The following is a 144,179-nucleotide window of genomic DNA, read 5'->3' as shown; positions in this document are numbered from 1 at the left end:
CTCATGAGTCGTGACCTGAGAAATTAATTTCGGCAGAAGACTGAATATGACATAATTTATAGTCCATGGATTGGTCACAAAGAAGTTATGACACTATTCACTGAGTGGGCTTTCACTTGTGAAAAGCAACAGCAAAGGCAGACAGGAAGTTTGCTATACCGCTTGCTTGGAAATGCGGCACACTTTGAGAAGCAACCGGCTGGAATGACTGACACCCATGGGATCCACCCCCATGCTGCAACCCTATGATCCCATTCTTCAGTGAACCACCCTAACTACAACAGGATTACTGCATCCACAACAAAAGAGCGCTGCGAATAAGGTCCGAGCCTCTGGAACGTGGTTGAATCACGAAAGCATGTCAAAAGAAAGCCAGGAAGCCTTCGATGTCGAATGCAGCACCCAGCTCTCCCAGGTCGACCTATCAGGGAGGTGAAAGCTAACCACCAAGCGCCGGAGACAACTCTTCACACCAACGTCTAACATCTGGCACTTCACTATGGATGAAATCCCACAGCTGACGAAGACCTCAAGAGACTTTAGCGTCACTCCGAGCGAAAGATAAAATATCTAAAAGCAACAAGGGAAAAGGTGACAAAAACGTCAACAAGGGAACTCCCATTCAGGCATCAGCTAGCTGTTGCCAGGCACACCAAGAGGCAGAAGAGCCTCACAAAACCAGAAGCAGGCACTCACCTCAGGGCATGAACTACAATGACTAAGAAGTATGAACAGATCTAAGAGGGTTACACAAAAACCATATGCTCGCACAACGTAATCACCTCTCACGCCAACAACAAGACTCTCATTTCTATAGAGTGTTATGTGGAGAAAATCACAAACAAAAGCGTATTCCAGACAAGCAAAGGTTTAAATATAGCTTAACGACCATCAAACAGCTTTTGGAAAAAGAGCAAGTGCTATAAGGAACTAGATTCAGCAAGTCTTTACTTCTCATTGACCTCACTCCTCCCCTACTGTAGGAAACATCAAGTGGCAAAGATGAAAAACTAATCAAGGGATGCACTGATAACTTGTCCCATCTGCCAAGGGAGAATGATGGACCTGGTAACCTCTGGGACCTGGCAATTCTATACTGCTCATGCTATGCTATGGTATGCTAAGTCACTTCAGTCGTGTCTGACTCTGTGTGACCCCACAGACGGCAGCCCACCAGGCTCCCCCGTCCCTGGGATTCTTCAGGCAAGAACACTGGAGTGGGTTGCCATTTCCTTCTCCAATGCATGAAAGTGAAAAGTGAAAGTGAAGTCGCTCAGTCGTGTCCGACTCTTAGCGACACCATGGATTGCAGCCTAACAGGCTCCTCCGTCCATGGGATTTTCCAGGCAAGAGTACTGGAGTGGGGTGCCACTGCCTTCTCCGATACTGCTCATACACTCACACAAAACTAAAGTGTGAAGGGACCTTAGAAATGTCCATGCCTAACACCCTTTTTTAAGGAACATGAAACAGAGGGCAAAAGATATTTTTGATTAGTCACCCAGCCATGAAGCCTATATCTAAGCATTAAAAAAAAATGTTGACAAACATGTTATACACACAATAGAATATTAAAAGAAAGGAAATTCTGACACATGCTCCAAATGGGTGAACCTTGAAAACATTATGCTAAGCTAAAAAAGGTCAACTACCAAAGTACAAATACTATATGATTTCACTTAATGAAGTGAAATTCACAGAAACGGAAAGTGGACTGGTAGTGGGCAGGGGCTGGAGGAAGGAAGGAGTCAGTCATTGTTGTTTAATGGGTACAGAGTTTCAGTTTGGGGAGGCAAAAAGAGTTCCGGACTTGAATGTTGGTTATGATTGTATAACAGTGTGAATATACTTAAAGCCACTGAAACAGTTAAGGATGCTTAAGTGGTGAATTTTAAGTTATGCATATTTCACTACAATTAAAAGATACATCATTATGTTCAGCGCCTACCATGTGGCAGGAATTTATATCCCTGTTTATAGGTGAGGAGACTGAGGCTCGAGAATGCACAGATGAAGTTTTATGGCCCCAGAAGGGTCACAATTAGGCACACACCCTATGCATCTACGTTTATTATATTCTCTTCTATTCTAATTAGCTGGTAATCATATTTTCTCCTTAACAGAAAAGAAGCATCATTTTTCTCATTTTAATTTGGAAGTCAGCAAATAAGGTCATATGTCAGTGCTTTCTTCTGGTGTGTGATTCATTTACTTCCCCCCAGTTTGTGTTTATTTAAAGCTTCATTAAACCAGGCACCCTCATGAGCCAAGAGCAGATGGACCAAACCAATGAACAAATTCAGAAGAGGGAGGAAGGGACTATGTGAGCATTGCGCCTGCTCTTCTTCTGAGTGGCTTGTGTCTTTGACCTGACTGTATCTGGGGGTTTCACTCCTCCCTGGATGCCCCCATTTACAAACTGAGGTGATGCCATGTATGTAGTTCAGGGTAAGGAGAGAATGCATGGAGATGCAGGCATCTGCATGTAAATATAAGTTATGAATGACACTAGCCTTGGTTCTTCCCAAATTTTCTGCTCATTACTATGGCTAGTGGTATTCCTTGATCTGAGAATCTCAGCCAGACTAGAGGGATGGGAAAATGTCAGCGAAATGCTCTCCCTGAGCTGCAAAGTTTAAGGAACATTGTCAGGTATTGTGTTCAAAGATTAACGTGGTTTTACATTTTTTATATGCACAAATATATCCATTACCTAAACTACTTTCATTTTGTATGGTACTGATAGTCTATAAAGAATTTTCTTTTGTGTCCATTCTTTTTTATCTTTGCATTAACCCTTCAAGATAAACAGTTTGTAGGTCAATTTATACATATATGTATATAGGTTAACAGCAATTTTATAGGTAAGAGCCTGAAAGTCAGAAAGATTAAAGAACTTACACAAAGTCACATAGCTCATAGGTAAAAGTTAGGACGAGACATCCCAGGATTCTGACTTTTAGTTTGGTGTTCATTTCATGTTGTTGTATTTTCACACACACACACACACACATCAGAGAAACAATTAGCCTGCGTCCGTAACTACAACATGTACATCACATTATTGTGAATGTTTGCACATTTTGTTTGAATGTCACAAGAAATAAGTATTATTTCTGCAAAGGTGAAGTGGAAATTAAAAGTCGGACATCAAATAATAGCTGTATTTCAGTCATAGAGGGGCCTACTTTTGGAAGGATTCTCCTCCTGTACCTTCAGAGGGCCAGACAATACAGTGAACCGTGCAAGGCTCACATCTGTATGAGAGCTTAAGTGCCTTTAAATTCTGTGATTAATGTTTATACCCTAACCATTTCTGCTAGGACCTGACATTTCTCTTTTTTGAAATTTGAAACCCATGCAAGAGAATATGTATTCTTTCACAAATAATGTTTATTTTGCCTTTTCAGAAGGGTATATCAACTATCCTATACAGCAGAGAACAGAGGTCAAAATGTTTCAATGTGATCCTACTTGATACCCCCAAGGACTTGGTTTATATCTGGATTTAAAATGTGCTCCACAGAGCATTTTTACATTCTCTTTTCTCCAATAACTTGATTGCAAACTTAAATATTTAAACAAACCTAAAAGAAAAAAAGACTTCAAGGTGCAAAAAATCCTCTCAGCTTCTGATACATAAATTCCTACTCTCCTGCTTGTGTGTCTCCTGGTTTTATCATTTCCCTTCTGACATCTCTAGTTCCCAATCTTTGGAGCCTAGAATAAAAATATCATCAGGTTCATGGAGTAATACCGTTATTCTCTCCTACTTTGTGTATTATGTCTAAAGAACATCCACGGATAGTACCTTCCCCCTATGATGCTGAATACCACAGGTATATGAAAATGGCAGAAAGAACTGTACATTCTTGTATAGTCAAAATCAAGGTTGATTCCTCATCAGCATCAGCAAAAGCAATAGCTCCTGGAAATATCAGGATCAGACAGCCAAAGGTCTGGGGATGGAACTCATGACTCATAAAAATGAAACACATTACAAATACTGTGCTAGGAATTCTCACATACAAATTCATTTGATATCCATATTGACCAAATTTAATAATGATTCATATGATCTATGTTGAGCTTCCCTGGTGGCTCAGAGGTTAAAGCATCTGCCTGCAATGCAGGAGACTGGGGTTCGATCCCTGGTCAGGAAGATCCCCTGGAAAAGGAAATGGCAACCCACTCTGGTATTTTTGCCTGAAGAATCCCATGGATGGAGGAGCCTAGTGGGCTACAGTCCACGGGGTCACAAAGAGTCAGACAAAACTGAGCGACTACACTTTCACTTTTCACTTTCATGCATTGGAGAAGGAAATGGCAATCCACTTCAATGTTCTTGCCTGGAGAACCCCAGGGACAGCAGAGCCTGGTGGGCTGCCATCTATGGGGTCGCACAGAGTCGGACACAACTGATGTGACTTAGCAGCAGCGGCAGCAATACACCAGATGGGCTTCCCTTGTGGGCTCAGCTGATAAAGAAACCGCCTGCAATGTGGGAGACCTGGATTCTATCCCTGGGTTGGGGAGATCCCCTGGAGAAGGGAAAGGCTACCCACTCCAGTATTCTGGCCTGGAGAATTCCATGGACTATAGAGTCCAAGGGGTCGCAAAGAGTCGGACATGACTAAGCGCCTTTCACTTCATTTCACTTTGCTTTAATACACCAGATATTGATTCTCTAGTGAGACACTTACATATCCAAAAGCCTTGTCAAAGGACTTTACCTTTCTTCACATGTCTATCCATCTCTCTGATATGTGTCTCAGAAATCTACCATGGGTTGCAAAATGTTTCAACAAATTTTAGAAGTTACAATGTGAGACAATGAAAAAGTCTCTAAGAGAAACAGCATTTCCTTTCCTTCCAGACACTGAAGGAATTTAGTTTCCAGTATCAATTTTATCCTGCAGCTTTAATTAAGGTCCCTATAGCCTATTGATTTATGCAGTATGAAGATTTGCCTTGGGGGCAGAAGAATCATAAGCTAAATAAACAATAGTAAGCAGGGTGTCAGGAGAATCAAAGAAAGACTCGAGCTTGATCCAATCGATGTGTTAAAGACAGAAGCAGGAGCTGCAGGAGGGGAAGGATGAGCTTGCCAGCTTCCCCAGTGCCCTTATTTGTGTGTGAATATTCCCGTCTGCTTGCCCTTCTGTCTTCATGTGTCATTGGATGGAGATGAGACATGGCTGGTCCTGAGAGGACCGGTAGCTTGAAGTCTTCCCCTGGGAAGCTCATGGGGAGTCTTTCACAAGCACTCCTGACTACTCGAGGTTTATTGGGACTGTCATCTCAGGCTTGTTCGCTGTACCACTAACATACCACCACCAAGCAAAACTCCTAAGGAATTCTGTCCTCAATCTTAAAGAGATAGAGTAATCTTACATGTGTTTGTTTGTGTAGCCTTACTGAACCAGGGTGACAGCATGTATGGTCAGAGGATGATCAGAAGGCCTGGCTCATAAATCAAAAGAGGTTTGAGTGGTAACATCCAAGCACCTTCTATGCAGATCATTGTGTCAGGGCCCTACAAGATACAGCCTTCAGGGGTTTCTACCCATGAATGAGCACTTAGCCATATGACATTATGCACAGATGGGCCATAAGCATGTAATGTCAAAAATGATATTGAGAAAATTTACCCTTTTGGAAAGAATCGCAGTAACCCTGTAATTCTTATAACAGGGTAACCCTGTAACCTCCCCTGAGGAGGCAAAGGCCTCTGGTTTAGGGGGAAAAATTAGAACTGCACATGAAGTACAGTTTAGGTAAAAAGGCTGAATTCAGCTTTTAACTCTAAAGCTGATGCTCTTAACCACTATCCTTAAAGAGTGAAGTAAGCCAGAAGGAAAAACACCAATACAGTATAATAACACATATATATGGAATTTAGAAAGATGGTAACAATAACCCTGTGTATGAGACAGCAAAAGAGACACTGATGTATAGAACAGTCTTATGGACTCTGTGGGAGATGGAGAGGGTGGGAAGATTTGGGAGAATGGCATTGAAACATGTAAAATATAATGTATGAAATGAGATGCCAGTCCAGGTTCGATGCACGATACTGGATGCTTGGGGCTAGTGCACTGGACGACCCAGAGGATGGTATGGGGAGGGAAGAGGGAGGAGGGTTCAGGATGGGGAACACATGTATACTGTGGTGGATTCATTTTGATATTTGGCAAAACTAATACAATTATGTAAAGTTTAAAAAAGAAAAAAAAAGAAAGCATTTACTGAGCAAAAAAAGAAAAAGAAGAAGGAAGAAGAAGAAATGGAGGGGGAGTTAAACTTAGACATTTCTGGGGTTAAAATATTTCAAGAGATTTTCATCTATGTCCAGAGCACTATGAAAAGAACTCTGACACAATATACTTACTATGTGACTCTTTACAAAATGTGTGCCAACCACTAAGATAATGTGCATGATACTTACAAAGAAAGGTAGTGTAATGCCTCTTAACAGGTATCACCTAAATCCTTCCTGTTTTCCCTTCTCAACATGTTAGGCAATTCAGACAGAAATGCAAATACATGGTTATCTATGAATTTTTTAAAAAGCAAATGCATGCTACATGACCACGCAAAACTCTAGAGCAGCTGAAATCACACTTTTGATTGTGAAGTAGCAACTTCAAAATTCACGTTTCTCTTCATGCAAAGTCCAAGAAACCTGTCTCTCCTCACCAGTTTTTCTGGGACTGGAAGCCACATGGGTGTCATGGGAATTCCAAACAAACTTTAGGATCAATAGGGTTAATTTCCGAACACCACTACTTCTTGTACAAACTTCACCTCTTTGAGTCTGTTTCTCCCTCTACATATGAATTTCACCCACTTCTGAGCCCAAATTTAAATCTTCCATAGAGCTTAACTTTTGGCAGCTTCTGTAGAGCCATAATTAATGAAGAACAAGTTTGTAGCAGCAAATGCTGAACATATGGGTATTCCAGAGACATATCAACATCATTATCAGGAAAAATGAGATGTCACTCAGGGTAAGCATTGCAGTTTTCAGATTAAATCCAAATGAAAATTAATATCCCTCCCTTTGGTACAATATGGGGCCAAATATTATCTGCTGTAATATCAGCATGATAGGTTGGCTGGGTATACTGCAAAAAATATATATACAATGGGACATGGCTGTATGCCCTTTCTATGCTTCTAAGATGTAGACAATCTCATATGCCTGTATTGGTGCCAAGAGCAAGGACATGAACTAAAGAATTTTATTAATTGGCCCAAGTTTTCATTTCTTCAAATAATTTTTAATTTCCAGCAAATATATATGTGTGTGTGTGTGTATGTGTATATACATATATATTTGCACAATATATACCTTTGGGCAATCCAGTAATATATTTTAAATAAACAGAGTCATTAAAAGATTTGTCACATGCTGAGAAACCAGCTGGATGGGGGTTTCTACATGCAGCTTCTATGCCCTCACGTGAAAACACAGCAGTGCAACGAGGAAGCTTGTTCTGCATCTTCTTCCAAAATATACCTGCCCCAAACACTCAGTTCCTAATGGAAAGGAAATTACCTTTGTTCACAACTTCCTGCTTGCCAAGCATCCCACAAATGCACTATAATTTTCCCCCTCATTATACCCAGGTTTACAGATGCAGAGCCTGAGGTTCACTGAGATAAGGAACTGGCCTAAGATCACAGGAGAAGAGATTAAAACAAACAAACAACAACCAAAAAAAACCTACTTCTGTTTCTGAGATGATAGGCCTTCAAGTATAGAATGAATCTCTCATGGGAAGACTCATACACCCATGACATGAAGTGGAGGGTTAGAAGTACCATTTGGGATTAAGAATGCTTACTTGGAGATCCTCAATGTATGCAGGGTTCTATTTCTCTTTCAAGCAATGTATTTGTGTCAGCCCAGAATATCAGAATTTCTGATTCTCTTGGTGGTTGGAGGAGAAGGATGGGCTGGTTCGGCAGAGTCACCAGCAGGAAAAAGGACCGAGTGAAAGCTCTCTGGACCCTACAGCAAGGAAAGCTGGGAAGTATCCTGTACCCCGTGCCCCTCTTTGAAATCAGTTGTCAAACCAGAGAGAAAACAGCAAATACTGCTTTTGTTTCTTACAAAAGTAACCATGGAGATAGGACCTGGAGAAGGGGACTGAGATTCTGGATTTTGGTTTAGGCTTTTGACTGTCTGTCTCTGTCCCAACACACAGTGGGCAATATACTATAACAGTATATAAATCTTAGATAACCAAATGATTGAAATATGAATGAAAAAGTTCATGCAAAAAGTGAATGAATGAATGAAAACTTGCCCAAAGCTATAACCAGCAAGTCAGATAATCCATAGACTTTTAGCTAAAACCAGGGAAGGTCTATGATGACAGTAATGAAACTTAAATTTCAGAAATGTTCACTTGCACAGGGCTCTTTCAAGGCCCTAGGAGGCCCTATAGAAATTTGCTCACAAGACCTTAAGCTTTTGCAAAATTTGCAAAAGATGATTAAACCACAAGTACTGAATAAAGACGATGGACACAATGAAGGGTTCCTCAGCCAAAAGAATGAAATAATGCCACTTGCAGCAACACGGCTGGACTTAGAAATGATCATACTAAGTGAGGTTAAGTCAGACAGAGACAAATATCATATGACATCGCTTCTATGCGGAATCTAAAAAAAATGGTACCAATGAACTTATTTACAAAATAGAAATAGAGTCACAGATGTAGAAAACACACTATGGTTACCAATGGGGAAAGGAGGGGAGAGATAAATTGGGAGATTGGGATTGACATATATACACTGCTATACATAGAACAGATAGCTGATAAGGACCCACTGTAGAATACAGGGAACTCAACACTGCTGTAGCGACCTATATGGAAAAGAACCTAAAGAAGTAGAAATATGTGTGTGCAAAACTGATTCACTTTGTTGTACACCTGAAACTAACACAACACTGCCAGTCAACTATAATCCAGTAAAAAACAATTTATATAAATACATAAATATATAATAATGATAACCCACACACACAATTGCTTAAAACTTCAGTCTCTGCTCTCTCAGGCAGAGTGACCTTAAGGTGGTCATCTTTATTTTTAAATCCAGTAAGGAAAGGCACACAGTTTGTTTGGGTTCAGTAGGACACAATTTACGTGGCTCTCAGTCCCTTTCATGTAAAGTTATTGCTGTAAGAAAGTGGGAAGAACTTCCAGGAATACTTTTGCTGTGTTGAACCACCTGAAATCAAGACATGGGGTTCAAGATGGAAATGTAATACTCTCATGTCTCAAAGCTCTGGGCATCAGAAGTATGTAGGCAATGGAGAAAAGAAAAACTGGTTTAAAATGTGCTCAGTCAGAAACTAGTCGGTGGAAACTTCTTCCAGTTAATGGACACGCAAATTTGTAAGCAAAAGATTTCATTCTAATGAAACCCGTGTCAAAATGAAAATGTTCTCCTGTCAGGGATATACTTGCTAATGTGTATCTTAAACAATTACAAATGTATTCTTTGTGCAAAATTAAATAGAGCAAACCAGATCCCTTGGTATATATGTACAAACTTAAAGCTGTACAACAATGGATATAGCACTGCGTCCAGCTGCACGTTGTATATATCCCAATGAATCAATTCAGATCTTAGCATATTCATACATCAAACAAAGTCTGCTGATCTCAGACAAGCAGGCACACAAGAAGGTCTCAGATACCACAAGTCTACCTGAAGAAACAGTGTTCCAACGACAAACCACCTACACATCTCTAACCATATGCCAAGAGATATAATATGAGTTATTTGATAACCTAATTATGGATCTCAGTAAAATGTGGCAAAAATTTTAATGTACTCATTTGTATCCATTTATGCCTTAATTTCTGAAAAGTTTGTATATTTTACAGAATTATCTTAAAAATATGCATATATAAATATGTAGTTGCACTTAAAATTATTAAAAATAAAAATTGGCAGGTAGTCAGTAAAATTGATATTTTCTGGGTTTTATGTGTTTGTGGTGTTTTTCAGCATTTTAATGCTATCATCTGTATGACTTACTTTCCCAATAAAAGGAAATATTTATTTTTATACCTAAGTTTGGATTTAAAAGGTTATTCACTTTGAGAGACCTGCACACTTGTGCATATACATACACACAGACTATTTATATAAGCATTCAGTCCAACAAAGCCAAAAACCCACCTGTGAGCTCAGAGAGGTAAAATTTTCAACAATAGTGCAGACTGAACTGTTTTTGATTTTTTTTTTTTTTTTTGCTCTTCTTGCCTTGAGTAGCAGATGATTTAGAGTTTGTTTACAACAAAGAGCCAAGGCATGTGCTGGGAACACTGGGCTCCCACTGATGGAGCAGCCAGTGGGTAGGGGTATGTGGTCCTTCTGACCCTTTTCTCCCCCTCCACCTGTTCCAGAAAATCCATGCCTGAAAACACTCCAGATCCATGGAGCAATATCCCACCGCAACTGCGTTCCTGATTGGTCAGCTCTCTGTCCCATCCTCCCTGACACATTTCTGTGCAGGCTTTTGCACATGTCCTGGTTCATGTCCTAGTCACAGATGATTCCTGGTTAAAGGTTGTTGGCCCAGGGTAGCATTTGTTAGCATCAGTTTTCCTTTATAACTGGAAGAAGTCCTCCTGAGTCCGGGGGAGGAAAACAGCTACTGGAATGAGTCAAGGGGACCTTGGGTGGGTATGAACAGAGTCATACGCGAGCACACACAAGCACAGCCATCAGTGTGGCATGCCTTTTTCACCAGCCAGCCTCAGAATGATTCTGATAGCAAAAGAAAGTGACGAAACAAAATCTCTCCTTAAATGTGCTTTTCAAGTAGGTATAAGCCCGTGTCTCATTTTTCCTATGTACTTCCGTGTTCCCCAGCAACTCTGCACAGGTGGAGTTACTGACGGAGCCCCAAGGGCAAATTTAACCTGCTGGATGAGGTCAGTGGTAGAACTGGTTTGGTTTTGATGCTCAACAGGTGGAAATTACTAGTTAAACGGGCCAAAAATTGCACTGCATGATGGTTGAATTGGTACAGGTATAGGCTACAACTCTCTTCTTTTTAATTCAAGATGGGCATAGACTCTTGCCTGGTCTTTGCTACTGGGTCATTTAAACCTGTCCTCTCTGGAGAAATATAGTTTATCACTATGAATGCACCACATGAGGATACAATGCTAGACAGAAGTATCAAGGAGAACAAAGTCCATCTTCAGAGTTTCAATTGTGTTGGAAAAAGATAGATAATTAGCAATCTCAAGAGAGTGAGTTTCCAGATTGTGTGACATGAGAAACTGTGTGTGTGTGTGTGTGTGTGTGTGTGTATGTTAGTCACTCAGTCATGTCTGACTCTTTGTGGCCCCATGGACTATGACCCGCCAGGCTCCTCTGCCCATGGGATTCTCCAGGCAAGAATACTGGAATGGGTTGCCATGCCCTTCTCCAGGGGATCTTCCCAACCCAGGGATCGAACCTAGGTCTCTGTCATTGCAGGAAGATTCTTTACCATTTGAGCTACTTGGGAAGCCCATGAGAAGCTATGGTAGGAAGTAATCACCTAGGGTCCTCAGTGGTGCTTCAGTAAGAAGGAAGCACAGGAAGTTTTCTCAATAATCAGTGGAATTCACCAGGCAGACAAGGAAGAAGCGTGCCCTGGGAAGACAACCACAACACACAAGAGAAAAGGCACAGGGCAAAAATAGTTCAGTGTATTCCAAGGTATATAAGGAATCTGATGTGTCTAAGGTGCAGGGTGATGCCAGAAGACGCTGCTGCGGGTCTAGGCTGAGGCTACCTCCTACATCACCTAGGGAGGGCATCATTTAAGGCATGCCCCATGTGCTCAACTCACGAACCTGACAACCAATAGCTATGTTTCTCATTTTTAAAACATAAGATGTTAGAACCCTCAACTTGCTGGGATTCTATTCCAGAAGTTACTTTGTCCAGTTCATCAATGATCTCTTTCAGCTCCACCTGGCAATACTTCCTTACTGGAGCGCCTCAAATAACTGACTCAAGCTTCAATTAAATGAGGAAATTGTAAGCACAGACAACACAATTAGAGGGCCGCCTGGGTGAAGTCAGGTGAGTAGGATTACTTCTCTAGACTGAGCCTTGGATTCAGGGTCAGTTAATTAACTCCATAGAGTTGTGGCTTCTTTCTTTGTCTAAATGTAATCACCTCCCGACTAGTCAACAGAAACACAAGAAAATACGATTTCTCAGAAGCATAATAGACCTAGGACAACTTGCATTAGGCATGTAGGCAAACCTTGTGAGACCACAGTTCCCTATTTCAGGCCTCAGCCACCACTGTCCTAGTCTGAACTAGGTAATTATTCCAGTATTGGAGTCTCTCTGGGATTCCTGTAGCTGAGACTGCCAGCAAATCTGAGTGGGTATTGCATGTGTGAATTGCATGTATATAGAGGAGAAATATTTTTGACAAAACTGAATCCAGGGATCCTAATGAGTTTTATCTCCAAGGAAATAATTTCCATGAGAGCTACAAAAAGAATACACTTACTCCAATGGTGTTCGCATGGTCAAATGTGCTAACTTTGTCTTTTATTTTGTTGTTGAAAGGTGTTTGCTTCTAGAGCCTGAGAATTCTATTGAATGCCATCAAAAATGAAAATCTTCCATTCTTATCCTCCAGATAAGTCTTAAGTCCTTGAGAGTTCTAAGTCCTTGAAGTCTTAACTGAGGGAGCCATTTTGCCCCCCAGAAGGTGTCAAGCATTATCTGGAGACATTTCTGGTTGTCACAACTCCTGAGGATGTACTACAGGAATCTAGCAAAGCAAGTGATACTGCTAAATAGCCTCGTACACATAGGACAAGCTAAGAACTGGTGGGTGAAGGAGCATGGAAATGAAAAGACAGGCAAAGTAGAAACTGGCACAGTCTATCACCATGAACGTGGATGATAAGGGAGAAGTACAGAAGTACAGTCAGGTCTCTGACCTGAGTGATGAAGAAGAAAGTTGCATAATTCTCCAAGAAAAGTAATTCAAGCAGAGGTACCGACCTGACCTGCAGGTGGTGGGAGGTGGGAAGAGGAAAGACAGCTGTTGATCCCCATTCTTATCTCATGACCTTTGGGTCTTAACTCCAGAACCACACTTTACAGCTGCTTGGTTCTTCCATGAATCTCTCAGTCCAAGCTTATTAGTCATGTTCTGCTAACTGCTAAAGCAAATAACCTACAAACCTTAATAGCTTAAGATTATGAGTTGTTTGTTTGTTTTCCCTCACTCATGTCACAGTCCAATAGTCCAATGCAGGGCTGGTAAGGAAGAGAAGTCTCTGCTCATTTAAGGACAAAGTCCTTCCATTTGTTGGCTTTACTATGCCCTGGGCTCAAAGTCTTCTGCTGAATCTGATGCATCTGGCAAGCTGACGAAGAAGACAAACTGCATGGAAGGTCGTACTCGGGGAGTCATATCTGGAAGTGACATACTTCACTTCTAACAGAATTCCACTGACATAAATTAGCACCATAATCCTTCCCAATGCAGGAGAAAATGAGAAATGGTCTTGCTGTGCCCATGTAGAAACATAAAGAGCTTTGAGGAATGCACAGGATCCCTGTGCCACACTGAGCATTACCTAAGTGGCACCCATTCTTACACTCCCAGCTTGGTGAACAACTTCCAGGCCAGGAAGCCTGAGATGGATTTCCCTCCTCCAGCTTGGCCACTACACACATAAGTCCTGTTGAGTCTTCCTATTGGACATCTGTCAAATCTGCCTCTTCCCCTCCACCTATTAAAAAAAAAAAAAAAAACCTCTGTGTAGTCCATGCCCTACTTAGAAAGTTTCAGAAATTTTGGCCTTGTCTTCTGCTCAGAGTCTTATCTCCATCTTCAGTATAGTTTTCACATAACACTAAGTGAAGTTTCAAATAACCAGAGCAATCCTGAGAAAGAATAAAGCTGGAAGCATCACACTTATTGAATTCAAACTATACTACAAAGCTACATTAATCCAACAGTACAATATTGGCATGGAAGCTGTCATATAGACCAATGAAAGAGAATGGAAAGCCCAGAAATAGACCCTCAAACCTATGGTTCAGTTAATATTTGACAAGGGAGCCAAGAATACTCAATGGGGAAGGACAGTCTCTCCAATAAATTGCAATGGGAAAACAGGGTAGACACATGCAGAATAAAGAAATGGGAATGATATTTCCACTTGCAAAAATAAACTCACAATGGATTAAAGACTTAAATGTAAGACCTGAAGCTATAAAACTCCTAGAAGAAAACACAGAGAAACCTCCTTAACGCTGGTCATGGCTACAATTTCTTGGATATGACACTCAAAGCACAAGCAACAAAGCAAAAATTAATAAAGACTACATTAAACCAAAAGCTCCTGAGTAGCAAAAGAAACTAACAACAAAATTAAATGGCAACTCAGATATTCTTCCTTATCTGTTGGAGCTCATGTTGCTAGGTACCAGGTAGACCAGAAGTACAGAAGAGTCACTGACCCTGTAAGTAGGTTACAGGTATGTAAGTACTCTGGCTTCCTCAACCTATAGATGGGGAAAATGCAGTATATTCTACACTGTCTCCTCATATACTCCACTGAAGCTGAGCTCATCACCCACAAAGGGAAACTCTATTGCTTCCTTCCCTATCCTATCTCACTTCCTCACTTCTTTCTTCAGAATCACCTCACAAATAAGCTACTTACAATAAAGTCCTTGTCTTAGAGACTGCTGGCAAAAGGATTCAATCTAAGATATTTGATAAGCTTACAGTCAGCAAACTTTTTCTTAAAAGGCCAAATAAGAAATATTTTAGGCTTAAGGGTTATATGGTTTCTGTCACAACTACTCAACTCTGCAGTTGTATCATTAAAGCAGTTGTAGGCAATATTTTAATGAGTGAACATTGATGCTTTCTAATAAATGTTCATTTAGAAAAAAAATAAGTGGTAGGCCAAACTTGGCCTTACTCCTGTGGTAACAGGCTAATAAAATAACTCTAGGTAATGTATACAAAAAGGAATTAATTGGAAAGGTACTTTACAACTCTTAATCAATGGAGAACTTAGAAAAGTAGGATTATAAAGGTGCAAGAATGAAGCTCTAGGAAGCAGAAAATGATGGATGGTCTCTTCAGGGCATGCCACTAGAACTAGTCTGTTCCAACTGATTTTTCTATCATTGAATCTTTTTACTCAGGATTCAGAGAACTGGGATGAAGAGACCAATCATCATGGCTTGGGCCATGGGTCTTTTTACCTAGAGAAGAGCAGTGCAACAACCATAGACTGATAATCCCAACAGATCATATGCCATGGAGGAAGAAATATTTCCCCTATGGAAATCAGAGTAATACTGCAAAAAAAAAAAAAAAAAGTGAATAATGAATGGCCAACACACAAAAAAATGCCCACCACATTTACTGGTCTGCAGTTTTGCTCATCTCCCATATTTTGTTGGTTCCACCTTAATAGCTGTGTTTTACAACTGGCCATGTGGTCATTAATTTTTTCCTTCCCAAGTTTAACCTATTATTTAATTTCCTTAACATTTTCACTAGTACTTAAGGAAGTGTATCTATTCAGTTCAGTTCAGTCGCTCAGTCGTGTTCGACTCTTTGCGACCCCATGAATCGCAGCACGCCAGGCCTCCCTGTCCATCACCAACTACCAGAATTCACTCAGACTCATGTCCATCGAGTCAGTGATGGCATCCAGCCATCTCATCCTCTGTTGTCCCCTTCTCCTCCTGCCCTCAATCCCTCCCAGCATCAGAGTCTTTTCCAATGAGTCAACTCTTCACATGAGGTGACCAAAGTACTGGAGTTTCAGCTTTAGCATCATTCCTTCCAAAGAAATCCCAGAGCTGATCTTCTTCAGAATGGACTGGTTGGATCTCCTTGCAGTCCAAGGGACTCTCAAGAGTCATCTCCAACACCACAGTTCAAAAGCATCAATTCTTTGGCACTCAGCTTTCTTCACAGTCCAACTCTCACATCCATACATGACCACAGGAAAAACCATAGCCTTGACTAGACGGACCTTTGTTAGCAAAGTAATGTCTCTGCTTTTGAATATGCTATCTAGGCTGGTCATAACTTTCCTTCCAAGGAGTAAGCGTCTTTTAATTTCATGGCTGCAGTCACCATCTGCCGTGATTTTGGAGTCCAAAAAAAAAAAAAATCTGACACTGTTTCCACTGTTTCCCCATCTATTTGCCATGAAGTGATGGGACCAGATGCCATGATCTTCGTTTTCTGAATGTTGAGCTTTAAGCCAACTTTTTCACTCTCCTCTTTCACTTTCATCAAGAGACTTTTTAGTTCCTCTTCACTTTCTGCCATAAGGGTCGTGTCATCTGCATATCTGAGGTTATTGATATTTCTCCCAGCAATCTTGATTCAAGCTTGTGTTTCTTCCAGTCCAGCATTTCTCGTGATGTACTCTGCATATAAGTTAAATAAGCAGGGTGACAATATACAGCCTTGACGTACTCCTATCTATTAAGTAATATAATTCATTTACTACATTGGCAAACTTGACTTTTTATTTTATAGTAATACAAACATTAAGATGGTGAATTCACCAATAATTTGTCCCCTACATTCATCCCTTGACTTGTATCTATGTCATTCTCTAGTGTAAGACTCATAGAGGGCAACTCTGGGCTATCCTAGCTTACACTGTATTTTAATGCACCACATCAATATTTTCTGATTCTACTAATGAATCAGTGTGGAGATCCATAGGCTCTCCAGAAGATTAGTGACTTGAATAAAACAGAGCTGTCAAAATATTGATATCAACCTCCTGTTCTAGCCCAAACAGTTTCCTCTAATTATATTATCAATAACAATACAGAGTCACAGTTCTGTACAGACCAGTCTTAGGATCTAAACCCTCTGTGTGGCAATGCTCCATAAATCTGTGACATTTTATAACATTTCTTAAGTGACTTAGGATATATGTCACTAGGTTATTAGAAAAGTAAATGAATGACCCTTAAGTATGATCATTAAGTAGCTCTTTCCTTGTCCAAGCATGACTTTCTGCCCTCCTACACAAATTCCAGATCTGAGACCTATCTGAACCTGACTATCTTAATTAGCATAGGCTAAATCTGGCTGTGACCATCTAGTGTTCAGAGCTTGAGATGCTATCAAGTGCCATGGGACTGGACTTTTGCAATTCATTCAGCATGAGATTTTCATTTTGTTCATGAGGAAACTTAGGGTGGTTATAGATGGCTAGAGATGTATTGAGAAAAGATGTTTTTATTGTGTTAAATCAAATATACTATTAAAATTAATTTTGCCTGTTTCTTTGTACATTTTAATGTGGCTACTAAAAAATTTTTAATTACATATGTGGTTCACATTACATTTCTATGAGGTAGCACTTCTCTGGGCTATCGAGAGAATAATTATTTTAGAGGATCTGTGAACTGTTGGCACATTTGCAAAGTACATAAAGCCTTCTGTTTATATAGGACAGCTACTGGCTGTACACCACTCAGAGCTTCGGCTGCTACTCTTCCCAAGGGTGTTTAGTCATGTGGTGGATAAACTAATTTAAAAAGAAGTCTGTGAACTCAACTGGAAACATTTCACAGGACCCTTTCAATGTTGGTAAAGGAAAGAAGGCTGAGATCATAGCCAGTTGCATTAGTAATAATATTCATTATAGCAATTACACAATCACAATGCCATCTGTTAAGTAGTGAATATGTGGAACACACTACAGAAAAAAAAAAATCTTCCTACTGCATTAGTCATAGGACTGATCTTTTCTGTTTGTTTTTTCTCAATGCTTACAAGGCTTATTTTGGTCAAAAGCATAAGCAGAGCTGAACTTATTTTTGGTTAACCTATGAATTTAAGGGTTTTGATAAACAAAAATAACAAATCCCCAAACCCAAGAAGAATTTCCGTGTGAGAACTGTGAGCTTATGGAGAGGAACTAGTAGATGAAAGAAAGAAGAAGGGAGGAAGAGAGGGAGGAAGGAAAGGAAGAAACATTCAAACCAGTGTGTTCATGCTAAAGATAGTTGAGACTTGAACGGGACTTCTAAGGTAGCTTTAATCTTTGGAATCTTTGTTTTTAAGGAAATTAGCCTCAAAACAATCCTTTCAAGAATGTTTCACTCAAATTTGTGAGTGAAAAGATGTACTGTAGGAAAGAAAGAAAAAAAGTTGAGAAGGCAGTAAGAAGGAGAGAAGAGAGAGGGGGAGATGCGGGCAAGATGCAGAAGATGGAGAAAATGGGCATCTGTATCTTCTCCATGTCAGGTCACACTCAACCACCACAATGAGGTTACACCAACCACTGGCTTACTGACGCCTCTTCCAGTCCAGGCAAGTCTTTAATCCTCAACCACACCATGGAAATATTATCCCATTTCACATTTGAGGAAACAGATTCAAATAAATTGGGGTTAAATACATTAGCCAAGATTAAAGTGGAAGAATGAGCATTTAAATCCAAGTCTACCCACTACAACGTCCACTATTTCCCCACTTCTCCTAAAAGATACACCCTGTCTTCTTGCTACTTCCTCAAGTGTATGTCATACAGAAAAAATATAAGCAAGATTTGTTGTTTGATTAGGATCTGACAACAAGGTGGTGCCTTTGAAGTCAACCACCCATTTAGACTCTGAGGTCCAGTGCTGTCCAATAAGGTAGCCATTCATGCGAAGAGTTGACTCATTGGAAAAGACCCTGATGCTGGGAGGGATTGGGGGAAGGAGGAGAAGGGGACGAGAGAGGATGAGATGGCTGGATGGCATCACCGACTCGATGGACATGACTTTGAGTGAACTCCGGGAGTTGGTGATGGACAAGGAGGCCTGGTGTGCTGCGATTCATGGGGTCACAAAGAGTCAGACACGACTGAGCAAATGAACTGAACTGATCCACATGAAAAATCACCTCAGATTTCAAAGGCCTACTTCAAAAATAAGAATATAAAATATCATAAATAATTTTATATCAATTACATGTCAACATGGCAATGTTTGGCTATATTGAGGTAAAATGAAATATATTAATAACCCTAACTTTACCTGTTTTGCTTCACTTGATTTTTATAAGATTTTTTAAATTTTATTTTATTTTTAAACTTTACAATATTGTATTGGTTTTGCCAAATATCGAAATGAATCCTCCACAGGTATACATGTGTTCCCCATCCTGAACCCTCCTCCCTCCTCCCTCCCCATACCATCCCTCTGGGTCATCCCAGTGCACCAGCCCCAAGCATCCATTATCGTGCATCGAACCCAGACTGGCAACTCATTCCATATATGATATTATACATATTTCAATGCCATTCTCCCAAATCATCCCACCCTCTCCCTCTCCCACAGAGCCCAAAAGACTGTTCTATACATCAGTGTCTCTTTTGCTGTCTTGTATACAAGGTTATTATTACCATCTTTCTAAATTCCATGTATATGCATTAGTATACTGTATTGGTGTTTTTCTTTCTGGCTTACTTCACTCTGTATAATAGGCTCCAGTTTCATCCACCTCATTAGAACTGATTCAAATGTATTCTTTTTAATGGCTGAGTAATACTCCATTGTGTATATGTACCACTGTTTTCTTATCCATTCATCTGCTGATGGACATCTGGGTTGCTTCCATGTCCTGGCTATTATAAACAGTGCTGCGATGAACACTGGGGTACACGTGTCTCTTTCTATTCTGGTTTCCTCAGTGTGTATGCCCAGCAGTGGGATTGCTAGATCATAAGGCAGTTCTATTTCCAGTTTTTAAAGGAATCTCCACACTGTTCTTCATAGTGGCTGTACTAGTTTGCATTCCCACCAACAGTGTAAGAGGGTTCCCTTTTCTGCACACCCTCTCCAGCATTTATTGCTTGTAGACTTTTAGATCGCAGCCATTCTGACTGGTGTGAAATGGTACCTCATAGTGGTTTTGATTTGCATTTCTCTGATAATGAGCAATGTTGAGCATCTTTTCACGTGTTTGTTAGCCATCTGTATGTCTTCTTTGGAGAAATGTCTATTTAGTTCTTGATATTTTTTTTTAATGTGGACCATTTTTAAAGTCTTTAGTGAATTTGTTACAAATATTGTTTCTGTTTTATGTTTTGGTTTTTTGGCCAAGAGGCATGTAGGATCCTAGCTTCCAGACCAGGGATCAAGCCTACACCCCCCATAGTGGAAGGTGAAATCTTAACCAATAGACCACTCAGGAAATCCTGATGCTTGACTTTTTTAATGAAGCTATTAGAAAATTTTAAATTACATACATGGTCCATTTTACATTTCTAACGGACAGTGCTGCACTGGGCTATCAATAGAATGCTTGCCGCTGGAAGCAAAACATCTGACATAGTATGGCATGGCTGGCACATGTCAAAAGACGTGGCATTTTCCAAAAAAAGTTAATTCATCCACCTCATGGTGGGTAGGTTCACGGCACCTCCTTTCTCTGGAAAATTCTCCCTGGCTGATAGGGGACACCTGGCCAGGGAAGCCACAAATCTCCCTTACCTCCCTACCCACACAGGAGCAGCCAATGACCCATGCTAGATTTAAGGGTCAAAACACAGCCAATCACAAGAGCAGGTTGTCAGCTGCACTTCTGATCAACTGGCTATCAATCAGATGTTTTCAAGACCCCCTCCTAGGGTTTGATTAATTTCCTAGGCTCACAGAACTCAGAGAAATATTTTATTTACTAGATTGCCAGTTTATTATAAAGGAATATAACTTAGGAACAGTCAGATGGAAGAGACGTCCAGGGTAGCAGGGCAGGGTATGGGGCAGGGGTGCAGAATTTCCATGTCCGCTCCAGGTGACCCACTCTCCCAGCACCTCCACATGTTCACCAGGTTGAAAGTTCTCTGTAATTGCTTTTTATGCAGGCTCCAATACATAGGCACAACTGATTAAAACTCTGGCCGTTAGTGATTGAACTCAACCTCCAGCACCACTCCCCTCCCCAGAGGCCATGGGAGGACCGAAAGTTGCATCCCTCTAATCACTTGCTTGATTCTGCTAACAGTGCCACATCCACGGGTTACCTAAAGGCTTTCCCAAAGTTGCTCATTAACATAACAAAAGAAATATTTACCACTCATATCACAGGAAATTCTCAGAGTTTAGGGACCTGTGAACCAGGAACTTTGGAAGAAAACCAAATATATATCAGAAGTATATAAATCACATAAAAAGCAGTGACCATGGACCCAATTTTTTAAACAAAGTATTTCTACAGGTTTCTAACATTCTGTAAATATTATGCATGTATTAGTACCAATAACAATCTGGCAGGGATAGCAACTGTCTACTGAAAGTGAAAGTGAAAGTGAAAGTCACTCAGTTGTGTCTGGCTTCTTGTGACCCCATGGACTGTACAGTGTATGGAATTCTCCAGGCCAGAATACTGGAGCGGGTAGCCTTTCCCTTCTCCAGGAGATCTTCCCAACCCAGGGATCAAAACCAGGCCTTCTGCATTGCAGGCGGATTCTTTACCAGCTGAGCCACAAGGGAAGCCCAACTGTCTACTAGCAATTACAAATAGCTTCAAGGACAAAACCCCTTTTCTCTATGCCTAACTCCAGTATGAAAGATACATTTCATGATGACTGCCAGCCTCCATTCCAGTTTCAAATGAAATAAGAAAAAATGAAAGAAAATTATAAATATCTTTCTGGGATTTATTTTAAAATCACCTTCCTAATACTGGATTTAGAGAAACAAACCTATTATAAAATTCAAAACAGGACTGACTAAACAAGAAAATTACAAAGCTAATACATTCTTTGCACGCAAATTATGCCACAAATGAAGCTAGATGCCTTAAAGCTATCTCCTTTAATCTCTGAGACTACTGTCCCTATTTTACAGATGAGAAAACTGAGTTGCAACAATGCTCTGTAACTTGTTCTGTTTATCCATCTAACAAAGATACAGGGTCTGGTACAAACACATATCTAACTCTAAAACAAATGGTTTCTCTGCTCTACCAGTAATTTTGAATTTTTTCAGAGTGTTCACCCAGTAAAAAAGTGCTAAACAGAAGCCTCAACTAAATAGAGTTGGGAGACCAGAAGCTCTTATGCCTGACAACCAGTAAAGAGCCCAAAAGGAAGAAGAAAGATGTCTTTTTCTTTCCGAGCAAGCACTCAGCCAATGAGACACTGTCACAAATCAGCCAATAAAAAACCATGGCTTTTGTTTACTATAGCCCTCACAACTTCCTTTTTCCCTCTATAAAAGAGTTCTTTTCATTTTTGCAGAAGACTTGCAAGGTGGTTTGCCTGTTGCAGACCCTGAAGTACAATTCTTGGTTGATCCCAAGTAAACCTGCTTTTGCTGGAGAAAAATTGGCAGTCTATTTGTTTTAGGTCAAAAATTTCTAATAAATAATCTCCACACTTAATATATGAAATTCCAATTATTTTTAGGACATTTTTAGAATACAAATAGATTTTTTCAATATCATAATATTGGTGAAAGAGTATGAGTAAAAGCCATATCATCTTGTCATTTTGTCCTTGTTTACTCTGCTTATGTGGTTAGAATCCTCTTTAATCTAATCTTTACAGTCTAATCTTTACCATCACATCAAAAAGAATAAAATATGAAAGAATAAATCTAACTTAGGAAGTAAAAGACCTATTCTCAGAAAATTATACGACACTGATGAAAGAAATTAGACCAAAATGCATACCATGTTCATGGGTTGGAAGAATTAATATTGTTAAAATGACCATACGATTGAAGGCAAGCTACAGATTCAATAAAATTACTGTCAAAATGCCAGTAGCATTCTTCACAGAACTAGAATGAATAATTCTAAAATGTGTGTGGAAACAAAAGACCCCAAAGAGCTAAAACAATCTTGAAAAAGAAGAATGAAGCTGGAGGTATCACACTCCCTGATTTCAAACTATACTACAAAGCTATTATAATCTAAACAGTATAATACTGGCACAAAACCAGACACAGAGATCAATGGAAATAGTGAGGCCAGAAATAAACCCACCCTTACAAGAGCAATTAGTCTCCAACAAAGGAGGCAAGAATGCACAATAGGGAAGAAGCAGTCTCTTTGATAAATGATGATGAGAAAATAGGGCAGTTACATGCAAAACAATCAAACTGAACTATTCTCTCACATCATGCACAAAAATAAATTCAAAATGAATTAAAGACTTAAATGTAAGACCTGAAACCATAAAACTTCTAGAAGAAAACATAGGCAGTACGCTCTCTGACAATGGTCTTAACAGTATTTTTTTGGATATGTCTCCTCAGCCAAGAGTAACAAAACCAAAAATAAAAAAGCGGGACTACATCAAACTGGAAAGCTTTGCACAGCAAGGGAAACTATTAATATCGACAAAATGAAAAGGCCACCTGCAGAATGAAATAAAATAATTGCAAATGATATATCCAATAAGGGGTTAATATCCAAAATGTACAAGGAACTCATACAACTCAAAAAAAAAAAAAAAACAGATTTAAAAAATGGGCAGAGCTTCTGAATGAACATTTTTCCAAGAAACATACAGATGATCGTCAGACACATGAAAAGATGCTCAACATCACTAATCATCAGAGAAATGTAAATCAAAACCACAATGAAGTAGAACCTCACACCTATATGGTTATGATCAGAAAGAAAACAAGTGTTGGCAAGGATGTAGAGAAAAAGGAACCCTCATGCACTGCTGAGCTTCCCTCGTGGCTCAGATGGTACAGAATCCACCTGCAATGCGGGAAACCTGGGGTCGATCCCTGGGTTGGGAAGATCCACTGAAGGCAGGCATGGGAACCCACTCCAGTATTCTTACCTGGATAATCCCCATGGACAGAGAAGCCTGGTGGGCTATGGTCCATGGGGTCACAAAGAGTTGGATACGACTGAGCAATTAAGTGCAGCACAGCATATGCACTGCTGGCGGGAATGTAAATTGATGCAGACACTATGGATAACAGTATGGAGAGTCCTCAAAAAATTAAAAATAGATCTACCATATGATCCAGCAATTCTACTTCTTTGGCATTCATCCAAAGAAAATGAAAACACTCACTAGAAAAAATGCGTGCCCGCTATGTTCATTGCAGCATTATTCACATGGGAGCAAACTAAATGCCTATCAACAGATGAATGGATGAAGAAGATGTGGTATTTGAATACAATACCATATTACTCAACATAAAAAAGAAATGACATATTGCCATTTATGACAACATGGTTGTATCTAGAGGGTAATGTGCTAAGTAAAATAAGTCAGACAGAAAACAAACACTGTTTGATTTCACTTGTATGTGGAATCTAAAAACAAAACAAATGTTTTGTTAAACATAACAAAACAGAAACAGGGTTATAGATCCAGAGAGCAAACAGGTGGTTGCTAGAGGGGAGGAGGCTGGGGAGGAAATAAATAGATGAAGATTAAGAAGTTCAAATTTCCAGTTGAAAAATAAGTGGATGAGGGGTATGCAGAAGTCACGTATGGATGTGAGAGTTGGACCTTATAGAGGCTGAGCACCGAAGAATTGATGCTTTTGAACTGTGGTGTTGGAGAAGACTCTAGAGAGTCCCTTGGAGCAAGCAAGGAGATGAAATCAGTCAATCCTAAAGGAAATCAATCCTGAATATTCATTGGAAGGACTGATGCTAAAACTGAAGCTCCAATACTTTGGCCACCTGATGCGAAGAGCTGATATTAGATAAGACCCTGATACTTGGAAAGATTGAAGGCAGGAAGAGAATGGTACAACAGAGGATGAGATGGTTAGTTGGCATCACTGACTAAATGGACATGAGTTTGAGCAAGTTCTGGGAGATGGTGAAGGACAGGGAAGCCTGGCATGCTTCAGTCCATGGGGTTGAAAGAGTTGAACATGACTGAGTGATTGAACAAAATAAAAGGGGATATGAAAGGGAAAAAAAAATCTCTGAAATAAGAATCTTCTCTAACCTACACTTTTCTTTGTAGAAGTCTTGTAAAGTCAGTTGTCTATTTCATGAGTGTTGGTTTGGTTGAAACTAAGCAGCGGCTAAGAATCCACACAGCACTGCACAATACTGACAGCAAAGGAATGTATAAGGGCTCACCCTCCCCTCACTGGGCATCTCACATACAGCCTGAATGAAGGCATCTTTCTCAATCTGTACATTAAATATATATTAGAAAGGCTTTGCTATGCTTATGTACTCCAGATAGCAAGAGATTTTAGATAGAGCTTCTATAACCTACTTTTGCAGAAGACATTTTGTGCCTGAATCTTCCCACTATATAGACCACTCTGTATCCCATAATGCTTCCCAGGAGTATTAGCAACCAGTCATTGCTTTGCAATCCCATCATTTGATTTCAGCCATTAGATCTTTTCCCTGGAAACAGTGTTTGGGTTTCCCTGCTGCCTGATAGGAACCAGTAAGATCTTCTGCTTCATTCAAATGTATGGAATCAACCCACCTCCTAATACCTCGGGGCAGAGACTGAAACAGAGGACTAGTCTGATGACCCACTCTAATGTCTTTGTTTTCATTTGATTTTTAAAGCTGAAAGAAAGAGTGTCGATTCAGTGTTTTGTGATTTTTCATCATGTCGAAAAATGGAATTGAGATAGTTGCAACTCAAAGGTTTTTTTTTCTGTTCTCAGAGCCCTGAGCAATGAGAACAGGTATATGCAGTCTTCTTCACTGGCCATCTTAGGGCCTCCCATCCCTTGGCCCTTGGGCTGCCTACTACCCTGAACAAAACTTCCTCTCAAGGACTCAATTCAATACATTTGTGTAATGGCATACATGAATAATAACAGCTGAAGGTGCTGCCCTTACCCAGTGAAATGTTCACTTAATAGAGTATCAGAATTCTAAATCCAAGAGCAGGGAGCATAGCAGTCACCTCTGAAGAGAGGTCTCAGAGTGCTGGTTTAGCAGAATATTAACCCTATCAAAAATCTTTACAAAACAGTTCTGTTTGCAAGTATATTTGGGAAACCCTGAACTCCAGGTTTCTTTGCTGGATATTCATGCATAGAGCACATCTGGGTGTGCAGTTAAATCCCACTTAGTAACCATGTCAGAGAAACAAGTTAAATTTGTTTAATTATTTTTCTCCCAAACTTACTGAACCACATGATTATCTTGTCCCTCCCCTGCCCTACCAGAACACTAATAAATGTCACAGGTAATCTCTCTTGTGTAGAATGCACTGCTTGAAAGGTTAAGGGTCCAGTTTTAGATAGTCCATGAGGAAAGCACTTCTCTCAGGCACATCTCCCCAGGCCACATGGAGAATCGTTTACTCCGCACTTGAGAGCTTGAGAACGTCAAAGACAGAGCTTTGAGGGTGGCTCTCAGTGGAGGCATAATATCAGTCTGCAGAGTAACTATGAGGATTAAAGGATATCTCTAAGTCAGCCACACAAAAAAAATTTGCTAGGCCATATTTTATACTTTTACTGTTATTGCTTTGTTATTTTTAAAGACGAATGGGTTTGGGGATTCTGGTCAATCTTCCAGAGTTTAGGTTACACAAAGCTCTTTGTTTACAAAAGTACAAATATCAACATGATAATTCAGAAGTTCAGAAGTGAGTTCCACCTCTGTTAGAGGCCTCCTTGGCACACACAGCCCCTCTCCTGCAGCCTCTTTGAACTCTGCACTCACTTCTGCCAATTGTCCTTAGGTCTCCCTTCTCCCTATAGATCCTTTACCTTTAATTCATACAGGTTGCCCTCTAACTGCTCAGGTGTTCTTACTGTTCCTTTGATGGGGCGGAGAGCAAGGATCCTGGGGAAGGGGGAATGGGAAGGGTCAGGGCAAGCACCCAGCATCATTTTCTGACTCCACCACTCTTTTCAGTATGAAAGTGAAGTGAAAGTGAAAGTCGCTCAGTCGTGTCCGACTCTGTGACCCCATGGACTACACAGTCCATGGAATTCTCTAGGCCAGAATACTGGAGTGGTAAGCCTTTCCCTTCTCCAGTGGATCTTCCCAACTCAGGAATCAACCCGGGGTCTCCTGCATTGCAGGCGGATTCTTTACCAATATTATGCAACTTACCCCAGCCTCAATTTTCCCTCCCCTAAAATGTGGTAATGGCAGCAGAAAGCAATTGGCAGGTAGTTGTCTCTTTCTTAATGTTAGTTCAATCTAGAATTCTCTTCTCTCCGCTATACACACACTTATTTTCCAAAATACCATTCTGCCTTCTCTCCTGGTGACCATGCAAGTACTGAACTTTCTCCCAAAGCTTTTATGTCTTACCAGTCAGTGACAGGTAATGCAGAGGAACACAAAGCCAGCATCCTTGCCTCAGTGTGAACCAGCTCTGTGATGGGCTACACTCTGTGATGGGTTGGGCTACCTGCATCTTTGCCCAGCTTCCTCCTGGCCACATCTTGTTTCCCTCATTTGCTTATAAGTTTCACCTAAAATCACTACCTCAATAAACTAATTTTACAAGAATCCCCACTTCAGGCTATTTTTAGGGAACCTAAACTGAAACAATTTCCATCAATGTTTCTCTTTTATTAACCATTCCTCTTCATTTGGTCCTCTATTGTTGATCTTACAACTGGTAGAACACACATTTCCTCTCTCTAGACACCAGTGGTAAATAGAGAAATAGACCATTTCTCTTCTGAAGCTTTGCCTCTTGAAATCTTTCTACAACTTCAAGATGCTCTAAAATGTACCAGTTTCGGAGTCGTTCTGGTTCAAGATTGTGGAATAAAAGGCTGTATGCTCATCTCCTCTTGCAACAGCACCAAAATTACAACTAACTGTTGAATAACCATGAACAGGACGAAGCAGGAACCCAACAAAATAAGATATCCCACCTCCAAAGACAAAGAAGAAGCCCCAGTGAGATGGTAGGAGGGCCACAATCACAATAAAATCAAATCCCATACCTGCCGGGTGAGTTACCTACAAACTGGAGAACAATAATACCAAAGTAGTTCTCCCACTGCTGTGAAGATTCTGAACCTCATGTCAGGCTTCCCAGCCTGGGGATCTGACAAAGGGACTGGGAATTCCCAGAGAATCTGACCTTGTAGCCAGCAGGATTTGATTGTAGGACTTCCACAGGACTGGGGGAAACAGAGACTCCAGTCTTGGAGGACACAAACAAAATCTTGTGCACACAAAGACCCAGAAGAAAGGAGCAGTGACCCCACAGCAGACTGATCCAAAATGACCTGCTAGTGTTGGAGGGTCTCCTGTGGAGGCATGGGTCGGGAAGGGCTCACCACAGAGACCAGGGCACTGGCAGCAGCTGGTCCTGAAAGGTCCACCTTGGCGTAAGCCCTCTTTGAGCTCACCATTAACCTTGCAGCCCAGGGCTGGGTCACCTCAAGCCAAAAAACTAAAACGGAGGGAGCAGCAACCCCACCTATCAGCAGATAATTGGATTAAAGCTTTACTAAGCAAGGCCCTGCCCATTAGAGAAAGACCCAGTTTTTCCCACCACCAGTCCCTCTCATCAGGAAGCTTACATAAGCCTCTTAGCCTCTTCCAACAGAGTGTAGACAGAAGAAGCAAGAAGAACCACAATACCACAGTAGCTAGAAAAAAAGCATATTACAGAGAGTTAATCAGGATGAAGAAACAAAATGTCACAGATGAAGGGACGAGATAAAACCCTAGAAAAACAATTAAATGAAGTGGAGATGGGCAACCTTCCAGAAAAAGAATTCAGAATAATGATAGTGAAGATGATCCAGTATCTTGGGAAAACAATGGAGAAGATGCAAGAAATGTTTACCAAAAAACTAAAGAACAAACAAACAGAGATGAATAATACACTAGAAGGAATCAATAGCAGAATAACTAAGGGGGAAGAATGGATAAATGACCTGGAGGACAGAATGGTGGAAATCACTGTTGCAGAACAGAATATACAAAAAAAGAATGAAGAGAAAATGATGACACCCTAAGAGACCACTGATGCTCAGACGCTCAGCCATGTCTCTTTGGGACCCCATGAACCTTAGCCTGCCAGACTCCTCTGCCCATGGAATTTTCCAGGCAAGAATACTGGAGTGGGTTGCCATTTCCTTCTCCAAAGAGACCTCTGGGACAACATTAAACACACCAACATTCGTATTATAGGGATAGTGGAAAAAGTGTCAGACTTTATTTTTTGGGGCTCCAAAATCACTGCAGATGGTGACTGCAGCCATGAAATTAAAAGATGCTAACTCCTTGGAAGGAAAGTTATGACCAACCTAGATAGCATATTCAAGAGCAGAGACATTACTTTGCCAACAAAGGTCTGTCTAGTCAAGGCTATGGTTTTTCTAGTGGTCATGTATGGATGTGAGAGTTGGACTGTGAAGAAGGCTGAGCGCCGAAGAATTGATGCTTTTGAACTGTGGTGTTGGAGAAGACTCTTGAGAGTCCCTTGGACTGCAAGGAGATCCAACCAGTCCATTCTGAAAGAGATCAGCCCTGGGATTTCTTGGAAGGAATGATGCTAAAGATGAAACTCCAGTACTTTGTCCACCTCATGCAAAGAGTTGATTCATTGGAAAAGACTCTGATGCTTGGGAGGGATTGAGGGCAGGAGGAGAAGGGGACGACAGAGGATGAGATAGCTGGATGGCATCACTGACTCGATGGACGTGAGTCTGAGTGAACTCTGGGAGTTGGTGATGGACAGGGAGGCCTGGCGTGCTGCGATTCATGGGGTCGCAAAGAGTCGGACACGACTGAGCGACTGAACTGAACTGAGAAGGAGAAGAAAGAGAAAAAGGACCTGAGAAAATATTTGCAGAGATAATAGATGAAAACTTCCTGAACATGGAAAAGGAAATATTCAGTCAAATCCAGGAAGCCCAGAGAGTCCCAGGCAGGATAAAGCCAAGGAGGAACACACCAAGACACCCAGTAATCAAGCTGACGAAAAATTAAAGACAGAGATAAAATATTAAAAGCAACAAGGGGAAAATGACAAAAACGTACAAGGGAACTCCCATCAGGCTATCAGCTGATTTCCCAACAGAAACTCTACAAACCAGAAGGGAATGGCATGATATACTTAAAGTGATGAAAGGGAACAAACTCTGACCAAGAATACTCTCCCCAGCAAGACTCTCATTCAGATTTATTGGAGAAATCAAAAGCTTTCCAGACAAGCAAAAGTTAAGAGAACTTAACACCATCAAACAGCTTTAAAACAAGTGCTAAAGGAACTCCCCTAGGCAGGAAGCACAAAAGAAGGAAAAGACCTACACAAAATAAACCCCAAACAGTTAAGAAACGGTAATAGAGTCATGCATATTGATAATTACCTTAAATGTAAATGAATTAAATGCACCAACCAAAAGACATAGACTGGCTGGGTGGATGAAAACATGTGCATGAAGGCACTTCTACTTACCACTTCACTCTGCTTGACCCTTCTAAATTGTAGGTAATTATTTTATATTGTTAGATTAATCATGTTCCCATTATGGCTTGCAATTGTAAGTATCTTCCCCCCCACCCCCCGCCCCGCTCCACCCCCCATCGGCTGTTGATTGTGAAAACTGATAAATATCTTTTACTATTGTGATTGAAAGTGAAAGTGTTAGTCGCTCACTCACGTCTGACTCTGCAACCCAATGGATTGTGGCCCACCAAGCTCCTCTGTCCATGGAATTCTCCAGGCAAGAATACTGGAGTGGGTTACCATTCCCTTCTCAAGGGTATCTTCCCAACTATAACTATTACTCACTTAATGCCACTGTATCATAATCAGTTAACAGAAAAATAAATCTATATCACCAAAACTACCATTTAATAGAAAAACCTCTAATCATTTTTTAAAACAGATGCATATCAGAATTATCTTGGAATTTTTTGAAAAATACACATGCCCAAGTATTGCTTTTTCTCCAGAGCTCCAGATATGTTTCTAATGAGCAGCCATGTTTAAAAACAACTGATGATCTTTTACTTTTATTTTATTTTATTTTTTTTTTAATTATTGGGAGTGCCGGCTGCCGGCTCCATCTTGGCGGCTCCACACCCCCGGCTCGATTCACTGACCATGGCTGTGATGCAACTCTCGCGTGAATTCCTCGATCTTTTACTTTTAGCTAGTTTGTTTCATGTTTTCTATTTCATATTCAGTGCTCCCATTTCATTTAGTTTATGTTTTCCAATTTCTCCATATCTTCTTTTCTTTTGATGTTCTTTCTCAAGCCTTTATCAAGCATAGTAGAAAAGCTTTATACACACATATATAGTTTATATAGTATATATTTATATAATATATTTTAGAAAACTCATGAATTTTTGCTAACCAAAAAATTTATGACATTTTGTTTCCACTTGTGTGACTTAGTATAAATAGATTGCTAGACCTCTAATTTTAAAAAATGGATATGCAACAAGCAACAAATGTTTAATGTATAGCACAGGGAACTATAGTCAATATCTTATAATAACCTATAATGGAAAATAATCTCAAAAATAATATATATGTATATGTATAACTGAATCATCTTGCTGTGTCCCTGAAACATCGCAAGTCAACGATATTTTAGTAAATATATAAAGAAAATAAATAAAATGCATTGGCTTGACAGAGCTAGTTAAGCCCTACTTGACCAGCAAATCCAGAAACAGAAAATTTAACTCTCAATATAGGTGATAGAACTAATTTAAGGTCCAAAATTGCTTTTCAGATTTGTGCTCATCAACCTTATCAGAAATCCACATGCCCCGCTCCCTCCCCTCCCACCACCAACTCGACTCAGAAGAGCACTAGAGGAAAGACAATCTGCCTGTGTAGGACTCTATCATCTTTGTTCCTTCCAGCATAGATAACCTCCAGACTTCACTGTCTCAAGTCTCTGATCCACTGTTACCTGGTAGCTCTGCTTTGCACCTCTCTGAGGTCCATGCAGGATCTGATCTGTGCCTGGGGCACCTTGGCAAATGCATTCTGTTTTCAGGTATATATAGGAAGCTGGGTAGCCAGATCCCTCCATTGTACATACCCTCAATTACTCTATACATGCCCAAGTCAAATGCACAGCAGTCATATTCTCAGATGGGATAGATGTAGTGGGGGAGGAGAGTAGGAGACCCAAAGTCTTTCATTTTGCTGTGGCCATTGATCTATTCCACCAGACAAGTTTCCAGTTTCTAATCCATTGATACTGAGCTCAATACCAAATGAGGCTTGGCCTCTTGTCTCCTAAGCTACATTGTGGATCTGTATGAGTTCAATCCCTATGGACTTTTGGAAACATTTTCTGACCTGAAAATCTCTTCCAAACAAAAATCAGCCCCCATTGCTTTGCAGACAAATGACCTGAAATCATCACCCTTCGAGTGCTTGAGGAGGTGATGCACTGACCTGTGACACACAGCTCCTTTGCATTCAGACCATGGCCCACCTTCTCCTCGCAAAGAATAAATGTAAAACCTGTTTTCTTTCACCTTTGTTTAATTAATAGGAACACTTCCCCGAGGATTAACTCCTTTAAAATTTTAATGGAATTGCTGAGCTCTTGAGCTGCTTTGCCAAGATTTAGCTCTGTAATTGTTATGTTGCTTTAGTTCTTGCAATCGACAAGGTTCATACACACTAGAAGGTTAAATGGGCTGAAACATAACAAAAGAAGTGGTTAATGAAGAATAGAGTTTATGGCCCCAGCCTTTCTTCTAACCTACCTAGATGATAAGTGCAGGATTGTGTATCTCTGCAATCCATCACTTTTCTGTCCAAGGCTGGGGTGGGACTGGAGGAATTACCCCACATTTGGGAACATAGTTTAAATGAAAGTATAGCTTTCTGCTCCCTGTGAGGACTGAAGTTCTAGAAACCAGGATTCCCTCTTCCTGGTTCTGCAACTCTGGGTGCACAATCAGTTCTTCCCATTCCGTGCAGTTTAAGTGAGCAGATTATATTTTGTCACATCAGAAAATGAAATCAATAAGGCATTTATGCAATGTATGAACAAGGGATGAGGATGACTTGCTTGAATTTGCCCGAAGATCTGACTCTTTCTTCCTAGATAAAAAATTTTAGCATCATTAATTGTGTGACTAGGGTGTTCCTATTTTTAATGAGAATAGATGTAATTTGGGTTTCAGTTAAAAGGGGCTAAATTTTGTTTCAAAAAATTCAACAAATGCTCGGATAAAATAGTGACATTTAGATAGGATAAAAGTGAGACCCTGGAAGAAGATGATGGCTATCTTAAATATCTGGAAGATGTGTCTAGAGGGTAGAAATAATCCAGTGATTTAAAGGTGCATTGAGGTATATTTTTGTTCATTGTTTCAAGCCCTTCAAAAGTGAAATGAATGGTTTGGGTAGTTAGTGAGTTCCTCATTAACAAAAGTAGTCAAGCACAGGCTGGATGCCACCTTGCAAGAGATTTTTAATGTTGAGGAGGTTTGTCCAAGATCGTTCTAAAGTTACCATTCCAGGATTCCAAGCATGGGCAACAAGCATAAGGCTACTGTTGAGAGGGGGCAGATCCACCACTGTATGTGTCATCAGATAAAAATCAGCTGTGGAAGTCTTCCCTGGAGGCCCAGTGATTGAGACTTCACCTTTCAATGCAGGGGGTGCAGGTTCAACCCCTGGTCAGGGATCTAAGAACCTACAAGCCTCCCAGACAAAAAACAAAACATAAAACAGAAGCAATATTATAACAAATACAATAAAGACTTTTAAAATGGCCCATCTTAAATATCTTTAAGAAAATCAGTTATAGTATAAAAAAGTTTCAAAAAATTATTTTTAAATCTACTTTGTGCTTTAGAAGGTAATGGCACCCCACTCCAGTACTCTTGCCTGGAAAATCTCATGGACAGAGGAGCCTGGTGGGCTGCCATCCATGGGGTCACGAAGAGTCAGACACGACTGAGCGACTTCACTTTAACTTTTCACTTTCATGCATTGGAGAAGGACATGGCAACCCACTCCAGTGTTCTTGCCTGGAGAATCACAGGGACTGGGGAGCCTCGTGGGCTGCCGTCTATGGGGTCACACAGAGTCGGACACGACTGAAGCGACTTAGCAGCAGCAGCAGCAGCCATATAATTCCAGGTGCCTTCATGGCTTGGAGCAAAATAATGTGTCCTGGAATATGCATTAAACTAGCTACCTATGAAACCAGCTCCTAGGCTGTCAGAGAACCAACACCTACCCCTACCTATGTTTCCAGTATTGTCCGGAGGATTCCCACTGGCGGAACTGATAATTTAATCCACTCTTTTTCTCATTATTTCTTTTGTTGACTTCATGGACTTCAACTGAGATTCTTCTTGGCCAGTTAAGATATCTCTATGGAACAGTGGGCTCCAGCAACCTGGACTGATCTCAGAGCACTAACCTTGTATAACTAGCAGTAGAGCAGAAGCAGAAGACTAATCAGGTACCCACAACTCTCTAAAATACTATCAGAAACTATATGTGGCATTGATGATACAGTCTTTATCCTTAAGAAGTTTATGGAAGAGCTGCTAGATAGTACGAGTTAGGTTCTAAAATAAGTAGTACAAATTTTACATCTTCAGAATTAATCCTGAAAATATATCATACAACCTTAAACATTAGAGACACCTATCTTGGCAAAATGCTCAAACTTTGAGAACAGCGGCTAGGTTCTCAAGTCCTTGTCTCTCATCTCAGCACTCAGCACACGGTGGCACTAAATGGATTGGAGGGAATCTCTCTTCTTTCTCTTTTCTTTTTTTATTTAAAAGTTAATTTAGACGAATTCAAAGTCAGCAAATATGTGTATAATGTAACTTATAATGTTTTAAATAATGTAATAAATTGGTTAAAATAGTGCATATGGATATTTCATATGGAAAAGCAGAATAACAAAACAGTATTGGTAAAGAAAATAAGCTGTAGGACTCACACTTTCTGATTTCAAAACTTATCAACACAATCAAGAATTGGGAAAAAAGACATAAACAGACATTTCCCCAAAGAAGACATACAGATGGCTACCAAACACATGAAAAGATGCTCAACATCATTCATTATTAGAGATGCAATTCAAAAGTACAATGAGATACCAACTCACACCAGTCAGAATAGCCATCATCAAAAGTCTGCAAAAAATAAATGCTGGAGAGGGCGTGGAGAAAAGGGAACACTCTTGCACTGCTGGCGGGAATGTAAATTGATACAGCCACCATGTAAGATGGTATGGAGATTCCTTACAAAAACCAGGAATAAAACCACCATATGACCTACCAATCCCACTAGTAGGTATATACCCTGAGGAAACCAAAATTGAAAAAGACACGTGTACCTCAATGTTCATTGCAGCACTGTTTACAATAGCTAGAACATAGAAGCAACCTAGATGTCCATGGACAGATGAATGGATAAAGAAGCTGTGGTACATATATACAATGGAATACTACTCTGCCATAAAAAGGAACTAATTTGAGTCAGTTCTAATGAGGTGGATGAACCTAGAGCCTATTATACAGAGTGAAGTAAGTCAGAAAGAGAAATACGAATATCGTATACTGGCACATGTATGTGGCATCTAGAAAGATGGTACTGATGAATTTATTTTCAGGGCAGCAAAGCAGAAACAGACATAAAGAACAGATCTATGGATATGGAGGGAGAGGAAGAGGGAGAGAGAGAGGGTAAGATGTATGGAGAGAGTAACATGGAAACATACAATACCATATGTAAGATAGATAGCCAATGGGAATTTGATGTATGACTCAGAGAACTCAAACAAGGGCTCTGTAATAATCTAGAAGGGTGGGATGGAGAGAGAGATGGGATGGAGTTTCAGGAGGGAGGGGACATGGGTGTACCCATGGCTGATTCTTGATGTTTGACAGAAAACTATAAAGTTCTATAAAGCAATTATCCTTCAATTAAAAAAATAAAATGGCAAAAAAAAAAAAAAAATCAAGACTGTGTGGTACTGATAGAAGGATAGACATACAGACTAACTGAATAGAACTGAGAGTCCAGAAATAAACCTTGACATTAATAACCAATTCATTTTCAAAGATAATTCAATGAGGAAAATGCTTTTTAAACAAACGGTGCTACAACAATTAGATATCCTCATGCCAAAAAAAAAAAAAATTGTCATTCCCCTACTTCATAACACATGTGAAAATTAACTCAGAATTACAGACAATGGAAGAACTAAGACTGGCTGATCATTTCTAGCTTTCTATTACAACAAAATGCTAAGCTTCATTTAGTATATTTTCTCTCTGAACCAAGAATCAACCATGTCTGAGGAGTTCTGGTTCCATTAGTGGGGAATAAACACCACAGGTGTGCTCTCGAGGTGTCTATTACTATTTTGCTGTCTTTGATTCTAGACCTTTATAAGTCTAGATAGATTAGTGGACAAACTAATAAATTCATATTATTAAGACAAAACAATCATGAAATAATATATAGTTCTGCTTCAAGGTTTATGTCACAGAGTGTTTATTCAATTTCTATTTTGTTTATATCCCTTTTCTCTTATGTCAAACTATCTTGATTCCTTAAAAGATCAACATAATTACTTACTACCAGGAAAGCTGAAAGATCAATGATCTCGTTCCTTCACCAAGTCAGTCAGCGTGAGAAAGGATACAGAATGGAGCAGACATTGGAACCTGTTCTGACCTACATGTAGGGGTAATGTGCCTGTGAGTATGATTTAAATGAGCTGTAACCTTCAAATGAAAGGGTAACATAAAAGAAGTGAGGCCAATCTCCATCAAAGGAGCCCTCCACGGAGGTGGGAACCTACCCTGAAAACTGGCAACAGTGTGAGCCTCCTGTTTGAGGACATGCTGTCGCACTTAGAATACATCCCTGAAAACCCAGGAAAGGGGGTTAAAAGGGCTGGTGGTGGTGGTTTAGTCGCTAAGCTGTGTCTGACTCTTGAGACCCCATGGACTGTAGCCTGCCAGGCTCCTCTGCCCATGGGATTCTCCAGGCAAGAATACTGGAGTGGGTTGCCATTTCCTTCTCCAGAGGATCTTCCCAACCCAGGAATCGAACCCAGGTCTCCTGCACTGCAGGCAGATTCTTTACCAACTGAACTACAAGGGAAGACCTAAAAGGGCTATACCCTTTGATTTTATATAAGTCCTGGGTGTGGTTCTCTCTGGACTAAGCCCCATGCTGAGAACAGGGTGTTGGTCTGTATGCAAGAGGTCTGCTGCTTTGGACTTCCCCCAGCCTGTCCCCAGTACTAGCACTGGCCACACAGTCTGTGTCTAAATGCCAGACCAGCAGGGTGAGCTGCAGCATCCTTACACTTACATCTCACACTGGTAAGAGCAGGGAGCTGTGAAGGCCTTTGAAAGTGGTAAGTAGAACTTCCTGCTGACATGTACATTTGGATAGTTGAGGCCCTGCATTTGGAGACTACAAAGGAAAGTCCCCACACCGCAAACTCTAACCTTGAAAGAAAATGAGTTTCCCATTTTTTTATTTTCACAAGAGAAAACCTTACTAATGGCTTCCTTCCATTAGTTTGCATCACCCTTTCAAACAATGAGTTGGATTCACAGTAAGAGATACAATGATCGTGAAGGAAAAGAGATTAAAATCAAAAGACTCCAGTTCCAATTATGCCACTGCCCTTCAAATTGTGATATGACCTGATGTATGTATGCCCCATGAACTTGAGCAACTATTGCCTCTGCCTACAAGTGGGACCTCCCAGTTCAAGGGCATGTCTTAAGGATTAAAGAGGGAATGTGTGTGAAATACCCATACATACTGAGTAATCAATAAACTCCCACTGAATTATAATCTCCCCTATAAAGAAGTTTGTAGCTTCCCATAACTTCTCAGGTGTCTCAGTGGCAAAGAATCTGCCTGCCAAAGACACAAGAGATATGGGTCCAATCCCTGGGTTGGGGAGATCCCTTGGAGAAGGGAATGGCTACCCTATCTAGTATTTTAGCCTGGGGAATTCCATAGACAGAGGAGCCTGGTGGGCTATAGTCCATGGGGTCACAAAGAGTTGGACATAACTGAGCACGCAGCACACACACACACACAGAAAGAAAAATTTCATTTGGCAACTTTCTGGGGGGTCCATATCTAGGACAGGCTATTCCTGAGGGCAAGTCAAACATAATGATATTCCCCTCCCTTCCTTCCTTCCTTCCCCATGAAGAAAATAGCTGTATTTTCCCAGTGGCTAGGTTGCTCTGACATGTGTATTGTAGGGTCTTTCTCACAGCTCTGGCATAAAGTCTTGCATGATAAACACTTTGCATACATATGATAATCAAACAGTTTTGATGTTGTCATTTATAATTTAAATAACCCTACTATTTTCCTTAGGAAACTGAGCATGCCCCAATGTCTACCATATCTGCTGTTTGAAACAAAACCAGAGATCCCAATCAATGGCTTTCAAATGGGCCTGATGTATAATGTAAATGATGTGCACAGAATTCTGTAAAAGGTAATAATAAATTAGAACTTCTACATCTGGTCATATATTCTGATGACAGCTGCAAGGAAATGGCTATCCCAAATCTCTTGATGATTTTGTGTGAATATGCTGAGCCAATCCATTAAGCCTTGATAATCATCCAATTAATTGTTTAGAAACATTACCCCAGCTCCTGCGTGTGGTTTTTCTTGCAGAGAGACGAGGTGTCTGTTTATTTCATGGGAGGAATGACTGAGTTAGATATCAATATTCTCCACGAGCAAGCTCTCTGAAATGGATTCACGATCGATCCATCCGTTTGCTATGGTTAGCAATCTTCCTCTACATTGTGAGGCCTCTGAATATTTTTACCCCTAGTTGGTACTGTGAATTATTCCTCCCCTAACCAACCAAAAATAAAATTAACCTCTCCCTAGGCTTCTTTTCCACAAGTCAAATACTAATTTGGCCCCCAAAGTGTACTCTTCTTATGCTTTAACAGCATACAGATTTTTGAGGATTTATATGTGCTGTTTAAGCTAGTGTCACATTACAAAACAGAAACAGACTCAGAGACAGAGAGAACAAACATGGTTACAAGGGAAGCGGGGGAGGGATAAATTACGGTTGGGATTAACATACAGACGCTACTAAATATAGAACAGATAATCAACAAGGACCTACTGTAGAGTACGGGGAACTCTACTCAATATTCTTTAATAACCTATAAGGGAAAACAATCTGAAAAACAATAGATATAGATATATATGCATAACTGAATCACTTTGCAGTACAAAATGAAATTAACATGACATTGTAAATCAATTATACTTCAATAAAATTTAAAAAACTTTAAAAAACTAAGGTCATGTCATAAGTTCAGAGTAACTGAAAAATGATGGAAGGAGAAAGCATGTCCTTCCTCTCATTTTAATGTCATGAGATTGGGAATCAAATAAACCCGAGAGACCAACGCTTTGGAGTCAGACCTGCATGGAACTCTGGCCCTGACACTGATGGCATACTTGCTGTTTCTGTTCTTTCTTTCTTCTTCTTCTTCTTTTTTTTTTAAAATATGTATTTATTTATTTGGCTGTGCCTGGACTTAGTTGCAGCAGGCAGGATCCTTGCTGGGGTGCAAGGTCTCTCGAGGAATGGCGCATGCACCTGAGTAGGCTCAGGAGAGCTAGGCCTCCTGGCTCCAGAGCACGCAGGTTCGGTACTTGCCACACTTGGGCTTACTTGCCCCATGGCTCACGGGAGCCTAGATCTGCAAGCAGGGGTCGAGCCCACGTCCTCTGCATTTCAAGATGGATTCCCAATCATTGGACCACAAGGGAAGTCCCATCCTTGCTCTTTCTAAGACTCGGTTTGCTCAGTCAAGAATGGGAATAACTCCAACTTCTTCCTCCAGTGATTCACATAAAGCTCCTGGAGGACGGGAAGGACCTGTTACTTCTGGATACCCTGAGCTACAGAGCTGCCGTTGCTTCCCTACCTTGCCTCTTCCATGGAGCACACTGAATCACGTGAAACATCTGCCTGTTTTTGGAAATCGAAAATGGTACACTGTAATTTCTATTCTGCCTACTGACAAATAGACTTAAGATTCAAGGCAACAGTGGTATCTCCTTCACATTCATAGAGAGCCTGACACACAGTAAGCACTCAATGAACCACTGTAGAATGCAAATAATGTAATATAAATAATGTAAAATGTGCATCGTGTGTCTTGTTCATTGCATTCCAAATTACTGACAATACACCTCATCATAGTCTTTTTTTTGGTAAATCCTATTGCCAGGAGGTGGAAAAAAAAAAAAAAACAGCTGTGTATGTTAGCTGTGAGATGACCCATGAATATGAAAGTGTATTTTGTCTGCAGGCTATTTCATGCTTAGCTGAAGAGCATGCAGGAAGCCTGAGCAGTGACAGCTCCTGCACAGACCCCAGAGACCTTCACACTATGAGCTCAGGAACACACCACTGCTCACATAAGCGCCAGGAACTCGGGCCTCGGGGCCAGGCTGTGTCGAGCAGAGACAGTAGAGTAGGAGAAGATGAAATATCACCGTCAGTGACACTGCATGGGGCCGGATGTCATCTTGGCAGCCCCTGCTGTTCTTGCAAAGAAGATGGACTCTTGTCAAAGAACTTGAAGCCCGATTTCAGGTACACACCCAAAGCTGCCCCCAGGGACAGCAAAAATCAACTGAAGAAATAGGGTTGCATTTACTTTTGTCACTTCGTGAGTCACTTACCCTTCGTCATTTGTAAAGGCTAGTATGATCTCTACTTTTCAGGGTTGTTGTGAGGATTCAATGAGATTATGCCCCCCAAAAGAGATGCAGGAATAATGCAGTCTGTTGTTGGAGTCCACTGTGTAAACATGAGGCTGGTGCTTGGAACAGAGGTGCTTCCGCACTGCTGCAGAGCACGGGAGGGACAGAAGCACAGAGGCTGTGATTTTTCAGAAGTCCCCAGACTCCCCCCCGTACATCCCTTCCTAACTACCAAACGTAACTTGAGCACAAAGCCCATGTTTCTGAGATTTGGCAAAAATGGCTTAGAACCACTGGATCTTAAAAGAGTCATAGAGAAATGCTAATGCTCATTGATTCTGGAGGTCGTGTTTTCTCTAACTCTTGAGCCAGGCAGAATCTTCCCTGCCTCCAGGTCTCTCCAGCACTTCGTACACCCCCTGTTACTGAACATATACCCAGGTTTCAATACACCTACTTACCACTTATTGAAATCCAATTTGGGGCTACGTTCTTTGGATGTCACATTTCATTTAAGTCTCACGACAATTCAATTAGATATCTTTATTCTCATTTTGAAAGGAGTCAGAGGCTCTGAGAGCTCTCAGAGAGATTTTTTAATAACATGCCCAAGTTCACACAGCTAACAAGCAACAGCTGAGGAAAGTCTGTCTCCACACTTGAGCCTCTGCCGCTGTGACAGGCTGAGAAAATATTTTATTTAGAGGCTGCTTTTGGGGGATCGCTGTGTCTTATTCACTGCTGTGGCCTCGGTGTCTAGGCACTTAGATGCATTTTCATTGAAGAATGAATAAACGAACAATGAACCACTGATTTTCCTAAGATTCTAAAGCACTTACAAGGTTCACAAGCAGTATTCCAGTTTCAAGGATTGCAGCTACAGGGGAGAACCATAGGAGTATGCCCTGTGAGGTGCACGGTTGAGCAAGTACCTCTGGGATCTTGGTCTCATCTTGGTTTTGCACCAAAAGATGAATCCAACTGTGGAATAAGTGCTATCTGACTTGATGCTTTCCCTAAAAAATTCCAATAGACTGACTTTAGTGCAATAGGAAGAATTAGATTCTACACCCTTAGGCTACATGTAGTCATGTGGCCTTGGATAAGTGATTTTGCCCATATGGGCCTCACCTTCCTTGGCTGAAAAATATGTTCCCTAAAAATGATGTTCTCTGATCACAGGAAGACATTTGGAACAAGTATCTATCTTAGCTGCCAGAGTTACAGTCACAAGGCAGGGCCATGCAGTGATCGGGTGCAGGTTCTGGAGCCTGACCGCCTGGGTTTGAATCTCAGCTCCAGCTCAAACCAAACATACAATCTTCGCAGCTTCCTTCATCTTTCTCATCGTGATAAATGATTGTCTCTCATGTCTCAAAGCTGTATTTTGACACAGTCACAAAGAAAACAATGTCATGAAACATTACTAAGAATGTCCAAAAGAATTAACAAAAATGTCCATTAAAAAAAAAAAAAAAAACGGTATGGGATACTTGATGATGTGTGAAGAGGTAAAGGATGGGGGCATTTGCTGATGATGGAGTAAGGAAGATCGTTCTGACCTTTGTATTTAAGTCTGGGGGATACTTTCCACATCGATTCACGTTTTAGCTGCTTGAGCTTCTCAGAAGCATAAAAAACATCATGGTGTGGGGCCATCTTGTATCTACTTACTTGTGAAATATCGTAAGACTTCTAATAGAAGGTAACCAATTGGTTGTACAGACATTTGTATTAGTAGTTCAACCAAGAATATTAAAAATAAAGATTATGGAGTCAGTGAATTTATTTAGGATAAAATCACTACGTGAAGGTTTTTAACCAAAATAGAGTGTTCATGATTATTCATTCCTAACATGTAAATTTTATGAATAATTAAAAGGAAAAATACTTCTCCTGCCTTAAACTGAAAACAAAATAAAAGAAACAGGGCACAGTAGGTATTGATAGTCTCCTAATTGAGTAGGATTATCATAACTCCACGCTTGCTTTTTCAGAAACTTGCAAGAAATTTGAATGCCATCCACAGTGAGAGAAGATTTTCCTCTGTTATACTGGTTTCCTGTTGCTGTTGTAACAAATTAGCACAAACTTTAAAACAACAAGCTGTATTACTTTACAGTTGTGTAGGTCAGCAGACTGTCAGTGGCTTCCGTGGACTACAATCAAGATGTCACCAGGGTTGCATGTCTCCTGGAGGCTCCAGGGAGTACCTGCCTCCTTGTCCTTCCAGTTCTTGGGGCTGCCATGACCTTCAGCTCCCATCTTCAAAGCCAGGACAGTGGAGTGAGTCCTTCCCAGACAGCATCATTCCAATCTTCTCTTTCACGTCCTTCTTCCACTTTTTTTTAAGAAAACATTTATGTATTTGGCTGCAGGATCTTCAGTCTTCATTGTGGCATGTGGATCTTTAGTTGCAGCATGTGGGATCTAGATCCCTGACCAGGGATTGAACTTGGATCCCCTGCATTGGGAGGGTGGAGTCTTAGCCACTGGACCAGCAGAGAAGTCTCCTTCTTCCACTTTTAAGGACCCTTATGAAGAGTCCACCCAGATAATCTAGTGCCATTTCCCCATCCCCAGAGCCTTATTTCAATCAAATCAACAGAGTCCCTTTGGGCGTGTAAAGTAACATGTTCACAGATTTTGGGGAGCCACTATTCTTCCATCTACATATCTCTTTTGAGCCGCTGTGTAGGGGTCAAGGGCAGTACTCTGGGGGCAGACTGTGTGGATCTAAATCCCAGTTTTTCCAATGACCAACTCATAATCAAGTGACTCAACTTCTCTGGCCTCTATTTCCTCATTTTCAAAAAAGCATTAATAATACAAACGTATTTTATATAGTTTGTGAGAATATGAAATTAATTAATAAAGGTGAATTTACTGGGCATATTAAGTGCTACATAATTGTTAACTGTTAGGAAAGAGGTATGTTATTTAAGATAAGCTAAAGAGGTGGACCATAAAGAAGGCTGAGCACTGAAGAACTGATACTTTCAAATTGTGATGATGGAGAAGACTCTTGAGAGTCCCCTGGACAGTAAGGGAGAGCATGCCAGTCAATCCTGAAGGAAATCAATCCTGAATACTCATTGGAAGGACTGATGCTGAAGTTGAAGTTCTAATACTTTAGCCACCTGATGTGAAGAACTGACTCGTTGGAGAAGACCCTGATGCTGGAAAAGATTGAAGGCAGGAGGAGAAGGGGACGACAGAGGATGAGATGATTGGATGGCATCACAGACTCAATGGACATGAATTTGAGCAAACTCCAGGAGATAGTGAAAGAGAGCAAAGTCTGGTGTGCTGCAGTCCATGGGATCGCAGAGAGTCAGACACCACTTAGCGACTGAACAGCAACAACTTCTATAATATGCAAACCCCCACATTTTGGTGGCTTACTACAATATGCTGATTTCTTGCCCTGAAAAGTTCAGTTAAAGTCAGGATAAAAGGACAGGCTCTGCATGATGCAGTTATTTTATCTCCACCCTCCTTTAGGGCCTGAGTCTTCCCCATTCAGCCACTGGGAAACGAAGAGAAGAAATGGAAAATCTCCACGGAGGTGCTCACCAACCTAGTCTGAAAACATATCACATTCCAACTGTTATATTCCATTCCAGTCACTGCAGGCAGGTGGGTAACTGCAGTCCCACTATGTTGCCCAAATTAAAAAAAAAAAAAATGGATTTGATGTAAAGCTAGGCAGTCCCTGCCATGGGGAGCCATAGGATCAGTATGGAGCATAACAGTCCAGGGACTCCTAGCCCTTTCTGCAAGCAGATGATACATCATCCCAAGAACATCTTGGTCACCTTGTAAAAGAAGACATATACACAATGGAGTATTACTCAGCCATTAAAAAGAATACATTTGAATCAGTTCTAATGAGGTGGATGAAACTGGAGCCTATTATACAGAGTGAAGTAAGCCAGAAAGAAAAACACCAATACAGTATACTAACGCATATATATGGAATTTAGAAAGATGGTAACAATAACCCTGTGTACGAGACAGCAAAAGAGACACAGATGTATAGAACAGTCTTATGGACTCTGTGGGAGAGGGAGAGGGTGGGGAGATTTGGGAGAATGGCATTGAAACATGTATAATATCATGTATGAAATGAGTTGCCAGTCCAGGTTCGATGCACGATACTGGATGCTTGGGGCTGGTGCACTGGGACGACCCAGAGGGATGGTATGGGGAGGGAGGAGGGAGGAGGGTTCAGGATGGGGAACACGTGTATACCTGTGGCAGATTCATGTTGATATATGGCAAAACCAATACAATATTGTAAAGTTAAAAAAAAAAAAAAAGACATCTGGAATCTGGAGGAGACAGGGGGCTGGGTTGGAGATTTGTACAGACCAGACTGTGTGCTGCTTTGGATAAGTTGGAAGCTGAGACTGTCAATATAAGGGCAAACATTCCAGTATAAACATAGCCACGTGGTTACCGAATGAAGCCAAGACCACTGTAGAGATGACCAGATCTAGAGACATGGATCTAGAGACAAATGTGAGCTCTAAGTATGGATCTAATTGTTATGTGCATAACAATTAAAGGCAGTAATTGAAATCAAGGGGTGTTAAAGAGCAGGTAGAAGGAAAGTGAAACCAGGGAAGAAGAAGGACAGGAAGTCACAGTCACTGGGGATATGACCAAGAAATGAAATGACGATCACTTTAAGAAACAGAAAGGTCACAGGCATCGCGACAGGAGCAATAGCCATGGAGTGTGTCATGGAAGAAGGCTGCCAAACAAGATTGTGATGTGATAGGGAGCAAAGAAGAAAGAAAAGTGAGGGACAGGAGGGCACACAGGCAACTCGTTCAAGAGGTAATACTATTAAAGGGAGGAGAACGCTAGGGCAGCGGAAGGACATGGTGGCCGAACGGTTTCTTTTCTTTTATTGCCTTTCGTTGCCATAGGATAACCTTGAGCATGTTTGCAAACTGAGGGAAGAGAACCAGTGAGGAAGGGGTTGAAAACAGAGAAGACAAGGATAACAGACTGGCAGGAGGTGGGGGTAAGTGAAGAACCCCAAAGCCTCAGCATTGGCAGTTCCATCCTCATTGGGATATTGTGGAGGAACATGGGGACAGCGGAGCCCACGCCCGCAGTGTTTGGGGACCTGAAGAAGGCTCTTTTAAGGATATATAGAGCTGATTTTATATCACATGGCATCATTATCTGAAATTATGAAAATGAGCAAATCACCAGATTCATATGCTGCCTTTTTAAAAACTGTAACTTCTGTTTTCATTCGATAACCTGAAATTTCTCACAGTACATCAGAGAACGGAACAGAGCCCAGTCCTAATTAGGAGGCTCTTTCATTTATTTATACCTACGTTGACCCAGAAGGATTTAAGATGATTAATTTTAAAAAATAATCCAGCTCTTTCCCTTCTTTCCCCAGATAAGGATTTCATGTTAGAACAATGATAGTAAGCATGAGGTGTAGAGCATGAGGTATGTGGAGCACAGGGGCATTGGAGATACTGCACCCCCAACTCCATCACCAGACTACAAGGAGACCACAACTGAGGCTTTCCTGTGACTAAAGCAGGAAACAGGAGAAACACTACTTGGTTTCTTTTCTAAGGGATAAGAAACATTCAGTGTTTAACGATGTTGACATGAGAGATTTAGTAGAAGGGTTTGTGTATGTTGAAATCTAGTTCTATAATATGGATGACAGTGTTTAGAAGTCACAATTAGTAATAAACCCATGATTTTTTAAAACAAGAAAAACAAACTGCCTCTGATGTTACATGTAGGATGGCCAAAGAGGGCTAAAAGGGTCCAGAGGACCTTGTGAAGTTACCCATGCAATTATAAACTCCAGGGATCAGACCTCATATGAAAGCCACAAATTCAAATAAAGTCAGAGTGCCTGGGGAAGAGCATCACGTGGCTTTGTCAGTTTAGATCCTAAAACAGAATTGCAGAGTGTGTGACTGCCAGGTAACATGAGCTGTGCTTCCATATACCTTCCCCCCAGTTGTCAACATCTCTCTCCCAGGATTCACTTTTCTCCATTTTATTGAGTTGGCCAGAATATTCACTCAAGTTTTTTCATAAAGTGAAAGTCACTCAGTCATGTCCAACTCTTTGTGATCCCATTGGAATTCTGTAGCCCAGAATACTGGAGTGGGTAGCCTTTCTCTTCTCCAGGGGATCTTCCCAACCCTGGGATTAAACCCAGGTCTCCTGCATTGCAGGCAGATTCTTTACCAGTTCAACCACAAGGGAAACCCAAGAACACTGGAGTAGGTAGCCTATCCCTTTTCCAGTGGATCTTCCGACCCAGGAATCGAACCAGGGTCTCCGGCATGCCAGGCGGATTATTTACCAACTGAGCTATCAGGGAAGCTTTTCTGTAAACTCATAACTAACTACAATTGAAAATGCTGTATATTGTCCTCAATGATCTTCACTGTCTGTCTCCCCGCTATAAGCATGTACACTCCTTGAGAGGAGAGATTTTTGCCTGGTTTGGTATTATACCTTTAAGGCTTTTGCCACAGGTAACCACTTAGTGAACACCTTTTAAGTGAAGGAATGAGGGAATCAGTAGAATTGGCTAATATTTTAGTCCACCACTGTCTGCCATTTCAACCTCATTTTCCAAGGCTCCCTGTGCTCCAGCCACGTGCAAATGCCTCTGTCCTCAAGTGACCGCTGTAGGTTCTTTCACACACTTTCTTCACTGGTTTGGCACCTCTCCTCATCTCCCACCACACACACACACACACAGACACACACACACACACACACACACACACACACACACACACACAAGCATACATCTTCATCTTCCCTGAAGATTCTTAATCTTGAGACATTAAGTATCTTCTCTCACATGGCAGTCCTACTCCTGGGCATATTTTTTGCTATTGCTATTGCTAAGTCACTTCAGTCGTGTCCGACTCTGTGCGACCCCAGAGATGACAGCCCACCAGGCTCCCCCGTCCCTGGGATTCTCCAGGCAAGAACACTGGAGTGGGTTGCCCTTTCCTTCTCCAATGCATGAAAGTGAAAAGTGAAAGTGAAGTCGCTCAGTCATGTCTGACCCTCAGCGACCCCATGGACTGCAGCCTTCCAGGCTCCTCCATCCATGGGATTTTCCAGGCAAGAGTACTGGAGTGGGGTGCCATTGCCATACCTACAGAAAACCATAATTCAAAAACACATGCACCCCAATGTTCACTGCAGTGCTATTTACAGTAACCAGGAAATAGAAGCAACCAAAATGTCCATGGAATATTATTCAGCCATAAAAAGGAATGAAATTGGGTCATTTGTAGTGACGTGGATGGACATAGACACTATCCTACAAAGTGAATTAAGTCAGAAGGAGAAAGACAGGAATCATATATTACCATGTACATGTGGCATCTGAAAAATCAGTATAGGTGATCTTATTTAGAAAGCAGGAATAGAGATATAGACATAGAGAATGAACATATGGACATCAGGGAGGGATAAAGGGAAGTGGGATGAATTGCGAGAGTGGGACTGACACCTATATACTACTGATAGTATATATAAAATAGATAACTAATCAGAACCTACTGTACAGTACGGGGAGTACTCAATGTTCTGTGGTGACCTAAATGGGAAGGAAATCCAAAAAAAGAGGGGATATGTATACACATATAACTGATTCACTCTGCAGTACAGCAGAAACCAATACAACACAGTAAAGTAAATATACTCCAATAAATTTTTTTTTAAGTATCTTAGCACAAACATTTTGGTCTCAACAAAGCTTTCCTTCAGCACCCAGCTCTTTTACTCAACATTGACTTATTCAACTGATATTACTGAGACTTTTCCACATGCCTGTTACTTTGATGAGCAAGAAGCAAACACAAGGTGGACCCTGTGCTCATGCAGGGAACAGCGTCCCCACCCTGAGCCTTTCCCACCTCTGCGACAGTATCCACCAACCTCCAACACAAATGCGTGTCTATGTCTATCTCCACAACTGGACTCTACAGTCCTGCAGGGAAACACCATTGATTATCTGTTTCCATTTCCCCAGCACCTGGGCTTCCCTGGTGGCTCAGTGGTAAATAATCTGCCTGTAAACCGTGGGTTCAACCCCTGGTCCAGGAAGAGCCGCTGGAGGAAATGGCAACCCATTTTTAGTATTCTTGCCTGGGAAACCCCATGGACAGAGGAGCCTGGCAGGCCACAATCCATGGGGTGGCAGATGAGTTGGACACAACTTAACGACTAAACAACAACAACCCCAGCGTCTAGCACAGTGTTTGCTGTATAATAAATGTTTGAATGAATGAAACAACCTAATGGCCAAAGGATATGAAACATGCCAGTTCTACCCTTCATGTTGACAGTCTGCTTCTTTTCACTCCTGCACAAAAGATATCTGTACTGTTGTCGTGTATGTTATTTCTACTCATTTGTTTTCTCCCTCTTCCTCTATAGCTCCTAGAAGCTCCTCATTCATGATCTCCTTTGTTCCAGGCACTGTACTAGACAGACACTATGCATAACATAATATTAAGCACCTCATCAGATACTCACAACAGCACTGCCAGGCAAAAATGATCATCCCTATTTTAAAGAAGATCTCCTTTTTCCTCTTCTCAGCCCCTTTCTTTTTGGGAACGTCCTCCCTTCCTTTGTTTTGCCAAGGGCAACTCAGCTTCACCCTTATTTGCCCCCACCACTGGAAGAAGGCTCTAAAGCCTCAATGTTTTACAGGGAGACTGAGATATTTGCATCAGCTCTGCCCCTTCTGCTCTTTTGTTAGACTTTCCTTGGACTATAAATTGTCCAATACAGATCTTGGCAAGGTAACAAGTCTAGACTATATTGATTTCCTTGACAAGTGACAAATAGAACATCATGATGAGTTATTTCAGTAAAAAACAGAAAGAGTTACAACTTAGGACAGCTGTCACTGAGCCCAGTGCCTCCTAGAGATTGATACCAGGAACTCCGCCAAAGGAAAAGCTAACAGTCAACCCTCATTCCCAAGCCCCTGAATGCCGGTGTTTATGGGCATTTAAGTTATTGGACAGCATCTATAGTGGCCTTAGTATGTCACAACTCACAAAGACATTACCCTGCACACAAAGTGTTTAGTAATTGAGGTGTGAGAAGAGCCTTACTATACCCTAGCCTCAGATGTAGCAGTATATACAATGTCTGATTCTATGGGGGATAATTCAGAGTATCTTTAGGTTTTGAATGTAGCTAGAATTGTTAGGATCTCAACTCTTCTATTTGCTGGCTATGTGACCTTGAGGAAGCTATTGAATTTTTATTAGTATCTTCTACTGTACTGGTAAAATCAGAAAATTCTACCAGGTTCCATAGGCTTCTGGAGAAATTAGATGAGATAACATAAATAGAATTGAGCACTTCTTAATAGAAATTCCCTTTCCTTCCTTTGGCTTATTCTCTGCTCCTTTCACTTTACATCATGGAAATCTAGAACCTTAGAACTGTAAGGGAATGAGATATCATCAATATCAAATATCCAAGTACTACAGAAAGAATTCCATGAGAAAAGGACCTCTGGCTGCCATGACTCAATCCCCCATAAGGGCTGAAAACTGACTACTGCACCAGGTGATTGATGCTGAATGAAGGAATGAGTGAGTAAAAACATGAACAAACAAACGGAAACAAAACACATTCAAATTCTTTCATGTTTCTTTGGATATGACCCCATTATCCTTGGTAACCCAAATCCACCTATTTTAACATGAGCCTTTCTCTATTATAAGTGGGTGCTTGTCTCCCGCATTAGACAGAAGCAACTTCCATCACAGGATCCATTTTCTCTGGCACCTGTTAGAGTGCTTGGACAGAGGACTGGATCTATAACTATTTGGAGGAAAGATGAATGAATGAGATATTTGAAGAGTTCTAGAAATCCTTCTTTATATTAAATAAACATCTTACTGTAATGACCTACTTGCCTGCTGCTGCTGGTGTATATTTTGTATAGTTACTTCACTGTAACTATATTTTGTATAGTGCTAATGTGTGTGACTATTTAGCACCATGGACAAAGCCCTATTCCACTAGACGGGGGACGCAGTCTCCCCAGAACAGGGTGGATACTCTCTGTGTGAGTCATAGGAGCTAGAGGTTGATAGTCAAGAAACTCAGAAGTGGATACCAAAAGTGTCAGATGCTGCACCAGCCTCTGAATAGAGTAAGGGCCTGATAAATGCTAATTGATGACTAAAGGAAAATGAAAGAAATCCCATTGCCTCTGATCTAAATTATACATTAAGACTGTCCCAGATCTTTGAGACTGATAATAAATGGATAAAGGAAAAACACTTTGGAGCATAAATTCTTAAAAGTACAGGAATTTTCTTGCTCTAAATCTTTCTCTAATTCTTTCCTTTTTTAAAGGTTTTCTTCCTTTTAAGTGACAACAATCTCAGTTCCACAGGTTCTATTTTAGGGTGAGTCATAAAATATGGTCTGTACAACGTGTCAACCAAATATTATTACTACAGACACTGAGCCAGCCCCAGGAGTAGGTGGTCTGGGTGCAGAGAGGGGATGAGGTACAGCCCTGCCTTTGAAAAGAACTCAAAGTTTCATAAAGTAGACAGAGAGCAAAATGGCATAATAAAGACTATATTCATTTTCTAAAGCTACTGTAACAAATTATCATGAAGTAGGTGGTTTAACAACAGAAATTAACCTTTCACAGTTCTGGAAGCCAGAAGTCTAAAAATGAAAGTGTCATCAGGGACACAGTCCCTCTGGAAGCCCTAGGGGAGACTCCCCTCCAGGCTTATTCTAGCTTCTCATGGTTGCTGGCTTCTTGTTTGTGCTGGCATCACACCCATCTCCACCCCCACCTTCACATTGCCTTATCCTCTGTATCCAATACCCTTCTACGTGTTTCTTTTTTTTAACTTATTTATTTTAATTGGAGGCTGATTACTTTACAATATTGCAGTGGTTTTGGCCATACAAGAACATAAATCAGCCATGGGTGTACACATGTTCCCCATCCTGAACCCCCATCCCACCTCCCTCCCCATCCCATCCCTCACGGTCATCCCAGTGCACAAGCCCTGAGCACCCTGTCTCATGCATTGAACCTGGACTGGCAATCTATTTCACATATTATAATATATATGTTTCAATGCTATTCTCTCAAATCATCCAACCCTCGCCTTCTCCCACAGAGTCCAAAAGTTTGTTCTTTATATAAATGTCTCTTTTTCTGTCTCACATATAGGGTCATCATTACCATCTTTATAAATTCCATATATATATATATATATACGTTAATATACAGTATTGGTATTTTTCTTTCAGACTTACTTCACTCTGTATAATAGGCTCCAGTTTCATCCACCTCATTAGAACTGATTCAAATGCATTCTTTTTAATAGCTAAGTAATATTCCATTCAGAGAAGGCAATGGCACCCCACTCCAGTACTCTTGCCTGGAAAATCCCATGGATGGAGGAGCCTGGTAGGCTGCAGGCCATGGGGTCGCGAAGAGTCGGACATGACTGAATGACTTCGCTTTCACTTTTCACTTTCATGCATTGGAGAAGGAAATGGCAACCCACTCCAGTGTTCTTGCCTGGAGAATCCCAGGGATGGTGGTGCCTAGTGGGCTGCCATCTATGGGGTCGCACAGAGTCGGAAATGACTGAAGCAACTTAGCAGCAGCAGCAGCAACATTCCATTGAGTATATGTACCACAGCTTTCTTATCCATTCATCTGCTGATGGACATTGAGGTTGCTTGCATGTCCTGGCTATTGTAAACAGTGCTGTGGTGAACATTGGGGTACATGTGTCTCTTTCAATTCTGGTTTCCTCGGTGTGTATGCCCAGCAGTGGGATTTCTGGGTCATATGGCAGTTCTATTTCCAGTTTTTTGGGGAATCTCCACACTGTTCTCCATAGTGGCTGTACTAGTTTGCATTCCCACCAACAGTGTAAGAGGGTTCCCTTTCTCCACACCCTCTCCAGCATTTATTGCTTGTAGACTTTTGAATAGCAGCCATTCTGACCTGCATGAGATGGTACCTCATTGTGGTTTTGATTTGCATTTCTCTGATAATGAGTGATGTTGAACATCTTCTCACGTGTTTGGTAGCAATCTGTATGTCTTCTTTGGAGAAATGTCTGTTTAGTTTTTTGGCCAATTTTTTTATTGTATCGTTTATTTTTCTGGAATTGAGCTGCAAGAGCTGCTTGTATATTTTTGAGATTAATTATTTGTCAGTTGCTTTGTTTACTGTTATTTTCTCTCATTCTGAAGGCTGTCTTTTCACCTTTCTTATAGTTTCCTTCATTGTGCAAAAGCTTTTAAGTTTAGTTAGGTCTCATTTGTTTATTTTTGCTTTTATTTCCATTACTCTGGGAGGTGGGTCATAGAGAATCCTGCTGTGATTGAGGTCGGAGAGTGTTTTGCCTATGTTTTCCTCCAGGAGTTTTATAGTTTCTGGTCTTATATTTAGATCTTTAATCCATTTTGAGTTTATTTTTGTGTATGGTGTTAGAAAGTGTTCTAGTTTCATTCTTTTACAAGTGGTTGACCAGTTTTCCCAGCACCACTTGTTAAAGAGATTGTCTTTTCTCCATTGTATATGCTTGCCGTCTTTGTGCCAGGACCATACTGTCTTTATGACTGTAGCTTTGTAGTATAGTCTGAAGTCAGGCAGGTTGATTCCACCAGTTCCATTCTTCTTTCTCAAGACTGCTTTGGCTATTTGAGGCTTTTTGTATTTCCATACAAATTGTGAAATTATTTGTTCTAGTTCTGTGAAAAATACCATTGGTAGCTTGATAGGGATTGCATTGAATCTATAGATTTCTTTGGGTAGTATACACATTTTCACTATATTGATTCTTCTGATAAATGAACATGGTATATTTCTCCATCTATTTGTGCCATCTTGATTTCTTTCGTCAGTGTTTTATAGTTATCTATATATAGGTCTTTTGTTTCTTTCAGTCAGTTCAGTTCAGTCGCTCAGTCGTATCCGACTCTTTGCGACCCCATGAATCACAGCACGCCAGGCCTCTCTGTCCATCACCAAGTCCCAGAGTTCATCCAGACTCATGTCCATCGGGTCAGTGATGCCATCCAGCCATCTCATTCTCTGTCGTCCCCTTCTCCTCCTGCTCCCAATCCCCCCCAGCATCAGAGTCTTTTCCAATGAGTCAACTCTTCACATGAGGTGACCAAAGTACTGGAGTTTCAGCTTTAGCATCACTCCTTCCGAAGAAATCCCAGGGCTGATCTCTTTCAGAATGGACTGGTTGGATCTCCTTACAGTCCAAGGGACTCTCAAGAGTCTTCTCCAACACCACAGTTCAAAAGCATCAATTCTTCGGCGCTCAGCCTTCACAATCCAACTATCACATCCATACATGACCACAGGAAAAACCATAGCCTTGACTAGATGGACCTTTGTTGGCAAAGTTATGTCTTTGCTTTTGAATATGCTATCTAGGTTGGTCATAACTTTCCTTCCCAGGAGTAAGCATCTTTTAATTTCATGGCTGCAGTCACCATCTGCAGTGATTTTGGAGCCCAAAAAAATAAAGTCTGACACTGTTTCCACTGTTTCCCCATCTATTTGCCATGAAGTGATGGGACCAGATGCCATCATCTTCGTTTTCTGAATGTTGAGCTTTAAGCCAACTTTTTCGCTCTCCACTTTCACTTTCATCAAGAGGCTTTTTAGTTCCTCTTCACTTTCTGCCATAAGGGTCGTGTCATCTGAATATCTGAGGTTATTAATATTTCTCCAGGCAATCTTGATTCCAGCTTGTGCTTCTTACAGTCCAGCGTTTCTCATGATGTACTCTGCATTTAAGTTAAATAAGGAGGGTGACAATATACAGCCTTGACGTACTCCTTTTCTTATTTGGAACCAGTCTGTTGTTCCATGTCCAGTTCTAACTGTTGCTTCCTGACTTGCATATAGGTTTCTCAAAAGGCAGGTCAGGTGGTCTGGTATTCCCATCTCTTTCAGAATTTTCCCCAGTTTAATGTGATCCACACAGTCAAAGGCTTTGGCATAGTCAATAAAGCAGAAATAGATGTTTCTTCTGGAACTCTCTTGCTTTTTCCGTGATCCAGCAGGTGTTGGCAGTTTGATCTCTGGTTCCTCTGCCTTTTCTAAAGCCAGCTTGAACATCAGGAAGTTAACGGTTCATGTATTGCTGAAGCCTTGCTTGGAGAATTTTGAGCATTACTTTACTAGTGTGAGAGATGAGTGCAATTGTGTGGTAGTTTGAGCATTCTTTGGCATTGCCTTTCTTTGGGATTGGAATGAAAACTGACCTTTTCCAGTCCTGTGGCCACTGCTGAGTTTTCCAGATTTGCTGGCATATTGAGTGCAGCACTTTCACAGCATCATCTTTCAGGATTTGGAATAGCTCAACTGGAATTCCATCACCTCCACTAGCTTTGTTCGTAGTGATGCTTTCTAAGGCCCACTTGACTTCACATTCCAGGATGTCTGGCTCTAGGTCAGTGATCACACCATCGTGATTATCTGGGTCGTGAAGAAATTTTTTGTACAGTTCTTCTGTGTATTCTTGCCACCTCTTCTTAATATCTTCTGTTTCTGTTAGGTCCATACCATTTCTGTCCTTTATCGAGCCCATCTTTGCATGAAATGTTCCCTTGGTATCTCTAATTTTCTTGAAGAGATCTCTAGTCTTTCCTATTCTGTTGTTTTCCTCTATTTCTTTGCATTGATCGCTGAGGAAGGCTTTCTTATCTCTTCTTGCTATTCTTTGGAACTCTGCATTCAGATGCTGATATCTTTCCTTTTCTCCTTTGCTTTTCACTTCTCTTCTTTTCACAGCTATTTGTAAGGCCTCCCCCAGGCAGCCATTTTGCTTTTTTGTATTTCTTTTCCATGGGGATGGTCTTGATCCCTGTCTCCTGTACAATGTCACAAACCTCCGTCCATAGTTCATCAGGCACTCTATCTATCAGATCTGATCCCTTGAATTTATTTGTCACTTCCACTGTATAATCATAAGGGATTTGATTTAGGTCATACCTGAATGGTCTAGTGGTTTTCCCTACTTTCTTCAATTTAAGTCTGAATTTGGCAATAAGGAGTTCATGATCTGAGCCACAGTCAGCTCCTGGTCTTGTTTTGGTTGACTGTATAGAGCTTCTCCATCTTTGGCTGCAAAGAATATAATCAATATGATTTCGGTGTTGACCATCTGGTGATGTCCATGTGTAGAGTCTTCTCTTGTGTTGTTGGAAGAGGGTGTTTGCTATGACCAGTGCATTTTCTTGGCAAAACTCTATTAGTCTTTTCCCTGCTTCATTCCATATTCCAAGGCCAAATTTTCCTGTTATTCCAGGTGTTTCTTGACTTCCTACTTTTGCATTCCAGTCCTCTATAATGAAAAGGACATCTTTTTCGGGTGTTAGTTCTAAAAAGTCTTGTAGGTCTTCATAGAACCATTCAATTTCAGCTTCTTCAGCGTTACTGGTTGGGGGCATAGACTTGGATTACTGTGATATTGAATGGTTTGCCTTGGAAACAAACAGAGATCATTCTGTCGTTTTTAAGATTGCATCCAAGTACTGCATTTCAGACTCTTTTGTTGACCATGATGGCTACTCCATTTCTTCTGAGGGATTCCTGCCCACAGTAGTAGATATAATGGTCATCTGAGTTAAATTCACCCATTCCAGTCCATTTCAGTTCGCTGATTCCTAGAAAGTCGACATTCACTCTTGCCATCTCCTGTTTGACCACTTCCAATTTGCCTTGATTCATGGACCTAACATTCCAGGTTCCTATGCAATATTGCTCTTTACAGCATCGGACCTTGCTTCTATCACCAGTCACATCCACAGCTGGGTATTCTTTTTGCTTTGGCTTCAACCCTTCATTCTTTCTGAAGTTATTTCTCCACTGATCTCCAGTAGCATATTGGGCACCTGTTTCTTTAGGTAAATTCATTACTAAGTATTTTATTATTTTCATTGAAATGGTGACTGGAATTGTTTCCTTAATTTCTCTTTCTGTTCTCTCATTGTTAGTGTATAGGAATTCAAGGGATTTCTGTGTGTTAATTTTATATCCTGCAACTTTACTATATTCATTGATTAGCTCTAGTAATTTTCTTATGGAGTCTTTAGGGTTTTCTATGTAGAGAATCATGTCATCTGCAAACAGTGAGAGTTTTACTTCTTTTCCAATCTGCATTCCTTTTATTTCTTTTTCTGCTCTGATTGCTGTGACCAAAACTTCCAAAACTATGTTGAATAGTCGTGGTGAGAGTGGGCACCCTTGTCTTGTTCTTGACTTTAGGAGAAATGCTTTCAATTTTTCACCATTGAGGATAAAGTTTGCTGTGGGTTTATCATGTATGGCTTTTATTATGCTGAGGTATGTTCCTTCTATGCCTGCTTTCTGGAGGGTTTTTATCATAAATGGGTGTTGAATTTTGTCAAAGGCTTTCTCTGCATCTATTAAGATAATCATATGGTTTTTCTTTTTCAATTTGTTAATGTGGTATATCACATTGATTGATTTGGGCTTGTTGAAGAATCCTTGCATCCCTGGAATAAAGCCCACTTGGTCATAATGTATGATCTTTTTAACATGTTGTTGGATTCTGTTTGCTAGAATTTTGTTAAGGATTTTTGCATCTATGTTCATCAGTGATATTGGCCCGTAGTTTGTGTGTGTGTGTATGTGGCATGTTTGTCTGGTCTTGATATTAGGGTGATGATGGCCTCATAGAATGAGTTTGGAAGTTTACCTTCCTCTGCAATTTTCTGGAAGAGTTTGAGTAGGATAGGTGTTAGCTCTTCTCTAAATTTTTGGTAGAATTCAGCTCTGAAGCCATCCGGTCCTGGGCTTTTGTTTGTTGGAAGATTTCTGATTACAGTTTTGATTTCCGTGCTTGTGATGGGTCTGTTAAGATTTTCTATTTCTTCCTGGTTCCGTTTTGGAAAGTTACTTTTCTAAGAATTTGTCCATTTCTTCCAAGTTGTCCATTTTATTGTCATATACTTGCTGATAGTAGTCTCTTATGATTCTTTGTATTTCTGTGTTGTCTGTTGTGATTTCTCCATTTTCATTTCTAATTTTGTTGATTTGATTCTTCTCCCTTTGTTTCTTGATGAGTCTGGCTAATGGTTTGTCTATTTTATTTATCTTCTCAAAGGACCAGATTTTAGTTTTGTTCATTTTTGCTATGGTCTCCTTTGTTTCCTAATTTTTAAGATTTCTTTCCTTCTACTAGCCCTGGGGTTCTTCATCTCTTCTTTTTCTAGTTGCTTTAGGTGTAGAGTTAGGTTATTTATTTGATTTTTATCTTGTTTCTTGAGGTAAGTTTGCATTGCTATGCTGCTGCTGCTGCTGCTGCTAAGTTGCTTCAGTTGTGTCCGAATCTGTGTGACCCCACAAATGGCAGACCACCAGGCTCTGCCATCCCTGGGATTCTCCAGGCAAGAACAGTGGAGTGGGTTGCCATTTCCTTCTCCAATGCATGAAAGTGAAAAGTGAATGTGAAGTCGCTCAGTTGAGTGTGACTCTTCATGACCCCATGGACTGCAGCCTCCCAGGTTCCTTCATCCATGGGATTTTCCAGACAAGAGTACTGGAGTGGGTTGCCATTGCCTTCTCCAGTATTGCTCTGAACCTTCCCCTTAGCACTGCTTTTACTGAATCCCATAGGTTTTGGGCGGAGAAGGCGATGGAACCTCACTCCAGTACTCTTGCCTGGAAAATCCCATGGATGGAGGAGCCTGGTGGGCTGCAGTCCATGGGGTCACTAAGAGTTGGACACGACTGAGCGACTTCACTTTCACTTTTCACTTTCATGCATTGGAGAAGGAAATGGCAACCCACTCCAGTGTTCTTGCCTGGAGAATCCCAGGGACGGGGGAGCCTGGTAGGCTGCCATCTATGGGGTCGCACAGAGTCGGACACGACTGAAGCGACTTAGCAGCATAAGTTTTGGGGTGTTGTGTTTTCATTTTCATTCGTTTCTATGCATATTTTTATTTCTTTTTTTATTTCTTCTGTGATTTGTTGGTTATTCAGAAGTGTGTTATTTGGCCTCCATATGTTTGTATTTTTAGTAGTTTTTTTCCTGTAGTTGACATCTAATCTTACAGCATTATGATCAGAAAAGATGCTTGGAATGATTTCAATTTTTTTGAATTTACCAAGGCTAGATTTATAGCCCAGAATGTGATCTATCCAGGAGAAGGTTCTGTGTGTACTTGAGAAAAAGATGAAATTCATTGTTTTGGGGTGAAATGTCAATTAAGTCTACTGGTCTATTGTATCATTTAAAGTCTGTGTTTCCTTGCTAATTTTCTGTTTAGTTGATCTATCCATAGGTGTGAGTGGGGTATTAAAGTCTCCCACTATTATTGTGTTATTGTTAATTTCCACTTTCATACTTGTTAGCATTTGCCTTACACATTGTGGTGCTCCTATGTTGGGTGCACATATATTTATAATTGTTATATCTTCTTATTGGATTGATCCTTTGATCATTATGTAGTGTCCTTCTTTGTCTCTTTTCATGGCTTTTATTTCAAAGTCTATTTTATCTGATATGAGTTATTGCTACTCCTGCTTTCTTTTGGTCTCCATTTGTGTGAAATATCTTTTTCCAGCCCTTCACTTTCAGTCTGTATGTGTCCCTTGGTTTGAGGTGGGTCTCTTGTAGACAGCATATATAGGGGTCTTGTTTTTGTATCCATTCAGTCAGTCTTTGTCTTTCGGTTGGGGCATTCAACCCATTTACATTTAAGGTAATTATTGATAAGTATGATCTTGTTGCTATTTACTTTGTTGTTTTGGATTTGGTTTTGATTTGGGTTTGGATTTGAGTTTATAAACCTTTTCTGTGTTTCCCATCTAGAGAAGATCCTTTATCATTTGTTGAAGAGCTGGTTTGGTGATGCTGAATTCTCTGAGCTTTTGCTTGTCTGTAAAGCTTTTGATTTGTCCTTCATATTTGAATGAGATCCTTGCTGGGTACAGTAATCTTGGTTGTAGGTTTTTCTCTTTCATCACTTTAAGTATGTCCTGCCCTTCCCTTCTGGCCTGAAGAGTTTCTATTGAAAGATCAGCTGTTATCCTTATGGGAATCCCCTTGTGTGTTATTTGTTGTTTTTCCCTTGCTGCTTTTAATATTTATTCTTTGTGTTTGATCTTCATTAATTTGATTAATATGTGTCTTGGGGTGTTTTGCCTTAGGTTTATCCTGTTGGGGACTCTCTGGGTTTCTTGGACTTGGGTGGCTATTTCCTTCCCCATTTTAGGGAAGTTTTCAACTATTATCTCCTCAAGTATTTGCTCATGGCCTTTCTGTCTTCTTTTTCTGGGATTCTTATGACTCAAATGTTGGGGCATTTGACATTGTCCCAGAGGCCTCTGAGTTGTCCTCATTTCTTTTAATTCCTTTTTCTTTTTTCCTGTTTCATTTATTTCCACCATTCTACCTTCTACCTCACTTATCCTATCTTCTGCCTCAGTTATTCCACTGTTGATTCCCTCCAGAGTGTTTTTGATCTCAGTTATTGCATTATTCATTATCGATTGACTCTTTTTTATTTCTTCTAGGTCCTTGTTAAACATTTCTTGCATCTTCTCGATCCTTGTCTCCAGACTATATATCTGTAACTCCATTTTGTTTTCAAGATTTTGGATCATTTTTACTATCATTATTCTGAATTCTTTTTCAGGTAGACTCCCTATCTCTTCCTGTTTTGTTTGGTATGGTGGCCATTTATCATGTTCCTTTACCTGCTGAATATTTCTCTGCCTTTTCATCTTGTATAGGTTGCTGTGTTTGGAGTGGCCTTTCTGTATGCTGGTAGTTTGTGGTTCCTCTTTACTGTGGAGGTTCCTCCCTGTGGGTGGGATTGGACAAGTGGCTTGTCAAAGTTTCCTAGTTAGGGAAACGTGCATCAGTGTTCTGGTGGGTGGAGCTGGATCTCCTCTCTCTGGAGTGCAATGAAGTGTCCAGTAGTGAGTTTTGAGGTATCTATGTGTTTGGTGTGACTTTTGGCCACCTGTATTTTAATGCTCAGGGTTATGTTCCTGTGTTGTTGGAGAATTAGTTTGGTATGTCTTGCTCTGGAACTTGTTGGCTCTTGGGTGGAGCTTGGTTTCAGTGTAGGTATGGAGGCTTTTGGATGAGCTCTTGTCGATTAATGTTCCCTGGAGTCAGGAGTTTTCTGGAGTTCTCAAGTTTTGGATTTAAGCCTCCTCCCTTTGTCTTTCAGTCTTATTTTTACAGTAGCTTCAAGACTTCGCCATCCATACAGCACCAATGATAAAAACATCTCCTTTTGAAGAGAATGGGCTGCCTTTCTGGGTGCCCAACATCCTCCTCCAGCTTTCAAAAGTTGTTTTGTGGAATTTGTTCAGCGTTCAAATGATCTTTTGATGAATGTGTGGGGGAGAAAGTGATCTCCCTGTCCTATTCCTCCACCATCTTAGGCCACCCTATGTGTTTCTTACATGAATACCTGTCATTGGCTTAGGGCACACCCAAAACATCCAGGATGAGTTCCTTTCCTCAGGACCCTTAACTCAACCACATCTGCAAAATCTTTTTTTCCAAATAAAACCACGTTCCCAGGTTCCCAGGCTTAGCATATGGACACATTTTTTTGGGGGGGTGGGGTGCACAATTCAAAGCTACTGCAATAACCAACCATGCTAAGCGTGGTTGTTTTCTGGGAAGAGCAGAAACTGAGTTTCTAAAAGGTTAAGTAACTGGCACAACATCACTGAAATGGAAAATAGCAGAACTGGGACTCAGACCCAGGCCTGACTCAATGTGTCTGGTCACTTTTTCTGCACCATGACTCTGCCATGAGATTATGTGTTATCACACAGGGTCTCAAATCATCCTGAGATCTAACTAATATCAAGTAAGGCAGGACTGCAAAAAGCCTTGCTGAGTCTTGTCTTGAAAGATGGGTGAGTAGTAAACATGTTATCTATAAAATTTGATGATACATACCTGAATAAGAATCAAATACCACATAGTGTAAAGCCTGCCAAAATGAAGGTGAAGTGCTTTGGGTGCAGGGTTCCAAGGCTGATGTATTTCAGAAAGAAAGGGGATGCCTGGAGACAAGAAATGAAGGAGCTGAAAAGGCTTCCTGGGAGGATAGGATCCCAGTTGAAAGGAAATGAAAAGGAGGAACTGGACTTGGATACACCAAGAAAAAGACATCATAGACAGTGAAAATGTTAAGACAAAAACTTGGAAGAGAAGAGCCATAAATACAACTTGGCTACAATGTAGGGTTTACCCAAAGGGGATTAATGAGAGACAGATAAGACTGGAGGGTTTGGTAGGGGCATCTGGTGAAGCATCTTAAGGCTACACTTAGGAACTAAGACTTGGCTCTAAATGGTGAAAACCACTCAAGACTTCAAAATACATGGTGAGAGGTGCTGATGCAAAATAGAAGTTAAGGCAAGTGAGATGTGTCTCTGGTTCTTCCAGCTTCTCTGCTTGTGCCTTCTTCATACAAAGTACAATCCTAATCAGTCCTCCTTTCACTTTTCTTTTAGGGATGAATCTGGTAAGAGAAAGACTGGCTCTGAAGTACATTCCAATCCTAGGAGTTTAAATAGTACCATATCAGCCATTTTCTCCCTAGTAGAACTCTGATCAGGCTTCTCTGTTGGCTCAGATGGTAAAGAACCTGCCTACAATGCACAAGAACTGAGTCTGATCCCTGGGTTGGGAAGATCCCCTGGAGAACCCCGACTGTTTCTTCAGGGAAGAAACCTGTGTCAGCTCTTGTAAGCTGTAGAACAGGTGGTCCATTTCCAATGACCAACTCTCAACCAGAAGACCATTTCTGTTTAAATGCTGTACTGAGGTCCAATGTCTAATGGACTGGCACATCTAAATGAAATTAGAAATCACACCTGAGCACAACTTTTCCACAATGAAGAGGGTATAGCTTTCATATGCAACAAAAAGAATGTGGAACAGGATGAAACAAGATGAACAGGATACCAGGAGTCCATTTCCCAAAACTAGAGAGACCAGACTAATCCCCACCACTGGTCTCTCTCCAACCCTGGATGAGACCACATGGCTGAGGAAAAGTGACTGCTCACCTCTGAGAGCATGTTGAGGCCATTCCAGCAGCTCATAAGGTCAGAGGCAAAGAAGGAACTGAAAACAAGAACCTAAAAAAGACCCCTTCCAGAACACAATCCCACAGTCCCATGAGCAAACCCGCCTACTTCTCCCATCACCTTTTCGTACTTAAGAGTGCTGAGTGAGAGAAAGCCTGCTAGTGCTTCAACATAAATTTACGTCTGATAATGGAAAGCAGGGAATGGTCTCAAATGAATCTTAGGAGGCTCTACAATAGAGGAAAATACTAATTATGCCTAACATTTGTAGAGCATGTGAGAAAGCACTTTTACAAGTACAATTCCATTTTATCTTTCCGGAATTAATGAAACCATACATAAAACATGCTTAGAATGGTGCCCGGAACATAGCAGGTGTTCAATAAATATCACTCTCCTTCTCATTTACCCAGGAGCTCTCTCTGCTGTCATCTTTCCAGCCTGCCTCTAGGCTGTCACTTCCCATTACTCTCTGCCGTGAAAACTGGGACAACAGTGTTCTCTTCCTTTCCTGCTCACAAACAGAATCCTACCAAATCCCTTTCAAATGAACCAGCAGAAGCACAGAGTGACAGTTTTTTTTGTAAATCAGTTATTATTTCTCCACTCAACATAAACACATCCTGGGTCTGTTAAACTGAAATAATCAAATGTCAGCCGTCTGTGTCAGCTGCCTAAGAACCACACTGCAACAGGACATACTTGGTCCAGATAATTGCCACATAATAAATTATGCAGATGATCAGAAATATTAGTAAAATCACTCTGTCATGGCTTTGTGCCGTGCAGGTGGGAGGCCAGTCCCTTAAGACTAAGTCATGGGGAAACTGAAAATAAACCTAATAATTAGTCTGGCTGGAGTCCTGCCAGGCATGAGATATTTCTTTCCCTTACATCTCAGTGAATCTTTTCTCCACAAAAAGAAGATCTATACATGCTAACATATACGTGTAGTTCTCCTATCGGAAAACTGTTTAAGAATAGCTGCTTCCTCTTTTCTGTTGTTGCTGCAGCAGTAAATAGATCAGATCAAGCCCTTCTTCTTGTCTATCAGCATTGTGCTCATCCTTCAATGTCACTTCCAAATCCCCTGCAGTCAGAATTAACCACTTGTCCTTCTGGGTTCCCACAGCTGGGTGCAGGAATGACTAATTAGCCCTCGATTCTTTCTGCCACATGTAATACTTGCTTGTTTATTTGCTAAGCTTCTCTACAAGAAAGAAAGCAAAACATCTTCTTTATCTCTATAGTCTCCCCAGGGCCTCGTGCGGTGCCTGGCACGTGGTGGGTGCTCAGCAAATGTTTGTAGAATTTCAATGAAAGCCGGTAAAAAGCCTAGAGCAGACACAGTCACTTCCTGCAACCATCTGTAGACCCCGTGGTTTTCAAGCCCTCCTGCTTCTGAAACATAGAAGCCTCACATGGAGACCACGTTTCTTGTCTGATGATGTGAGTTCAACAGGCCTTCCGATGAAGGAATCTTTCTTGATATTACATTGATGATTAACTACATGCGTTATCCCAGCCCCAAGATACTAGGAGGCCTTTCTACATTATGAATAAGAGACTGGACTGAACTCAGCATGAGAATCAAGGTGATCAGACTCCATGAGCAAGGAGTCACAGGGACCCTCCACTGGTATATGTGAGTCAGGTCTGTCAATCGCAGAGCATTACCAAGTTTCCCTGTCCCACATTTCTAGTCATACACGAAGTTCTCTTTGAGCAACAGTGTGCTGTGGTAGAGAAGACATGGGCCTGTGTCTAGAAAGGCCTGATTCAAATCCCAAATCTACCAACTGACAAGTTATATGAGCTCATGCAAGTTAATAAAAGAAATGGGCTTAGTACCCTTACCTCTAAAATGGGGATAATAGATCTTCCTCATGTAAAAATATGGGCACTGCCTTCTGTCCCTGGCTTGAAAGTGAAATGAAAGTGTTATTGGCTCAGTTGTGTCTGACTCTTTGTGACCCTATGAACTGTAGCCCACCAAGCTCCTCTGTCCATGGAATTCTCCAGGCAAGAATACTGGAGTGGGTTGCCATTCCCTTCTGCAGGGGATCTTCCTGATCCAGGGATTGAACTCCAGTCTCTTGCATGGCAGGCAGATTTTCTACTATCTGAGCCACCAGGGAATCCCTTAGGATGTATTAATAGTATGCACTCTGGGCCCAAATACACCCATATAAATTCCATTCACCCACCTGCTCTGCTGGTATCTGGTGGTCTTCTCAGGGCCTGTGAAGCTGTTATAGCATAGCAGAGAGACATTCTCATGGGTGGCAAAGACTGAGACCAAAAAGCACAGATGGCATCAGCACCACTTGGTGTAAAAACAGACAATTGCTGTTATAGATGGAAGGAGCAAGCCTCTCAAGTGGTGCTCAGTCAGAGCTCTGAGTCACTGGTCATGGGCTGTGCCCTCATATCTATAAGCCCTTGGTCAAGTGGCTCCACCAGCCATGGTCCTTCACCTGGGAAAGGGGCAGCTGTAAGCCTGGAGCATCCAACACTCATGGAAGCCAGCAATGGGTGTCGTGGAGACCACTGATCACACAGATGAACTGTGCCTGCCTGAGAGTTACTGATGAGTACTTGTTCCCTCACGGTTACCATGACCCCACAACTACCTGCCCCAGATCTGAACGCCTCCAGTCCCAACCTTATAGCCTGACAACACAGGACATTCTAAACGTAACAGACTCTGTCGGAGCTCCAAGCATACCCCTTCAGCATTCACCCTTCTACTTCATACCTGCTGCAACCTAGAGCAAGCACCTGCCCAGAAGCTCTCTCCTGGCCCACAAACTGGGAAGGCTAGGGATTCCGGGGGTTAGTGTTCTTGGAACAGCCCTCTGTGATAACAGATGGGATCTGGAGGATAAATACCAGTTTCCTCCTCCTTGGGAGGCATAACTCGGGGATGTGTTCTATCCTGTCTTCCTACAGTCCCCAGCAGTGCTGAGCTCAGGTGCCCAGGTGGTTACTGCCTGAAAAACGTACTGTGTTTTGGTGATCTTCCCTTTCATCCTGCCCTTTGGGTGCTTCTGTTGATAACATCTCAAATAAGCTACTTTCTCTTTGGTTTTCTGGCTGTGCTTGGTCTTCATTGCAGCATGCGGGCTCTAGAGGGATCAGGTTCAGTAGTTGTGGTGCAAAAGCATGGTTGCCCCGTGGCATGCATGATCTTAGTTCCCCAACCAGGGATCGAACCCATATCTCCTGCATTGGGAGTACAGAGTCTTAACCACTTAATGAAATTTAACAGGGAAGTTCTGCTCAGTTCAGTTCAGTTCAGTAGCTCAGTTGTGTCCAACTCTTTGCAACCCCATGAATCGCAGCACTCCAGGCCTCCCTGTCCATCACCAACTCCCGGAGTTCACTCAAACTCATGTCCATTGAGTCAGTGATGCCATCCAGCCATCTCATCCTCTGTCGTCCCCTTCTCCTCCTGCCCACAATCACTCCCAGCATCAGGGTCTTTTCCAATGAGTCAACTCTTCGCATGAGGTGACCAAAATATTGGAGTTTCAACTTTAGCATCAGTCCTTCCAATGAACACCCAGGACTGATTTCCTTTAGAATGGACTGGTTGGATCTCCTTGCAGTCCATGGGACTCAAGAGTCTTCTCCAATACCACAGTTCAAAAGCATCAATTCTTTGGCACTCAGCTTTCTTCACAGTCCAATTCTCACATCCATACATGACCACAGGAAAAACCATAGCCTTGACTAGATGGACCTTTGTTGGCAAAGTAATGTCTATGCTTTTGAATATGCTATTAGGTTGGTCATAACTTTCATTCCCAGGAGGAAGCATCTTTTAATTTCATGGCTGCAGTCACCATCTGCAGTGATTTTGGAGCCCAAAAAATAAAGTCCAACACTGTTTCCACTGTTTCCCCTTCTATTTCCTATGAAGTGATGGGACTGGATGCCATGATCTTCATTTTCTGAATGTTGAGCTTTAAGCCAACTTTTCCAGTCCTCTTTCACTTTCTTCAAGAGGCTTTTTAGTTCCTCTTCACTTTCTGCCATAAGGGTGGTGTCATCTGCATATCTGAGGTTATTGATATTTCTCCCAGCAATCTTGATTCCAGCTTGTGCTTCTTCCAGCCCAGCGTTTCTCATGATGTACTCTGTATATAAGTTAAATAAGCAGGGTGACAATATACAGCCTTGACAGACTCCTTTTCCTATTTGGAACCAGTCTGTTGTTCCATGTCCAGTTCTAACTATTGCTTCCTGACCTGTACATAGGTTTCTCAAGAGGCAGATCAGGTGGTCTGGTATTCCCATCTCTTTCAGAATTTTCCACAGTTTATTGTGATCCACACAGTCAAAGGCTTTGGCATAGTCAATAAAGCAGAAATAGATATTTTTCTGGAACTCTCTTGCTTTTCCCATGATCCAGCAGATGTTGGCAGTTTGATCTCTGGTTCCTCTGCCATTTCTAAATCCAGCTTGAACATTTGGAAGTTCACAGTTCACATATTGCTGAAACCTGGCTTGGAGAATTTTGAGCATTACTTTACTAGAGTGTGAGATGAGTGCAATTGTAGGGTAGTTTGAGCATTCTTTGGCATTGCCTTTCTTTGGGATTGGAATGAAAACTGACCTTTTCCAGTCCTGTGGCCACTGCCGAGTTTTCCAAATTTGCTGGCATATTGAGTGCAGCACTTTCACAGCATTATCTTTCAGGATTTGAAATAGCTCAACTGGAATTCCATCACCTCCACTAGCTTTGTTCGTAGTGATGCTTTCTAAGGCCCACTTGACTTCACATTCCAGGATGTCTGGCTCTAGGTCAGTAATCACACCATAATGATTATCTGGGTTCTGAAGATCTTTTTTGTACAATTCTTCTGTGTATTCTTGCCACCTCTTCTTAATATCTTCTGCTTCTGTTAGGTCCATACCATTTCTGTCCTTTATCGAGCCCATCGTTGCATGAAATGTTCCCTTGGTATCTCTAATTTTCTTGAAGAGATCTCGAGTCTTTCCCATTCTGTTGTTTTCCTATCTTTCTTTGCATTGATCACTGACGAAGGCTTTCTTATATTACCTTGCTATTCTTTGGAACTCTGCATTCAGATGCTTATATCTTTCCTTTTCTCCTTTGCTTTTCACTTCTCTTCTTTTCACAGCTATTTGTAAGGCCTCCCCAGACAGCCATTTTGCTTTTCTGCATTTCTTTCCCACGGGGATGGTCTTGATCCCTGTCTCCTGTACAATGTCATGAACTTCCATCCTTAGTTCTTCAGGCAATCTGTCTTTCAGATCTAGTCCCTTAAATCTATTTCTCACCTCCACTGTATAATCATAAGGGATTTGATTTAGGTCATACCTGAATGGTCTAGTGGTTTTCCCTACTTTCTTCAATTTAAGTCTGAATTTGGCAATAAGGAGTTCATGATCTGAGCCACAGTCAGCTCCCATCTTGTTTTTGCTGACTGTATAGAGCTTCTCCATCTTTGGCTGCAAAGAATATAATCTATCTGATTTTTGTATTGACCATCTGGTGATATCCATGTGTAGAGTCTTCTCTTGTGTTGTTGGAAGAGGGTGTTTGCTATAATCAGTGCGTTATCATGGCAAAACTCTATTAGCCTTTGCCCTGCTTCATTCTGTACTCCAAGGCCAAATTTACCTGTTACTCCAGGTGTTTCTTGACTTCCTACTTTTGCATTCCAGTCCCCTATAATGAAAAGGACGTCTTTTTTGGGTGTTAGTCCTAGAAGGTCTTGTAGGTCTTCATAGAACTGTTCAATTTCAGCTTCTTCAGTGTTACTGGTTGGGGCATAGGCTTGGATTACCATGATATTGAATGGTTGCCTTGGAAAGGAACAGAGATCATTCTGTCGTTTTTGAGATTGCATCCAAGTACTGCATTTCGGACTCTTTTGTTGACCATGATGGCTACTCCATTTCCTCTAAGTGTTTCCTGGCCACAGTACTAGATATAATGGTCATCTGAGTTAAATTCACCCATTCCAGTCCATTTTAGTTCGCTGATTCCCAGAATGTTGATGTTCATTCTTGCCATCTCCTGTTTGACCATTTCCAATTTGCCTTGATTCATAGACCTAACATTCCAGGTTCCTATGCAATATTGCTCTTTATAGCATCGGACCTTGCTTCTATCACCAGTCACATTCACAACTAGGTGTTGTTTTTGCTTTGGCTCCATCCCTTCATTCTTTCTGGAGTTATTTATCCACTGATCTCCAGTAGCATATTGGGCACCTACCGACCTGGGGAGTTCCTCTTTCAGTATCCTATCATTTTGCCTTTTTGTACTGTTCATCGGGTTACTTGCTCTCCAATCCTGAACTCAGTGTCTTCTGGGGAACCTGGGCTAAGACCATATTTAGCCACTAAGACTCAATATCCTTATTCCCAGCATAGCCTAATTCTTACAAAGCTTGACTGTATTAACAGGATGCATGATAATTCTTTGTCACAACATTATTTGATTAAGTACACATATCATTTTCCCACAGGGCTGGAAAATAGAGTTAAGTGTATTTGCAGAGACACACACATGCACAGGCATGTGCATTCATTCATTCTGAATGTTATATTCAAAAGAAACCTTTTGAAGTGGATGGCTCTCTGAGGTTCCCCTGACTGATGGTTGTACCCCCAAGTCTTGTCAAGGCTCCTCCAAGGATGAGTGGCATCTGGCAACTCGCCTTTCTCCTTCTCTTCTTCCCCTTCCTCATCCTCTCCCTCCTCTCTTTTTTCTCTTTCTCTTTTCCAAGTCAAATAAGCCCTGTAAAATGAAATAGAACTATTATTTCCTGTACTGAGCTGAGAGAGTGACAAATGGGGGACCAAAACACCATGGCAGTTGGCGTTAATTAATACTAAATTTACTGAATTAAACAATGAATTTTAAAGAAATAATTCTAAGATGTCATTTCAATTAAGGCACTGTCACTGGGATAATAGATGCAGATGGCGTCCAGGAAAGTCGATCATGGCAGTTACAGGAAGAAACCATTAACTCCAAAGGAGCAAGCAGATGAAAAAGAACGAAAAGAAACTCATGCTTCCCAAGGCTTCTGGAAGGTACTGCAGAGTTGCTAGGCTAATCACACCTCTGTATCTCTCCGGGAGCTCAGCTGGTAAGGAATCCACCTGCAGTGCAGGAGACTCTGGTTCAATTCCTGGTTCTGGATGATTCCCTGAAGAAGGGATCGGGTACCCACTCCAGTATTCTTGTCCGGAGAATCCCAATGGACAGAGTAGCCTGGTGGGCTACAGTCCATGGGGTTGCAAAGAGTCAGACACAACTGAGCAACTAAACACAGCATGCAACACCTTTTCAATCAAGGGAGGTGTATCTTGATTAAGCTCATTCATCTAGAACAAGTCACCTTAGTGGTTCCCCATTTTACTAAGGCAAAGCAAAAGCAATCACTTCCCTGGATTTGAGCAGAAATCAGAGCAGAGTATTTAGGGTGAAAGGTTCTAATAGACACAAACCTTGGCTTTTCTCCCCAAAAGGATTCCCTCTCTTGGGCCCAGAGAAATGAATGAACATCTTTATGACATTTGGAAAACTGGAACAGGAAAGGTAGAGGCATCATGGCCAAAGAATGAAGAGCGACAAGAATCTCTTTCATGGCCATCTAGTTCAACTACAAGATTGTCCAAGCAAGAATGAGGATCCAGGGCTTCCCTGGTGGTCCAGTAGTTAAGGTTTGCCTTCCAGTGTAGGGTTGCAGGTTCGATTCCTGGTTGGGGAGCTAAGACCCCACATGCCTTGTGGCCAAAAAAACAAAACATAAAACAGAAGCAGTGTTCTAACAAATTCAACAAAGACTTTAAAAATGGTACACATCAGAAAAGTCTTAAAAAAAAAAAATGAGGATCCAGAAATGAGGGCTTCACCCAAGGCCCCATAGTTCAGACCTCAAACCTACAACCTGTCCGTTTCTTCCTCTAGAACAATGTGGGTCTCTGTGAGTACTAACTACAAAGAAATATCCTGAAAAGACCTTTTAATTAAAAAATAGACATAAAATTAGGAGAATAAATTGAAGATGTCACTAAGAACAGCAGGTACAACAATCTCAGTCTTAGTTTGTCTATAACATGGTTATAGTAACCACTAACTAAAGGCTGACTCCTCTAGCACATCCTACCCTCCCTGTATGTTTTACTTACTTAATATATGCCTAACCCACTATATTGAATTTTGAAGAGGCAGAGCTACAGTATGTCTGGAAAACAAGATGAGTGTGTGTGTGTGTGCTATGGTGTTGGCCAGAGGCAGGGTGGCGGGGTGGGAGTAAGCAGCCAGGACATATTTTCAAAGCTCTTTCCCTCCCCAGAGGAATACCTCCTACGTCCTCTGAGTCACACAAAAAGCATGGAAGGGGCACCCTCAGTCTAACGGTGTTTCACCAACCTCTGCCTGGCATCTGTTACAATTTCGAATACATAACTTTGGAATCTTAGAATTTCCTTCGAATTTTTCTTAAAATGAACAGCTCTTCTGGCCCTGGCCACCCCTGGGGAGTTCTGTTCACTTTCACAATCTGAAAAAAGGACAATTTCATTTTTAATTATGAATATTCATGTGCTCAATGGAGACTGTGCATGTCATTATAATTCCCAATTTAGTTCAGAAGGAAACTGACATTTTATTCAAATTCCTTTATTCTTCACTGAAACAGAATAGGGTGACATTTTGCTCTGAAAGGAAATGGAAATTTTTCTCTTGTCTTTGTCACCTAATTTCCCATTTCCAATAAAATCCCATTTGCAATCCCAGTGTTACTAGAACAATCCAAGAGATCAGGAGGGTGAGGAAATTCCAGTCTGTAAGGGAAGAACTGACCTGGACAAGATTAAAATGCAAACAGGAGGTGACAGTATGAGTCACACACAGTAGCTCATTTAGTAGCTCCTAACCCCCAGCCTGTTATGATCCCTCACTCTAGAGGTTAAAACAAACAAACAAAACCAGGAATCAGAAAAATTGAATGATTTGCCTAAGATCATATGGCTCTTGAGTAGAATAAAAATGTAAACATAGTTCTCTGGACGGCAAATCCCATTTTCTTTCCAATCGATCATAGCTGCTTATCCATTCCATAAAACCCCTCGATTATTAATCTGTGTGCAGAAGCCCCTCACCACCCCCAGGTTCCTGGCGAGCGCCACCTGGTGGGCCCACTGTCATGCCAGTGACAGAGCCATTCCTGTTTCACAGGGGAACCAAGGAAGCCATGAGGAAATTAAGTGATTTGAGAAAATATCATACAAAGGCATCTAACGTTATGTATGTTCTTGTTCTCAAATATCATCACATGAAAAAAACACATTCACATTTAAGTAGAGAAACAAAAAATGAAAGAAATTAGGTATAAGGCAATTTGTCAGCCACACAAGGCATGGCCTAAATTCCTTCCACAAACACGGGAGCTTTATTAGTTTTCTAGGCTGTGTGACAAATTACAAACTTGGCAGCTTAGAACCCGTTGATGATCCCATGATTTCTACAGGGTAGCTGTCTGGGCTCAGCTCTGCTGAGTCCTCTGCCCAGGCTCTGGCAGGGCTGTCATCAAGGTACTGGCCAGCCTGGAGTCTCACTTGAAGCTCAGATTGTTAGCAGAATTTATGTCCTTCAGGTTGCAACAACTCCAGGCCAGAAGGACAACCTCTCTGACTTCAGAGAAGTCCTAAGCCATCTTTGAAAGGACTCACTTGATTAGCTCAGGCCTATCCAGGGAATCTCTCTTTGATTAACTCACAAACTAATTAGGGACTTAGTGACATCTGTACCATCCCTTCACTTAGCTGTGTAATGTAACCATGGGAGTGGCATCCATAACATTCACCAGACCCGCCCACAGTGAAAGGGAAGAGATTCTACTTGGAACGTAGACAAAGAGGTGGAATCTTGGGGACCACCCAGAACTCTGCTTACCACACTAATACCACCTTTCAACAGGCAGCGTGCTCAGGTTCATGTTTGGTATTCTACTGCTAATCCACACAGCAGTGTGACAATCTCCCTGGGTTCTCTGCAGCTCTTTAAATGGATGCCAGCTCACTACTCAATTAGGTAAGCCAGGATAAGTGCCTACTGTCATGCCTGGCCCAGGACGAAGATGTCTAGAAAGGTCAATGTCAAGTGAAGACTCAGTTCTTTACGAGCAGACACTTCCAATCCATGTTGCAGAAAGCTGGAAATTACTGCTTGTAAAAACTAGGAGTTAAAATTGTTTTTGAAAACTGATAGGTCACATCCATCCTCATAGACTGAGTTAGTAATGAAGAACACAGTGACTCACGAGGAAGGGAACTCAGAACAAATAAGGGGGTTGAGTTCAAGGTCTGCAAGATTAGATTCCAGAGTAATGTGGCCTTTGTAAAATTTTTATAAGTAAGAATCTGCCTGCGAAGCAGGAGAGCCAGGTTTGATCCCTGGGTTGGGAAGGAAATGGAGAAGGAAATGGCAACCCACTCCAGTATTCTTGCCTGGAGAATCCCATGGACAGAGAAGCCTGGCGGGCTACAGTCCAAGGGGTTGCAAAAGAGTCAGACACAACTGAAGCTACTAACACCTTTAGGAAGAACTGGAAAAACAAAACCCAAAGACTGAGCATGTGGCCCTAACTTGCAGCACAGCCTATGTGACCTGAATTTCTCTTTTCTTCTCTATGAGTCACAGCACCCCTACCTTTCAGTAAGAGTGGCCTGCACGAGCTGAGAGAACATCCCAGGTTGGTCCTCCTCACAAATACACTGATTTTTCAAACAGCATGGAGGGGACAGCCCCTTGGCACCATTCAGATTCACCCGGGTGACAGCTCTTACCTCTCAGACATCACGGCCACTTTACAGTGTGAGGAATAGAGGGAAGATGTCCAACTTAAGAAAAGCACCTTTTTCTCAGCCATCAGGAACAGTTTTGGCCAGCCAACATTTTCTCTCCTCTTGGTGTTTTTATAGGTCTCTTGTGCATTCCCCCCTCAAACAAAGTCGTGATTATTCATGAGCCCAGGTGTAGTCGACAGCACCTGTTACGGGCCTCCTCTCTCCGTATTCACTTTTCTACATCCGCAAGCAAGTCATTTAACCACCAGAGTCTGTTTCCCACCTAAGTGGACATAATGATGCCGAGACCCAGGGACGGGGTAAGAGGATTAACTGACTTGATGCACAAGTCAGCTCCCCAGCAGGGGTCCTGACACAGTGGATGCTCTGTCCCACCCTCAACCCCCTCCATCCCCATAAGAAGGCAGATCTCATCTGGAGGGCATTATTTATAAAAGGCTAGAAGCTGTCTGCCTGCTAAGTGAGCTTACAGAGAATTCAAGTCTGATCATCAAAATTAATAATGGTATTCAATCTAATTTTCCAAGCCAGAGGAGTGGAAGGCTGAGCTGTAATCAATCTTTAGAGGTCAATTCACAGGGGATTTACCAGGTAAAGGGCTTAGCGCCCCCTTGTGCAGGAAAAATGCCATGCTCTTACCATCCTGCGCTCTCTGAGCAAGATGCCTGTGGCTCCCTTAGATGATTGAAAACAGATTCCCCCTCTCTCACCTGCCCCTAGGCAGCCAGCTCTAGGTTAAATTGTAATTTTTTCTTTTAAAGATTGTGAATTGTTTGATTAGTTTCCAAATAAGATAGTCTTGCCTTCCCCATGGAATAAAAATCACAAGGGTTTACCTTAAATTTCCTTTCTATTCCTGAGTCCAGACAATGAGTTTCCTTCCCCAGAGGCAATTACTGCTGCTAGATTCCTGGGATTCCCACCAGAGATCGTGTGTGTGTGCATGCACATATACATACTGCATATCTAGTGCATACACATAAATATTTACAAATATGTGTATATATCCTTCCACAAAGGATGAAGGGCTATACACACAGCACCTGGCTTTTCTCTACACCTTACTTTTTCACAGTATATGTTGGCAATCATTCCATATCTGTCTGTTTCACTGCCTCGTTTTTTTGTGATTGCATAGTATTCCACCGAATGAATGAAAAATTTATTTATTCAGTCTTTTTGATAATTGTATAGTATGTACATACGTGTATTAATTGGAGAAGGAAATGGCAACCCACTCCAGTATTTTTGCCTTGAAAATCCCATGGATAGAAGAGCCTGGAGGGCTACAGTCCATGGGGTCAATAAGAGTCAGACATGACTGCGCATCTGAGCATATATACATATACATGTGTGCATTAACATATGTACACATATAAAAATACTTGTATAAATTTTATTAATCTTTTGCTATTTCAAACAAGCTACTGATTTCAACAAACTGTGGAAAGTTCTTAAAGAGATGGGAGTACCAGACCACCTTACCTGTCTCCTGAGAAACCTGTACACAGGTTAAGAAGCAACAGTTAGAACTGGACATGGAATGACTGACTGGTTCAAAATTGGGAAAAGAGTATGACAAGTCTATATATTGTCACTCTGCTTATTTAACTTATATGCAGAGTATATCATGTGAAATGCTAAGCTGAATGAGTCATGAATCACAAGCTGGAGTCAAGATTGCTGGGAGAAATAGCAGTCTCAGATATGCAGATGATACCACTCTAATGGTAAGTGAAGAAGAACTAAAGAGCCACTTGATGAGGGTAAAGAGGACAGTGAAAAGCTGGCTTAAAACTCAACATTCAAAAACGAAGATCGTGACATTCAGTTCCATCACTTCATGGCAAATAGAAGGGGAAAAAGTGGAAACAATGACAGATTTTATTTTCTTGGGCTCCAAAATCACTGTGGACAGTGACTGCAGCCATGAAGTTAAAAGACACTTGATCCTTGAAAGGACACCCACGACAAGCCTAGCCAGCATATTAAAAATCAGAGACATCACTTTGCCAACAAAGTCCATCTAGTCAAAGCTATGGTTTTTTCCAGTAGTCATGTACACATATGAGAGTCAGTCCAAAGAGAAGGCTAAACCCCAAAGGACTGATGCTTTCAAATCGTGGTGCTGGAGGAGACACTTGAGAGTCCCTTGGACAGCAAGCAGATCAAACCAGTCAATCCTAAAGGATATCAACCGTGAATATTCATTGGAAGCCCTGATACTGAAGCTGACGCTCCAATACTTTGACCACCTGATGCAAAGAGCTGACTCACTGGAAAAGACCCTGATTCTGGGAAAGATTGAGGGCAGAAGGAGAAGTGGGCAACAGAGGATGAGATGGACAGAGAGCATCATCAGTTAAACGGACATGAATTTGATCTAACTTGGGGAGACAGTAGAGGACAGGGAAGCCTGGCGTGCTACAGCCCTTGAGTTTGCAAAGAGTTGGACATCACAGCGACTGAACAACAACTGCTTTCAACAAGCTATTGCTATTTCTGTAATTAATAATCTTTCTGTTGGTTTATATTACGGTGAATGTATTTTTTGGATCGACTCCCAGTAGTGAAATTGTGTCCAATGTTCTTCTAATTGCTTTATACATATTCACTCAGTGAATATTTATTGAGAATCTTATCAGGTCTTATTGACGGTGCTGAGAATATATCATTGAATATACAATCATTGAATCATTGTCTATATCAATATATAGACAAAATTATTCTTATCATATTTTACATTATAGTGATAATAATTTTTTAACTCCTTACAATAATTGTCTTATATAAGCTAGTGGTAAAGAACCTGCCTGAAAATGCAGGAGACATAAGAGATGTGGGTTTGATCCCTGGAGAAGAGCATGGCAACCCACTTCACTATTCTTGCCTGGAGAATCCCATGGACAGAGAAGCCTGGTGGGCTACAGTCCATGGGGTTGCAAAGAGTCGGACACGACTGAAGTGACTTAGAATGCACACAGGGACTATCAGTCTCCCATTTTATAGGCAAGAAGACTTGTCCAAGATGTACAGTTAGTAAGCAGTGGAGTTGGGATTAAAACCAGGTAGTTTTGTTCCAGAATAGTTGCACCTTGCTACAAGCTATATTTTTACAACACATCTTAAATATGCTACACGTCACAACTCAGCTCAGCCTTATAAGAGGCCCCATTATTTTTTAAAATTTTTATTGGGGTAGCGTTGATTTACAATGCTGTGTTAATTTCTGCCATAGAGCAAAGTGAGTCAGTACACACACACACACATTCAGTCATTTTTTAGATTCTTTACCCATGTGGGTCATTACAGAGTACTGAGTAGAGCTCTCTACTATTTTTTTTTTTTTTTTTTTTTAGAATAGGTTTAACAGAAAAGAACTTGTTATGCCTGGAAACAACCTATCCATGGGGACACCTTCTAAAAGGCTCTTAGATCAGTTTTCCTCGAAGTAGCTCTGGTCTGAGGCTCTTGTGCTTGTGATTTCCTGAGAGAGGAGGGGATGGGAGCATCAAGTTAGGGCAGGGGAAGAGGCTGCATAAAGATGTGAACTCAATGGAACTCTACCCTCAGCTGAGCCCTTGAGGAGCTCAGAAGCATAAACGGCATCACAGAGCTGTCCTCCCTGGTAGCAGAGGGATGGTGATCCGCAGCCCCATACTCAGTCATGGGCTGTGAGCTGCCTCTAGAAAGAGGTACAACCTCTTGAGCTATTCTGGGTGAGGGGAATGTCCAGAATAAGGATACAGGTGCAGACAGCCGGCTACCCCTACAGTTAAGGCAGGTGGGGCATGGACTGGCCCTGTAAAGGGAACCTGGGCAGAGCACCATGGTGTGTGTGTGCCACGTCACGGAAAAAGCATCTCCACTGGATTCTCCTGCAGGTACTTCTGAATCAACAAGTTCAAGGCTGGATGCATCAATGGGCACTGCTTCTGTATCCTCCACCACGTTAAACAGCACCACCTCCCACAATGATGCCCAGTGCAGAAGCCTCCTGGTCCTTTCTCCGCTCAGCCTCTTCAGCTAACCAGACAAAATTTGTAACTCACAATGTCTTACTTTCTCCTAAGGAAGAGCTTTTCTCATCCCAACTCAACTGCATCCTGACTCCATTATCGCCTTCTCAGATCTGTCTTCCACATGGCAACCTGAGGGATCTTCCAATGCACAGATCTCATTCTGAAACTCCTTGTTTATTATACCTTCAGTGGTTCCACTTCTTCTATTCATTAAAGCCCGGAGAGTACTGGCCTTGTTCAACTCTAGACTCTCTGTTCCACTAGCCACACACCTCAACCCACTAATGTACACTGCTGTTCAACCCAACTGCTTGAGCTTCCCCAAACACTAAAACTCTTGACTGACAAGAATTAGTCTACTTCTGTCCAGAGTCAGGCTAAACTTTCTCTGCCCTGGGATAAAGTCCCTTAAGGGCTCTCAAACTTGATAAATATTTAGTGTGTGGTATCTAGTCTCCAAATTTGTCCCCCAGTAAGTTATGCTTCTCAGTATTTATGCTCCTGTGCACCCCCACCCTTGAATCTGAGCTGAACTGGAGATTTGCTTATAATCAACAAAATGCAGAAGTCACACTTTGATTTCTGAGGGTTAGTCAGAAAAAGCTTCATAGCTTCCAACTTTCACTCTTGGGAGGTTTGCTCCAAGGGAAACCAGTCACCAGGAAGAAATCCATCTGTCATGGATTGACAGATGCTGTGAGGAATCCCAAGCTAGCCAAGCAGAGAACCCATGTGAGGAGAGAGAGATCTGAGAGAACAGCCCCCACACATATCCAGCCATCACAGGCATCAGACACATGAATAAAAATGTCTTCAGATGACCACAGTCTCAACCATGGTCAGTGGGCAAAAACATGAGGGGTCCCAAGATGAGTCTAACAGTCATAGAACCATGGGAGATTTTCGGGAATCCCCTGGTGGGAATCCCAGGTGATGCGATGGTAAAGAATCTGCCTGCCAATGCAGGAGAGAGATGCAAGAGATGTGAGTTTGATCCCTGGGTCAGGAAGATCCCCTGGAGGAGGAAATGGCAACCCACTTCAGTATTCTTGCCCGGGAAATCCCATGGACAGAGGAGCCTGGTGGGCTGCAGTCCACGGGGTTGCGAAGAGTTGGACATGACTGAGCAGGCACACGCAGCTGGTGGCCCAGGGGCTAAGACGCCATGCTCCCCGTGCAGGGGGCCTGGTTTCAGTCCCTGGTCATGGAGCTAGATCCTGTGTACCACAACTAAGACCTGGTCATCAAATAAATAAACAATATTTAATGGCGAGGGCAAAAAGACTAAGCTTTTGGTGAATTGTTACTTAGCCACTGATCACTAGAACATGTCTGAATTAGTATATAGGCTACTGTACTTGGAGTGTTGCTCTTTGTTTTCCTGACTGTGCAGTCCAGGATAAGAACCATACATTGTTCATCTCTGAGTCTCATAGTGTAGTGTAGAGACAGACATATCAATCAACTCAAGAAGTGTTTGATGAATGAATCAAGGAATGAGGTAAGAGTGGGGATTCTGGGGATTATTACTCCCTCATGCCCTGTGCTCATCCTCAGTGAGGTCACCATAACTTCTTCTATAAAAGTTGAGTTTTATAAACACTTACTGGGTGACTGAAGTGTGACCTGTGAGGTCCCACACATAAGCTCTAGAGTCAGACAAACTCAGGTTTAAATTCCAGCTTTGTCCCTGATGAGTTGCATCCCCTTAAGCCTTGATTTAAACTCTTTGAGCTTCATTTGCTTATCTACAAACTTTGGATAATGAAATTCCTAACTTCTTGATATTGAGGTGAAGATTGCATGAGATGATATTTTAATCCTCACAGTAAATGACTCACTCCATGTTTCATTAATGTGTTAACTGAATTGACAATGTAAGTAAAATGCTTTGTCCAGTCATTAGTAAAAGAACAGATGAATTAACCAGTGCACCTTGCAAAGTCTCAGTATATACATCCTTTCTTTCATGCCTTTCCTTCATCCTTTCCTCATTTCCCTCTATTGTAAGGTCACAGATGACCTGTGCTAAGACTAAACATCCATGGTACAACTGAAAACTGGGGGGGGGTGACCAGATTTACTTTTGAGTAGTTCCTATATGTCCAGGCATCAGCAGCAGTGAATCAGTGTTCATACCTGTAACCAACATCAAATTTCACATTCTGAACCAAACTTTTCTAAGAAGTGAGTTTCCCTATAAGAAATAAAGTCTATTCTCCAATATTCCTCTGCTTCCTCTTCCAGGGAAACGTTGGGAAGACTGTGTTCCAGCCACTACTTTGACAAATTTCATCATTTGTTTCTCCTCTGTAATGAAGCAAGTTGTTGAAATTAGGGTCATTTCTCCAAAAAGAGAAACCTACTAAGCACAATATTAATGTGCAGTGGGGATGTTTATCAGCAAAGAGCATTGGTTCCCAAAGCAGCAAATGACCCCAGGAGGTAAAATTATGAGGTGATCTCATGCTCAGGCAGAACAGAAAGGGGATATGTCAGCAGGTACATCCAGAGGACTAGGGTCTCTGCGGTGCATGCTCCCCATTGTGCCCTTAGCATGAAAGAGCTGCTTCTACAAGCATCTCCAGTGTATTCTACAGGGTAACACATACCTGATCATCATAACATAAATACTCCCATCATCTTAGGGAGAAAATAACAAGGGCTTTGATTTCTGGAAAGAAATGTACTCATTATTATCAACGAGAGGAACACTGGACTGATTGAACATATATAAATTGAGGACCTGTCTAGAGGCTAATACATCCTCTTCTCTCCATTAGTCTGTGGCTGCACTTTTTAAAAATCCATTTCCACAGTGCTGTTTAATAATAAATATAAAATAAAGTGAAGGTGATTCTCCTTTCCTAGCAAACACAGAAAAATTATGTCTTGTCTCCCACTATGGGAGGTATATTGCCCACATCCCTAGTTCTCTCCCCACCTTGGAGCCAACACATGGATGAAAACTAGTATTTGATTACAGCAGTCAATCTCAGAAAGGCAACATGAGATATGGGGATAGTGCTGGTCCGAAAGTCTAAGAGCCTTACAAGCATTCCTTTTCTGTCCTCACCCTGGAGGAAGGTGTCTCCGTTCCCTGGACCAGCTCCTTATGGCCTGTCCTCCTCTGTTCTCACCAGAATCTCCCCATCATTTATCATACATTCTTTAAGAATCATCTCTGCAAGAATTCCTCCTGACACGTCCCAGGTGTGGTTACAAATCCCACTGTGTGTCGTCAGCCCTCTGATTTGCTTCTGCCCACAAGGTGCTATAATTCTTTGTTTGTCTCTCTCCACGAAGAAACACTTCATTTTTGCATAGTAAAACTGTGCTGCGTTCACCCCTCTAATCCCAGCAGCTGACACTGGGAGGAGAATGCAGTTGGATCTTTCTTCATGCTGAATGGAATTGTGTGGACGGGAATAATCACACAGATCCAAAGGGCTCCTTGGAGAAGATCTTGTACATGCTCCTCATTTTATAGATACAGTTATGAGATCCCCAGGAGACAAGGGGTTGCCCAAAATTATGCAGTTTATTAGCATCAGAGTAGGGACTTGGATTCAGTTCTCTTAAATCCTAGTCCAGGGCCCTCTTTGTTAAATGAAATCAATACGTATCGAGTACCTACTATGTGGAAGGTTCTGTGCCATGTGAATGGCTTATGATCTCAAGGAATTTTTATTTCAAGGACAGAAGGAAGTATGGGATACACAAGACACGGCTGAATGTAAAAAGAGCTCATATGGATGTATGAATAAAATGGCTTGGGAGTGTGGGGATTATGTGAGATTGATTCCAGGGGAATGGCAGCAGCCACTCTTGGTCATGTGGGGTATATCACCTTGGCCCTGCTCTGGCTTTAGCTTCAGTTGCGTTGAGCCATGCAATCTCACTCTCATGCTCACAGCATCTCACCCGGAGCTAACACTTGGTTTTCTGCCCCAGTGTCAGGAGCCAATCAGCTTATACAAGCCCTGTGTAAAGAAGTTAGCAGCCTTCAGGGTCATTGCTCAAAGAAGAGAGGACCACAGTCAGCAGATAAATAGCCTGGCGTCTCAGCCTTCAGGTGGGAAACACTGGAACTCACTCTGTTCGTCTTTCGGAAGGAAGGTCCTGGAGAAGCTAAAGCCTGTGGCCCACCACATTGACCTTAAGAACTCATGACTTTATGGACTTCCCTCCCTCTGTCTCTCTCTGTCTCTCTCTCTGCTCCCTGACATCTGCTTGCTAAGGTCATTTCCCAAATAATCTGCCTGCAGAGGCTTTTCTCAGACTCTGCCTTGGGGGCAACCAAAATGAAGACAGGAAGTCAGAGGTACAGCGCTGCTTTATGACTTCCACGGGCCCTGGGCATTTTTGCCTTCATGCGTTCCTTCTGCATTAAAAAGAAGAAAATTAATATATAATTATATACAATTATATATAAATAATAAATATATAAATATAATTTAATGTATAATACAAATTTAATTTTAAATTATATTTTACCACCACATTGGTATAAAGACAAAAATAAAACACAATCCAGGTTGTATGCCTTATTATGTGCTCATTAACATTATATGCAGCTTTTCCTTCTGATTTTAAAAGGATTTAAAATTAAAATATTACCATGGGCCCTCAGCACTGTGTTCCCTCTGGGCCTAATGGATGAGTCCATCCTGCAGAGGGGAAGGAACAGCAGGATGGCCTCGTGGATAAAGTGTCAAAGGAGCTAATCCTTAAAGAATGGGCTTAATTTGAACAGACACGGAGACTTCCTATCCTTTCAATACAGATCATTGTTTTTTTAATATTTATTCTATTACATAAGTTAATCATGTTTATTGTGGTTGCTGCTGCTGCTGCTAAGTCGCTTCAGTCATGTCTGACTCTGTGGGACCCCATAGACAGCAGCCCACCAGGCTCCTCCGTCCCTGGGATTCTCCAGGCAGGAACACTGGAGTGGGTTGCCATTTCCTTCTCCAATGCATGAAAGTGAAAAGTGAAAGCGAAGTCGTTCAGTTGTGTCCAACTCTTCGTGACCCCACGGACTGCAGCCTACCAGGCTCCTCAGTCCATGGGATTTTCCAGGCAAGAGTACTGGAGTGGGGTGAATAATACAGAAGTATTAAGATAAAACTAAAAGTCACCTTTGATTTTACCAACAGGAATAAACTCAATACTTGAGGATATTCCCCATGGATGTTTGTATTTTGTGGTTTGAGTTTTATATTAGGGGGGGGTGTAAAATTGGAATATAGCATTTTCCTAGTTTCAGGCTTACAACATAATAATTCCATATTTGCATGCACTACAAAGTGATCTATACGATAAGTCTAGTTCTCATCTGTCACCATACGGCTTACCCCCTTTACCCATTTCATCTGCCCACAACTGTCCACTGTTCTGGTACCCACCAATCTGCTGTCTGTATCTATGACTTTCATCTTCTTTTGTTTGTTCATATGTTTTGCTTTTTAGATTCCACATATAAATGCCATCAAACAGTATTTGTCTTTGTCTGACTTATTGCACTTAGCATAATGCCTTCAAGGCTTAGTCATGTTGTTACAAATGGCAGATTTTTTATGGCTAAGTAGTATTCCACTGTAGGTATATACCATATCGTCTTTATTAATTTATCTACCAATAGACACTTGGCTTGTTTCCAAACCTTGGCTATTTAAACAAAATTGCAATGAACATCAAGTGCATGCATCTTTCAAATTAGTGACTTTGTTCTTTTTGGAAAAATACCCAGAAGTGGAATTGATACTGTAGTTCTATTTTTAATTCTTTGATGAAACACCATACTGTTTTCCACAGTGGTGGCACCAATTTACACTCCCTCTAACAGTGAGTGAGGGTTCCCTTTTCTTTACATCCTTGCCAAGGCTTGCTATTTCTTCTCATTTTGATTATAGCCCTTCTAACAGGTGTGAGATGATAGCTCACTGTAGTTTGATTTGCATTTCCCTGATAATCGGTGACGCTGAACATCTTGTCCTGGGTCTGTTGACCATATATATCCATGTCTTCTTTGGAAAAATGTCTATTTAGATTCTCTGTCCATTTTGAAATCAAATTGTTTGGGAGGGTTTTTTTTTTTTTCTTTGCCATTGAGTTGTTTGAATTGTTCCTATATTTTGGATATTAACTTTTTATCAGATATGATTTTCAAGTATTTTCACTATTCACTAGGCTGTCTTTTCATTGTATTAATGGTTTCTTATGCTGCACAGACATTTTTAGTTTGATAAAGGCCCCACATGCTTATTTTTGCCTTAGTTGCCCTTGATTTTGGAGTCAAATCTGAAAATTCAACATTGGGATTGATGTCAAGGAGCTTACTGCTGCTTTCTATTTCCTTCTACGCACTTTTTTGTGTGTCGGGTTTTACATTCAAGTCTTTAACCCATTTTGAGTTAAGTTTGTGTATGATTAAGTCTTTTATGTGACTATTCAGTTTTCCCAACAACATTTAATGAAGACACTGTCCTCTGTGGTTTGGGGGATGCAGAAGTGCATCATTTACGTTAGTTAAAATATGTACTCACACGATTTTGCCTCAGTGCCTTGGAGATATTATTTTCTTTTTTTTTTTTTTAATGTCCTGGCATGTGTTACTGAGGATGACAGTCTGATTTTTGTCCAACACTGACTTCTGTAAGTAATGTCTTTTCTAGTAACTTTCAAAACTTTCTCCTTCTGCATAATAGTTGTTGCTTCATTACCATGCATAGAGGGTATATGCATTACCATGCATAGAGGGTATATATAATAGTTGTTGCTTCATTACCATGCATAGAGGGTATTTAATACGACAGCATATTAAAAAGAAGAGATATTACTTTGCCAACAAAGGTCCATCTAGTCAAAGCTATGGTTTTTCCCCCTCATAGCTCAATTGGTAAAGAATCTGCCTGCAATGCAGGAGACCTAGGTTCAACTCCTGGGTCGGGAAGATCCTCTGGAGAAGGAAATAGCAACCCACTTCAGTATTGTTGTCTGGAGAATCCCATGGACAGAGAAGCCTGGCAGGCTACAGTCCATGGGGCTGCAAGAGTTGGACACAACTTAGCGACTAAAGAGAGAAAGATGTATGGATGTGAGAGTTGGACTATAAAGAAAGCTTGAGCACTGAAGAATTGATGCTTTTGAACTGTGGTGTTGGAGAAGACACTTGAGAGTCCCACAGCAAGGAGATCCAATCAGTCCGTCCTAAAGAAAATCAGTCCTGAATATTCATTGGAAGGACTGATGCTAAAGCTGAAACTCCAATACTTTGGTCACCTGATGCAAAGAGCTGACTCAGTGGAAAAGACCCTGATGCTGGGAAAGATTGAAGGTGGGAGGATATAGGGGATGACAGAGGATGAGATGGTTGGATGGCATCACCGACATGATGGACATGAGTTTGAGCAAGCTCCAGGAGTTGGTGATGGACAGGGAGGCCTGGCATGCTGAAGTCCATGGGGCCACAAAGAGTTGGACATGACTGAGCAACTGAAATGAACGGAACTGAGGATAAAACTGTTTTCTCCTTCCTCCATCTTCTCTTTCCTAATTCCCAACTGTTCATTCCTCTCCTCTGTATTCCGGGTTATTTCCTCAGGCAATTCCTCCAACTTATTTATTCACTGTTTAGTCACACCTGGTTTAAACTATCCTTGCTGCTGCTGCTGCTGCTGCTAAGTCGCTTCAGTCGTGTCCGACTCTGTGCGACCCCATAGACGGCAACCCACCAGGCTCCGTCATCCCTGGGATTCTCCAGACAAGAACACTGGAGTGGGCTTCCATTTCCTTCTCCAGTGCATGAAAGTGAAAAGTGAAAGTGAAGTCACTCAGTCGTGTCCAACTCTTAGCGACCCCATGGACTGCAGCCCACCAGGCTCCTCCGTCCATGGGATTAAACTATCCTTAAATAAGGTTAATTATTTCTCTCCCCTATGGCAATATTTTTCATATGTAAACATAGCTACTTTTCTCATGTTAGAATATCCTTTTCCATTACCTCCATTTTATGGAGTCTATTCTTCTTTAACTTTGAATATTTTAAACTCACTTATATGAAAATACAGGTACATCTCAGAGATATTGCAGGTCTGGTTCCAGATACCACAATAGAGTGAATAATGCAACAAACCAAGTCATGAAGTTTTCAGTTTCCCAATGCATATAAAAGTTATATTTATACCATACTATAGTCTATTAAGTAGGCATTATGCCTTACAAAAACAATATACATACCTCAATTAAAAATACCAAATGCCAACAATGTTAACCATCATCTGAACCTTCAAGTCATAACCTTTTTAACAGTAACATCAAAGAATACTGATCACGGATCACTATAACAAATATAATCATAAAGACAAAGTTAGAAATATGGGTTTTTTTATTATTATTTGAGTATAGTTGATCTACATATTGTGTTAGTTTCTGCATAGAGCAAAGCGAATCAGCTATACATATCCACATATCCACTCTTTTTTAGAATTACCAAAGCATAACACAAAGTGAGCAAATGCTGTAAATGGTATTGATAGGCTTGCTCCACACAGAGTTGTCACAAACCTCCAATTTGTAAAAACTGCAATATCTTTGAAGCACAATAAAACAAAGTGTGCATGTACTTTTTCAGCTGACTTCATTCTGCTTTCTTGGGCATCAAAGCTTCCATTTGTTGCACCTGCTGACTATCTCTCATGGTGGCATTTCCTCAGTGTTTTATTTTTTCTCCTCAGCTCATCTTCAATTGGAATTTTCTTCAGGGGAAGCTTGGGGCGTGCCCTGGTTTATGAAGACCTCCCTTGGAGGATGTTTTCTGGAAGTCTCAGCTGGGGTCACAGTATTCACTGGTTCTAGATCCTTGGATTAATCCTCAGCTCAGGTCTCCAGTGCACACATGCAGAGCAGCTCATTGCATGTTCTCCCTGGTAAGTTTGATCCACCTTAGATCATGGTAGGCAGTGAATTCTGCCAGGGTTACACATGCTGCCATTCTGACATATAAGTTTGCATTTCTTAAATTGTTTCACCCTGTCTTTTAATCCATTATTTTTTTTAAACATAAGTATTTAAAGAAAGGTTCCTTTACTTGGAACCTCTGGAATCTTAGAAGGTAGATATCATACGCTGAAATTGTTTTAAATTTTTGTATTTATGCATTTTTTTCTAAGGAGACAAGCTGCAGCTTTCATCATATTCACAAAGGGATCTGAGACCCTTAGAAACCATTCTTTGAATGGTGTTAAAAGGTTTTAAAACCGTTCTTTTAAACAGTCTTGAATGTCTCCTAAATTAAGTGGCGCCCTTAGACATATGCTAAGAGCTACAGATAAAGAAATACATTCTATACCCTTTTTAGTCTAGGTCAGAGCTGGGAGGGAAGTCTTCAGAAGCTGGCATGAGTGATGCCACCACAGGTAGGCTCTAAGAGGCTTTCTTTCAGAGAATGTGTGTGTGTACAAAATATATATTTGGGGCTTCAAAAAGCTGGAAAGAAAGGAAGCCAGTCCAATCAGTGTGACTGCCTTCACCAAGCAAAAGCCAACCCAAGCTTGCCCTGTCTCTACATCCCCCATCTTTCATCCCAAGACACATGAGGACACAGAAATATTGTAAAACAAATGGAATTAGTCATAAATACAGATATATATATATATATATATTTATAAAGCTATCAGCACATAAAGTAACATCACACAAAATAATGTAAGACAAAAAGACTAGAGATAAAGGAAGTCACCTTCTAATGATGAAAGGCCCGATTCAAGAAGACAAAGCTATTTCCAACTCAATGCACTGAAAGGACACTGCCTCAAAATCTAAAAATCAACACTTGACAGAACTACAAGAACAATCGGGCCAATCCGTCACCCTAAAAAGAAACCTTAACCACTGAACACTGATAGGTGACGTCTACGACTGTGTCTCTGACTGTGTTCCTGTCTGCAAACTGAGATTCAGCGAGGGGATGTTCAGAAAGTCACACAGCAGGGAGGTGGCCAAACTCAGCTACAAATCCAGGTTCCTCTGACCCTAAAAGCAAAGCACTTTTTGCTTTGCTTTTTCCTGCTAACAAGAACTAGGAGAGAGAGATGATACCAATTTGGAAGTATTTTTTAATACACGTAAGCATTTGGTGGAGTATTTTTCCCTGCTCAGCAGCAGTTCTTTGCGATTCCTCCCCACCTGTTAATGACTGGGGTGTGTGCGGGGGCGGACTTGGCTTCCCGAGGCAGCCCACACAGGTTGTCACACTGTCAAGGATTCCTCCATTAACAAGCTGTCACTACGATGCCAACAGCCACCATTTGGTTTGTTCAGGGAGTCAGGGCTCTGCGGTGGAGACTTGGCGCGTTTAGAGGAATTTAAAAAAATAAGGCAAGAGGCAGATGTCTTCCAGTCTGTTCTTCCACAACAGACTCAGGGATGAAGCGTGGGTTTTCACTGGAAGGAGGAGGGAGATGGGCTTTTAAAATAAGTGCAAAGAAGGAAAAAAGCTAGGCCAGGGGGACGAGAGAATAAGAATGATGCATTTAAAATTCAGCCCTTCCATTCCTCCAGGCTTCCTCTGGACAGGTTTCTGAAAAACCCCACAACTGCCCGTACCTTCAACAATGTGGGCTTCTCAAACTCTTAATTTTTTCATTAATTTATTTGTTTGACTGCATCACGTGGCATGTCGGATCTTAGTTTCCCAACCTAGGACTGAACCCAAGCCCCCTGCAGTGGAAAGTGGATTCTTAAACACTGGACCACCAGGGAAGTCCCTCAAATTCTAATTTTTAAAATGGTTACAAAGCCATGGTTCTGCTTCTTAAAGTGAAAGGTGCCGTTTGCCTGCAACCTTTTCAGAATTACCCGGATGAAACAGACGGACACTCTGCCAATCTGCTGAGGCACTTTCTGAGGTCTGTGTACTTCCTGTTAATTAGTAAGATTAACCTACCAGTTGACACAGACACACACACAGAAGTCGCTCAGTCGTGTCCGACTCTTTGCGACCCCATGGATTGTAGCCCACCAGGCTCCTTGGTCCATGGGATTTTCCAGGCATGAATACTGGAGTCGGTTGCCATTTCCTTCTCCATACCAGTTGACAGGCCCAACTCCCCACTAACAAAGACGCCTGTGGAAATGCCAGCTCTCCAGAGCACTTCAAATAAGGGGATGGGAAAACCCAGCTTTAGAGCAACTACATTCAGAGATGCCATCTCAATAAATATTTTTCTTTGCACCTGTAGCCTCAGAATTGATTCCCACCTTCCTACCAACAAGTTTAGCACCTGTACCACCTAAAATAGGTTTGAGTTCTCTCCAGCCAGTAAGCCTTCACAACCTGCTCAACAAAAGCTTTTATGTTTCCAAAAATTGTACCGAAGCTGCCTTTGTTGTAAAAGTGATGTTTCCATAGTCAGATTTCAGGGAATTATAAAGTACAAGCATCTCCCACTTCCACCCCCTTTTAAGTTCATATGACAAATAACATTATTGTTTAGGCCCAAGGAGTCAGTCAAAAGCACAGCCTTAATTCATGATGAGGATCTAAGTTGGCTCAAAAAAAAAAAAGAAAAAGCAGTTATCCTGGCCTGAATCATCACTGAGACATGGAAGATATCCTGTTGGCAGAGGAGGAGCAGGCAGGTTTAGAGGTTATACAGACACTGATGAACTTTGGGAAGGATGGATGAAACTTGGAAACTCCTAAGCATCTGTGGTCTGGCAGGAATCATTACAGGTACCAGGCAGGAGACTGTATCAGAAAGAATCTGGATGGCAGTAAACACCTCAGGTTTCCCCCACATCCTAACTCTAGCTTCTGGCCAACCTCCCACCCTATGGGTTGTCTCCTGGGAAGCCCCTATAGGGGCTGCTCTTCTAAGACTTTAAGCTCCAAATAAAAAGGAAAGTTTCAATCAGGTAGCAACGTCGGTTCCCCTTTGGCTATGGCTGCCAGGAGCCTTGGAGGCAGCATTATTCTTCCATCTTCTATCATCAGCTATATTATAGAACAAGAGTCAAAAAACTGAAGACCTTGGGTCAATAAAGCTTCTGTAAATAAAGCTTAATGGAAACCCACCAGACCCATCTGTTTATGAATTGTCTATGGCTGCTTCTATGCTAATAGCAGAGCTAATAACAATGGAGACCACGTGACCCACGAAAGCTAAAATATTGACTATCTAGCCCTTAATAGAAAAAAATCTCCAGTTTCAAAATATGTGCAAATCCTGGATGTAATATTCAAAATATATTTCTAAAGGATGGCTGAGGTGGCAATAAAAGTAATCAAAAATGACCAGGAACAATGAACTCTCAAAAATAAGCAACTACTTAAGCTAGTGTATGATCTAGGGCCATTTTTCCTCTCCCTACAAATACTGGATCATCCTACCATGGGACTCACAATCACTGATACTCATACCAATGCCGGGACCTTAATGAGTGAAAATCTCACCAGTTAAACCAGCAAAGAACCTACCTTGCAAAGAATGGCATTAAGGAAGTTTGCTTATCTTAGTCCCCCTAAGGTTGAAGGGGAAACAAGTCTTCCTTGAGAATTCATAATGACAATCCAACACTCAGGCAAATTTGGGACTGGACTCACAGTGTCCGTGTGGACTGGACTCACAACAAGAATGTTATTGTTCAGTTGCTAAGTCATGTCTGATTCTTTGTGATCCCATGGACTGCAGCATGCCAGGCTTCCCTGTTCTTCACCATCTCCTGAGCTTGCTCAAACTTATGTCCATTGAGTCAATGATGCCATCCAATCATCTGCTCCTCTGTTGTCCCCTTTTCTTCCAGCCTTCTATCTTTCCCAGAATCAGGGTCTTTTCCAGTGAGTCAGTTTTTCACATTAGGTGGCCAAAGTATTGGAGCTTCAGCATCAGTCTTTCCAATGAATATTCAGGGATGATTTCCTTTAGGATTGACTGGTCTGATTTCCTTGCAGTCCAAGGGACTCTCAAGACTCTTCTCCAACACCACAGTTTGAAAGCATCAATTCTTCAGTGCTCAGCCTTCTTTATGGTCCAACTCTAACACATCCATACATGACTACTGGAAAAACCATAGCTTTGACTAGACAGATCTTTGGCAGTAAAGTAATGTTTCTGCTTTTTAATATGCTATCTAGGTTTGTCATAACTTTTCCTCCAAGGAGCAAGAATCTTTTTTCTTTTTTTTTTTAATGAGACATAGGCAGAAATGTTTATTTTGCATCAACTTTTTTTTTAAATGTGTTCCCCATCCCGATCCCCACTAAGAATCTTTTAATTTCATGGCTGTAGTCACCATCTGCAGTCATTTTGTAGCCCAAGAAAATAAAGTCTGTCACTGTTTTCATTGTTTCCCCAGTTATATGCCATGAAATGATGGGACCAGATGCCATAATCTTTCTTTTTTAAATGTTGAGTTTTAAGCCAACATTTTCACTCTCCTCTTTCACCTTCATCAAGAGATTCTTTGGTTTCTCTTCACTTTCTGCCGTAAGGGTGGTGTCATCTGCATATCTGATATTTCTCCTGGCAATCTTGATTCCAGCTTGTGGTTCATCCATCCTGGCATTTTGCATGATGTACTTTGCATATAAGTTAAATAAGCAGGGTGACAATATGCAGCCATGATGTACTCCTTTCCCAATTTGGAACCAGTCTGTTGTTCCATGTCTGGTTCTAACTGTTGCTTCTTGAACTGCATACTGGCTTCTCAGGAGGCAGGTAAGGTGTTCTGGTATTCCCATCTCTTTAAGAATTTTCCACAGTTTGTTGTGATCCACATAGTCAAAGGCGTTAATGTAGTCAATGAAGCAGAAGTAGATGTTTTTCTGGAATTCCCTTACTTTTTCTATGATCCAATGGATATTGGCAATTTGATCTCTGGTTCCTCTTCCTTTTCTAAAGCCAGCTTGTCCATCTGGAAGTTTTCCGTTCACATATCGTTGAAGCCTAGGTTGAGCATTACCTACTCTGTGTGAAATGAATGCAATTGTGCAGTCGTTTGAACATTCTCTGGCATTGCCCTTCTTTGGTACTGGAAGGAAAATTGGCCTTGAACAGTATGAAAAGGCAAGAAAAATATCCAAGGAAAGAATTTAATTTAAACTACTTAGGATTGGCCTTGGAAAAAGCTCTACATAGCCTTTCTGGAGAAATGCATCTAATATGCATACAAGCCTTAAGAATTTTCCACTGATAATGTTTCAAGGAACATGAGCTCACAATCAAAAACTACTTAGCACATGAGTAAAACAAGTCATTTGGAGGGAGTTGGCAAAGAACAAAATCCCTTCTACAAATGACAGCAGCAATAGCAAGAGTAGCAATAGCTAACACTTGTGTAGTTCACTCGGTGCTTGAATTTCTCTAAGAACTTTACATACCATTAGTATTCAATCCTCAAAACAGTTCTCAAAGCAATTACTTTTATTACTTTTTTCTTAATGCTCATTCCCATTTTCCAAACAAGGAAAACAAAGAGGACTGTCTTCAGATTTTAGAATGGTGAGAATGAGAATGCAAAACCAATACAATATTGTAAAGTTAAAAAATAAAATTAAATTTAAAAAATTAATAATAAAAAATATGACAGGTAACACATTTAAAGAGATAACTGACTGAGATTATGTCTCAAAAATGACCAGGCATATTTGAAAGAAAGACTCAAGGAGAGATTATATAAATGAAAAATATAGTAAATAAAAACAAAAAAAAAATCAAGGTATAAGCTAAATTACAGATTAGACACAGCTGAAGCAAGAATCACTGAACTGGAAATAGTCTAGAATTAAAAGAGAATTACTACTCAACAGGAAGATGAATGCAAAAATAAATTAATAATAATTATTATTTAAAATACTATATAAAACAAAAAAGTATAAATCAGAGGTTAAGAGACACAGAAAGTGAAGTAATGATATCTAAAACACCCCTAGTAGGAATTTTGAAAGGAGATAATGGGCTGGTAGATAGATGATATTTGAAGAGATAATGGCTCAAAGCTTTCCAGAATTGATGAAAGGCATGAGTTAGTCTGAATAGGATAATTAAAAAGAAGCCTAGACAGTGATATGGCATAATGAATCTGCCAAACACCAAATAACAGAGAAAGCCTTTAAAGGTACCCAGAGAAAAACAACTTACCTTACCTCCAATGTCACGGCACTTAGACTGATGAACAACTCCCAGCAGTAAGAGTGGAACCCATTTAAAGTGCCGAAGTAAAATAGCTGTCAACTGGAAATTTTATAACCATCAAGGCAATAATTGAAGAGTAAGGGTGAGATACAGGCAGCCATAGACAAGCAAAAACTGGGTTAATTTCCAAAGATCTTTACTAAAGGACTAAAGCATATACTTTAGAAAGAAGGAAAATGATTTCAAACAGATTGAAGATTTAATAAACCATAGTGTGCACAGAAGGCGATAAACATCTAGGTAAACCTAAGACCTATTAACTTATAAAACAATGATAAAATGATTTATATGACAAAATATGAACAAGATACAAAAAGTTATCAAGTAATAATAGTATATACATTCTGAGAGAATATTTGGGAATAAAGTATTTTAAATATCTTACATTGTGGGGGAGGACAAGGCAAACTGATTTTAGACTTTTAAAAATTGAATATGGAGAAAATTTTCTAAAGCAACCAATTAACTAATACAAATAGAATGGAAATAATAGCAGAAATCTATCCCAAAATAATAGCAGAAAACTAAACCAATAATGGGGGACAGAGGAAGCCCTGCTGCTGCTGCTAAGTCACTTCAGTTGTGCCCAACTCTGTGCAACCCCATAGATGGCAGCCCACCAGGCTCCGCCGTCCCTGGGATTCTCCAGGTAAGAACACTGGAGTGGGCTGCCATTTCCTTCTCCAATACATGAAAGTGAAAAGTGAAAGTGAAGTCACTCAGTCGTGTCAGACTCTTAGCCACCCCATGGACTGCAGCCCACCAGGCTCCTCCATCCACGGGATTCTCCAGGCAAGAGTACTGGAGTGGGGTGCCATTGCCTTCTCCAGAGAAAGCCCTAACCTAATCAAAAAATTCCAACATAAATGAAAAATAAAAGAATTGGGAAAAATCCAAATATATCAGTAATCACTGTGAATGGCAATGTACTAACCCCACCAGTTTAAAGATAAAAATAAAGACTGGATAAAAATATACCTAAAACATGAAGGCAAAGAAAAGTTGTAAGAGAAATTTACAAAAACAACTTACAAATAAGCACTGGCACATAAACAGTACTGCATGAAATAAAATTTAAAGCAGAAAGTATTATTAGCACCAAAGGAGGTCACTTCATAAAGATAAAAAGACTTAATGCATCAGGAAAATATAACAACTTCAAACTTATACACACCAAAAAAAAAAATAGGCTCAGAATATAAAACTCAAAACCTGACAGAACCACCCAAAGAGTCATACAACTCCATAATGTGAGAGTTTAACACATTTATCCCCATAATTGGCAAGTAGGGAGAAAATAGTCAGTTAGATACAGGAGATCTAAAGAACATAGGCTAATGTTCTTGCCAAAAATGGAAGACTATGCACTGCTTTCAAGAATAGACTGGTTGGCAGCTGGATAGTGAGAGTCTTACTTGTTTGGCAACCAGGTAGTAAGAGTAAGTCTACTTAAGAAGATGCTGAAAGTAACGCTGGCAGACAATTGTGGACCTGCAATTAGGGTAGTGAAAACAGGGATAGAGAGAGGTGGATTATTTTAAGAAAGATCAAGGAAGGATATTCATAGAGCTTGTTGATGGATTACACATTGAGTGTGAGTGTTGGAAGCAGGCAAGGAAGAAATTTACAGATTGAAAACTGTACAGATGTCTGCTCTATTCTCTGAGTTAGGGAGAAGAGGAGAAGCGGGTTTGAGACAGCAGGGGTAAATTTCACATAGGATGTGATCATTTTGAGCTCCATGAAGCCTAATTTCAATAGGCAGTTGGTTTTACAATTAAGAATCAGAAGAATACTTGGTTTGGAGATACTGTTTCAGAAATTGTTCAGTTCAGTTCAGTCGCTCAGTCATGTCCAACTCTTCATGACCCCATGGACCACAGCATGCCAGCACCCCCCCCCCCATCCATCACCAACTCCCTGAGTTTACTCAAACTCATCTCCATTGAGTCAGTGATGCCATCCAACCCTCTCATTCTCTGCTGTAGCCTTCTCCTCTTTGCCTTCAATCTTTCCCAACATCAGGGTCTTTTCAAATGAATCAGCTCTTTGCATCAGGTGGCCAAAGTACTGGAGTTCCAGCTTCAATGTCAGTCCTTCCAATGAACACTCAGGACTGATATCCTTTAGGATGGACTGGTTGGATCTCCTTGCTGTGTAAGGGACTCTCTAGAGTCTTCTCCAACACCACAGTTCAAAAGCATTAATTCTTTGGTGTTCAGCTTTCTTTAGAGAGCAACTCTCACATCCATACATGACTACTGGGAAAACAGTAGCCTTGACGAGACAGACCTTGGTTGGCAAAGTAATGTCTCTGCTTTTTAATATGCTGTCTAGGTTGGTCATAACTTTCCTTCCAAGGAGTAAGCATCTTTTAATTTCATGGCTGCAGTCACCATCTGCAGTGATTTTGGAGCCCCCAAAAATAAACTCTGCCAGTGTTTCCACTGTTTCCCTATCTATTTGCCCTGAAGTGATGGGACCAGATGCCATGATCTTAGTTTTCTGAATGTTGAGCTTTAAGCCAGCTTTTTCACTCTTCTCTTTCATCATCAAGAGGCTCTTTAGTTTTTCTTTACTTTCTGCCATAAGGGTGGTGTCATCTGTATATCTGAGGTTACTGATATTTCTCCCAGCAATCTTGATTCCAGCTTGTGCTTCCTCCAGCCCAGCGTTTCTCATGATGTACTCTGCATTGAAGTTAAATAAGCAGGGTGACAATATACAGCCTTGATGGACTCCTTTTCCTATTTGGAACCAGTCTGTTGTTCCATGTCCAGTTCTAACTGTTGCTTCCTGACCTGCATATAGATTTCTCAAGAGGCAGGTCAGATGGTCTGGTATTCCCATCCCTTTCAGAATTTTCCACAGTTTATTGTGATTCACACAATCAAAGGCTTTAATGTGGCCAATAAAGCAGAAATAGATTTTTCTTTTTGGGGGAACTTTCTTGCTTTTTCAATGATCCAGCAGATGTCAGTAATTTGGTCTCTGGTTCCTCCGCCTTTTCTAAAACCAGCTTGAACACCTGGAAGTTCACAGTTCACGTATTGCCAAAGGCTGGCTTGGAGAATTTTGAGCATTACTTTACTAGCGTGTGAGATGAGTGCAATTGTGCAGTAGTTTGAGCATTCTTTGGCACTGCCTTTCTTTGGGAATTGTTAGAATGCACATATTAACATGAATATTTGGAGACGATATGCCATGTAGATTTTTGAAAACCACACACACAAAAAAGGAATAGATTAAATAAAAGGTGGTATTGGTTCTCTACTGCTACATAACAAATACCCTACTACCTTAGCCTTGATTTGCACAGTCTGCAGTTTGACAGTTTGGTCTGGATTCATTTGAGTGTTTGGTTTTTTGTTTCTTGTGCTGGTTTTACCTGAGGTCATATGGCTACAGTGAATTAATCATTCAGATGAACTCATTGATCTAAAACTTTCTCACTTGTCTGGAAATTGTGAGACCAGGGTATCTTGGCTACCTTTCATATGACCTCTCCAGCAGGTTGGCTGCAGCTACTTCACACTGTTGGCTCAGAGTTCCAATCACAGTCAGAAAATGACAAGCACCAATGTGCAAACAATTTTAAAACACTGCTTGCTAATTTCTCTAAATCCTATTTTCTAATTTCCTTAAAGCAGCTCATGTGATCATGTTTAGATTAAATGGAGGCAGAAATAAACTCTACCTCTTGAAGGAGGATCAGCAAAGTCACAATGCACAGGGCATGTATCTGGAATGGAAGAGATGAATGAAGCCATCTTTGCCATCTACCAGAGAACCAGCAAACAGTAACTAAGTTGGAGAGGGCTGTGCAGAAAGCCAAAGAGTGTGCTGATGCATAATCCAAAGGAACAGAGTTCAGAGAACAATGGAGTGCTTCCCCATGTAGAATGTCCTAGGCAGTCAAGTAAAATAAATCTGAAGAAAGTTCACAGGACTTATCAACAAAGAGGCTGCTAGTGCTCTTAGCAAAAAAGGCTCTGCCGGGAGCAGGAGCTCCGCCCATGGCAAAGGTCATGAGGATGGAGGCTCGGCATACGCAAGGAGGGATCGAGCCTCAGGAGTCCCCCTGGAAATTCTCGAGCATCTACCCACAAAACCAGAGTCTGCCTACTTTCTGCTTTGTGCTCTCACCTATACCTCTGACTTTATGGGGGGCTGTCCCCCACTATCTCTCTCTGAAAAAAAGAGTTAACTTACAGCTCCAGTTAATAAAGTTCCTGGGTCTGATAGTATTTCAACCTACTAACTCCTTTGGAAGTCCTCTAGCCTGCCTGAATAGGTTTTTCGGGCCACATGTGATTGCTCAGAGCCTCCCAACTGTGAGAGGCATGAGATGTTCTAAATTGTCTAAATACAGATTCCTTTGAGCAGTTAAAAGATTGATTAGAAATGGTATTGGTGAAGGGTTTTTCACTTGTTGGGCCAATGTTTGCTGCTAAGTCTCCATATCCCTTACCTGCTGTGTCCCTGGCAGTGTATTGATTAATATGATTGGTGTAAGTAGTAGCTTTAATGTTTGTAACCTTGGACCCTGGAGTTAATTCTTTTTCTTGTTATAGCCCACCACACCTTTGCCCTATAGGAATGTAACTTTATCTAATGCTTTGGAGGGTGGCACCTGACTAATCACCTTTAGAGAAAAATAAGTTTTCTGAAGAAAGGGTCTTAAAATGTTAACAGGCCTCTGGGCCAGAAGATGATGCAAATCACCTAAACTTTTGCATATGATAAGTTTGCAGGAAGAAAGCCTGGCTTACTGCATGACTCCACCCCTTCCCCCATTATCCTCTATGCATAACTTAAGGTATAAAAACTACTTTGGAAAATAAAGTGCGGGCTTGTTCACCGAAACTTGGTCTCCCCACGTCGTTCTTTCTCTCACCTTCTGGCTGAATTATTCAGCGTCTTTTCTGCACTGAATTTCCTCACTGAGCTCTCCTTATTTCAGCCTCTTTTCTCCACTGAATTTCCTCACTGAGCTATCCTTATTTAACCACTCTTTATATCCTTAATTAATGTTTAATTAAGCAATTGTTTCCTGATCCTCGCCGACGCCGCCCCCTGCTTCAAATTCCCTGGATCCACCGGGGCTGGACCTTGGCAAGGCTCTTTTTTCAATGTGTGCAATTAACTTCTGCTTAAATAGATAATGTGTTTTGTGATAGATATTTTATTTTTTCCCCAGCTTTTTTGAGGTATAATTGGCTATACAAAAAACTGCACATCATTGATGTATACAATTTGGTGAGTTTGTACATAAGTGTACACTTGTGTTGTCATCACCACAATCGCAGTAATAAATATATCCATCATCACCAAAATGCTCTGTGTCTCTTTGTTTTCTTTTTCTTTCCTTCCTCCCTGCCCTCCTTTTTCTTTCTTTCTTCTTGATGTAGTAAAAATATTTCACATGAGATCATACGATGGAATATAACTCCACCTTAGAAAAGAAGGAAAACTTCTATTTGTGATAGCATGGATAGCCCCGGAAGGCATTATAGGAAGTGAATTAAGCCAGTCACAGGAAGACAAACACTGCGTGATTCCCCTCATACGATACAGCTAAAGCAATGAAAGGTTTAGAAGTGGAGGACAGAATGGTGGCCTCCAGGGGACTGCAGGAGGGAAGGACAGAAGGAACCAGAACAGCTTTGAAACTCATAAGGATAGAGGGCCGAAGAGGGAATGGGAAATGTGGAGGATGCATCTGGGAAGCCCAGAATTAAAGAAGAAGAATGAGCAAAGATTGTCACTGCAGAGGAATGCAGGATAACTGGACAGCTGCATTCCTTTGTACTGTGAGATGTACACGAAACCAGGCATGTTTAAATGCTGGTAGGAGAGGCCAGGGAGAGGATGAACAGGTGCAGATGGAGAACAAGGAGAAAGAAAAATGACTCAGCTGAGGACTGACTGCTAGACAGAAAAGAGGAGCACCTGTTCTGCTGGAACAAGAGGAAAGGTGAAAACCATCTTTCAGAAATACAAAAGCGACCGACCACAGAGAAGGACATGGCCACACATTCACCATCGACAAGGGCAGCAGGCCAGGATATGACATTGCTGTCAAATTATAGCACAAACAGAATCTACTCCATGGAACAGTTTATAATCAAAACAAACCTGGGTCTCAATCCTGACTTTAACACTCAGCAGCTGAGCAGACTTGGAAAAGTAACTTAACATTTCTGATCCTCTATTTTTCAACCTGTCCATGGACTCATGACACTAGACCCTCACCTTTTGCAAGGTTCATATATGACCACACACATCATGTTCATATATGTTCCCATGTTCATCAGACATGTTCATATATGATCACACTCCTCTCCTTGGCAGGCCCCATCCACCCAATGGGCTGCATGGCATGAGGGACATTAGGACACCTTTCTGAGTTCTAGTTTCTTCATCTAGAGAAGTTTAGACTGGACAGATGGGCTTTCCAGGCTCCTTTGGGCAATGAGGTTCTAAATATCCATAGGTCTCAGGAATGGCTCCAGCCTGGGATCTGCGAGACTTTTGAGAGGAGGACAGATTTACACAATGGAAGAGAGAAGACCCAGGATGAAAATCCTGGAAGCTCCTGGCAAGCTTGAGCCTTGCTGCTCACTCTTTGAAGAAAGAGGCAGGAACCACAGACCTGCCAGAGAAAGAAGGCTAAGTGTAGACTTGATCATGACCTTTACGAGGGAATTACTTTTCTAGAAGCTTGACAATCCCTCTCTGGAGCCAAAAACATGGCAGACTGCCAACACCCATCCTTCATTCATTCCAAAAATATTCATTGAGAGCCTCTGAGGTGCCATACAGTCTACTAGACATCAGGAATATACCAGTGATCAAGACAGGCAGAAACCATTCCTTTAAGCAGCTGACATTCTGATAAAAATATATCATAAGATAATAAGTGCTATGGGCTTCCCAGGTGGCTCTAGTGGTAAAGAACCCACCTGCCAATGCAGGAGACATAAGAGATGCAGGTTTGATGCCTGGGTTGGGAAGATCCTCTGGATGAGGGCATGGCAACCCACTCCAGTATTCTTTCCTGGAGAATTTCATGGACAGAGGAGTCTAGCAGGCTACAGTCCATCGGGTCACAAAGAGTCAGACACTACTGAAATGACTTAGCATGCACACATGTATACAGTAAGTGCTATAAAGAAAGATAAAGCAGGGAAGAGGAGCAGGTGAGGGAATGGATGAATGCAAGTGTTATTTTAGATAGGGTTGTCAGAAAGGGCTTCATAGAGAAGGCAGTGCTTAGGCACAGGCCTGAGAATAGAGAGAGTAACAGCCATGTGTGAACATTTGGGGATGAGCACATCAAATAGGAGAAGAATCAGTGTCAAGACAGGAATGTAACCAGCATGTCCCAGCCTGGAGTAAGGAACATCACTCATCAAGGCCACAACGCACATCCTTACATGACTCCTCTTTAGGTATTTGTGTGGAGCTCAATCACAATCATAAGGAGATATTACAAATCAAACAGACTCAGGGTCGCATGATTCTCTCCCAAGTGTTCCCCTTGCTGCACTCAGCCACAGTCACCTGCAGCCGATCAGGATACCTGCACTGCATCATTGAAATTATTCATGTAGCCTCTAGATAAGGTTCTCTCAACAGCCATACTTCTTATGATAGTCTATGGGTTTCCTTTTCTTTTTTACAGGATAAAATGACTAGTTGGAAAATCTATTTTGTCCTGCTATGAGCCCTTTCCCTATTGGCATTATCCAAAACAGACTTTAAGATGGAAGCTTCTTTCTTCAGAGGATACATTCTACAACTTGGCATAGCTATTGAGCTCCAGAATTATTGATTCCTGCATAGTAATGACCTCATAACTTGCAGTTTCTCCCTCTCATTCTTTCTGATGCCCTCAATTTTATTTTTGCTCTTTGGTGACAAATCCCAAGCAATCTTCTGGAGCTGACAAGAAGCTAATTTTTAGATAAGGATGTAAAACTGTTAAAAAAAAAATTCATGGTGAACACAGGGGTGTCTATTTAAAATACTGGTGTTCTGTTATCCACAGGATGCAGTTGAGAAGCTGTAAATCTGGACTGGTGAATTTGATGTTATTCTCACTACAGGGTCTGAATTGATCAGCCCAAGGTGGCTGATGGGGCTTCCCAGGTGGTACTAGTGGTAAAGAACCTGCCTGCCAATGCCTGAGTTGAGAGAGACATGGGTTCGATCCCTGGGTTGGGAAGATCTCCAGGAGGAGGGCATTGCAATCCACTCCAGTATTCTTGCCTGGAGAATCTCATGGAGGGTTGAGCCTGGTGGGCTATGGTCCATAGGGTCGCATAGAGTTGGACATGACTGAGGCTACTTAGCACGCAGGCAACGCTGCTGATGTCTGCCGTCACTGGATACTGATGTGGCTTTCCCATGGCTCTCCAGTTTACAAAGCTGTTCCACGTGCCTTAGCTAAATGCTAGGTGGTTCCCTCCCATCACCACTGATCTCTTAATTGCTAAATTCCATGTATAGTCTGACCGTGGCCTCCCTGTAGGGTTTGGAGCTCTTAGCCACTCCTGCCTGACATTTTCAGTTGTGTCTTTAGCCATGTGATTCTATCTAGTTTCTACCCCATCACGCTCCTTTGCTGGGCCTCGTTGGTAGATGTCTCTTTCTGAACATATCCAAAGTTTGGTCTTCTCCAGGGTTGTGTTCCGGTCTTCTGTGCTGTGAGATCTCCAAACCCATTCATCAAATCACCTGCTGTGCATATGCCAAAGGTCTCCACATGTGGCCTCCAGCCTTGATCACTGGGTCCTCACTCATCTGGCTCTGGGCATGTAGTTGTCAGTAGGACCCAGGGCTCTCACAGATGCCTCCAACTCAGGTCAGTCACCAAATGGTCTGTGTCCTTCTGTAGCTTCTGCACATGAAGTTCAGTGCTGACTCTCTTTCCTTCATCCCCAGTCTGGTCCCAATTGGTCCACTTCACAAGCCATTCCCTTTGCAGACTTTGTTCAGACAACATATTATCTGTGCTTCTTCCTAGAAAAGCATAACTTTCTCTTTCCTGCTATTGCTGCAACCAATACAGACATCTAATACTGCATAAATATTAGATGTTTATAAATATAAACTGTTTCTTGCACAAAGATCTCTGAAGTCATCAACAGTTTTATCTCTGATGCCTGCCAAATGGCCAGATCTCCTGGGCATAAGGAAGGCACTGGCAGTTCCTTCCCATTGAGCTTCCCTTGACAGTTAGTGAGCCAAGAGGATGAGGGCAGGAATGGTGAGGGGACAGGAGCAGGGCCTGTCTCTGTCCCAGCTCCTCACCAAGCTGCTGTACTGGCCTGCATCCAACTGCATAATCATCAAGTGATCAAGTGAAAGGTTGACCAGGAGTCCCAACCAGCTCAGCCCCTTGTTGCTTAGACTCTTGACTGAGAATATTATCTCCTCATTGGGAGGAAATAGATACAAGAGCCAGGGAGCAGCACACCAGAGGAATGGCAGAGGGTAAAGGCTTTCTAAGGATGTGTGAGGAAAAAGCATTCCATGAAGAGGAAACAAGTGACTGGAGTTAACATAACAGGGGGAAGTAGGGGATGAGATTGGGAAGGATAAGGGTGGCCAGATCACAGAGGGTCTAGCAGATTCCCATGAGGTCTGGAGGTTTATTGTGAGTCATGTTAGAAGACTTTGGATGGCTTTGTGCAGAGAGATGACATAATCAGACTTCGGTGTGTCTTATGGATCTCCTTGAACATGTGTGGAGGATGGGAAGGTTGGGTGGGGGCAGGGAAGCCAGTTAGGAGGCTATTAAAATAATCCAAGTGAGAGATAGCTGTGGCTTGGACCAACAGGCAAGTTGGGAAGTGATGGAGGTATAAGAAGTGGTTTGACACATGAAAAGATGCTCCATGTCACTAATTATCAGAGAAATGCAAACCAAAACTACAAGGAGATATCATCTCACATGGGTTAGAATGGCCATCATCAAAAAAACTTACAAACAAGAAATGCTGGAGAGGGTATGGAGAAAAGGGTATACTTCCTATACTGTTGGTGGGAATGTAAACTGGTAACAGTCGCATGGAGAAGAATATGGAGGTTCCTTTAAAAACTAAAAATAGAACTAACATATGACCCAGTAATCACTTTCCTGGGCTGACACCCAGAGAAAACCATAATTCAAAAAGATACATGCACCCCAATGTCCATTGCAGCACTACTTACAATAGCCAGGACATGGAAGCAACCTAAATGTTCATCAACAGAGGAAGGGATAAAGAAGATGTGGGTATATATATAATGGAATACTACTCAGCCATAAAAAAGAATGAAATAATACCATTTGCAGCAAAATGGATAGACCCAGAGATCATCACATGTAGTGAAGTCAGACACATAAGACAAATATCATATGGTACTGCTTATATGTGGGATCATATTTTAAAAGAGTACAAATGAACTTATTTACAAAACAGAAGTAGCTTTAAGGATATAGAGAACAAGCTTGTTGTTAGCGGGGATAAGGGGGGAGGGATAAACTGGGACTGACATACACGTACTATAGAGATACAATAGATAACTTATAAGAGCCTACTGCATAGCACAGGGAACTCTACTCAGTAATCTATAATGGCCTACATGGGAAAAGAATCTAAAAAAAAAAAAACAACAGAAGGGCTTCATGTATACATATAATTGATTCACTCTGCTATACACCTGAGACTAACATAACGCTATAAATCAACGATACTCCAATAAAATTTTTTTTTTAAAAAAAGAAGTGGTTTGATTCTGTTTGTGTCCTGAATATAAATAAGAGCCGAGATGGATTAGAGACCAATACTGGGATGAGAAAGCTGCTGTGGGGACAAAATGAGATACATGCATGCACTGCCTCACCTCTGGCCCTGGTCTCAGCCCACCTCTACCCCACACTGCACATTTCCCTACAAGTAAAATGAAATCCCTGGGAAATTCACAGGCTGTCTGGCTAAGAGGAGGAAAGAGAAGGCAGAGGGAGTCCCTGCCTTGGCCAGCACATGCTCACTCACCTTCCTGGCTCTCAGATCCCTGCAGCTCCCCAGGCAACAAGGACACTCAAAAATCATCCCATGCAGGTCACCTAGAGAAATTCTAGGTGCTCCCCCCAACCTAGACCCTTGTGCATGCCACTCCCCACCTCAGTCCCTTCTTTGCAACTTGGTTCTTTGTCTGGGCACCTGCTATCACTCCTGTAAGATTCAGCTTGTTAGGAGCACTTAATTCTCCCGAGCCCCCAGCCCTGCCCCTCTTCATTCTGAGTCGGAGATGGTCTCTGCAGCTCTCCCAGCACCCCGGAGCTCTCCACCACTTCAGACCTCACCATGCTGGATCTTAATTGTGGCAGGATTGAAAATCCATCCCCATTACTCTTCTGTGTACAAAGAAAATGTGGTTTCTTCATTCGGTCAATAACTGGCCTGTTCTTCCTCACAACCCTCCTTCCCACTGGTAAGCAAGAAAAGAAAACTGAATTTAGTTTAAGCTGTTACTCTTGGGTCTGATTCTAAATTTGAAGAATCTGCTGAATTAAGTATATAGTCTCTTGAGGTCAAAATGCTCGGATTCTCAGGTTTCTGAAGCCCGTCTCCCAGGCTCCATCCCATCCTCTCTATGTATATTGTTGGGCTGGTGAATGGAGAGAGTGGAGCCTCCTTGAACAGACCTGGTACCCTCTGAATCCTCTCTGGCTTAGGCTATGGAGAGACAGGGCTGAACTGACCCTGAATGACCTCCCCCAAAGTGAGTCAGTTCCATCACAGGCATCCCATCAATGCCTGCTGGGATACCTCTGGCTGCCTGTGACTTGCCAACTGGCCTCTCAGCTACTTCAAGACCCAGCAGTGCTTTCCGGCTGATTGGTGCTCCCTTGGGGCTCTCACTGACGCCTCTCCTAGGCCCCTCAGAGTCTCTGCCATGTCTGAATCCATCCCTGCTGTAGTGTCTCCCTGCACCCTTATGGTAGACACTTTTCCCCACCATGTCCACCCTCCATCCATGCATCCCACCCATTCCCCTGAGGAGCCAGAGTACAGGGAAGCCAACCCTAGCTTGATCACTCCTCTGGCCATTTGCCTCTTCTAATCACATCTTCCTTTCCTGTCTTCTTCCCACATCTGCCATGACTAGAAAAAGCAAGCTATTCTCAGGGTCTTTTCTTGATTTGCAAAGACTTCTAGAACACCAAACTAGATGATCTTATTTCTTGCTTTGTTAAATGAGAACTAAAATAATTTAGAATGTTTACAAATGCTACAAAGATGTTCTTCCAGCCTGTATTTGTCAGCCACAATAATGTAGCATAACAAACAATCACAAAACTCTAAGAGAACCCTTAATAGGCATTTAGTTAGCTCATGGCTGTGGAGGTTGAATGGGGCTAGAAAACTGAACCTGAGTTCCACTGAAGTGACTCAGCTGGGGTGATTCTGCACCACTTGTTTCTCTTCTTTCTCCTGAAGCAAGCAGGTTGAGCCCAGGTACATGATTCCACAGGTAAGACAGAGTGCAGGAAGGAAGCCCATATGTGCAAGCTTGTTTCATGCCTCCACTGACTTCAGGTCTCTCAACATCCCATTGGCCAAAGCAAACTCTGTAGGGTGGAGAAGTATCCTCCCCTTAAATGAAAGAACTCCACAAACTTTCATGGGTAAGGTTGTTACCGATAGGGGAATGAAGAGCTGGGAACACAGAACTCCTGAGTAGTACTGACTATTCTAGAATGGTTCTTCTAGGACCCCTACCCCTTTTTTCACACCCTTACCCTAAGACTGACAACTGTCTTGAGCCAGCTAGCATGCTAATCCCCCACTACGGAATTACCTAATCATTCGTATCCCTCCATTAAGCTGTGACCTCCGTAAGATCAGGGACTGTGTCCTATCAATCTTTGTAAGCCCTCATAGCCTACATATAGTATTTGCAGCGGATGATACAGTTGCCTCCCTATCACAAACTTCCTCTTCCCCTGTTTCCTGGCAGCCATATGCTCTGGGTGACAATGCCAGGGTGCCAATGCTCTGGGTGGCAATGAGCACGCTTCTCACTTTAGAAGTGGATGTGTCCCTCTAAAAGTTCACACGGAAACAAACCAAGGCGAAAGCTAATCAGTGCATGATGTTACCCTTGGACACAGAGTACAAGGGCGAATCTGTCAGAGTAGAGCTTAGAACATCTGTTTCCCTGTTGTAGAAGCTAACACCCATCTCCTTCCAACGTGCATGAGAAAACACACAGCCCTGGTCCATCGATAGCCACATGGCTAACACATGGGGAGCTGGTCTAGCACAAAGCAGATCTGAGAGGAGCGCAGATAAAGAAATGGAGAGCTGAGCTGCGCCCTCCCTCTGAAGTGTTCAGCTGAGTGGCACCATCCGCCACCTCACAACCACCCCTCAGGATTCTCCGTGTCCTTCATTCTAATTCTCTTTACTTTTTCCAAAGCACTTTTCCTCTGAATTACTATATGTTATTCATTGAGCTAAACCTATTTATTTGTTCATCGTCTATCTTCTCACACTAGAATGCAGGCTCCATATGGGTAGAGACTGTTATATTCACTGCTCTGCCCTCAATATCTAGAATTGTGCCTGCAATATAAAACGTACTTAATGCAAATGTGTCAAACAGATGAATGAATGAATGAAATGTTTAAGTCTGAGTTTCCTGTTTATTACCTCTAAAACAATCATGACATGCTGTTCAACACACACTTGTTGAATGAAGGTATGTTTGGCAGAGCCAGTGAGAGCAAGAGACAGAGCTGCCTGCAAACACTCAAAGACCAGTGTATGGAAAAACATTAGATTCAGTCTATGTGGTTCAAGAAATAGATGTTACATTAAGGCTCAATATAAGGAAAAATGTGGTAGTAAGTTGTTGCAGGTGGGATGCACTGACATAGTAGATGATGAGCTTCTTGTCGCTGGTGGTGTAACAGATGAGGCCAAGCTACCAGGAGAAACTAGGGAAAGGACTCTTGCAACAATGACAGGCTAGATGGAGATTCTAGGACATTATCAATACTGAAAAGTTATAGCTCTAATTCTCTCTCCTGGGTCTGCAGACTACATACTTCCTCTTAACCTCTGAATAGCTTAGCATGCCTCTGTTTTAGGTATATATCACTAGGAAAAATTTTCTCTAGTCTAGTCCTACTTTGGCACATCATTTGCTTGTGACTTGGAGAAGATCAGCATACCTCAGGGAGCCTCAGTTTATCCACAAAAGGAGGGGACTGGAGTGGATAAATTAAACTTATTGATGTTTAGCTGGTACGTTGTCTCTGACTCTTTTCGACCTCATGGACTGTAGCCCACCAGGCTCCTCTGTCCATGGGATTTCCCAGGCAAGAATACTGGAGTGGGTAGTCATTTCCTCCTCCAGAGGATCTTCCTCAACGATGGACTGAACCCACATCATGCTTGACAGACGGATTCTTTACCACTGAGCCACTGGGGAAGCCTGAATAAATTAAATACCCCAAGATTATATTGTGAGTGCTTATCTGCAGCCTGATGCTATACTAAGGGCTTAAGAGCCTTGGTTTAATGTGATTTTCATAATAATGGAAAGCTTTACTATGAAAGATACACACTACTATTCTTCTCTTTTTACAGATAAAGAAACAAAGATTCAAAAGGCTGAATAATGTGTCCCAAGTCACAAATTCTGGAACTTGGAACCTGAACTATTAATCAGGGCTCCAACTTGTCAAACTAGAACTTATCTATTATTTGTCATCTCCTTGGGGTCTTTTAGCTCTGACAGTCTGGGATTCCACACCTTGCCCCATTGGGCCACATAATCAGGATTCAAGACCATAACCAACCCAGGTCAGCACAAAGGCAGCGCAACCTGTCCTTCTGGCCCCTCTGAACTAAGTATTTCCAAACACCCAGATAGCAAACCACATTCCCAAAAGTTTGTGTTTCTCAAATCTTCCCCACTCTACCCCATCCCTTCAAGCTTCCTGGACTATAAGAGGCGATATAAAGAGTATTTGCTCTGAGTCAGACACTTGCAACTGTGGGATCAGAACAAACATGTGGGAGAAAAAGTTGTATCTGGGTGTAAGGGTATCATTAGCATTCCCATTTTCAGATAGAAAGACTAAAGTTCAGTGAGATTATATAATGTGTTCCAGGTCACTCATAGCTAGTAAGAGACAAAGTCAAGACATTAAACTAAGTATAACTCACTGCAACAAGCACAAGGCTATTCTCTCTCCATTTATCTGTGTGAGTGTATAGGAGTGAGTGTTTTTCCTCCATTTAAATATTGTCCAGGAGCTGATAGTGGCTCAGATGACAAATTCCTTTTTGCCAAATTCAGACTTAAATTGAAGAAAGTCAGGAAAACAACTAGACCACTCAGGTATGACCTAAATCAAATCCCTTACAATTATACAGTGGAAGTGACAAATAGACTCAAGGGATTAGATCTGATAGACAGAGTGCCTGAAGAACTATGGATGGAGGTAAGTGACATAGTACAGGAAGTGGTGATCAAAACCATCTCCAAGAAAAAGAAATGCAAAAAGGCAAAATGGTTGTCCAAGGAGGTTTTACAAATAGCTGAGAAAAGAAGAGAAATGAAAGGCAAAGGAGAAAAATATATGCAGAGTTCCAAAGAACAGCAAGAAGAGAAAAGAAAGCCTTTCTATCTGACCAATACAAAGAAACAGAGGAAAACAATAGAATGGGAAAGACTATAGAGGTCTCTTCAAGATTATTAGAGATACCAAGGGAACATTTCATGCAAAGATGGGCATAATAAAGGACAGAAATGGTATGAACCTAAAGGAAGCAGAAGACATTAAGAAGAGATGGCAAGAATACACAGAAGAACTGTACAAAAAAGACCTTAATGACCCAGATAACCACAATGGTGTGATCACTCACCTAGAGCCAGACATCTTGAAGTGCAAAATCAAGTGGGCCATAGGAAGCATCACTATAAAACAAAACTAATGGAGGTGATGAAATTCCCACTGAACTATTTCAAATCCTAAAAGATGATGGGGCTGTGAAAGCACTGCTCTCAATATGTCAGCAAATTTGGAAAACTCAGCAGTGGCCAAAGGATGTGAAAAGGTCAGTTTTCATTCCAATCCCAAAGAAAGGCAATGCCAAAGAACGTTCAAACTATTGCACAATTGCACTCATCTCACACGCTACCAAAGTAATGCTCAAAAATCTCCAAGCTAGTCTTCAAGAGTATGTGAACCAAGAATTTCCAGATGTTCAAGCTGGTTTTACAAAAAGAAGAGGAACCAGAGATCAAATTGCCAGAATCTGCTGTATCATAGAAAAAGCAAGAGAATGCCATAAAAACATCTACTTTTCCTTCATTTACTACACAAAAGTCTTTTTGACTTTGTGGATCACAACATACTGTGGAAAATTCTTAAAGAGATGAGAATACCAGAACACCTTACCTGCCTCCTGAGAAACCTGTATGCAGGTCAAGAAGCAACAGTCAGAACTGGACATGTAGCAATTGTTTCCAAATTGGGAAAGGAGTACATCAAGGATGCATACTGTCACTCTGCTAATTTAACTTATATGCAAAGTACATCATACAAAATGCCAGGCTGAAGCACAAGCAGGGATCAAGATTGCTGGAAGAAATATCAGATATGCATATGATATGACCCTTATGACAGAAAGCGAAGAGGAACTAAAGAGCCTCTTGATGAAGGTGAAAGAGGAGAGTAAAAAAGCTGGCTTAAAACTCAACATTCAAAAAACCAAGATCATGGCATCCAGTCCCATCATTGCATAACAAATAGATGGGGAAATATTGGAAACAGTGACAGACTTTATTTTCTTGGTCTCCTAGATCACTGTGGACAGTGACAGCAGCCATGAAATTAAAAGATGCTTGGTCCTCAGAAGAAAAGCTATGACCAACTTAGACAGCATGTTAAAAAGAAGAGACATTACTTTGCCAACAAAGTCCGTACAGTCAAAGCTATGGTTTTTCCAGTAGGAATACATGAATGTGAGGAGTTGGACTATAAAGAAGGCTGAGTGTTGAAAAATTGATGCTTTTGAACTGTGGTATTGGAGAAGACTCTTCAGAATCCATTGTACTGCAAGGAGATCCAACCAATCCATCCTAAAGGAAGTCAATCCTGAATATTCATTGGAAGGACTGATGCTGTAGCTGAAGTGCTAACACTTTGGCCACCTGATGTCAAGAGTTGACTCATTAGGAAAGACCCTGATGCTGGGAAAGACAGAAGGTAGGGGAAGAAGGGGATGACAGAGGATGAGATGGTTGGATGGCATCACCAACTCAATGGACATGAGTTTGAGCAAGCTCTGGGAGATGGTGAAGGACAGGGAAGCCTGGCATGCTGTAGTCCGTGGGGTTGCAAAGAGTTGGACATGACTTAGCAACTGAACAACAACAAATATTGTCCTGGAGAAGTGGAAAATAACAGTTCAATTTCACTTTATATATATTCCTAGATAAATATAACTTCTCCCCCTAATCCAGAAGTTGACAGGATTATTAGAGCTGCCATTTGTCTGCCTTCTCTCCGTATATCCTTCCGTCCCCAACCCTAATAAATGGCCAGAGAAGATACCATGCAGAAATTATGTGAAGCTGCCTAGTCTGATTTTTGACTAATGTGACAGTTAGCTATTGCCACCATAATGCTGCCTAACAAAACTCAGGAGCTTAAGACAATGATCATCTGCTGTCATGGATATGGAGGTCAGTTCAGGTGATTGGTTTCAAATTGCAGCATCTTAGCATTGACTGACTTAGACCAGGTTGCCAGGTGGCTTTGCTTCAAGCTGCAAGGCCCTACCCCACAGGTCTCTCATCCTCCCTTGGACCAGCTCAAAGGAATGTGTCTTTCTTATGGCACTAGCACAGGCTCAACACAGCAAGCCAAACCACACAGGTGTCTCTTAAGCCTCTATTCACATCAGGTCTGCTAACATTCTGTGGACCAAAATAAATCACATGAATAAACTCAAAGTCAAGGAACGGCAAAGCGTTCCACTCACAAAGATGGTGGGGTGTACTGGTTTGCTAAGGGCTGCCATAGTGAAATATCACAGATTGGGTAGCTTCAATAATATAAATTTGTTTCTTACAATTCTGGAAGATCAAGGCAGCTTGAGTGTCTCCTGAGGCTTCTCTCCTTGGCTTATAGCTGTCTACCTTCCCACTGTGTCCCCACTCTGCCTTGTCTCTGTATGTGCATGCTACTGGTGTCTCAGCCTCTTCTTATGAGGATATCAGTCCTGTTGACTTCAGGCCCCACCCTTATGACCTCATGGGACATTAATTACCTCTTTAAAGGCCATCTACAAATACATCACATTAGGGGTTAGGGCTTGTAAATATGAACTGGGGTCAGGGGGACACTATTAAATTTATAACATAGGGTTAGTGAATTTGGGGAACATCTGTTCTCATTTTAAGCTTTTCTACAACTTGGAGTCTGGCCGATCACAGTTTCAAACTCTGACTCGAGCACTTAACAGTTGTGTAACCTTAGGAAGATTACTTCCCCACTTAGAAAAATAGACCATTGACAGAGGAATGGATAAAGAAGATGCGGTACATACACACAGTGAAGTATTACTCAGTCGCAAAAAGAAGGAAACAATGCCATTTGCAGCAATATAGATGGATCTAGAAATTGTCATCTTAGTGAAGTAAGTCAGAAAGAGAAAAACAAACATCAAATGATATTGCTTTCGGGTGAAATCGAAAACAAATGTTACAAATGAAACCTATTTACAAAACAGAAATAGAGTCACAGATGTAGAAAACAAATTTATGGTTATGGGGTGGGGAAGGGAGGGGAGGAGATAATTTGGGAGACTGGGATTGACATATATACACTATTACATATAAAACAGATAACTAATAAGAACCTAATGTAGAGCACAGGGAACTCTTCTCAACACTCCGTAATGACCTACTTGGGAAAAGAATTTTTAAAAGAGTAGATATATGTATATATATATAACTGATTCACTTTCCTGTATGGCAGAAACTAGCACAACATTATAAAGTAACTAAGTTCCAATAAAAATTAATTTTTAAAAATAGAATGCTTTTAATAACCAACTCATACATTAGTGAAAATTTGAATGAAAGAATTCATTAAAAAGCAAGTGCAAAGTAGTTGCTCAATAAATACTGCTGGTACTGTGGCTCTTTACAATCAGGAAGCTTCCACTCTACTCAGGGAGGCTGTACGGGCTCTGACATCAACCACATGCCTTTCCTTCTGGGACCTAGATTCCCTCCTACAGCAAACTCTACTCTCCCAAACCTATCTTCCTTCAATCTCTTTCTACAGCATGGTGACACTTTAAAAATTCCACTTTATACTTCTCTGACAATAAGTTAGAGGCCAGAAAGAAAGGAGATGATGATAAACACTTGCTTTTCTAGACATTTTATAGATGCCTGGCTGCCTTAAAGCCATGTCATGCTGCTGGAGCATCAGCAAAATGCTTGATTTTCATCTGTTACATAAAAAGTTTGTGACCTCAGGGGAGAACAGTGCAAGCATTAAGTAGGGCCCTTTTACAGTATCTCCTAGGAGTTCTTTTTGGAGTTAGGGATATATGTTAAAAAGTTCCAATGGAAGTTTTAGAACTTTGCAGACATTTCTCAGTATCTGGTTGGCTATTTCACAAGCTAAGTGCCATTAAGACCTCGGTGAAATATTTTCTTCTTGTGGCCTCTCAATGCCCTCTCAAAAGGGAAAATTACATGTCTAACTTCCTCGGGATTAATTCTTTCAAAAATTATTCTTACTAGTGTTTCAAGTGGTTGAAACATCTAAATTCTCAGATCCCACCCAAAATGTCTGTAGCAAGCAATGGAACCAAATAGCACAGAGGAGAACACCAACAGCATTTTTTTCTCTGTTCTGCAGTCTCTGTTCTGCCTATAACTGCTTATGTAATGATCACAATATCCCTAAACAGTAATTAATCAGGAACCATCCAGGGAATCAGGGTCAATTTAACCACAGTCTTCCCTTACTGGCAGCCAACTTCCAAACCTGGTTTTGGGATTGCTGATCTCAGGAAGGAGGTATAAAGAAGACAGAAATAAAACTAGGTTATCTATGGGAAGCCTTCAGAATTTTTCAAAGACACTTAGACTAGGGAAAAGTCAAGATGCTAACTATCCTCCCCCCTGTGCCCTGACGGAGCCTTCCACACTAACTCTTTTTAATCCCTGAAAAAACACAAGATAAGCTAGAGACTTTCTGAGCAAGGGAAATAACTGATGGGGTGGTATTCCTCACTCACTCAAGTATGCAGACTCAAGTTGAGGAGCCTGGACCATTAGGCCTAATATACATGTTGTAGAGTTTGTGAAACTCAGTGCACAAAAATATGACCCTTGTCCCAAGGACAGAGCAGAAAATATGATGTGGCAATTGACTTAGTGCCTTTTAAAGTTGAATGCATTGGTATAGGTGTGCATTCCCGGATTTTACCAGCACAAAGGATGTGTGTTTAGCATGGGCCCAACAAGACCATGAGCTGACTGTGGCTCAGACCATGAACTCCTTATTGCCAAATTCAGACTTAAATTGAAGAAAGTAGGGAAAACCACTAGACCATTCAGGTATGACCTAAATCAAATCCCTTATGATTATACAGTGGAAGTGAGAAATAGATTTAAGGGACTAGATCTGATAGATAGAGTGCCTGACGAACTATGGAATGAGGTTCCTGACATTGTACAGGAGACAGGGATCAAGACCATTCCCATAGAAAAGAAATGCAAACAAAATGGCTGCCAGCTGTGAAAAGAAGAGAAGTGAAAAGCAAAGGAGAAAAGGAAAGATACAGACATCTGAATGCAGAGTTCCAAAGAATAGCAAGAAGAGATAAGAAAGCCTTCTTCAGCGATCAATGCAAAGAAATAGAGGAAAACAACAGAATGGGAAAGACTAGGGATCTCTTCAAGAAAATCAGAGATACCAAAGGAACATTTCATTCAAAGATGGGCTCAATAAAGGACAGAAATGGTATGGACCTAACAGAAGCAGAAGATATTAAGAAGAGATGGCAAGAATACACAGAAGAACTGTACAAAAAAGATCTTCACGACCCAGATAATCATGACGGTGTGATCACTGACCAAGAGCCAGACATCCTGGAATGTGAAGTCAAGTGGGCCTTAGAAAGCATCACTACACATCACAAACAAAGCTAGTGGAGGTGATGGATTTCCAGTTGAGCTGTTCCAAATCCTGAAAGATGATGCTGTGAAAGTGCTGCACTCAATATACCAGCAAGTTTGGAAAACTCAGCAGTGGCCACAGGACTGGAAAAGGTCAGTTTTCATTCCAATCCCAAAGAAAGGCAGTGCCAAAGAATGCTCAAACTACTGCACAATTGCACTCATCTCACACTCTGGTAAAGTAATGCTCAAAATTCTCCAAGCCAGGCTTCAGCAATATGTGAACTGTGAACTTCCTGATGTTCAAGCTGGTTTTAGAAAAGGCAGAGGAACCAGAGATCAAATTGCCAACATCCACTGGATCATGGAAAAAGCAAGAGAGTTCCAGAAAAGCATCTATTTCTGCTTTATTGACTATGCCAAAGCCTTTGACTGTGTGGATCACAATAAATTGTAGAAAATTCTGAAAGAGATGGGAATGCCAGACCACCTGATCTGCCTCTTGAGAAATTTGTATGCAGGTCAGGAAGCAACAGTTAGAACTGGACATGGAACAATAGACTGGTTCCAAATAGGAAAAGGAGTTCGTCAAGGCTGTATATTGTCACCCTGCTTATTTAACTTATATGCAGAGTATATCATGAGAAACGCTGGGCTGGAAGAAACACAAGCTGGAATCAAGATTGCCGGGAGAAACATCAATAACCTCAGATATGCAGATGACACGACCCTTATGGCAGAAAGTGAAGAGGAACTAAAAAGCCTCTTGATGAAAGTGAAAGTGGAGAGTGAAAAAGTTGGCTTAAAGCTCAACATTCAGAAAACAAAGATCATGGCATCCGGTCCCACCACTTCATGGGAAATAGATGGGGAAACAGTGGAAACAGTGTCAGACTTTATTATAAATCACTGCAGACGGTGACTGCAGCCATGAAATTAAAAGACGCTTACTCCTTGGAAGGAAAGTTATGACCAACCTAGATAGCATATTGAGAAGCATAGACATTACTTTGCCAACAAGGCTATGGTTTTTCCTGTGGTTACGTATGGATGTGAGAGTTGGACTGTGAAGAAGGCTGAGCGCTGAAGAATTGATGCTTTTGAACCGTGGTGTTGGAGAAGACTCTTGAGAGTCCCTTGGACTGCAAGGAGATCCAACCAGTCCATTCTGAAGGAGATCAGCCCTGGGATTTTTTTGGAAGGAATGATGCTAAAGCTGAAACTCCAGTACTTTGGCCACTCATGTGAAGAGTTGACTCATTGGAAAAGACTCTGATGCTAGGAGGGATTGGGGGCAGGAGGAGAAGGGGACGACAGAGGATGAGATGGCTGGATGGCATCACTGACTCGATGGATGTGAGTCTGAGTGAACCCCGGGAGTTGGTGATAGACAGGGAGACCTGGCGTGCTGTGATTCATGGGGTCGCAATGAGTCGGACACGACTGAGTGACTGATATGATCTGATCTCATCTGATTATTTATTCTGCATGATTAGAATCCTCTTTAATCTTTACAACTGCATCAAAAAGAATAAAATACCTAGGAATAAATCTAACCAAGGAGGTAAAAGACTTGTACTCAGAAAACTATAAGACACTGATGAAAGAAATCGAAGATGATACACACACATGGAAAAAGATAATACTACTACCTTCATGGATTGGAAGAATAAACACTGCTAAAAAAAAAAATGACCATACTGCCCAGGGCTATCTATAGATTGCAATCCCTAACAAAATAACACAAAAGATCCCAAATAGCCAAAACAATCTTAATAAAGAACAAAGCTGTGAGCCCTGGTTTCAAACTATATTACAAAGCTACAGTAATCAAAACAGTATGGTACTGGTATATGCAGAATACATCACGAGAAACGCTGGGCTGGATGAAGCACAAGATTGCAGAAGAAATATCAATTACCTCAGATATGAAGATGACACCACCCTTATGGCAGAAAGTGAAGAACTAAAGAGCCTCTTGATGAAAATGAAAGAGCTCTGAGAGTGAAAAAGTGGGCTTAAAGCTCAACATTCAGAAAACTAAGATCATGGCATCTGGTCCCATCACTTCATGGCAAATAGATGGGGAAACAGTGGAAACAGTGTCAGACTTTATTTTTGGGGGCTCCAAAATCACTGCAGATGGTGACTGCAGCCATGAAATTAAAAGACGCTTACTCCTTGAAAGGAAAGTTATGACCAATGTAGACAGCATATTAAAAAGCAGAGACATCACTTTGCCAACCAAGGTCTGTCTCGTCAAGGCTATGGCTTTTCCAGTAGTCATGCATGGATGTGAGAGTTGGTCTCTAAAGAAAGCTGAGTGCCAAAGAATTGATGCTTTTGAACTAGAGTGTCGGAGAAGACTCTAGAGAGTCCCTTGGACAGCAAGGCGATCCAACCAGTCCATCTTAAAGGAGATCAGTCCTGAGTGTTCATTGGAAGGACTGATGTTGAAGCTGAAATTCTAATACTTTGGCTACCTGATGTGAAGAACTGACTCACTGGAAAAGACCCTGATGCTGGGAAAGATTGAAGGTGGGAGGAGAAGGGGACGACAGAGGATGAAATGGCTGGATGGCATTACTGACTCAATGGACATGAGTTTGGGTAGACTCCGGGAGTTGGTGATGGACAGGGAGGCCTGGCGTGCTGCAGTCCATGGGGTCACAAGGAGTCAGACATGATTGAGCGACTGAACTGATTGACTGACTGGCACAAAAAAAGACACACAAATCAATGGACCACAATAGAGGATCCAGAAAAACATACACTTATACAGTCAATTAGTCTATGACAAAGGAGGCAAGAATATACAATGGGGGAAAGACAGCCTCTTAATTAACTGGTGCTGGAAAAACTATATATAAAATAATCAAACTGGACTACTACCTCACAGGATGCAGTCCAGGTTCAATGCACGATACTGGATGCTTGGGGCTGGTGCACTGGGATGACCCAGAGGGATGGTATGGGGAGGGAGGAGGGAGGAGGGTTCAGGATGGGGAACACGTGTATACCTGTGGCAGATTCATGTTGATATATGGCAAAACCAATACAATATTGTAAAAAAAATAAATAAATAAAATTAAAATAAATAAATAAGTAAACTCAAAATGGGTTAAATATTTAAATGTAAGACTTGAAACTATAAACTCCCAGAAGACATCAGCCTGAGCAATATTTTTTGGATACGTCTCCTCAGGCAAGGGAAATAAAGACAAATAACATGGACTCCTTCAAATAAAGAAGCTTTTGTGCAGCAAACTATTTACAAAACAAAAAGGCAGCCGTCTGAATGAGAGAGGATATTTGCAAATGATATATCTGATAAGGAGTTAATATCCAAAACATACAAAGAACTCTTATGACTCAACATCAAAAAAACAAACAGTCTGCTTGAAAAATGGGCAGAGAACCTGAACACGTTTCCAAAGAAGACATACAGGTGGCCAACAGACACAGGAAAAGATGCTCAACGTGACTCTGTTGCCAGATACGTGAGTCAGGTGCCTGTGGGCCTCGGCCATTAGCAAAGCCTCCTGTGTTTCCTGCTTCCATGACAAAAGGAACATGGGGACAGTGACAACTGTAGGCTCCTTTAAGTAGCAATGCAGGCTTCTTTCCCTTGAGGCAGCAGCAGATACATACATACCATGCAAAAGAAAGACAGTGGATTTGAGCATCCAGCCTATCTAGCCTCAAATGCATATTCCACCACTGAGCAACTAAGACAGAGTTTTCTAGAATGAGAACAGCAATACCCACTACAGAAATACAGCAGACAAAGTTAAGTCCACTTGCAGAACTAAAAGAATGGCATCTGGCACAGCAGGCCTTCCAACCAAGCATACTGTTAGCACTTCCCACCCTCAGCCAGGCCCGCTTCTTTCTCCCTCTTTCTAGTACACAGTTTTTGGTCACACAACATATGGATTTAGATTGCCTGCAGGGCTTTCTTTGTACAGGAGTGTCCTTGGACTCCGTGAGGGCTGGAGTAAACCTATTTATCACCTTCACCCCCTGCTCCAACACAACCCACTGGACAAAGCTCTGGCATGTTCCTGGAACCAAGGGACCTCTTCTGTTTGGAGCCAGCCTGACGCTGAAGTCTAAAAGTCTTCTCAGATCCATTATCTCATTATGTATTGACAATCACCCTCTGACATGGAAACCACCAGTCCCATTTCACAAATGAGAAAAAAACCACCAAGGGATATGAAAGGCAAGACCAAATGTATCCCATTTCCCTTAACACAATCCAAATATTCTCCCTGATATAAAAAGAAAATGACCACCCTTGATTCCTGCCTTAAAAGATAGTAGGAAAAGATGGAGGTATTTTGCCAGGAAATGAGATGGCTCTGAAATAGAAAACTGTCTAACTAGTTTCCCCTGAAAATACCCCATAAAGAAGGTATTCTCAAAACACTAAGCAATAAATACCAAACTCCAAAGATAAAACACAGAGGACATAGCACACATCGTTGCTTTTGACTTGCACTAAGCTGAAAACTGGGCACGGGATTGGATTCCATTTCTGAGAAAATGCTTTACCGCAACTGCAGACACACAGATTAACAAACCAACAGGCCCCTGCCCACTGGTGCCCTCTGCCGACATGATGTGCACCCAAGATGAGCCTGCCTTGTTCTGAAGCAAAGACTGGCCACACACAGCTATCCACCCACCTTGTCTCAGCTGTCCCTCCTACAGCCTCACAGTGCGAGCCCTGTCCCCCTGGCTTCCAAAGAGCCACCACTCAGCTCCTTCAGGATGAGGCTGTCTTGCAGCTAGACTGTCAGACAAAGCCACCCCACATTTGCTGCCCACGTGTCCCCTGGGCTGGAAAGGTCACATGGATATCTCATGAGGTGTTTCCCATGTGGGCTGCCACCCTGCTTTGCCTGAGTCTCCTCACATCAAGCCCATGCATTCCCTGATCACACTGACCTCCCAAGCCTGAGCTCCCACAGTCCAGCTGTCACTGCCCCAGAGATATCTTTCCTACTAACCTCCTGGAGAACAGGAAGGCATGCTCTGTCCGGTCCATACTGCCTATCACAGTGCCCACTACATACAAGGCACTTATACGTGTGTTGCATATGTGAGTAAGTAGAGCTTTCCACACCAGAGGACACAGACCTTAAAATGCAGATGTCTGGGGACTTCCCTGGGTCCAGTGGCTAAGACTCTGTGCTTTCAATGCAGGCAGCTGGGGTTTGATCCCTGGTCAGGGAACTAGATCCCACATGCTTCAACTAAAAGTTTACATGCTGCAACTAAAAATCCCACATGCTACAACAAGACCCAGTACAGAGAACTAAATAAATAAATATATTTTGTAATGATGTCTGTCGGAAGGGGCACAATAATGTAACTTCACTCAAGAACCCTGAATCTCTGAAGTGGGTAAGGGACTCCTAAAGGAGAAGAAAGGAATCAGAAAGGAGACTCTGGAGGACAACAAAGGCAGGTTTCGCCTGGGGAGGATGGAGATTAGGATCTGTTTCGCTGGGGCTGAGAAAGGGAGAGGGTGACATTCCCTCTCAGGGGGGCATTTCTTCCAACAGTGTAAAAAAAAAAAAAGAATTCAGAACTCTGAAGTCAGATAGAATTTGATTGGCAGCCTGGCAGCTTTTCCGAAGTTGTTCATGAAGAACTCTGAAAATGTCAAAACACGGAAGCAAAGGAGCCCTTGGAAGTGAGCATTTCTGATTGTGAACCAGTCACAGTGCGGCCTATTTCAAACCTGCATGAGGCCAGTGGAGAAATGAACGGAAGCCATAGCTGCATTGATTGCTTCCAGATGATGCTTCAGTGGTATGGAGGGAGGTGGTGTCTTTTCATTGACTCAACTTAGAAAATTGTTTAGAAAATTTCCCAGCAGGTATCGGCAGGGTTTTGATGCAGGGATAATTCTGGGCAGGGATGTTTTAATGAGATTCAGCGTGAACATCATAAAGAAAGTCACCATCACAGTTAGGGAGGGATGCTGGCATTGCAACACACCTGGTAGAGACCGAACCTGGCCAACGGCATGCGACGCTGGCTTCTAGACATTTGGGAGTCTCACGGCAGCTTTGGCAGTGCTAGAGCAGCGGTGTTAGAGCCCTGGCCCAGGTGCCATGGAAACGAAGCTTGAAATGAAGGTTTACCCAAGGTCTCCTTTCTGCTGTCTGAAGCAAGATCCTTCATCATGCTCTATGCATTTTTTGTTTTCTTTCAAAGTGAGAGATGATCCTCTTTGAAAACAAGATGGTGCTTTTTCCCCCCTTGCTTATAGAGCACCCACCTATGTACCAGGCTCATACCAGGTGCACTATATGATTTCATTTCATTTTCACAACAGCCTGAAGCAGTTAGGTAGTATAAAGAAGTGTATATCAGTCAGAGTTCAGGCAGCTGAAGAGAGCCACTCTAGGTATTTTAGCAGAAAGGGAGTTAATACAGAAATTCTTAATATTTGGCAAGGGAGTAAGGGTCAGTAAAAACCATTGTTGACTTTGAAATCAGAAAATGCTTGAACCACAGGAAGCCCCTACCAATGAGGAGGAAATGGCAACCCACTCCAGTATTCTTGTCTGGGAAACTCATGGACAGAGGAGCCTGGCAGGCTTCAGTCCATAGAGTCACAAAGAGTCATACACAACCGAGCACACACACACGCACAGAGTGACTAGGAAGAGTGTGAAAGCAAAACTAATAAAACCTGAAAAATCTTTCAAGTTTTATTAGGGGAATGTAAGTTAAAACCACAAATCTACTCACCCAGCAACATGGAGGGTTAGCCAGGATGCAGAGCCTTACCAGCCCTCAGACACTGCTGGTGAACAAGGAACTTGGTACAATCACTTTAAAAAATAATGTGGTGTTACCTCTTACAGTTCAGCATGTTCACAGTCTATGGGAAAGGAATTCCACTCATAAAAATATTTGCTAAAGAAATTCTTGCATTTGTGCTCTATAATACAAAAAACATATTGAAATATTTACAGTTGCATCACCCTAAGCAGACTAAAACCTAAAGCAAACCTGATGCCCATTAACAGGATGAATAAATAAACTGGATTATATTCGTACAATGGAATGTTATACAGCAATGGAAATGAATTACCATTAGATTTAGCGAGGTGTATGAACGTCAAAGATCTGATGCTGAAAGAAAAAATCACTGAAAAAAAATCACTGAAGCAGTATGATTCCATTCATATGAAAGACAAAAGTAAAGAGCATACTGCTTGGATTATACACATATGTCATAAAATCGTAAAGAAAAGCAAGGTAAATATTAATTAAAATGGAGAATAATGGGCTATTTTGGAAGGAGATAAGAACAGAATCGGACCAGGAGGCTCAGGGAGCTTCTTTGGTCTTGATAATGACCTGTTTCTAAAAGTGGAATAGTTGGGTTCAAGTGTGTTTTACTATCATTCCTTACATCCATCACATACGTTATATACACTCTCTCATGTATGATATATTTCACACTCCAAGAAAGTTAACGTCAGGGTGGAGATTTCCCCTCAGTCTCCAACCTTCTGCAGTCCCATCACACATAGTCAATGTACAGCCTGTCCATCCCATTCTGGCCTTTAAATGCAACCTTATGTACGTTCTGAGATAACATAAAGTCACTGCACTCATCTCCAGAGTTCCTCCTGACCACCTCTCTCTCGTCAGCTCTGCCACTCAAGGTGATAAACCACAGTGGTTTACAGACTGGATCTTGGAACTCGATTTGGATTTCAGAACCTGGGTTTGAATCCCAGTCCTGCCACTCACTATCCATGTGATCTTGGGAATATTATATAACCTCCATGTTTCCCAGGAAAGAAGACAGTACTTATCTCATGGGGTTGTTGTTACAAAGATGCAATGAGTTAGTGAATGTAAAACACTTAGAATGGTGACTAGCATCTAGTAAACACCACTTAATCGTCAATTTTTACCATTACTTTTCATTTTTCTTCTGGCTAGATTTGTCAGTCAACCCATCCTTCTTATTTGACCCCGTATCTCAATAACTACTATCTATTTGGTACCATTTTAAAAACATGGATCAGCAAACTATGTCCTGTGAGTCAAATAGGGCCAACCTTCCAGTTCTATAAATAAAGTTTTATTGGAGCACAGCCATGTCCATTCATTTATATATTATCTATGACTGCTTTTATGCCACAACAGCAGAGCTGAATAGTCTCAACAGAAGCCATAGGGCCTGCAAAGCTGTCTATCTCTTTATAGAAAATATCTGCTGATTGTACTTAAGAATATTGTAGAATTCTGCTCCCCTGGCTTTACCCCCTACCTCATAAGCTCCCTATCACAGACCATTACCAGTTTTCCACACTCCAACCTCAGGCACAGTGACTACTGAAACCAAAGTACTACTTTTAGACCAGAAGTACCAAAAAATCAAGTCCACCTTCTGTTGGCCATGTCCCATCATTGGCAGAGAACAGGGCACATCAAATATCCGTGCCATTTCTGACCACGACAAGCATTTGACAGCAGACTCTGACCCTAAGGTTTCACTATCTCATATTAGAAACTTCCAACAGAAAATCATGTGATTGCTTTGAAATAGGACAGGTAAAAACATAATAAATATGACAGTATTCTATATTTGCAAGTTATACAAAGACAATTACTAACTATCAGCATGACTTGGCCATTAAAAACATAATAAATCTTAACTATTACCTACTTTATCCTCCTAAATAAGACAAAGCCATTAAGATAATAATTATGAACCTATAGGATTCTTGCAATGGGTCTTAGGAGTAAACAAGTCAATGTGAAATAAGCATCTGGGTTTTTTATATTATCTTTATTCCACTGACTTGGTCCTCATGACCTCACACACCCAAGGCAACACACCTACCTTGCAGTTCTAAATGAGAAGTCCTCCAGTAAGGATGAAGGATGAGACAAAGACAAAGATTAAAAAAAGAAACCAGAAAGGATACAAAGACAAGGAATTTCAGCAAATCACCTGTTCCCACTCAGGGAAGGAAAAAAACCACACAGGAATGTCCTCCTTTGTGTGCTATTTTGGTCACATGTGATTAATAGCCTGTCACACTGTCAGGAGAGCCCAGACTCCATCAAATTGACATACATGGCAGCTCTGTGCACCCAAACCAGGTCACATTATTGTGCAAAATGTGCCAGGGGGGTGCACTGTATATGTAGATAGAATATATATATAGAACACGTACCTGCCACTTGCATCCCTTGATCCTGAAATACTGCTGAAATTCTTCTCCTTACACACACTCTCAGTGTGCATGTGTGTGTGAGTGTGTGTTTCCCATTTCATTCAGCAGGCAGCTGTGAAAGCTATTTTACTGCCTACATAGCAACAGAAAAGGATCTGGTAAGTGTTTAATGAGGGGGAGGTGTGGTGAAAGGGATAGGGCAGCTAAACTGGGTAACTTAGAAGAGAATGAGAAAGGATAATGAATGTTGTTGCCATGGAAACTAGGTCATCATCTATAATACTTCTCTATGTATAACATTCTATATTCTGAGAAATGGGCAAATCCTATGCTTTACACTCATGAATATGATCTTTATAGAGATATTAACAGTCTAGCCAAGGTACTTCATTTGCCCATCCATTAGTGTAGCAATTCATAAGCCAGACAGAAAACATTCCCTCTAGAACAGAAGAAAACATAAATCCTTTGTGAGTCCTAAAAGGACTCACTATAATTTATTTTAGTTCTTTATTAAATTGGCTGTCACATATCTCTTCATTTTCCATAAACATCCCCTTTTCCAAGTCTTGTTCTTTAATAAAATACGCATACAAGAACACCCAAGGAATTGATACTTTTCTGTAAAGTTTGGCCTCATAATCAAATGTGCACCATCTTTCTATATCAAAAGAGTCCTTCCAATAACCACCCCTGGAAGTTTCTGAGCTAACTGATTCCCCAAGGTGAATTTATGGTTTGGGACTCAAGGTGACTATAAAACATGTGTGACAATACTGAAATAGAAACAAAAATAAAAATCCAGGACTCAAAAACATAAATCTAAATGAAAGATCGACATGGGAGAGAGGATGGTGCAATACATATTTGCAGCCCTTCATGCCCTGGTTGTGTTAGTCGATCCAACAATTTGACAGAGCTTCCTGGTGGCCAAAGCAAAAGAGAAAACATAAAGGAAAATGAACAAAATACCACACCCTTCAAAATAAGCCAACTTTTTCTTAAAACTCAATATTGAACTTTGAGGTTCACACATGGACCACCGAAAGTTACTGCAATATTGTAAAGTAATTAGCCTCTAATTAAAATAAATAAATTTAAATTTTAAAAAAATTGCAAACATGATGATAGATTTCATTAGGACCTTTGGGCATGGAATCAAAGTACAGCCCTCTGAAAGTAGTCTGGAAGGGTGTGGAGAGACAGGGGGAGGGGACGGAATAATATTGAGGGTCTCAGGGCATTTAGGGCTTCCCTTGTGGCTCAGCTGGTAAAGAATCTGCCTGCAGTGTGGGAGACCTGGGTTCGATCCCTGGGTTGGGAAGATCCCCTGGAGAAGGGAAAGGCTACCCACTCCAGTATTCTGGCCTGGAGAATTCCATGGGGAATTCCATGGAGAACCCCCACATATAGTCCATGGGGTCTCAAGAATCGGACATAACTGAGCAACTTTCACTTTCAGGGCATTTAGATTTATTCTGCTTGATCCAAGAATTTAAATATTTTTAAGGAGAATTCTCACACATTCACTTACAAATATTCCTTATTTCAGCTGACTTTTAAGTAAGAATTGGAAAGCAAACATATTTTCAAATTCTCTGATCTAGAATGCAGGTCTGCTGTTATTATTGTTGATGTTGCTGTTATTTTTACTGATTGACAATCTTTTATGAAAATAGAGGAACTCAATACTCTCCAACCATCTCCCAAGTGATGATGTTATTGCAAAGGCATTATTACAATGGAACAAACTCTGAAGATGGTTCTAAAAAGTTCACAGTGCAACTGTGTCATCCAGGAAACACTGGGCCTATTTATACTATGTCAAAGGCAGAGACCAATAATCCTCATCTGATCTTCACAGACTTCTCTGCTTGCCCCCGTCTCCTTTGGAGGTGAGTCAGGACTAAACTGCCAAATTCTATCTAATGGAATGTGGGCCCAAAAAATGAGGTAAGTTAAAAACCCCAAACCCTTCAACCTGTCTTCTTCCTTTGCCATGGAAACCTTGGAGGCCATATGTTCCAGAAGGCATGGTTACACCTAGGTGTGATATGAGTGAAAAATAGACTTTAATCTTGCTAAGCCACCAAGATTTCAGGGTCTGCCTAGTGTAAGAGTACCATCAATTACCTGGATGACTGGCCAACAAACTGCCTTAACTGCACTATTTGTCATTTTTAAGTCAACTTTTATTAACTTTATTATGTGAAGTGAAGTGAAAGTCATTCAGTCGTGTCCAACTCTTTGCAATCCATGGACTGCAGTCCATGGGATTCTTCAGGCCGGAATACTGGGGTGGGTATCCTTTCCCTTCTCCAGGGGATCTTCCCAACCCTTCTCCAAGGGATCTTCCCAATCCAGGGATCGAACCCAGATCTCCTGCATTGCAAGCAGATTCTTTACCAGCTGAGCCACAAGAAAAGCCCTTTTTTTTTTTTTTATGGATGTTTATATATATATATATATATATATATATATATATATATGGCTTAAATATTCTCTATAAAAATAGACTAAAATCTTCACAAGCTTTAATGACTGCACTATCTTTGAACATAATTCTCTTTTTCTCTCTCTTGCCACCAATCCATGCTTTCTTAATATGTGCTCAGTTGCTCAGTCATCTCGTCATCTCTGACTCTTTGTAACCCCATGGACTGTAGCCCACCAGGCTCCTTTGTCCATGAAATTTTCCAGGCAAGAATATTGGAGTGGGTTGTCATTTCCTTCTCCAGGGGATCTTCCTGACTCAGGGATCAAAACCGTGTGTCTTGCATCTCTTGCATCGGTGGGCAGATTCTTTACCACTGAGACACCTGGGAAACCCCTTCTTAACATAGATAAAAATATAATTGGAAAGAAAGAGATGGATTCGAGACATGGATAAAGAGACAGAGGAACAGACAGATACAGTGCTTCAATACGCTTCCATATGTTTTGAGGGTTCATGATTTTATCATTTACTTCAACCAGTGATCACGTAAAGGCCACCTCCATTGCATATGAATACTGTTATTGAAGATTGAGAAAGTTGACTGAGATTAGCAGTTAGAAAGGGTTAGGAAAGTGTTTTAACTCAAATTATTCTATTCCACAGCCTATATCTGAATTGTCATTCTCTCTACTGCCTTGAGTTAATTACCTTACATTTACTCAATTTTCCCAAAAACCAATTGTTGCTTAACTAATAAGATTAGTGATAACTTGTTGCTGTTTCTTTTCTGTTTCCTGACAACTGGTGGTCCCTTTTCTGTAGACTGCCTGTTTTCTTTAAGGATATTTATCTATTTCTTGATTTGTAAAAGCTTTTTTAGAATTTTATTTTGTATACAATTTTAAAAGGTTATTTTCCATTTACAGTTATGATAAAATGCTGGCTAGATTCCCCATGATGTTGAGTACATCACTGAGCTTATGTTATAGCCAGTAGTTTGACAACAACTCCCCTCCCCCAACTAGTTACCACTAGTTAATTTTCTATGTCTGTGAGACTGTTAAGAGCTTTCTATACATTGAAGATATTAACCATCTCCCTGTCATATTTGTTCAAAAACTCTTAGCCAGTTTTCTTTTTTCTTTTACTTTAATTTAAATTGCTTTATTTTATTTCTTTTCCAATTTTCTGACTTCCATCATGGTTGTAAAGTTCTTGTTTACTTTAAACTAACATAAATATATGCTTATGTTTTCCATGAATCTAACAGTTTTTGTGTTTTTTTTCACCTTCATGCCCTTTATCCACTTAGGAGATATGCTTATAAAAGGCTTTGGAGCCTCCTTAATTTTGTCTCCTTGAGTGTGCTTATTTTCAACAAGTACTTTTCCGGAAACTATTAACAAACATCTATGCTCTATCCTGTTGATTTGAAGTACTTTCTGTACACATTGCATTGACTGTAGTCCAACAAGGAGGCAAAGCATGTTGTCTTGTAATGAGGACATTACGAGCTCTACTGCTTCTGCCTTTAAAGTGCGTGTTTTGGTCATGAAAACAGAGAAGCAAGATCAATACTCTCCAACCTACTCCCAAGTCATAGTATTACTGGAAAGAGATTATTATAATGGAGGAAACTCTGAAGATGGTTCTAAAAAGTTCACAGTGCTTTTTTGCATTTTAAGTGTGACAGGCATGTTTTGGTCAGAGATCTTTTTCCTACATACAGGAGTTACTTTTCTAATCCTATTTCACTGCAACTTAATTTTTTACTGATTTGGAATTACTTTCATTAATTACGTATTTTTGGCTGCATCAGGTCCCAGTTGCAGCATGTGAGATCTTTCATTGCAGTGCACAGGCTTCTCTCTAGATGCAGTGTGCAGTCTTAGTATTTTTGGAAGATGGGCTTAGTTGCTCCATGGCATGTAGGATTTTACTCCCCCAACCAAGGATCAAACCTGCATCCCCTGAATTGGAAGGTGGATTTTTAATCAATGGAACAGCAGGGAAATCCCTAATTTACTCTAATTCAGAAATAGTCATATGTTTTTCCCTTACTAACAATGATTATCATTAATATCTCTTTTTATTACTGAGCCATCATTAAATTCCTAGAATAAAGCCTACTTATTCATAACACAGAATTTCTTTAATACACTTGACTTCACAGAGCTGTCATGTGTTTAGGATTTGGTGTTTCCATTTCTAAGAGAGACTAGTCTGTGGTTCTCCATAGTTATAGCAAAAAAAAGGAGAAACTTATCTTTTTGTGCAGAAATATTTCCAGTGGTACAAACATTCTGTGTTTCAGAGAAAGTTCAAGATGGCAGAGGAGTAAAAGGAGGAGATCATCTTCCTCCCCACAAATACATCAAAAATACACCTTCATGTGGAACAAATCCTACAGAACACCTTCTGAACACTGGCAGAAGACCCCCAACTTCCAAAATGGCAAGCTAATCTCTCCAGAGGAGTGTTGGTAGCTACAGCAGGGGGCTGACCCTGAATCTCTGAGGTGGGAGACCTGAGTCCAGGATGTTGGGCTACCAGACAAGCCCTGACTCCATGGAAAATTAATTAGTGAGAGCTGTCCCAAAGGCCTCCATCTCAGCACTAAGACCAGGCCCCTCCCAAAGGCCAGCAAGCTCCAGTGCCAGATGCCTCACACCAAACCATCAGTAAAACAGGAACACAACCCTACCCATTAGCAGACAGGCTACCCAAAGTCACACCAAGCACACAGACATCCCAAAATACACCAGTGGATAAAGCACTGCCCTTCAGAGAGAATGATCCAGCTCCACCCACCAGAACACAGGCACTAATTCCCCCAACAGGAAATCATCACAAGGCTGATGATTTCTATCCTGTTCTATCCTACCCACTGGAGCACATTCCACCAACAAGGGAACCATGACCTGAGAAAGGAGGCCCCACACACAGTAAATCAAACAAAATGAAAAGACAGAGAAACATGCTGCAGACAAAGGAACACAGTAAAAACCCACTAGACAAAATAAATGCAAAGGAAACAGGCAATCGACCTGAAAAAGAATTCAGAGTGCTGATAATAAAGATGATCCAAAATCTTGGAAATAAAATGAAGGTGCAGATAAATTGGATGGAGGCATTGATCAAGAAGATACAAGAAATGTTCAACAGGGACCTAGAAGAAATGAAGAATAGATAATCAGCAGTGAACAACACAGTAACTGAGATGAAAAAATATGCCAGAGGAAACCAAATGCAGAATAACTGAAGCAGAAGAACAGATAAGTGAGATAGAAGACAGAATGGTGTAAATAACTGAAGCAGAGCAGAGCAAAGAAAAAAGAATGAAAAGAAATGAGGACAGCCTCACAGACCTCTGGGACAACATTAACCACACCAACATTCAAATTATATGGGCCCCAGAAGAAGAAGAGAAAAAGAAAGAGTATGAGAAAATATTTGAGGAGATGATAGTTGATGGGAAAAGAAATAGTACTGAAGTCCAGGAAGCCCAGAGAGTCCCATACAGGATACACCCAAAGACAAACATGCCAAGACACATATTAATCAAACTAATGAAAATTAAACGGAAAGAAAACTATTGAAAGCAGCAAGGGAAAAGCAACAAACAACATATAAGGTGATTCCCCTAAGGTTAACAGCTGATATTCGAACAGAAACTCTGCAGGCCAGTAGGAAGTGGCAGAATATACTTAAAGTGATGAAAGGGAAAAAAAACTGCAACAAAGATTACTCTACCCACAAGGATATCACTCAGGTTTAATGGAGAAATCAAAACCTTTACAGATAAGCAAAAATTAAGAGAATTTAGGACCACCAAACCAGCTTTACAACAAATGATAAAGAAATTTTCTCTAGGCAGGAAACAACAGAGAAAGGGCCTACAAAAACAAAGTCAAAACAATAAAGTAAATGGTAATCAAATCATACATATCAATAATCACTTTCAAAATAAATGGACTAAAAGTTCCAACAAAAAGACACAGATTGGTTCAATGGATATAAAAACAAGATCCCTATGTAGGCTGTCTACAAAAGACTCACTTCAGATGTAGGGACACATACAGATTAAAAGTGAAAGGATAGAAAAAATTTTCCTACGCAAATGAAAACCTAAAGAAATCAGGAGTAGCAATACTCATATCACATAAAACCGATTTTAAAGAATGTTACAAGAGACAAGGAAGGACACTGTAATGATAAAGGGATAATTCAAGAAGAAGAGAAAACAATCATAGATATATATGCACCCAACCCAGGAGCACCTGAATACATAAGGCAAATTCTGACAACTATAAAAGGGAAATCAACAGTAACCAATAATAGTGGATGACTTTAATACCGCATTCATCAGTTCAGTTCAGTTCAGTTGCTCAGTCGTGTTCGACTCTTAGCGACCCCATGGACTGAAGCACTCCAGGCCTCCTGTCCGTCACCAACTCCCAGAGTTTACTCAAACTCATGTCTGTTGAGTCGGTGATGCCATCCAACCATCTCATCCTCTGTTGCCCTCTTCTGCCTTCAATCTTTCCCAGCATCAGGGTCTTTTCCAGTAAGTCAGTTCTTTGCATCAGGTGGCCAAAAGATTGGAGTTTCAGCTTCAGCATCAGTCCTTCCAATGAATATTCAGGACTGATTTCTTTTAGGATGGACTGGTTGGATCTCCTTGCAGTCCAAGGGACTCTCAAGAGTCTTCTCCAATACCACAGTTCAAAAGAATCAATTCTTCAGTACTCAGCTTCCTTTATAGTCCAACTCTCACATCCATACACGACTATTGGGAAAAACCATAGCTTTGACTAGATGAACTTTTGTTGGCAAAGTAATGTCTCTGCTTTTTATTACCTGTCTCGGTTGGTATAACTTTTCTTCCATGGAGCAAGTATCTTTAAATTTCATAGCTGCAGTCACCATCTGCAGTGATTTTGGAGCCCCCCAAAATAAAGTCTCTCACTGTTTCCCCATCTATTTGCCATGAAGTGATGGGACCGGATGCCATAATCTTAGTTTTCTGAATGTTGAGCTTTAAGCCAACTTTTTCACTCTCCTCTTTCACTTTCATCAAGAGGCTCTTTAGTTCTTCTACGCTTTCTGCCATAAGGGTGGTGTCATCAACATATCTGAGGTTATTGATATTTCTCCCTGCAATCTTGATTCCAGCTTCTGTTTCTTCCAGCCCAGCATTTCTCATGGTGTACTCTGCATATAAGTTAAATAAGCAGGGTGAAAATATACAGCCTTTACTTATTTGGACCAGTCTGTTGTTCTATGTCCAGTTCTAACTGTTGCTTCCTGACCTGCATATGGATTTCTCAGGAGGCAGGTAAGGTGGTCTGGTATTCCCATCTCTTTCAGAATTTTCCACAGTTTGTTCTGATCCACACAGTCAAAGGCTTTAGCATGGTCAATAAAGCAGAAATACATGGTTTTCTGGAATTCTCTTGCTTTTTTGATGATTCAACGGATGTTGGCAATTTGATCTCTGGTTCCTCTGCCTTTTCTGAAACCAGCTTGAACATCTGGAAGTTCACGGTTCATATAATGTTCAAGACTGACTTGGAGAATTTTGAGCGTTACTTTGCTAGCGAGTGAGATGAGTGCAATTGTGCGGTAGTTTGAGCATTCTTTGGCATTGCCTTTCTTTGGGATTGGAATGAAAACTGACCTTTTCCAGTCCTGTGGCCACTGCTGAGTTTTCCAAATTTGCTAGTATATTGAGTGCAGCACTTTCAAGCATCATCTTTTAGGATTTGAAATATCTCAATTGGAATTCCATCAGCTCCACTAGCTTTCTTTGTAGTGATGCTTCCTAAGACCCACTTGACTTCACATTCCAGGATGTCTGGCTCTGGGTGAATGATCATACCATCATGGTTATCTGAGTCATGAAGATTTTTTCTTCTGTGTATTCTTGCCACCTCTTCTTAAGATCTTCTGCTTCTGTTAGGTCCATACCATTTCTGTCCTTTATTGTGCCCATCTTTGCATGAAAAGTTCCCTTGGTATCTCTAATTTTCTTGAAGAGATCTCTAGTCTTTCCCATCTTATTGTTTCCTCTATTTCTTTGCACTGGTCACTGAGGAGGGCTTTCTTATCTCTCCTCGCTATTCTTTGGAACTCTGCATTCAAATGGGTATATCTTTCCTTTTCTCCTTTGCCTTTCACTTCTCTTCTTTTATAGCTGTTTGTAAGGCCTCCTCAGACAACCATTTTGCCTTTTTGCATTTCTTTTTCATAGGGATGGTCTTGATCACTGCCTCCTGTACAATGTCCATAATTCTTCAGGCACTCTGTCTATCAGATCTAATCCCTTGAATCTATTTCTCACCTCCACCATATAATCATTAGGCATTTGATTTAGATTATACCTGAATGGTCTAGAGGTTTTCCCTACTTTCTTCAATTTAATTCTGAACTTGCCAATAAGGAGTTCATGATGTAAGCCACAGTAGCTCCCAGTCTTGTTTTTGCCAACTGTATAGTGCTTCTCCATCTTTGACTGAAAAGAATATAATCAATCTGATTTCGGTGTTGACCATCTGGTGATGTCCATGTATAGAGTCTTCTCCTGTGCTGTTGGAAGAGGGTGCTTGCTATGACCAGTGTGTTCTCTTGGAAAAACTCTATTAGCCTTTGCCCTGCTTCATTCTGTACTCCAAGGCCAAATTTTCCTGCTACTCCAGGTGTTTCTTGACTTCCTACTTTTGCATTCCAGTCCCCTATAATGAAAAGGACATCTTTTTTTGGTGTTAGTCCTAGAATGTCTTGTAGGTCTTCATAGAACCATTCAACTTCAGCTTCTTCAGCATTACTGGTTGGGGCATAGACTTGGATTACTGTGATATTGAATGGTTTGCCTTGGAAACAAATAGATCATTCTGTCATTTTTGAGACTGCATCCAAGTACTGCATTTTGGAATATTTGTTGACTATGAGGGCTACTCCATTTCTTCTAAAGGATTCTTGCCCACAGTAATACATATAATGGTCATCAATGTTAAATACACCCATTCCAGTCCATTTTAGTTCACTGATTCCTAAAATATCGACTTTCACTCTTGCCATCTCCTGTTTGACCACCTCCAATTTGCCTTGATTCATGGACCTAACCTTCCAGGTTCCTATGCAATATTGCTCTTTACAGTATCGGACTTTACTTCCATCACCAGTCACATCTGTAACTGTGTGTTGTTTTTGCTTTTGTTCTGTCTCTTCATTCCTTCTAGAGTTATTTCTCCACTGATCTCCAGTAGTATATTGGGCACCTACCAACCTGGGGAGTTCATCTTTCAGTGTCCTATCTTTTTGGCTTTTTGTACTGTTCATGGGGTTCTCAAGGCAAGAATATTTAAATGGTTTGCCATTCCCTTCTCCAGTGGGCCACATTCATTCATACCAATGCATAGATCATCTGGACAGAAAATTAATAAGGAAACACAAGCTTTAAACAATATGTTGGACCTAATTGGTATGTACAGGACATTTCATCCAAAAACAGTAGACTTCCTTTTTTTTACCAAGTGAACATGGAATATTCTCCAGGACATATCACATCTTGGGTCACAAATCAAGCCTTAGTAAATTTAAAATAACTGAAATTTGCTATTATTTTCTCCCATTCTGAAGGCTGCCTTTTCACCTTGCTTATAGTTTCCTTTGGTGTGCAGAAGCTTTTAAGTTTAATTAGGTCCCATTTGTTTATTTTTGCTTTTATTTACAATATTCTGGGAGATGGGTCATAGAGGATCCTGCTGTGATGTATGTCAGAGAGTGTTTTGCCTATGTTCTCCTCTAGGAGTTTTATAGTTTCTGGTCTTACTTTTAGATCTTTAATCCATTTTGAGTTTATTTTTGTGTATGGTGTCAGAAAGTATTCTAGTTTCATTCTTTTACAAGTGGTTGACCAACAACTAATCTCAAAAATATACAAGCAACTCCTACAGCTCAACTCCAGAAAAATAAATGACCCAATCAAAAAATGGGCCAAAGAACTAAATAGACATTTCTCCAAAGAAGACATACAGATGGCTAACAAACACATGAAAATATGTTCAACTTCACTCATTATCAGAGAAATGCAAATCAAAACCACTATGAGGTACCATTTCACACCAGTCAGAATGGCTGCGATTCAAAAGTCTACAAGCAATAAATGCTGGAGAGGGTGTGGAGAAAAGGGAACCCTCTTACACTGTTGGTGGGAATGCAAACTAGTACAGCCACTATGAAGAACAGTGTGGAGATTCCTTTAAAAACTGGAAATAGAACTGCCTTATGATCTAGCAATCCCACTGCTGGGCATACACACTGAGGAAACCAGAATAGAAAGAGACACGTGTACCCCAGTGTTCATCGCAGCACTGTTTATAATAGCCAGGACATGGAAGCAACCCAGATGTCCATCAGCAGATGAATGGATAAGAAAACAGTGGTACATATACACAATGGAGTATTACTCAGCCATTAAAAAGAATACATTTGAATCAGTTCTAATGAGGTGGATGAAATTGGAGCCTATTATACAGAGTGAAGTAAGCCAGAAAGAAAAACACCAATACAGTATACTAATGCATATATATGGAAGTTAGAAAGATGGTAATGATAACCCTGTATGTGAGACAGCAAAAGAGACACTGATGTATAGAACAGTCTTTTGGACTCTGTGGGAGAGGGCGAGGGTGGGATGATTTGGGAGAATGGCATTGAAACATGTATAATATCATATATGAAACGAGTCGCCAGACCAGGTTCGATGCACGATACTGGATGCTTGGGGCTGGTGCACTGAGACGACCCAGAGGGATGGTATGGGGAGGGAGGAGGGAGGAGGGTTCAGGATGGGAACACGTGTATACCCGTGGCAGATTCATGTTGATGTATGGCAAAACCAATACAATATTGTAAAGTAAAAAAAATAATAATAATAAAAATAAATCAATGAGAAAAATAAATAAATAAATAAAAATTATGATTAAAACCACAAAAAAAAGAAAAGTAGAAAATACTCAAATCAATAAAGTTAGAAATGAAAAAGGAGAAGTTACAACAGACAAGACAGAAATACAAAGGATCATAAGAGACTATGACAAGCAGCTAACCATGTGCCAAAATAATGGACAACCTGGAAGACATGGACAAATTCTCACAAATGTACAACCTTACAAGACTGAATCGGGGAGAAATAGAAAATATGAAGAAACAAATCACAAGCACTGAAGTTGAAACTGTGATAAAAAATCTTCCAACAAACAGAAGCCCAGGGCCAGAGGGCTTCACAGGTAAAGTCTACCAAAATGTTAAAGAAGAGCTGACACCTATTCTGCTAGAACTCTTCCAGAAAACTGCAGAGGGAGGAAAACTTTCAAACTCATTCTACAAGGCCACCATTATCTTGATACCAAATCAGACAAAGATACCACCAAAAAAAGAAAATTGCAGGCCAGTATCATTGATGAACATGGATGCAAAAATCCTCAACAAAATTCTAGCAAACAGATCCAACAACATATTAAAAGGACCATACCCCATGATCAAGTGGGTTTTTATCCCAGTAATGTAAAGATTCTTCAATATATGCAAACCAATCAATGTGACACACCATATTAACTAATTGAAAGATAAAAACCATATTATCTTAATAGATGCAACCAGAAAATTACTAGAGCTAATCAATGAATATAGTAAAGTCACAGGATATAAAATTAATACACAGAAATCTCCTGCATTCCTATACACTTAACAGTGAAAAAAATCAGAAACAGAAATTAAGGAAACAATCCCATTCACGACAACAACAAAAAGAATAAAGTACCTAGAAATAAACCTACCTAGGAGAAGGCAATGGCACCCCACTCCAGTACTCTTGCCTGGAGACTCCCATGGACAGAGGAGCCTGGTAGGCTGCAGTCCATGGGGTCGCTAAGAGTCGGACAGGACTGAGTGAGTTCACTTTCACTTTTCACTTTCATGCATTGGAGAAGGAAATGGCAACCCACTCCAGTGTTCTTGCCTGGAGAATCCCAGGGATGGGGGAGCCTGGTGGGCTGCTGTCTATGGGGTCACATAGGATCGGACACGACTGAAGCGACTTAGCAGCAGCAGCAGCAGCAAAGAGACAAAAAAACCTGTATGTAGATAACTATAAGACACCGATGAAAGAAACCAAAGATGACACAAAGAGGTGGATAGACATACCATGTTCTTCAATCGGAAAAATCAATATTGTCAAAATGATTATACTGCTCACAGCAACCTACAGATTCAGTGCAATAATCCCTGTCAAACTATCAATGATATTTTTCACAGAACCAGAACAAAAAATTTCACAATTTGTATGAAAACACAAAAGACCCTGAATAGCCAAAGCAATCTTGAGACAGAAAAATGGACCTGGAGGAATCAACCATCCTGACTTCAGACTACACTACAAAGCTAAAGTCATCAAGATAGTATGTACTGGCACAGAAACAGAAATATAGACCAATGGAACAAGATAGAAAGTCCAGAGATAAACCCGTGCACCTAAGACACCTTATCTTTGACAAAGGAGGCAAGAATATACAATGGGGGAAAAAAGGCAGCCTCTTCAATAAGTGGTGCTGGGAACACTGGACAGCTACATATAAAAGAATGAAACTAGAACACTTCCTAACACCATACACAAAAATAAACAAAATGGATTAAAGACTTAAATGTAAGGCCAGAAACTATAAAGCTCTTAGAGGAAAACATAGGCAGAATACCCTATGACATACATCACAGCCAGATCCTCTTTGACCCCTTCTCCTAGAGTAATGGAAATAGAAACAGCAACAAACAAATGAGACCTAATTAAACTTAAAAGCTTTTGCACAGCAAAGGAGACAATAAACAAGATTAAAAGACAACTCTCAAAATGGGGGAAAATAACTGCCAATGAAACAACTGACAAAGGATTAATCTCCAAAACATATAAGCAGCTCATACAGCCCAATATCAGAAAAACAAACAGCCCAATCACAAAATGGGCAGAAGCTTTAAACAGACATTTCTCCAAAGAAGACATGAAAATATGTATGCTCGACATCAGTAATTACTAAATGCAAATCAAAACTACAATAAGGTATCACCTCACACCAGTCAGAATGGCTATCATCAAAAAAATCTACAAACGATACATGCTGGAGAGGATGTGGAGAAAAGGGAACACTCCTACACTGTTGATGGGATTGTAAACTGATACAGCCATTATGGAGAACAGTATGGAGACTGCTCTTAAAAAATAGGGATAAATCTACCATATGACCCAGCAATCGCACTACTGGGCATATACCCTGAGAAAACCACAATTCTAAGAGACACATATACCCCAGTGTTTATTGCAGCACTATTTACAATAGCTAAGACATAGGAGTAACATAGATGTCTATCGACAGAAAAATGGATAAAGAAGATGTGGTATGTATATATAATGGAATATTACTCAGTCATAAAAAAGAACAAGTCGGAGTCAGTTGTAGCGAGGTGGATGAACCTAGAGCCTGTTATACAGAGTGAAGAAAGTCAGAAAGGCAAAAACAAATATTGCATACTGACGCATATACATATATATGGAATCTAGAAAAATGATAGTGATTAACCTATTTTCAGGGAAGGAATGGAGATACAGACGTAGAGAACAGATCTGTGGATACATGAGGAGAAAGAGAGAGAGGGCTGAATGGAGAAACCAGCCTTGACATACACACACTAGCATGTGTAAAACAGATAGCTGGTGGGGAGCTGCTCTATAACACAGGGAGCCCCGCCTGGCGCGTGGTGATGGCCTAGACGGGTAGAATGGGCGGAGGAGATGGAGGTTCAAGAAGAAGGGGACATGTGTATAATTGTGGCTTATTCATGTTGTTTTATGGCAGAAACCAACAGAACATTGTAAAAAATAAATAAATAAAAGAATTAAAAAAAAAAAAAAGAATTCTGTGTTCCAAAATTGTTTGCAGGAACTCACTCACTCCTAAATCCATACAGATCTGATATCCTTCCAGGGGTTACTTTTAGACATTTTTCATAATTTTATTCAGGTTCTTTTTAATTTTTTCCGACTTGTTCTATAATCAGTTGCTTTTTTAATAGTGCCCTATATGATTATTCTTTCATCCATGTATTTATCTCTATTGGCATGTATTGACACTGAATTTTTTTTCTATAAACATATAGTTATTTAACTACATCTCCTTAACTATTCCTAATAAAGTACATGGCTACTTCTTTTCTATTTCCCTGATCATCTTTAAGAGCACTTCACCTGTTTTTTTGGTCTTAATTCTTTTTAAAAAAGAAAAGTAAGACAAGAAATGAAAAGAACAAAAAAGTACTAATTTGTCATTTTTATTATTTTCATACATATTAATTTCTCCTCATATTTTCATTGAATTCTTCCTTGGATAGGACACAATTCAAAATACAACCATTAAAAAAAGCCTGTCAATCTAATTATTGATTTCTCTTTATTCTGCTACATATTTAATATTTAAAATATTGCCTCCTACTATTTATTTGAGTTTCAAGTTTCTCCCCTTTTTATTTTGTCCAACTATGTGTGATTAACTACCTAAAGATTTGTGATTATTATATTCTTGTTTGGATCTATATCATCAGCGAATTTAGACTATTTCCTTTTTGCACATTTAATTTTTTCATATAATTTATTTCTTCTACTATCAACTCTGTTCCCTTTAGTTTAAAATTGCATGTATTTATATGTTCATCCTCTCATTTTTTAAGCTTTATTCCTCAATTTGTTTAGGAGTTTCTACTTGTAAACTTGTATGGTTAGATTTCAAGTTATTCTAGTTTTTCACATTTACATATGACATAGAGGTTTAATTCTTCTACATATCTTTATCTTCTCTTATCCTGCAAGACAATTGTAAAATATGAGAAATGCCAGTTAAAATCAGAGTATGAGTGCACACTCAAGTCTCTGTACAACTGCTCATGTACATATGTGTATATGCAATTGTACATGTGTGTATGCATATGGCATGTGTGCAGTCTGAAGCCAAAGAGACTAAAAAGTGACCACAAGAAATCACCAAAGGCCAAAAAAAAAAAAACCACCTATCTCCTGAGACATGTTCATTAGCTTCTCAATTCTACAGAGGCAGTCCAGCACAGTACCTATGCTCAGAACGGGTAAAATACAGTGAGCTCTCATTTTTCCCCTGAAGGCAGCGGCACATGGGCAGCACAGGGAGACAAGCTCAAGAAACTGAGAAAGATAGGTGAAAGCTAATTTAAATACCAGAATGAACTTAAGACTTGGTGACAGGTTACGCTTCTAGGGGCAGCAGACTTCCGCTTTATATCCTGGTACCTATAGGTCTCCAGTGGTAATATATGAATGAACAATTGTGGCTTGCCTGAGTCTCTTTGAACAATCAAATTTGTAATAGTATTGTGATATGTCTATCAACTCTTTTCCACATCCAGAGCCACGATGTCACATATAGTGGCTCATGCTGGCTACTTCTCTGGGCTGCCTGAACCCCATTGAAGCCTCCCCTCCAGGAACTTCCCTCCGCTGTTCCCAGCTGAGCCACCTCATCCATCAGAGTTGGGAATGCAGCAGGGTCTCCCACGACACGAGGTCCTGGCCAACTGCCTGCCAGACCCTAGTGACTGCACTAGATCTGATTTTGGAAAGAGTGGCAAAGACTATGTCTTGCCAAAGAGAAGATATGAAATCTGGCCTTCTTGAAGCATGCTGCTGAAACAGGGCTGTTTTGCAAGGGACTGTTCACTGGAAAAATTCTCTCTCCTTCCTACAGAGGAAGACCAGCTGTCCATGAGGGCAGACAGATGAGGAGCCAGAACACACCTGCTCCCCACTCGTTTACTAAAAAATAGATCCAAAAGAACTATATGATTTTTCTTTTCTCCAGCAAGGGATAAAAATATGTCTCTTTAAAAGGAAGAAATATTTTAAGTCAGCCCTGGAATAGTCTCACAGGATTTTGGAAACCAAGTTTAATCCACTGCCCTTGTTAGGAAGCACTTAACATTTCTTAGGCATCCTCTCTTCCACTTTTTATGGTCTGAAAGTTGCACTCACCTGCTCAATCAGCCTATAGTCATAGTATCAGGAAAACAGTGCTTGAATATATTTCAGATGTCAGTGGGCATCTTGGGAGTGAACATTGTGAGTGATGAGCCATCCTCACACACTTGTGACCTCGGGAGGGCAGCTGCTCCCACAGAATCTACCATGGCAGGTAGCCTGGCAGTTTAGAAGAAGCCCACACTGGCCCTGGTCCATCTCACCTGCATCACGCTACCGGCAGCCATCAGGTGTTATCATTCTGCTATGGCCTGGTTCCAAAAGCCCCTAAGTGCTGTATCAAGAACTGCTTTGCATACCAGTCTCTCCTGAATTGTTTTATGGTGTATGCAGTGTAGTCAATATGAAAACCAAGAGATATGATAAAGACTGAATGAGGCACAGGTGTTCCATGCAGGTCTCATCAAAGCACAATAAAACCCACCTCTTAAAGAGTTTAGATGCATTCCTCTCTCCTGCAGCAGGTTTAGATGGCCCGCCCTACACCCATGTTCAAGAAGCAGGAAGAACTGAGAAGTCAGACATGTGTTCCCGAATGCTGCCTGGTTAATGCTGCTGCTGCTGCTGCTGCTAAGTCACTTCAGTCATGTCCGACTCTGTGCGACTCCATAGATGGCAGCACACCAGGCTCCTCCGTCCCCGGGACTCTCCAGGCAAGAACACTGGAGTGGGTTGCTATTTCCTTCTCCAATGCATGAAAGTGAAGAGTGAAAGTGAAGTCACTCAATCATGTCTGACTCTTCACGACCCCAGGGACTGTAGCCCACCAGTCTCCTCCGTCCATGGGATTTTCCAGGCAAGAGTACTGGAGTGGGTTGCCATTTCCTTCTCCAGCCTGGTTAATAGGAAAGGGGAAAAAACACAATCCAAGGAAGTAGCCAGAGAGATATTCTCTTTTATACTCTCTCCAGTGAGGTCGCACAGAGTCGGACACGACTGAAGCAACTTAGCAGCAGCAGCCAGTGAGATCAGGAGCAGCACCCACACGTGTCAAAAGTGAGGTGGTGACACTGCCAAACATTTCACATGAAGCCTGATTTGCTTTCTGTGTCTGTGTTCTCATCCCTCTTGCGAAGTCACACACAGCCCATTCACAGCTAGACAAAGCCCACCGTGCTTCCTTGAGCCTCAGCCCCTGGACACTGCGGATACTCAGCTTCATCCCAGCTTTGAAACACCAGGATCAGTTTCCAAGATCCCCCCATGATGCCCAGACTTTGCCTGGTACAGCTGGGCCTGCACACACGATGCACAGGGCTGTTTCTCCCATCCATTCCCCCCACTGAGGCTGTTAGACTGCCAGGCTAATGAAGCCAGGGCTTGCATATTCTTACCTCTGAGGGATTTCAAGAGACACTATTGATTCGAGTCTCGAAGATTTGTAAGAAATTCTCAAATGGGTATTTAGCACAGATGCTTCAGGAGGAAAGCTCCTGTATTGTGGCACAAATATTTCATCCTCCATGTCCCTCTAACAGAGATGCTTCTGAGATACATACTGATGATAAGCCCATTAATCCTTGACAGAGCCCATTTCTCCACCTTGGCTAAGGGGACAAGATAGGGCAAGTCAAAGAGCAACTAGCATTCAAATAACTAGAAGGGTTAATGAAAAGTTTTACCTCCTCTCTGGTCTTGGGTAGTGAGACATTTTTTCATACAGAGACCAAGGTAGTCAGGAACTAAAATCTCCCTGTCTTTAAAGCCCATCATTCAGAATTATGGCTAGAAACGAATCCCTATGAATGAAGTCTTGTGACACTATGTCACTAATATTCTTTGTTTCAGGCACAAACAAGATCACTATATACATTTTGCTACTTAAAAACAGGCAAGACTCCCCTGGTGGTCCAGTGGTTAAGAATCTGCTTGCCAGTGCAGGGGATATGGGTTCACTCCCTGGTCCAGGAAGATCTCACGTGCCGTTGAGCAACTAAGCACGAGCACTGCAAAACTGAAGCCCATGCACTCTAGAGCCTGTGTTCTGCAAGGCCACTGCAATGAGAAGCCCCCACACCACAGCCAGAGAAAGCCCCCAAGCAGAGATGAAAACCCAGCGCAGCCAAAAATAAATAAACAAAAAATTTAAAAAAAGAAACACAGGCAAAGCAAAAACTTGGTAGATTCTTCTTTGTTGTTAGTATGAGCAGCAGCAGTAGCAGCAATGACTGAGCTCTGAAAGAAACGAAAACGCAGGCAGAGCCATTTTCAGCCAAGAAACAAAGGGGCAGCAATTTCCTGACATCGTGCAACCCCAGGGCTCCAGGATGTGCCAAGGAGCAGATTGATTGCTTGCCTTTGGGAGGCATTCTTCCTGTTTGAAAAGGAGCCGTAGGATAATCATCACACAGCCCTCTGGAGCTTCAAACAGGGTCTCTCTATAGCTGAGTTGTGTTTTATTTACACAGCTTCTCAGTGAAGGTTAACAAGAAGGTATAAAATACTGCACACAGCCCTATGCACAGAAGTATTCAGGGAACCAAAGTGCTGCCTCCTATAAAGAAGAAGAGAAAGAAAATGAGAGGTAGTCACAGCAGGCTGGATTCAAACTCCAACACTGACACTCTGCTCTCACCAGCCATTTTTCAGGTCAGATTTCAGTTGAAGATGCACCTAAAAGTTCATCTGATAATACTGGGTGATCAGCGTTTCCAGGATGATCCAACCAAATGCCAGCACGCTGTCAAGCTAGAGTTACTTGTCATCTCCCCCAGGTTGTCTCGAGAAAGAAGTCAGAAAAATATAGGTTGCGTTTACTTGGAAGGAAATTTGCATCATGATAATTGAGCACACACACCAAAAAACTATTTGAGAAGTTCATAAAGAGAATTTTAGATGTGAAAGGGAGAAATATGAAGCTTAGAAATGTGCTTGTCACTCAGGGTAGTATATTTAATTTACAGATGAAAGAACTGACACCCAGAAAAGAGAGATCTTATAGTGAGTGGCACAGAATTAAGCCCTTAGAAATCTGGAACATAAATCAGAAGTAAATAAAGTTGATTACAAACCCATTCACCAGAATGATTAAGACAAAAAAGAACCATTACCAAGTGAGGGTTAGAATGTGGAAAAACTGGAACTCTCATAGCATATGCTGTGGGTGGGAATGCAAAATAGTCCAAACCTTTTGGAAAACTATTTCATGATATTTACTAAAGCTGTACACCTGCCTATTCTATGAGCCAGCAATTCCACTCTGATTAAAATATGCTAAAAAAAATGTACAACTGTTCACTAAAAGATACGTATTAGAATGTTCGTAACAACATCCTTCACTAAATAGCCCCAAACTGGAAACACCTAATCCTATTAAACAGAGGTTAAGAAATCATAATAGAGTTATACAGTGCAATACTATGCAGAAATAATAAACAACTACATACAGTAACATGGATGAAACTCACTTTTTATTGAGTAAAAAGTTTGAAATTGAAAGATAATATACAGTATAATTCCATTTACAGAAAGTTCACAATCAGATGTAATTAATCTATGGTTCAGTTCAGCTCAGTTAATCAGTCGTGTCTGACTCTGCGACCCCATGGTCTGCAGCACGTCAGGCTTCCCTGTCTGTCTATGATGTTAGAGGTTAAAATAGCGGATAGTTTTAGAGAGGGTGGATAGGAGACAAAGATCACAAGAGAGGCTTTTGAGAAGTTGGAATTTCTTCAACTGAGCATTTATTGCATGGGTGTACTAAGTGTGTGCAAATTTGTCACATAATACACCTAAAATTTAAAAACTTTTCTGCATATATATATATAATATATGTAACACTTCAATAAGATGTTGATATTAAAAATTGGTTATAGAGATAGTGATAAATATAGAAGGAACAGATGCACAATAAGAATTCAATAATTGAAAAGAAAAATTTCCAGACATAAAGGATTAAATTTACAGATAAACCGGGCATTGACCTTCCCTTCCCTCAAATAAATAAATAAATAACACTGAACACCATAATCAAATCCTACCACAATCCCTGAAATTCAAAGTTAAACAGCTACATTAGGGAATTCAACTTCTGCTTGTGGTGGAGTATGTAATTCAGAATAACCCTTCCATGGATGACAACTAATGGAAAAGTGGGACAAAATATTTTTTAAAAGTGTGCTGAACAGCAATGAAAGGTGAATAGGGTAGAAAAGAAAGTCATGCCACAAGATCTGGGAAAAGCCAAAGATACACGGACGTAAGCCCTCCATGAGAAGCCACTTGTGTTGTGAA

At 41.1% G+C, this 144,179-nt stretch overlaps 2 long non-coding RNA genes across 3 annotated transcripts; one reads left to right on the top strand and one right to left on the bottom strand.

The window, feature by feature from the left end:
- The first annotated feature begins 72,795 nt into the window (after positions 1-72,795).
- LOC112443446 (uncharacterized) lies at positions 72,796-86,776 on the top strand. Of its 2 annotated transcripts, none has more exons than XR_003031817.2 (3): positions 72,796-72,955; positions 73,846-74,030; positions 86,492-86,776. It is a non-coding gene; the product is annotated as an uncharacterized lncRNA (long non-coding RNA). The 2 variants fall into 2 exon arrangements; XR_003031816.2 differs by lacking the exon at positions 86,492-86,776 and adding an exon at positions 77,616-77,994.
- LOC132343480 (uncharacterized) lies at positions 81,398-123,663 on the bottom strand. Its single transcript, XR_009492332.1, has 2 exons — positions 123,397-123,663; positions 81,398-81,736 (listed from the first exon to the last, which is right to left on the bottom strand). It is a non-coding gene; the product is annotated as an uncharacterized lncRNA (long non-coding RNA).
- Positions 123,664-144,179: the final 20,516 nt, after the last annotated feature.

Source organism: Bos taurus, chromosome 22 (genome assembly GCF_002263795.3).
Source record: "Bos taurus isolate L1 Dominette 01449 registration number 42190680 breed Hereford chromosome 22, ARS-UCD2.0, whole genome shotgun sequence".
NCBI classification, from domain to species: Eukaryota; Metazoa; Chordata; class Mammalia; order Artiodactyla; family Bovidae; genus Bos; species Bos taurus.
This window is presented reverse-complemented; position numbering and strand designations above follow the sequence as displayed.